Source organism: Diospyros lotus, chromosome 13 (genome assembly GCF_014633365.1).
Source record: "Diospyros lotus cultivar Yz01 chromosome 13, ASM1463336v1, whole genome shotgun sequence".
NCBI classification, from domain to species: Eukaryota; Viridiplantae; Streptophyta; class Magnoliopsida; order Ericales; family Ebenaceae; genus Diospyros; species Diospyros lotus.
This window is the reverse complement of record NC_068350.1, coordinates 19019127-19163305: the sequence shown is the minus strand read 5'-3', so window position 1 is coordinate 19163305 and position 144179 is coordinate 19019127. Positions and strand designations below refer to the sequence as shown.

The 144179-nt window shown below is 36.5% G+C and overlaps 2 protein-coding genes and 1 long non-coding RNA gene across 6 annotated transcripts; 2 read left to right on the top strand and 1 right to left on the bottom strand.

Annotated features, from left to right (window-relative positions):
* Positions 1 to 19728: 19728 nt before the first annotated feature.
* LOC127789074 (uncharacterized) lies at positions 19729 to 24294 on the bottom strand. Its single transcript, XM_052317838.1, has 5 exons — positions 22989 to 24294; positions 22351 to 22599; positions 21272 to 21903; positions 20355 to 21139; positions 19729 to 20219 (listed from the first exon to the last, which is right to left on the bottom strand). Exons 1-5 carry the CDS (start codon positions 24285 to 24287, stop codon positions 19741 to 19743), a joined length of 3444 nt encoding a protein of 1147 aa, XP_052173798.1. The 5' UTR covers positions 24288 to 24294; the 3' UTR covers positions 19729 to 19740.
* Positions 24295 to 42781: 18487 nt separating this feature from the next.
* On the top strand, positions 42782 to 51961 carry LOC127788512 (inactive poly [ADP-ribose] polymerase RCD1-like). Of its 4 annotated transcripts, XM_052316885.1 has the most exons (8): positions 42799 to 43011; positions 46822 to 46857; positions 47106 to 48328; positions 48546 to 48787; positions 49152 to 49252; positions 50122 to 50310; positions 50420 to 50515; positions 51609 to 51961. In XM_052316885.1, the coding sequence occupies exons 3-8, from the start codon at positions 47223 to 47225 to the stop codon at positions 51663 to 51665; spliced, it is 1791 nt and encodes a 596-aa protein (XP_052172845.1). In that variant the 5' UTR covers positions 42799 to 43011; positions 46822 to 46857; positions 47106 to 47222; the 3' UTR covers positions 51666 to 51961. The 4 variants fall into 4 exon arrangements, 3 of the variants coding, with proteins under 3 accessions (XP_052172846.1, XP_052172845.1, XP_052172844.1); XM_052316884.1 differs by lacking the exon at positions 46822 to 46857 and having other exon boundaries at positions 42800 to 43011; XR_008020411.1 differs by lacking the exons at positions 46822 to 46857; positions 50420 to 50515; positions 51609 to 51961 and adding an exon at positions 49324 to 49541 and having other exon boundaries at positions 42782 to 43011; positions 50122 to 50270.
* Positions 51962 to 64564: 12603 nt separating this feature from the next.
* LOC127788981 (uncharacterized) lies at positions 64565 to 143932 on the top strand. Its single transcript, XR_008020473.1, has 3 exons — positions 64565 to 64844; positions 117372 to 117462; positions 143718 to 143932. It is a non-coding gene; the product is annotated as an uncharacterized LOC127788981 (long non-coding RNA).
* Positions 143933 to 144179: the final 247 nt, after the last annotated feature.

Sequence of the window (144179 nt, the reverse complement as noted above, 5' to 3'; positions counted from 1 at the left end):
TCTCCCTTAAAGCCTTGGCCCGGGCCCTTTCGGTCGGGTCCACAAGACGGTCACCCTCAACCCTCATGTATGGCCTACAGGGTTACAAGTCTAGGCTAGGGAACAAGGTCCAGACGTGTAGAAGAGCTTCTTTGTAACCCTTTAGATACTCGTCCCCAACATCCAATACTAGAGTCCTGCCAGGCTCCGCCATCGATTGAGTAGCCCCGAGCATTGCTCGCAGACGAATGACCTCCACCCTGGCATCCTCACGATGGCGAACAAGACGGCCATCTATGGGCAACGCTTGGAGCTACTCAATCGATGGCGGAGGCTAGTAGGACTCTAGTGCTGGATGTCGTGGCATGGGCATCCTCACGATGGCGGACAAGACAGCTCATGACCTCGCGACACCTCTGACTCCTCCAGCCATTGACCCAAGTTGGCCATCTCCTTAGCCACCCTGTTCCTCGCCCCGCTCTCCATTGCCTCTTGGATATGCTTCACCTCCTCTCGGTGCAATAGCTTGAGGGCAGCAACCTCCAAACGGAATCCCAGCTCCACCGCTTGGTACTCTGTCAAAACCCCCAGAACACAATCCTCGATTAGACGATACACCGCCTAACGGTCCCTAGAGGCGAAGGACGTGCCTATAGATGGCACCCCAGCCGATGACTCAGCCCCCCCGATGCCCTTCTGACTCTTCTTGATTGGAGGTCACTCTTCATCATGAGCAGTCGCAAGAGTGGGCCCAACAACGGAGGATGTCAAACCAATGATAGGGAGAGTGACGCCTCCTTTGGCGTCTCCTCTAACATCCCTTTTATGGCCAATAGGGCTAACCTTCAGCATCTTCCTGATTAAAATCAAAGAATCGCCTCTACGTGAGAGAGTTCAAGAGAATAACACGCCTTTGAGAAAGAGATGGTGAGGAATGCATAAGTGAGGAGGCGCACCTTTTAAAACTGTTCCACACGTCACATCCAAAAGAAAACAAAACGCCACCAGATGTCTAACAAAGCATTGGGGCACACCACCTGTCACACGCCCATTATGCATTCAAGTTTCCCAAGGAAATTAGAAGCCATCTTATAGACCTGCGACGGCGCGCCTTTTTTGTATGATGCCCCATATCCCAAAATCCCGCACGGTGAACACCTCAGGGGAGCATCCCGCCATCAGAATCATCCCCGTTTGGCAAGAATCGAAGTACAAGTCACAGTCATCAACCCAGCAAAAACAAAATCAGCTCAACCGACCGCCTCGGTCCCACCTAATATGACTCTCCAAAACTGTCGCACACAACAAAAATTACTCAGGTTTTCCTTTTTAGCTCGAATACTCGTTACTCAAGCCTCCGACCTGGGGGGGTTGTGGACGGTCCAGGCCTAATCTCGGCCCCCTCCTTAGGCCCAATCTGGTCTCCCCCTCCCCCCCCCCCCCCCCCCGAATCCATCCTATGCATGGCGTCAAACCTGCCATAGCATCATGGTAATCCTGCTGGATATCCGCACGGCAGCCCCAGATCCTACCCTTATTAATGGCGAATCCCATCCGCATTAATGAGGGTCCCGTTGCCACCATGCTACCACCTGGGAACCTCCACCAGCGTCGAATACCCAGTTCCATCACCTGCAAGTGCACGTCTCATGCATGCAGGAGGACATCTCCTCCTTCTATATCAACCAGCTCTCTTCAGAGCCAAGGTATGTTTGATATTTTACTCTTGGTAATAAAATAGTTTTGATAATGACTATATGAAAATCAATCTCTACTATATGGATTATATGTATGAGAAAATCAATCTTTAAATCTCCTTGAAGCAAAGTTATGAAAAATTATATAGGAGAAATGTTGAAGTGTGGTTGAGTGTGTTTAGATTCAAAATAAATATATTTTTGATAATCTCAACTTGCTTTCAAAAGAATCAAAATGAGGAGTTATTAAGTTTTAAATCTTTTCAAATGGATAGTTGACTATGTGGTTTATTGTTGTTGACTATGCCCAAAAATAGTTCACTATGCATAAGGATAGTCGACTATGCTGGTTTGATCTGTCGACTATTTAAGGCTTTTGTCGACTATTTTTACATCTGTCGACTATCATGTAAGGATAGTTAACTATGGCTTTTCATTTGTCGACTATTTTTGTTCATAAAATTCAAAATCCTCTTCATATTTTTACATCTGTCGACTATGTCTTTGTATCTGTCGACTATGGGAAATTTGTGTTAGAAGATAGTCGACTATATCTTATTTTGCTTGCAAAAATAGTCAACTATGCATTTTCTTCTGTCGACTATATCTTTCGTAGAAAGCTTCCAACGGCTAGTTTTTCAAACTCCAACGGTCACAAACGGCTACATTTCTCTTCAATCTTTTGGGAAGCCTATAAATACAACTCAAGCAAGATCAAGAGTCGGCTAATGGATGGAAACGAGATGATCTAAATATTACAAATCATTTTATTCGAAGCTTACAGTGTTCTGTGCTTTCATTGTTATACTTTTCTTTCCAAGGCTTTGTTCTATTATTGTTGATACATTCATTTAAGCCTTGTTTAATTTTGAGAGACATTGTAACTAAGAGTTTCATTTCTTAGATTCTCTCCAATTGTACACTTCTTGTATTTCTTAGCTTGTGTAACTAAAGGGCCTACTTGGTTTAAGTAGGAGGTTGTATTTCCTAGCTTGTGTAGCTAGAGGGCCTACTTGTGTACGTAGGAGGTTTTAGTGAATTGGTTTAAAATCTTTAGTGGGAGTTAAGGTAGTGGATTAGGCTTGGTTTAAGCCGAACCACTATAAATCCTTTGTGTCATTTATTCTTCTTGCTTTACATTTGTCATTTCATATGTTCTATGTTTTAAATCACTAAAACCTCAATTGGGTCAAAAAGTTTTCAAGTTCTATCAAGATTTTTTAAAATATCCAATTCACCCCCCTCTTGGTGTGTGCCATAGCACTTCTCGTTCTAACAATGTTCTCATCTCTGATGTACTGATACACTATCTCATTTTACTCTTCTACTCACTCGACCGTCGGAGTGGTTGTAGGTGCCAGCCGCCCCCCGGACGGACCCGTCACCGAAGCCCGCACCTCGCCTCAGATTGTTCTCTTTTTGTCATAAAGGAACACCATATAATATGCATATAGTTTCTAACGAATTTGATTGTTAGTGGTCAAATCAAAGAAGTTGTGAATGTGTGCAGGTTTCAATACTAGACTCCAATGTCTTAAGTTTTTATAAAAGGCCAGGTGCTTTAAAGAGCTGATGTTATTGCCATGGTTAAAAGATATAGAGAATGGTTGCTGATGTTTGAGTAACATAGAGTCAAACTAAGCACAACAAACCAAATACTTTCTAGCCAATGTCAATGCTTGAGTGATAGTGCTTCACGGTTATCCTTCTTCACTCCAAGTCTCCAAGCAATTATCTGGTAAGATTTATTATAAATCTTCATAAACCAGAATTTAGTTAAGAGATTTGAATGCTTCATTTATTCTTGTAACTCTCTTTTGTTTGAGAGAATTTTTGATATCATTGTATCATCTTAATATCTTATATTTTTCTCTTAAGAAATCCCTTCACATGTATTGTGAACTTGTAAAAGATTACGCCTTATCCTGTAAAAGGTAGTGGTTGTGGGTGAGCCTAGAAAGAAAAAGTCTCATATAAAAGGTTACTATTAAGTCTGTAAAAAGTTGGGGTTCCTACTTAACCCGAATAAAAGTGGAGGTTATTGCTTAGCCTGTAAAAGTCAGGGTTCCTACTTAGCCTGTAAAAGTGGAGGTTTTAGTTGAGTTTATAAAAAAATGTGTATGGGTTATAGTTGAGCCCCAAAAACTAATATCCTTAATGGATATTTTCAAATCCATACTGAGGAACAAAGGTAGTGGACTAGGCATATTAGTTGAAGCACTCTAAATTTGTTGTGTTCATGTTACTTGTTTTTTATATTTCTATTTTAACAACATTTCTCTTATTTGCTACACTAATATTTTTCAAACATAAATACATCTCATAGTATTGTTTTTTAATTGTCATTAAAATGCTTTATTGGTTGAAATCATCTTAAAATTTTTATCCTTGTACATCTTCATAATTGTTTTTGCTAGTTCTTTCTTTTAAATGCTCCTCGTTAACCTTACATAAAAATTATATGACTAAAACAATCTCACATTCAATTTTCATAAAACATTTCTTTTACTCTATACTATGTATTGACATGTTTTTCCAAATCATAATTAATCATTTCTATCAATGTACAAATCTATCAATGTACACACTTTTTTTCTCAAATACACATGTTTAGTTTTGCATATCTTTCAAATTGTTTCTTCTTAATGCAAAAAAGCTTCTAGAATCTCTTTCTTAAAATTGCATACATCCCCATATCAATATTTCCATGCATATCAAATCATTCCTTTTATAACGCATAAATACTTGTATTTATATTATCCGTTGCTGAAACTGTTTTTAGTTTAATAAAAATGTTGTTATCAAATAACTTTACTACATCATATTTCAAATTATCTTAAAAGTGTCCAAAACACCCAATTTACTCTCCCCCCCCCCCCCTCTTGGGTGATCTTTCATATGTAACATAAGATATTTTTTATAAAGATTATTATTACATACTTTAATCATTTGATGTATATGAAAATATTGATATGAAGATATATGCATATGTGAAAGAAATTTAACAGGCTTATTGCATTAAGAAGAAATAATTTGAAATACATGAGGCTAACTTGTGCATTTGGGAAATAAGAGTATACAAATAGATTTAAAAAACTAACATTTGAAAAGATTTTTTATGCACGTCATGAAAGCTAAAACAAAAATGTTTGATGATGGAAGAATCATATAAGTTTACAGTGTAGGATAAAAGATGTATTATATGAAAAACTAAATTAGAGATAGATTTGAACATATAATTCTTATGAAATAGCAAAGGGCTACAACCTAAGCAATGAATTAATAAAATGGTTTTGAAAAAGAAAACAAGTATAATTTTTAAGATCATTCCAACCACAAAAAACATTTTAATGACAGTTCAAAAGAAATGCTATGCATGAAAAATATTTTTATAGCAGATACGATAAATGCAGTTAAAACAGAAATACAAAAGATAAGCAACACAGACATAACAATTTTAGAGTGGTTTGGCCAACTATTTAGTCCACTACCTTAGCTCCTCACTAAATATTTGAGAACATCCATTAAGGATATTAGTTTTTACAGGTTCAACTATAACATTCACTTTTACGAATTAAGTAGGAATCTCAACTTTTATAGGCTAAGTAATAACCTTCACTTTTCATGGGTTAAGTAGGAATCCTAACTTTTACAGCAACAGCTGTAACCTTTACATGAGGCTACGTTTTTTTCCACTTGGCTTAGCCACAACCAAGACACTGTCTTTCAAGGTGCAAGTATAACCTTTTAGAAGTTTCACAAAATTTTGTGAAAATATTTCTCAAGAGAAAAAATATAAAATGATACAATGATATCAAAAATTCTCTTAAACAAAAGAAAGTTACAAGAATGAATGAATTAAGCATTCAACTCTCTCAAGTAAAATCTAGTTTAAAAAGATGTACATGAAATCTTACAAGATGATTGCTTGGAGTAAAGAGGATAATCTAGAAGAACACTCACTCAAACATTTTTGAATTAGCCTAAAAAAGAATTAGGCTTTCTGGGCTTAGGTTAGCTCTATGTTACTCGAACATAAGCTTTAGTCTTATCGAACATCAGCAGCAGCCATTCATTAATCAGCCATGGCAACAGCCTTAGGTTATACTCTAAGCAACAGCTTCATCTATTGCTACTCTTAGCCTTTTATAGAAGCTTAAGACTTGGGATTTGATATTGAAACCTACACACACTCACAACTTCTTTGATTTAACCAATAATGATCAAATTTGTTAAAAACCATATGCATAATATAATGATAAGCAACAATATTTATCAAGAGAACCTAGTTAGACCTCATAGAATAAGGAATTAAAGCTCTAATGGTCAAAACTTTCCTCTTTTTGTTTTTTGAGTAATGACTATAAAATTTGAAATCCAACGCCAATTACTTGATTAACTTCTAAATATATTCGACTAAAATAAGAGCATACTTGATTGGATATATTAAGTAATTGATTATATAGAAACCTCACTCGAGTATGACCAAATCATTACTCGACTCACTCATAAGCCACAAAGATTTTGCATTAAGTATTTGACTACCAGACTAAATTTACTCGATTAACAAAAACATATACTCAAGTACAGATAACTGATACTCAATTAAACTTAAGCATAGAGATTTAGCCATATTTAATCTAATCTTTACTCGACTAACATATATAGATATTAGATTGACAAAAATACTTTTAGTCGATTGAGATAAAGATATACTTGACTAAAAAGATGTTTGGAATTTTGATACCAAGAAGATATTCAGTTAAAAACAGTCCTTGATTGATTTTAGAAAAACAGAGAGTTTACATAAAATACTCAAGTATGAAACTTTAAGGGCATGTTTGATAGCCATTTTTTTCCATGAAAATGGCAAATTTTCCACCCAATTTCCAACTTGTGCATTGTTTGACAGCCATTCTTTTCCAGGGAAATCATTTTCCTTGCAATGGTCACGTGAGGGCATTTTCCTTCAAATCATGGAAATCAAATTCCTTGGGAAGGAGGAGATAGAATTTTCCTGGCAATTGAAAAGTGCAGGTGTGCGGCCGCTGGGAAGAGAGACAAGGGCAAGCTGGGGGGGTTATTTAATAAATATATGTATAAAAAGTGAATATGTCAAAAATTTAATAACTAATAAATATAAATATATAAAAAATGAATATGTCAAAAATTTAATAATTAATAAATATAAATATTTAAAAAGTGAATATGCCAAAAATTATATATAAATTATTTCTTTTGAAAACAAAAAAAAAATTAATTTTGTAGTTTCATTTTTTGAGAAAATAATTTAATTAATTTAAAATACATTATTATTTTAATTTTTTTTACAAGATTTAATATTTTTTAATACATTTTCATCATTGTCATCATTGAATTCCATGAAAAATGTGTCATTTTTCATGAAAAATAATGCCTATCAAACACGAAATATCAGGAAAATAATCAAATTCTATGAAAAATATTACCAATCAAACACTAAAAGATGGAAAATAACATCATTTTCTAGGTAAAAAACTATACCAATCAAACAGCTTAAACTTTCAATTTCCAGGAATTCATTTTCCCTGCAATTCAATTCCCTGGAATTCATTTTCTTTCCACTCAAATTCCACCCTTGCAATCAAACGCACCCTAATAGTTGATTGAAAAGAGATTTTGTTAAAGCATATAGTCGATTGTTTTAAATGACACATTGTGTAAGCACCCTTGCCCGGATATCCCAACCACCCGGACTATCCGAACGGGAACGCCTACGGAAGGAGAAAGAATGGAACACAAGATAAAAACTACCCTGACATGCATACACAAAAATAAGAACAGCGGAAAGGAAGCTAAACACATGCATGCACTACGGGTACCCCACTAACATAGCGGTTATAAGATAAATAAATGAATACAGACTCTTGTGCCGATATACACGAGACTCGAGGAAAAATCTGGCACAGTAAAAATAATAGAGTAACTCCTACTCAGACATCAGAGTTGACAGGGACTGCCTGTACACCATACCGACTCTGCCACTAAAAGATGATTCCATTGCTATGGCCCACGCTACCACTACTTGGAATGATGGAAAAACAAAGTGAGTCGAAAGACTCAACAAGTATAAGAAAAGAAAGACTGAGGGCTGCATAGAATCAATAAACTTCTCCCAGAACACCAACCCCCAAGTACACACAAGCCATGAGATGTTACAACACAATAGTATAGCATAATAAAAGCACGTACCGGTCCTTGGGGCCCACACAAGACACACGGCACCCAAGTCCCATACTGTAACGCCCCGCTCCCACTTATGGGTGTTACTCATGAACAATTACCCGAATTGTCCACCTGCCCGGTCTTTGATGAAGGGCGGACCATGTTTCAAGAGGAAACGCCCTAGGTGGGAACTAGGCTCGTCCTTCCCTTCGCTGAATCCCCAGGATTTACTAGCAAAATTAGGCTTCAATCCACACCGCGTTTGGTTAAAAAGAAACCTCGCGAAGACGCCCAATCATCATTTTCTCATTTGAATTCAATTCTTTTCCGACCAAGAATTTTACCGGGCTCCAAAAATCACCATTTAAACCAATCCATTGTTCGATCACCAATTTTGGAGGAAAACTCATCATTTTCAAATTTTTCAAATTTCGGCATTAATCTCCAAAATGCCCGAAAAATCCCTTTATTTTGAAAATTCCTCTGGGGCCCAAATTCAATTAAGAAATGCCCCAAAATTCCCAAATTTTTCCAATTTTTTTAAAAAAATTGGCCGGCGGGGCCCGCTGGCCCGCACGGGGCCCCGCTGGTCGCGCATGCCGCACGCCTGCCCGCGCGCGGCCGCTTGCGCGCGCGGCTGCGGGCGCGGCTGCCTTGCGGCCTGCTGCAGCAGCCAGCTGCTGGCTGCTCCTTCACTCCTATTCTTTTTTTTTTCTTTTTCTTTTTTTCTTCTTCTTGGGCCTCCTAACCCAAAATTTCCAGAAATTAAAATGAATAAATAAACTTCATTTTCCTTCAATTTTTAGCCTCTATTTCTCCAAAATCAAGGCTTGAACCATGCCCTTGATGTTTCAATAACATACATCAACCATCCACTAATTTGCAACAAAAGCTTACAAGAAAATATCCATTTCCTTCTTCCACAAAGCTTACACAATGAAGTGGAAAATACTACATCTAACCTCATTCATGGAGATTCATACACATGAAACCAAAATGAAACATAATTTATTTTACATTTCAACCAAAATACATAGGCTACACAACTTTAGCCTTCCCCATTCATAGCCATTTCTCTCCCACTTTCACCTTTCCCATGAGGCTTTCAACACCTACAAAGAGGTTCAACAAACCTCATGAGCTCAAAAGCTCAATAAGGGTGCATATGCAAAGTAAATACAAGCATAACAAGTCTATGTAATGGCAAATGCATGCAAGTATGGTTAGGTCATTCCATCCTCACAACCCAACATGGTTTGAGGCATCAACCTACCATTTCTTTCCCACCCCCCATGGCCATAGGTCTCATGAACAAATAAAGCATGCAAAGAGATACATAAAAATTTATGCAACCTACTTACAATGCAATGCAAGGCCTCCTCCACATGGGGCCATCCCTTACCTTAACATTCTTCTCTTTGAAGCTTTAATTCCTCTTCTCAAGAGAGCTCCTATCTTCACTTCTTCCCATCTAAGATGGCATTCAAACAAGGAAATTCACTCTCTTTGCATAAAAGATCACTAAATAAAGAAAGAAGAATGCACTTACTTGATTTCTTTCTCTTCTTCTCTCTTTCCTTCTCTTTCTTTTTCTCTAAACAATGGAAGACTTCTTCCTTCTTCCTTCCTTTTCCTTCTTCATTTCTACAAATGGCCAAAAGGGAGACAAGTCTCCCACACTTGCCTTTTTATACTAGATTTCCCATATTTCAAGAATGTATCCTAGCCATTAGATTTATTTGGTGAGAATAAATCTTCACCCTTCAAACTAACACAATCCATGGCATTAAGTCTTGCTTAAAATCCACCATTGGATCTTTTCTCACTTTACAAGACAACATCTTAGCCATCCAAAGGAAGCACAATCCATGTGCTTTGCTATGTTTTAATCCTAGCCTTTGATTTAATTTGGAGATTAAATCTCCACCTTCCAATCATTTCTCTTTAAAAATCTTTCCACCCATTTGGCAATCCATGCCAACTTCCAAGATTTAGTGGCAACCCTTGGATCACTTTCCCATTTCAAGAATTAATCTCATCCTTTGAAATATCCTTTCTTTCCCATTTAAATTTAATGGGACTAATTTCCACCATCACATGAGAGACCACTTGAAAGACATAAATCCCTCATTTTCCATTTAATTAAATCCCACCATTTTCCAAGCATTAATGGGTGACCATTTTCCCATTTTCCATTCCATTTATTTAATTCACCATAATTTCAAACATTAATGGTGACTATTTTCCTATTTCATTTGGATTTTCTTTAATCCAACACCATAATGTCTCTCATTAAATGCTTGAAAGACCAATTATCCTTTCTTTTTGCATTTAATTAAATCTCTCATTTATACTTGAACCACAAAATGCCAAGTGTCACAACATGACACCAACCTTGGCTTCCAAGTTTAATCTCATCTCTCCAAGTGGCATTACCACATTAATTCACAACTTAGGGAAAATATAATTATTCTCCTCAAATAATTTAATATCCACCATTTTCCCTATTTTCCATAATTAATTTCCTTTATGGAATCACTCCAAATCACCAAAATTCTCATTTCATGAATTATTAATCCCATATCTCCACATAAACACAAATTTGGGATTTAATTCACTTACTCACCTAATTCCACATAGGAATTATTTCCAATTTTCCAAAATACCCTTTTTATTGGATTTTTCTATCCAATTTACCAAAATACCCTTCTCATGGGCATTCTCAATCTCAAGGATCATCACTTCCTCAAGGGCATTTTTGGAAGTTTACTTACTTCCTTTCCTGTTCTCTTAACACCGGTTACACCAGGTGTTACACATACCAACCTGTTGCTGCTCTGAAAGGCAACAAATATCTCCAGCAACCTATGCGCGCCATCCCGGGTCGGTGCTCTCACCACCCGTGTGTCTGTGTCGGTACCCCTGACACCCGAGCCATAGGCTCCCTCGGAACGGTCTTCCTGTCCGAGAACTAATAACTACCAGTAGCCATGTAATGCACATAGAAATGCAATGGCGTAATGAGCATCAACGTAATACACCAGCGCCCATACATCCAGGCATCAGGCCATGCTCCGCCCACATAGTAAACCACACGCGATACATATGCCCGTGCCAAATGCAACCTAACCATACTAGAATGTCCGTGTCCAAGCATACTCGATAAATGAATATCCCAACATGCAACCCGTACCCATGTGCATATCAAACCATGAACGATAATACAACATATCAAATCATACAATAAATCACAGATTGGCAGAGCTAGTTAGTAGTGCCCGACACTGGTCAACGGCCAGTGACTAGGAGTGTCCACCCGACGGTCCACATCAGGGCCATACAATAGTCTACCCCAACATCACCAACAACCAACGCCTGCCCTACTGCTCGATAGCTCTAACCGAACCATAAGTAAATCCGAGAAAAATTGTAAATAAACCCGCACGTCTAGGAACCTAGTCCCCAAGCTGGGTTCAACATCATTCCGAAAGGAATGGAGGCGGTACAAACCCCCGTAGGCTTTCAACAATTAAATTCTAGAAGCCCGAATTTAATTTAAATTAAAACAAATTAATAATAATTCAATAATTAATTCTATGCTCCAAGTTAGAGTAAATGAGAGGATAAAATACGGGAAATCACAAGGTCTCTAATGGGAATTAAAGATCATGAGGAGAGGGTTAGGAGCTTGCCTTTTATTAGCAGATTCCCACATCCTTGCTCAGCCGCTGTGCAAATTAACAATTTTTACTAATTATACTAAACACTAATACAAAGCTTATACGCGAATCCCCAATAATCTGATTAAATCATTCTAAAATCAAAGCTATTACGGGTATACGAGGTCACTCAAAAATTAAAAAATAAAGAGAACTTGCCTTATTTTGCAATTTTTGGCTTTAAATGCCCACACACTACATAGTAGTATTAACACTAAAATAAATCAAAACACAGCCTAAAAATATGATTTAATCTGTAGAAAATGTTTAATACAAGCTGATTAACCTACCTCGCTCTTCAGATCTTCATTTGCATGGAGAAAAATTATTTTTCCTAAATTTCTCTTCTATTTTTTCCCTTTTCCTCGCTGCCTCGTGTCTGTTTTCTCTCCCAAATGCTCTCTGTTTCGCTCTCTGATCCCTCTAATTTAACTTCAATTTAAAGCTTAAATAGCAGTCAATTACACGACCAAATACACAAGAAAAATCAGCCAAATACATGGCCAAATTGGCCTAAAAATTCGTGCAAAACAGAGGCATGGGAGAGCTGCAGCGCGGACGCACCAGCGCGCGCCACATGGCCGCGGCTGGCTGCCAACTGCCTTGCCCCAAAATGGCGTCATTTTGGGGCTGGGCTTACTGATTAAAAATCAGCATTTCCTCCAACTATGCACGCGCCTCCAAGCCTCGAACCCGCGACCTCCTCCCTCGCACACGCGCACGCAACCGCCTGATCCAGCTGCTCCCCCATACATATAACCGCTCCCATTAAATTTAAAGTTATTTGCGGCCACTTTCATAAATCACGTTTCAGCACCCACAACTTCCATTAATTGCACATACGCCCGAACTTTCATTTCCTCTTATTACACTTTCACCCCATACTTTTCAGAAAATTCACTAAATTAATTTATTTCTCTATTTTCATAAATACTCCTAATTAAATAATTAATTTCTCAAAATAACATCAATAAACATTTTCTTAAATCTCCATATACCCAAATAAATTAATATTTTTTTTTAACCCACAAACATACAATAATCACCACAAACACGATAATTAATAATGATTAGTCAGTCCCAATTAATCTAATTAATTACTCTTAATTTCTTATTTTCCCAAACAACTTAAATTATTATTTTTCCTTAATTCTTCAAATATTTCGTAATAACTTCAAACACCAAATTAATAATCATTATTTATTTTTCAATTTTCAGGATATTACACATTGAGCATTACTCGATTAAAAATATGCTCTAATTTTATAACTATAGAGATACTCAATTAATCTCAAAGCATGCTCGAGTGAAAAAAAAGTCCATGCTCGATTATACAAAGTACCATACTCAATTAAAGATTTAAGAACATACTGAGTAAGTTTTTATAATACTCAATTGAAATATATCAATACTTGATTAGTCATGAAAATAAATTGACCAATACTCGATTGATGAAAGGCTATTTTTAGATTGAAAACAAGTTTAAAAGTTTTAGTAGAATTTTTAATACTTTGTCTTCAAAAGCTTTTTTAAAACAAAATACACATACTTGTTTGAGCAAATGGCTTTTATACTTGGCCAAAGTTTTAACAAACATTTTCTTGAGAGTTTTTCATTATACTTGATTTAAAAGAAAGCCATACTTGGTTGTTCTGAAAAATATATATGTATGAAAATCTAAAGTTCTCCAATTTAAGAAAAATATTTTCCTAAACTACAAAACATTTTGATCAATCATACTTGACCTATACAAAACATATTTTGGCTAATTTGGAAGATATAAATATATATGAGCATGAAGTTTTTCAATTTAAAAAGATTTATATAAAATGTTTTGAAAATCTTCAATAAATCAAATTTATTGAAAATATATTTTTTAAAATTATTTTCTTCATAAATCAAAATATAAATTTCTTAGTAGTTACATTTCTCAAAACATCTATCACTAAAATTTTTTTTATTAAAAAAATTAAGATTGTGTTCTCTTTACTGTTTTCAAGTCATTTTTAGTTTTTAATTTTTTAAAATAATGAAAACGCGTTCTCTTTACTGTTTTTAAAAATGCATTTTTGAAAACAAAAAAAAAATTGTAAAGAAAACTCAAAATAACAAAAAGTTGTTTTGAGTGTTTTCATCCAAAACAAACTCAAAACTCAAAACACATTTATTTATTTATTTATTCATATTTTATTATTGTAATGGAAAAAATATTATAAAATTCATTAACTTTAAAATGTATATATTTTTTAATAATATATTAACATTAAATATTTCTAATTTACTTAATAATTAAATTTATTAAATAAAATATTATTAAAATAATATTTTCAAAATTTCAAAGAGAATGCGTTTTCTAATTTTCTATTTTGAAAAATAGTTTTTCAAAATGACAAAAAGAATACGTTTTCAATTTTCTAAAACGAAAGTACCAAAACAGAAAACTGAAAATGAATTTAAAACTCAAAACTAAAAATTGAAAAGTAAAGAGAACGCACCCTAAAATTTTAAAAGTCCAATAATTCACCCCATCTCGGAACATTTTCTACCCAACACAACCAAACTTTACAAATTTATAACTCCACCTGAATTCTTGTGTCAAGGTGTTACTTTAATTTTGTATCATATGTTCATTTAACAATTTGTCCACATTTAAAAAATAATACAATTTGACCACATTTAAAAAATAAAAACTAAATATAAAGTTCTTTTATCCTAACTCTATTATGCATGAATTTTTTGTTATGTGTAGTTTTATTAATTTTTTTTGTGTTTAAAAAAAAATATTAAAATTTTGGCTTTACAAAATATTAAATACAATTGTAATTGCCATCAGTGATTGGAGACATTGGGCTAAGGGACTGACTGAAGAGTTATAAATTTAAATAACATAATTCAAACATAGTACAATATATATAAAATTTTAGTATTAGATATAGAACAAATAGAGATTTAATAGTTTAAAATTTTCATATTTTAATATTGGATGGTTATCAAATGGAAATGAAATTTATTAAACAAAATGTAATAAATTCAGATAACAAAATTCAAATAAATTTTAATATTTTAATTTTTTTTTTTTTTGTTATATGTCCCATCCCACTATTGAATTCTTTCTCTACCTTCAGAAAACCATTAATTTGATTTAAAACATTTAAATGCCATTACAACTACCAATTAAGCTAGTGTTTGTTAATTAAGATATAAAATGAAAAAAATAAGATATAAAAAGTGTAATATCCAAGAATTTCTTGAGGGCTTAAGTGTAATTTTTTTGGGGGCGTAAGTGAATTTTTTTAAAAATTTAGGGGCTAAAGTGTAAATTTTTAAAATTGTGGGGTTGAAGTGCAAACTTGAGAAACTTGAGGGCTTGAGAATATTTCATTTAGCATGATATTGTTGGCATATCAATACTTGTGATGGGATGGGATGTTACCCTAGTAGTGTAGTTGCATTTTTCCAATGAGTATTGCCAGATACCGCAGAAGTCTCCCATGCCAGGGATGGATTTCTCCAAGGGTGATTATCGGGGTGATTGCCTAGGGTTTCGTGTCGAGTCTAGAATGCAAGTAAAAGCTACAGTAGGGTGTCTATTTATTCATGTTTATACATCATTCATTCATGAAATTATTTAACCCTCACTTAGAAAATTCATTTTCTAATATTGGACTTTTGTCTCTGGAATATTCAACGTTTCAAGCGAGATGAGCATGTAAAGAGTTAGAGCGGTTGTTGAAGTCTGATCGTGTTAGCAGTCATGTGATAGGTTCTACGCGGGGCCAAGACAAGTTGTTTCAGTTATTTTATATGTTTGACGAATGTTGTAATATTGTGGTTATTGAACAATTTTGTATAGATTTACTTCCTTGAAATTACAATATCCGGTTAGATTTCAATTTTGCTTCTGCAAATGATTAGTTATCATTCCTTAGTTTATCATTGGGAATGTTAAAGGTGTATATGTTAGGAATTTTAAAATACGATGCTCGTGGCATTAAGAGATGGTTCTCGTATTGAAGAAATTGTGATGTATTTATGGAAATTTTTATATGGAAGAAATCATTTGTGATGAAAGAAAAAAAAATCCCAACATAATGACACACCTTGAGAAGGTGAAGTGTTACAAAAAACATTTCTACTTTTGTCATTTCTAATGTTTTTATTAAACTTATCTAGTGATTTTTAGAAAATAAGTCATGTAACTTCTTATATAACATTTTTTAAATGTGCTTATCTCTCCCCCTCTAGATAAATATATCTTGAATATTATAAATAAGAAAAAATAACGTATATGTCCTCATGTGTATTCTAAAAAATTTAACAAATAGTGTGATAAAAATCTTGAAATACTTTTTAGTTTTATCTTGATCATTCCATATCTTACTCCGGAAAGCATTTTATTCTTATCTTGATACAATTTTATTTTACTTATTTTAACAAATGTTATCTAAGTAGTTGTAAACGAGGACAACGAGTGTTACAAAATTTAAATAAAATGTATTCAAGATCATATCACAAAATCTATTATATTAAAATAATAAAATTCAAGTAAACTCTAATAATTTAATATATATTAGATATAGAACAAAAGAGTTTATAAAACCAAAATTTCTAATTTTTTAAATTTTTCTACCTTTAAAAAAATTAATAAAATTTGTCGCCAACAAATTTGCTATAAATGTAAGAGGTGAAGGGTTACAAAATTAAAATAAAATCTATTAAAAACTATTTTCTCACCATATATATATATATACATATTTGTAAAACCTTTTTTAATTTTTAATAATTACCAAATAAAAATATAATAAAAACCGGGGGGAGAGCGTCACGCTTACAGTTGAAGTCGTATTTAATAGTCAAAGAAACCAGATTTTTAATTACACACGCAAAACTCGCGCATTAATGTATGGGCCATCAATGAATTTTTGATTTAAAAACTTATTTTTATTCATGAATAAAAATAAAAAAATCGTTTCTAATTTAAATTTTTTTAGAATTTAGTTCTAAAATTTATTTAAATATATTATCAAATTTATGTTTATTTTTAAATTAAATAATTATTTTTATACTAAAAAGTATATTTATAAAAAGAATTTTTTATTTTTTATTTACAAATTTCTATTTTTATTTTTTTTTAAATAAAGTTTATTCGTTTCCTTTTTTTTTTTTTTGGAAGTGAGATAATAATTTAAATATTTTAATCTGAATAAACAGCTAGCTCATTAAAATTGTTGGTTGGAGCGTTGAGCTAATAACGCGAAGGGTCACAAGCTCAGACCTGCGTGGGCCGTGTAACTTTAATGCATTGTTTTTTGTATGCACGACCAGCGGGTGTAGTAGATTTGCGTGAACAAAACGACATAATCTATACTTTTGACTTCCATACAATTAAGGGTTGGTTGCTTCCATTTGAAGGTAAGAATAATACTGAAATGACCAACTGGGCAAGTGGAGTCACTTTGCCTTAGCGAAGCTGGTGTTATTCTCCCCCTCACCACTTCTCATAATTCCCTATCTCATTTACTTTCCATATATATATATTCCATCCTTCACTCACTCTTAAAAATAGTATATATTAATCAAGATAAAAAAAATTATATATAAGAAGTATTCTAGATATTTGTCATTTTTAGTATATTTATTAAATTTATTTAATGACTCTTGAAAAAAAAATTACGTGACTTTTTATCTTAATTTTTTCAGATATACTTATCTCTTCCTTTCTCAAAATAACCATATTTTGATCTTTACAGATAAGAAAAAAATGACGTTTGTGTCATTTAGTGCAATTCAAAAAATTTAACAAACAGTTTGATGAAAATTTTGAAATACTTTTCTTTTATGGGTATTTTCTAGACCACACTACATGGGCTAGAAATGGTCCAGTGGATCGGCCCAAAGCTTTGAAGCCCAATAAGTCCGAGGTTAGGACATGAGGTCGTAGGTTACTTCGACTGTGTTTAGGTCTTGGAATGTCCTAAGCTACGAGACACACCGTCAAGCTACTAAGCTCACGCCACGAAGAGGTGGCAAATTTATTGGTAATGGTTAGAGAAAAAGTCAACCTTCCTAATCTAAGGCAAATCAGATCCCTGTTAATGCGAAATTCGTTCCTGATTATGTGAAGCCAATAAGGAAATATTATCTTCATGATATTATCCTTCCATTTTGGATTTTATTCAAATTGTAAACACCTCATGCTATAAATAGGGGTCAAAAACCATTTTATGGAGAAGGGTAATAATATATTGTTACTCTACCGAAATAACCAAAGGGATAGTCATGGACTAGGCACCGTTCAGGCCGAACTACGTAAAAACTTCTTTGAGTACTTCCTCTCCTTTTCTTTTTCATTGGAATCATGTTTACTTTCTCTGTGCGAGCAAACGAATCACGGTTGACTGGTTCCCAACGTCGACATTTTGGAGCTAGAATAAGGGGATTCTCTCTGATCGATATCAATAGCAAGAGGAAGAAATATGAGGAGTTCTGAAGTGGTGGCTAATCAACCTGAAGACCATGTTAACCAACCGCCAGAAGTTCCACCAGTCAAGGGCCTAGTCGTAACTACTACAACTGCTTCTATTCCCCCATTGGTTGGAGCCCTATTGGCATCCCCCTGTGGGTTCTTTACCAACATGTGGCCCCTATCCCCATTATAGAGGCAATTTAGGCTTGGCATCAACGTCAAGAAGCGTTAGAGAATACAGTCATGCAGCTCACTAATGTAGTTAAGGGGTTGGCCCAAACGCAAGTCCAAGCTGCCCAAAGACGGGTGGAGGTCGCGCCACCCGGGGGTATCCCTCAGCCTTGGGGTGAAGGACTTGTTCCAGACGAAAGAAAAGTTATAGGAACCGGAGTAGGAGTATTGTTGATTAGCCCCGAGGGGCATAAAATCCTTTGTGCATTGAGATTTAGTTTTCAAGCCACTAACAATGAGGCAGAGTAGAGGCACTGTTGGTAGGATTGCGTTTGGCGAAGGAGATGCGGGCAGAACATCTGATGATCTTTAGTGATTCCCAGGTCGTTTTTCGCCAGATAGGAGGCGAGTACCAAGTTAGGGGCTCGAAGATGGCCACCTACCTACAGAAGGTACGGGAGCTACTACGTATGTTTAAAAAGTATGAGGTGAATCAAATTCCACAAGCTCAAAACTCCCACACAGATACCCTAGCACGTTTGGCAACAACTAGAGATACGGACTTCCTGGGAACCGTACCAGTAGATTTTCTGCCGACACCAAGCACAGAACAACGAGGTGAGATAATAGCAATTGCAGTAGCCCCGAATTCCTGGACGTGCCCACTCCTCGACTATTTACATGATAGAAGGCTGTCGACAGATAAATTGAAGGCACATCGCTTACGAGCTCGAGCAGCTAGATATTGCATCTATAACGACATACTTTATAAAAGGGGATTTATGGCCCCACGGTTGAGGTGTATAGACGGCCCTGGTTATCAGGCTGTCCTAGAAGAGATCCATGCAGACCATTGTGGAAATCATGCTAGAGGGATGTTACTGGCTCAGAAGGCACTTCGCCAAGGATTCTACTGGCCTACTATGAAGCAGGATGCCATAAATGGTGCGAACCCAAAAGGATTTGATCCTATGAACCCACAACCAATGCAAGATATACGCACCCCAAGAACGCTAAACACAGATTTGGATGATCCACATGAAACCCTTGGACACGAAAGAACAAGGACCCCAAATGTTGAAGACGCCACAAGGTTGATCAAGCCTTGATAAGTCGGTTAGTTCATAAAAGAACCCAAGAGAAGAGCACCTCTCAAATCTGGAATTCCAGAAAAATAAATCACTCATTCATTGATTGATTTTCAATTGTTGGGAGAGTTCAATTTATAGAGAGAGTAAACACTTAGGAAAATACAAAAGACCATAATTACTAGCCTAGGAAATATTCAAATCTGATTTCCCACAAAATATTAAATCTCTAACTTAATTAGCCTAGAAACTCAAAGTATTAAAGATGCTTGAAAATATGAAAAGTCAGATTGGGTTTTCAAGATTAAATTTTCGTGCACCCATGTGGCTAAGATTTAAAACAACATGTGCAGCCCAAAATAATAAAGTACAAGCCGCAATGAGTCAGCCCAAGTGTCCATTATGGCCCAAGCTCTTCATTTAATAGTATTCTGGCTCAAAAGACTCTCAACAGCTCCCTCTTCAGCCCATATAATGTTGATGACGTCTTGCTTGCTTTTTAGGTCAGAATCTTGATAATTTTGATTGGCCCACATATCTAGAACCAGCCCATTCAAAGCTTCTTTAAGTCTTTTAGCTCTTGCCCTTGTAATTGGCCCTATTGGAACATGCAATGGGTCACTTGAATGATTTGAGTCAGCTTGTTCTTCGTGATGATTCTCATCATTCCCTCTCTCCTCAAAAGGATTCGTCCTCGAATCTTCACCTGCATCAAATGGAGATAGATCAGAAACATTAAAGGTAGCACTGATATTATACTCACCAGGTAAATCTATCTTGTAGGCATTGTCATTGATCCTCTCAAGAACTTGGAATGAACCATCTCCTCTAGGAGCCAATTTAGACTTCCGTTGAGCTGGAAACCTTTCTTTGCGCATATGCACCCACACCCAATCTCCAGGTTCAAAAATAACACGCCTTCTTCCTTTGTTGGCCTTGGATGCATATTGCTCATTTTTCTTCTCAATTTGCTGCTTGACACGTTCATGCATTTGCCTCACCATTTCAGCTTTCTTTTTTCCATCAAGACTTGCTTTCTCATTAACAGGCAATGGTAACAAATCCAAAGGAGTTAGTGGATTGAAACCATACACTATTTCAAAAGGAGAATATTCTGTAGACGAATGAACACTCCTATTATATGCAAATTCAATGAATGGCAAGCAATCTTCCCAATTTTTCAAATTCTTTTGAATAACGATTCTGAGCAATTGAGTTAAAGTTCTATTAACAACTTCAGTTTGCCCATCAGTTTGTGGATGATAAGCAGTAGAAAACAACAATTTAGTACCTATCTTTCCCCACAAAACTTTCCAAAAGTAACTAAGAAACTTTGTATCCCTATCCGACACAATGCTTTTGGGAACTCCGTGAAGTCTCACAATTTCTTTAAAGAACAAATCAGCAACATGAGTGGCATCATCAGTTTTATGGCATGGAATGAAATGTGCCATCTTAGAAAACCTATCAACAACCACGAAAATGGAATCCATTCCCCTCCTTGACCTAGGTAGCCCCAAAACAAAGTCCATAGAAATGTCTACCCAAGGTTCATTTGGTACAAGCAAAGGTTTATACAAACCATGTGGTAAGACTTTGGATTTTGCCTTCCTACATGTTATGCATTTATCACAAATCCTTTTTACGTCTCGTTTCATTTTTGGCCAAAAGAAATGTTCATGCAACACATCTAAGGTCTTTTTTTCACCAAAATGTCCCATTAGACCTCCCCCATGAGCTTCCCTAACAAGCAATTCTCGTATAGAACATTGAGGCACACAAAGCTTATTTTCTTTAAACAAGTATCCCTCAACTCTATAAAACTTACCAATTGCATTTTTCTCACAAGCAAGAAACACATTAGCAAAATCAACATCATTTGCATACAACTCTTTGATATGTTCAAATCCAAGCAATCTTGCATCTAGAGAAGTAAGAAGAACATACCTTCTAGACAATGCATCTGCAACAACATTCTCCTTTCCTTGCTTGTATTTGATGACATAGGGAAATGGTTCAATGAATTCCATCCATCGTGCATGTCTCTTGTTCAACTTTCCTTGACCCTTTATGTGCTTCAAAGATTGGTGATCAGTGTGAACGACAAATTGCTTAGGCCAAAGGTAGTGTTGCCAAGTCTCTAATGCTCTCTTAAGTGCATAGAGTTCCTTGTCATATGTGGGATAATTCAAAGCAGCGCCACTTAACTTCTCGCTAAAATAAGCAATAGGTCTTCCTTCCTGCATCAAAACAGCTCCTATACCAATTCCTGAGGCATCACATTCAATCTCAAAAGTTTTGTGAAAGTCAGGTAATGCCAACACAGGTGCAGAACACAACTTTTCTTTAAGAACATGAAATGCATGATCTTGTGCCTTTTCCCATTTAAATCCAACAGATTTCTTAATGACCTCAGTGAGTGGCGCAGCAATTGTGCTAAAATCCTTTACAAAGCGTCTATAAAAACTAGCTAAGCCATGAAAGCTTCTCACCTCAGTGATGTTTGTAGGTGTTGGCCAGTCTTTTATAGCCCTTACCTTTTCTTCATCAACTTCTACCCCTTGTGTACTTACAACAAAACCAAGGAAAACAATCTTTTCCATGCAAAAACAACACTTTTTCGAGTTAGCATACAATTTTTTCTTTCTCAACACATCAAGGACACAATGCAAATGACTCATATGCTTTTTAAGATTTTTGCTGTATATCAAGATATCATCAAAATAAACCACAACAAATTTTCCAATGAATGCACGCAATACATGATTCATTAGTCTCATGAAAGTGCTTGGTGCATTTGTGAGTCCAAATGGCATGACTAACCACTCATAAAGCCCATGTTTTGTTTTGAATGCAGTTTTCCACTCATCCCCTTCCCTCATCCTAATTTGATGGTATCCAGATTTCAAGTCAATTTTAGAGAAAATACTAGATCCTTGCAATTCATCTAGCATATCATCTAGTCTAGGAATGGGATGGCGATACTTTACCGTGATGTTATTCACAGCCCTACAATCAATGCACATTCTCCATGATCCATCTTTCTTAGGAACAAGAAGAACTGGAACAGCACAAGGACTCAAACTTTCTCTTACATACCCCTTTTCCATGAGCTCCTGAACTTGCCTTTGAAGTTCTTTGGTTTCTTCAGGATTGCTTCTATAAGCTGGACGGTTGGGAATTGTTGCTCTAGGAATGAAGTCAATTTGATGTTCGATTCCTCTAATGGGTGGTAAGCCAGGAGGAATATCTTTAGGGAATACATCTTCAAATTCCTGTAACAAAGATTCAACAACACTAGGAAGAGGTAAGTTAAGAGTGTTAGTGTTCAAACAAGTCTCTTTGTAGACAAGCACAAGCAAATGCTGTCTAGCAAGCAAGGCACTCCTCACTTTGCTCTTTTTTGCATAAAAACTCACTTTTCTCTCCTCTTTTTCTTTTTTCTTTGGAATTCCTTTTTTTGAGCTCTCAATTTTTCTCTCATTTCCACTTTCTTTTCTTTTTGAATTCTCTCCCTCATTTTTCAATTCATTCTTTTTTTTTCTCTTTCTTTTGGCATCTTGACTTGATCTTCATAAACTTGCTTAGGAGTCAATGGTACAAGTGTAACGGGTCTGTTGTTCATCATGAATGAGTATCTATTTGTATACCCATCCTTAGTAGCCCTTCTATCAAATTCCCATGGTCTGCCCAAAAGTATATGACTGGCATGCATTGGAACTACATCACATAACACCTCATCACTATACTTGCCAATTGAGAATGAAACAAGGACTTGCTGCATAACTTTAACCTCTCCACATTCATTCAACCACTGTAACTTGTACGGTCTGGAGTGTTTAATGATGGACAAGTTCAATTTCTCAACCAATGTAGTACTTGCAACATTCGTGCAACTCCCCCCATCAATGATCAAGCTGCAAACCTTATTGTGTATGAGGCAGCGAGTATGAAAAATGTTCTCCCTTTGTTGCTCCATGTCATCTTCCTTGACTTGAGAATTCAAAGCTCTTCTAACCACAAGTGCTTCTCCTTCTACTGCATATTCAACCCCATCATCACTAGCATCTTCAAGTGAAGGCATGGATTCATCACTTTCACCATCAGTTACCACTTCATTATTTTTCACAATCATGACTCTCTTGTTGGGGCATTGAGAGGCTATATGACCTGTACCCAAACACTTGAAGCATTTAATATCCCTGTTTCTAGAAGTTTGGGAATCAGCTTTACCTTTGCCTTTAGTTGAAGCTTCATCCTTGCCTTTGGAAACCCCCTTGGAATCAGTCTTGTCTTCTTTCTTCCAGTTTTGTTTCACAAAGGAACTACTAGAACCAGAATTGAATTTTGAGGCTCCCTTGCGCTTGAGTTGCCTTTCTACTTTTATTGCCACATGCAACATGTCTTCCAACTCCACATAATGCTGCAACTCCACTATATTAGCTATCTCTCTATTTAATCCATTCAAGAAACGAGCCATTGTAGCCTCCCTATCTTCTGTCACATTAGCCCTTATCATAGCCACCTCTATTTCTTTATAATACTCCTCCACACTCTTAGAGCCTTGCATAAGGGTCTGCAATTTTTGATAGAGGTCTCTAAAGTAATGGTTAGGAATAAATTGCCTCCTTATGAGAGTCTTTATTTCTCCCCAAGTTGCTACAGGCCTCTCACCATTTCTTCTTCTACTCAAAACCAATTGATCCCACCAAATGATTGCATAATCAGTGAACTCTATTACTGCCAATTTCACCTTTTTTGCTTCAGAATAATTATGGCACTCAAAAATCATCTCTATCTTCTTTTCCCACTCCAAATAAGCTTCAGGGTCATTTCTACCTTGGAAAGAAGGTATCTTCATTTTAATGTTACCAAGGTTCCCATCTTCCCTATTCCTTTGTCTTGTAGCATTTCTCCCATGACCTCGCTCATGCCTTACTCTTCTACGTCTATTTCTTCCCATCTCAATTTCAGACTCATAATCTTCCTCATTCTCACTTCTTGCTTCATGTCCAGATTCAAACTCTTCATACCCATGCCCAAGAGGTCGTCTAAAATTAGGATTTCTATTAGGTTCCCCCCTTTGCAAGTTTGCAATCATTGCATCTTGTCTATCCATCCTATCCCTTATTTCCCTAAAAACCATATTGAAGCGCTCAAACTATTTTTGCATAGCATTGACAACAAAATCCATGTTTAGTGTACCCCCAACGCTTGATGGTTCCTCCTTGTTAGACATTTGCAAAGCTGTAAAAAAAATCCTCACAAAAATAGATGTCACTCTTCCCTCGTGTTTCACTCTTGATAGGCTTTTTCTCAATGATGATCTTTCACACTCTTGCCTTTTTTCCACTCTTAGTCTTCTCTATTGGATCTTTAGAGAACTGGTCAACTCAATCAAAGGCAATTCCAACACTTGTATAGTGAATTCAACACTTGGAGACAATGAGAAATGTGATAGTAGATCAAGAAAAAAAAATAGAAATGCAACAATGAGAAAGGTGGAAGTGGATCAGCAACTTTTAAGAACAATTTGACACTTGGAAAAGATGAGGAATGCAATAATGAATCAAGAGCTTTTAAGATCAACAATTTGTAGAATAGAAATTTGGATATCAAACACAAATCAGCACAACCCTTTTTTTTTTTTTTTAAAAAAAAAAAATTTGACCAAAAGATAGGACACTAATCAAGTTGGGACAATTCTGGTGAGTGCTGAAAACACGTTTGGTAGAAACGTTTATAACTTCCTCTACAAAGCTCCGATTGATGTGTTTTCAAAACGACCAGAAAGATGAGATTCTGAACTATGAAAATGACATATTACACGTCCAAAAACTCGAAGTATAACGTGTTGAAACAAAGGCACAAAGAAAGTGACGTCCAGATTCAAAGAGAAGATGAACAGACACAAAGAGAGTTACGTTCAGAAATAAAAGAACATGAACAAACACAAGGAACAAGGGAACACAAAAATGAGGCTAAAAGACACAAAGATATAACCTGAGTTTAGGCCGAAGCTCTGATACCAAGATGGTGCGAACCCAAAAGGATTTGATCCTATGAACCCACAACCAATGCAAGATATACGCACCCCAAGAACGCTAAACACAGATTTGGATGATCCACACGAAACCCTTGGACACGAAAGAACAAGGACCCCGAATGTTGAAGACGCCACAAGGTTGATCAAGCCTTGATAAGTCGGTTAGTTCATAAAAGAACCCAAGAGAAGAGCACCTCTCAGATCTGGAATTCCAGAAAAGTAAATCACTCATTCATTGATTGATTTTCAATTGTTGGGAGAGTACAATTTATAGAGAGAGTAAACACTTAGGAAAATACAAAAGACCATAATTACTAGCCTAGGAAATATTCAAATCTGATTTCCCACAAAATATTAAATCTCTAACTTAATTAGCCTAGAAACTCAAAGTATTAAAGATGCTTGAAAATATGAAAAGTCAGATTGGGTTTTCAAGATTAAATTTTCGTGCACCCATGTGGCTAAGATTTAAAACAACATGTGCAGCCCAAAATAATAAAGTACAAGCCGCAATGAGTCAGCCCAAGTGTCCATTATGGCCCAAGCTCTTCATTTAATAGTATTCTGGCTCAAAAGACTCTCAACAGCTCCCTCTTCAGCCCATATAATGTTGATGACGTCTTGCTTGCTTTTTAGGTCAGAATCTTGATAATTTTGATTGGCCCACATATCTAGAACCAGCCCATTCAAAGCTTCTTTAAGTCTTTTAGCTCTTGCCTTTGTAATTGGCCCTACTGGAACATGCAATGGGTCACTTGAATGATTTGAGTCAACTTGTTCTTCGTGATGATTCTCATCAATAAATTTGGTCAAGAAGTGCGACAAGTGCTAGAGGTTCACAAAGGTCCCATGAGCTCCACTAGCCTACCTTTAGCAAATGAGCAGCCCATGGCCTTTTGCCATCTGGGGCGTGGATATAATTGGGTAGTTTCCAACAGCTCGTGGCGGTTGCAAGCATGTAATAGTTGCGGTAGACTACTTCACCAAATGGGTAGAGGTGAAAGAGCTCGCAGAAATATCCACTGCAAAGTTAGAGAAATTTGTTTGGAATAATATCATCTGCAGGTCCGAACTCCCTCAGTAGATAGTCACGAACAACGGAACCCAGTTTAGTAGCGAGCAGTTTGTCAATTTCTGTAGCGCATTGGGGATTTCGAAGAGCTTCTCCGCCGTAGACCACCCACAAGCCAACGAGTAAGTCAAGGCTGTAAACAAAATAATCAAGCAAATCTTGAAGACTAGGCTGGAGACCAAGAAGGAAGCTTTGGCAAACGAACTACAGAAGGTACTCTAGTCCTACAAGACAACAGCCTGCAGCACCATGGGAGAGACTCCTTTCTCTATGGTCTATGGGTCTGAGGCCATGATCCCAGCAAAATATGAGGTTGCTAGCCAACGAAGAGCCACCTTCAACTCAAAAGACATGACCAGATGCTTGCTGCCAATCCTGATCTGCTTGAAAAAGTGAGGGAGCTAGCTTGCCTAAGGGTTGAAATCTACCAATAAAGGATCACGAGGTATTACAACAGAAAGGTCTGAGTTCGGTGTTATAATCCCGGTAACCTCGTACTATGCCTCGTCCTCTCGGGGGCTCGCAAGGCCAGCGACAAGACACTAGGCGTGAACTGGGAAGGACCTTATGTTGTCAAGAAAAACCTGGGGAATGGAGCATATCATTTGGCCAACATGGATGGAGAAGAAGTCCCACACGCTTGGAATGCGGAACATCTCCGAGTGTACTTTTAGTGAATGGCAGTTCACCCATTTCGATCTGTATGACTTTCTCACAATAGCTAATAAACATTAATTCGTTTTCCAAGCAATAGCTACTGAAAGTTTCCTTTTACTTTGAAAAATCCTCTCCTATTAATTGAATTCTCATTACGTTTGATTTTTATTAAGATGAGAACTAAGTAATGAAATGAGTTCGAGGTTGAGAGTCCTGCTAGCTAGAGGCCATCCAACTTGACCTTTGTAGTCATGGTTTACGGCTTACTGAGTGCTCATCTCGATCCCAGCCTCAAGCAGAGGTTTTTGAGCTGGGGCCCATTCATCTTGACCTCGATGTCATGGTTTGGAGCCTACTGAGCAACCATTTTGGCTAAAAAATTATATAAGTCATGGTTCACTAGCTGGGGTTCTCTCATCGTGACCAAAAAGTCATGGTTTGTGACCCGCATGGGTGTTTATCTTGACCTCGCTAAACCCTTAAAAGTCATGGTATGTTAGTTGGGATCGAACTATGATCTACCCAAACATATAGCTTGGCAGGGGAATGCAATTCAATCTAACTTTTACCGAGTTATGGCGTGTTAGTTGAGGTCTTCCCTCATCTATTAAGTGTCCTCGCTTGTGACCTATTGGACACGCTACTTGGCCGGCGGCTGTCGAACCACTCCAGAATTAGATATCTATGTATCTCTTCTCTAGTTTGCAGCAAAGTGCACCCTAGGTCGTCTCTCACAAGGAGCCTCACTTTCTTCTACCAACAAGGAGAACCAATATAAACAACAGTTTGTTTAGGGGGGGGGTTTGACAGAAAACTAAGTAACAAAACAGAAAGACAAGGATAGATGAAAATCAGTAAATGAAATGCAACCAGCTGTGTATTTGTCCCCTCTGTGAAATCTTCCTCGTCCAACCTATAAATCTTGGCTTGTTAGATGTTTTAATCTCCGGATATCAAACTTAAAGCATCCCCAACAACCGTCCAAGGATTAGAATGATTGGAACAACAAAATGAATACAGAAATCTCTTATAAACAAAATGCAACCATTCACTCTCTATTCAACCCATCCGGAGCTATGCAAGAACAACCATTCAAGCACATTATATTCATTTTCGAGATGTTATACCAATTGGTTACAACACTCTGTTCTCTTAAGCATTTAACAGAAAATGAATCCATGCAAATTCACACAAACCTGCCATGAACTCCATGCATTCGAAAATCTGCTCAAACTAAACCAAATGGAAATGAATAAGATTAAAACAAACAAACGAAGTTTTTGCAACTCATCCGGGACTCAGATTCCACACGGGTTCAAGATACACAACCAGTTACAATAGCTCTAGCCTTTCATTACAGCAAGGAAGACAAAATGGAGACAAAATGAAGAAAACAGAAAAATGCTAACAACAAGAAAAACGGCCAGAATCTCCTCTCTTTTCTCCTCTCCCTCTCTCTGGAAAATAAGTGCTAAGAGGCCTTAAATACATGGCTAAGAAAGGAAGAGCTAGGAAGGCTAGGGTTGGGCCTAGTCCAACAGAAAAGAGAAAAAACAAAAGAAAGATAAGTGAGCCCAAAACAGCAAAATCGAGCAGCCCAAATCTACTCCTTGAAAGTGAGCCCAAGCTCCTTTAGATGAGTCCCACAATTGCCCAAGGCTGGCCTACCCACATGAAGTCCGAAATGAGCCACTTCAAGTCTTTTCCAGCTGCTTCTCTAGCCCATCCAATATTCCCTAAAGCTAAGCAAGCTTGGATCTATAGAAGTAAGATAGAAAATAGTGTAAGGACGATTTGAAGTATAATAAAATAGAAACCATGAAAGATCAGCAAAAATTACTTCAAATGACGTAATAAAACTGAGGTGAAATGCCAAAATATAGCATAAATATGCATGCTATCACTACTCAAATAAGTTGTTACAAACACATTATCCGAGATTGTTTGGTTTTAAAGTTTATCAGTTGCGAGCTAAGATGTCTCTGAGTTAATTAAAGTTAAACTCATGCATGAGACAATATCATATATGATTGTTGTGTTTTACTTTCAACTTACAGCAAATGCTAAAGGAATAAAAGTTCATTAAACGCAGCAAACTGAATTGTTTCGAGATCAAAGTATAGGAAAAAGAAAAGAGAAGAAAATTCGAAGCTTTAATGGGAAGACAAACCATCAACTCACGGGAGTAGCATTATGGGGAGCTTGGTTTTTGGCATCTTCGGGAGATGGTTCAACTCTCACCTGGTCCGGCACGGAGGAAGCCGAGATAGCCTCCTTCCCTGCAGCCTGAGCAGCGAACTTCTTCACCTTTTCCACCGCTTCTTTGTTAAAGAAGGAGAAGTCTAGCTCAGGGTGCTCCTCCCACAAAGTGAAGAGGAACTGGCTGCAGGTCTCAGATTCAACCTTCTCACGCTTCCTGACGATCTAGGCTTCGACTTCGATCTTTATTTCAATGACCTCTCTCTAACCTACTCGACCTCCTATCTTACTACCTTTACCTCCTTTAACGTAGTGTCAGCTTGTTGTCGGGCCAACTCCAGCTAGCGTCGAGTGTTACTTAGCTCCGTTATAGTCGCATTAAGCTTCTAGTTGAGATTGGAGAAGAGTATTTCACAAGCTGCAACCTTGCAGGCTAATCTCTCCTTCGTTTCTTTAAGGGTTTCCTTGGCGCTCTGTAGCCTCATCCCAGGCCCTCGGCATTGCTCCAAGCTTTTTTGGACTCAGTGGTCAAAAAGGCCACGTCGTCCTCAAGCTTATTCTTTTCCCCTTCGAGCTTCTCCTAGGTGACTTGAAGCTCTTGTCTTTCCTTTTCAAAACCAAAGATCTCTTCATTTTGATTCATTACGCCTAGGGAAGCCTGTAAAGCATGAAAGGTAAGTACATGAGAAAATAATAAGTAATATTGATGAGGTCAAATAAAGGAACTTGCCAAGAGGCTATGGCAAGCGATGAAGATGGAGAGTTGTTCGCCTTTGAGCTACTCCTTCTCCAGGATTTTGGCAGAAGTGCCCAGGATCCAGTTTAAGTCGTCAAGGAGAGTGTCAAAGTATGCCCCTCCAGGCATGACTTCAAGTGTGGCCTTCCCCGCCAAGGTTGCCATTTTCTTCCTTTTTTTTCTATCTGGCCAGGCTGACAAAGAGACAAGTTGGATGAGGATTTCCTTTTGTCCTCGACGGTGAGAGGAGCTTGGACCTCACGAGCTATGGCTTTCTTACGCTCTGTGGCAATCGTGCCCACCTTGCGCTGCGAAGAAGAAGAAGGCTACAAAACAGGAGCTGACGTTGACACGGTTGGCATAGTTGTGGTCATCGGGTCAGGGACACCCAGAGTGGCAACGTCGGGATTCTTGTTGGTCCCTTCAACATGAGGTTTCGCCCTCTGAACACTGGTAGGATAGGGGGATGAAGAAACGGCTACAAGCTTGCAGAGTTTGAGCTTCACCATCTTTGATGTCTCTGGTAAGGACTCAACCTCCACTTCTCGAGAAGCTTTGCCTCCTTTGATCGAGCTCCTCTTGAAGTCGACCACGTCAACAATGGATTTTATCTCTCTCTGGCCCCAAGCTTCGATGTCTTTCTCCCTGATGGATTTGTAGTCGAGAGAAGAAGCGAGTTTGTATTCATAGAGCAACAGATCGGTGAGCTCAGAGTCGTTCGCTTCTATTTTCGCTTATGAAGTAGCTGAAGCTCCTTTGCCTCATAAACAGTTAGCTCAGGTTTCGTGCTAACGACGTCTGCAAGGTAAGAAGAGAGATTTAAAAAAAATATTAAAAAATTACAAGTGCGAGCTGAAGATTCACTTACTCGGCGCAAGGATAAAATCGAAGTTCCTAAGGCTATGAAGGGAAGTGTAGGAGATGAAAAACCAGTGTGTTTTATAGTCCCCCACATTAGACTTGCCCTTGGCTTTGCCTTGAGGTAAGAGCCTCCTATAGTCGGAAGAACGAGCTGCCATGTAATACAGCCCGTCTTTGGTACCCTTGAAATAATAAATGTGCTTAAGGGTCTTGGGTGATAGAGGAGGAAGGTTGTTCTTTTTAAAAAAATATGGCTAAGGAGGTGAGTTGGGCATAGGAGTTTAGGGTCAATTGGAATGGTGCAAGTTTTAGATCGTTACGGATACCTATAAGGTAGGGTTGAACTGGGAACCTAAGCCCAAATTCTAGGTGTTGGGGGCTAACAACTATAAAACCTTGAAGAGGAAAGGCAGCTTGGTCACCAAAAGAAGACACCATTACACGGCTACTGTAGGGCAGGCGATACTCTGATACGCACGATCGGAGGTCGCTGATCGTCAACTTTGAAGGATATCGTTTAAATACCACATGAGCTGCACATTCCTTGGTAGCTTGTTAGGTTAATCATTGCAAATACTATAGGCGAAGGTCAATACTTGATGGAAATGCGACAATGATCTTCATGGAGCAAGACGGAAAAGCTTCGAATGCAGTCGGCAATGGAGTCTCAGAGTAGGAAGGAGGGAGAAGAGTGCAAGCGCAAAAGTCTTTTCAAAATAACAAGATGAAAGGGAAAAGAATTCCCTCTCACTTATATAGGTTAAGTTGTTCCGCCATTGGATCAAGAGACCGACAAACTATCCTAGATCTAATGGTGACACGTAAAGACATGGGGCCCACGGGTATAATGATTTGGTGGTTACGGGGAACATGCGTATTAAATGCACCTCAAATAAGATGTGTGGCGTGAAATAGAGCTATTTAAAGCCATTGGACAGAGGTATAAAAGGAACTTGGAAGCTCTCATACCATCTACCTCGACCAATGCGCTTCAGCTCCCAGTCTGAAGATCGCACCTTGAGTTGGGCTAGTGTTATGGGTATTTTCTATATCACATTACATGGGCTGAAAACGGTCCAGTGGATCGGCCTAATGCTTCGAAACCCAATAAGTCCCGGGTTAAGGACATCAAGTCGCAGGTCGCTTTGACTGGGTTTAGGTCATGGAATGTCCTAAGCTGCGAGACACGTCATCAGGTTACTCAGCTAGCGCTATGAAGAGATGGCGAATTTATCTGTAATGGTTAGAGAAAAAGTCAACCTTCATAATCTAGGGCAAATCAGATCCCTGTTAATGTAGAATCCATTCTTCATTTTCTTTTTGTATTCAAAGGCAAGTTGTACCTTTGTAATTCTTGCTAGGCCTTTGAATTTGTATAATTGAGGTTCATTATAACTAAGAGAGTTATCTCTTAGATTTATTTCGATTGTAACCTACTATTGTATTGCCTAACTTATAAGCTAGATGGCCTATTGATTTTTGGTAGGAAGATTTGTAATTTCTAACATTGAGGCTAGAAGGCCTACCGATTTTTGATAGGAGGTTTTAATGGATGAAATTCTCCAATGGGATTGTTGGAGGAATGGAGGTAGGCTGATGTCAAAACACTATAAATTGTGAGCCTCATTTACTTTTACTATTACTTTCTCTCGCTTTATTCACTTATTTGATCATATCACTATTTCATTACTTTATTTTTTTTTTCTCTCAAAAATTCAAAAGTTTTAATGTTTTTAAAAACACCCAATTCACCCCTCCTCGTGGGTGTGTAGTAATTCAAGTGTGTTACATCACAACATGAAGGATGTTGTTGAGGTGGATGTCAACAAAGATCCTTAAGTTGTCCCACACTAAGAAAATGCCAATCAGATTGCTCTAGTGCAACCAAAGAAAGCCTCTATTACGGTTAAATTAGTAAATTGAAACAATTATTCAGAGAAAATAATCCCCTCTTTTTCTCATTATTTTTCTTTTTAAACTAAGGGGATCCCTTTAGTTTGGTTATGTTTAACTCTTTAACTTTTTAGAAAATAATGCCCTCTTTTTCTCTAGTCCAATGTACGGTTGGTACAAAAACTATTTCTATACTGAGGTCGCTCCACCTCACGTTCTGGTGGTCTTAGTTAGTCCATACCTAGTACACTGTCAAGTACCATTCCAATTTCTTTTTCCTAAGCTAGACACAGAGGTCTCTATATCACTCATACTTGCGTCTCTAATTTTTCCACATAACAATTATGCGTACTAAATTTCTGGTAGCAATAGAAATTAACAGAAGAAGAGAGCAGTGTGAAGTAGCAAATGTTGTTTCTCCCAATTTTAATTTGCTCACAATCAGCCACTGCTAAGCCCCCTACCCTTTCCCAATTTCGTGCCATGTGGCACTCAATTGGGCTGGCTGAGTGGTATCGAAAGTTGACTTTCCAAATGGTGAAAGTTGACTTTTGGCACCCCAAAAGTTGACTTTTGCCATAGGAAAGTCGACTCTCCAAGCCATCAAGTCAACGTTTGACCTACTAATCCCTAAGATGCTTTGGGCACAAGAAACTAATATCAGATGTGGCACTATATGGTGTGTGACTTTCTAGGTTCACTACCCATTAGTAATCAGAAGGCACCCTCTTTCGGTACTGGCCAACCTCTTAACCCATCATTGGAATCTTTTCATATCCTGATGATGATCCGAGAGTTCCTAAATAGCGCCTAGCTGCGGTTCAAGATAATATAGGTGGCACTGAAATTTGACTTCAAGTGAATCTATTACGGCTGATGATTACCATGTGTTATAATCATTCCATAACCTAATGTCCCAACTGAGTGAGAGTCATGGAGTGATAAACTCACAAATTCAGTAGTTATGTGTCTGACCTCTTCAATATGACTAGATGACACCTTAGGAAACTTTTTCTTGATATTCAATCTGCCTTGACGAGAGACTGTCCTATTACACTAACAGTAGATCATATAGGACGTTCACCACCATCAACTACCAATGAGGGTGACAGATCCTATCTCCAACACCTGTCTCTATATACCAGCAATACAAAACCACATAAATGAACCTCTTCACCTCCCAATTGGATGGTTCGACTCATTAGAAAATCTTGCACACTAATATATAAAACAACCATGTTGGTTTAAGTCCGAGGATCAGTACACCATCGCAATCTGACAACAATACCATTATCTACCATGCCATATGGTATGTCATCGGGGTCACATTCGACTGGTTGTCCCCCAACAACCACGGGCAGGTCCACTAGCGACATCTCATGTCACGTGGTGTGTAACGCACCATTCTCCCATTACCATTTTATATTAAACGAGACAGTAACCCCTATGCTAGTTCATGCTTGACTAATTGAAGCCCCTATCCAAAGAATCTAATAACTAAAAATAATTTAAAAAATCTTTTTATCCGAGAATCCTGTCATACAGTTTCAATTCATTGAGAATAAGATTCTCAAACAAAAAATTTAGAGACTCACTCATGTATTAAATTGGAGAGCTCATGAATGAAGAAACTTATCTTTTATAAATATATACAAAGATACAATAAATGTGACCAATTACACGCTCGTTAAATGTCATTCAAATCTAGCATTAGGGCAAACAACAATAACAACAGCTAGTGTCTTTCATCCTTAAGCCATTTATCTTGTGATATACCATTTATGGTGAAAGTGATGTTTATTAATGACTTGCATTAATTATGAAAAGACATGCATCAATTACTGGTTGCTAACCTGAGATTTTAGGCTATCTTTTGTGTTTCATTCGTTGGCCTCCTTCGATGCTAGTAGGGTTTAGGATCATTCCAAATGGTCAATGAGGGAAGGGAGTTTCAGGCTCTTTAATTTCCTTAACATGGAAATGGTAGAGTGTCTTATGTATTTCATTAAAAAAACTTAATTTAGAGACAAAAAAAATTTATCTTTAAACCTATAAATTTTGTCTCTAAATGGTTAAAGATGAAATAGAGACAAAAAATAATCTGTCTTTAAGTTTACAAAATTTTATCTCTAAATGGTTAACGAAAAAAATGATCCGTCTTAGAAAGAGGCATCATTAACATGTTAGAGACAAAAATATTTAAAAAAGTATTGAGCTCATTTCTCAATATGTTTATATATATAATGATATAAGATACTAAAAGCATTTATAATTGGCTGCGCTTAACCTTGTGCATTTATTTCAAACAAACACATACAAAATAAACAAAGAAGAAACAAGAATGCAGGCACAAGGCGTTTATACTTGCCAGTGTACGAGTGTGCGCTGTAGCATAATTTAATTTTCTGGGTAAGTCCAGGTCGATTCACTGGGAGATCAAAATAGAAATGAAAGCGACAAAAAATCTTTATGTGCAAAACTGGTTTGTCAGACCAATTCAGCTGAACGATTTGTTTTTCAAGATTAAAAATAAATGATGTTTGTGTATGGAAGCAATCTTGGGACAAATCAATTTATGTACCAGCCCACTGATTTACCAAAGAGATATCAAAATATTAACATCGACTGATTTAAATTGAGGTTATGCAGTTAACTGTATTCCAAAATGATAATAGTCCTAACTTAAGCACTATCCATATATGGCATGAGAGAGTCTAGATTAAGTAACTATCATAAATTGAAATATAGATTAACACACATTTGAGATCGATAAGTAACTACAACTCAAGGTCATGATAGTTCTAGATTAAGCACTCTCCATACATGGCATGAGAGAGTCTAAGTTAAGCAACCACCATAAATTGGATCACAGATTAATCATTCCAGCTTGAGTATGAAACCATTTCTAGTTTAAGTAACCTCTATACCTGACATGGAGACTCTAAGTTAGGCTTATGTTTCAACTCAAACCCAAAGATTCAATACACACACATTTCTCAATTCAAATAAGCATTCTGTTAATTCAATCGGAGTTTGGCTCTCTTGGGAAAACAGTGGCACTGGACACATTCCTTGCCTTGGCCCAAGCTAAATTTAGCCACACATCTCCATTGGTGAAAACATAAAATGAAAGAACAGAGATAAAAATGCAGAAATTAAGTTGCAGTATTTAATTGACTAAAATTAAAGAGACAGGAATTAAAATTCTAAAATGTAAACACTGAAATTGAAATTAGAGAAATGTAGATGAACAATGAATTAAAGTTACAGAATGTAAAGAACATAAATGAAAATTACAAAATGTAAGTAACTGAAATGAAGAATGCTGGAACAACATGAAGAAATGAAAACTACTGGAATTTAAGAACAAAAAGAAAGGAATAGAACAGTGCACTTTTCCCCTTATTTTGGCTAAATGACGGATGAGGACCTCCCGTTGTGTCTTTCTTGAATGTAAGCTCTGGCCGCTTTATACTCCTCTAGTAACGGATACTTTGAATTTGAATCTCCAGACAACTTCTGGTCATTCTCTGCATATTTCTTCTGCCAGTATTCTCTGCAAACTTTCGCATGTTGTCTTGAAATAGCTTTCTGAGGCACGCGGACGCGTGATCTACTTGAATAAGTTCTCGTGTATAACACCCTAGCTGTTGTCTCCGTGTATTTCTTCCCCATGGGTTGAGTTGGGCTTCAAAGTTTGCTTCCTTTTGGCTGGACTTTAATTTAGGCTTGCGGCTGGGAGCTTTTAATTCCAAACAATGGGCTGCCAATTTCAATTGCAATTCAACTTCTTTGATTTGAGCCTCCATGGCACTACTTCACGCTGTAATGCAATTGAAATAAATGTCATTAATATGCATATGTATTACACATGGCATGCACTTATATGGATACATGTATATGTATTATATTTAGATATGTATTATATATTATATTATATTATATTTATTTTATTATTACTATTTTTTTATATTATATATATTATATATATTTTTATATTAATTTTTTAAACTTGCATGTAACCACAAATTGAATATAAATATTCAATTAAAACCAATTTTAAGATTAAACTAGGGGTATAAATATAATAAAATTTTGACATTTTTGGAGCATCAATCAATAATATAATATATATGTATATTATGTTTATAATACTATTTCATATGTTATGTAATTTATAAACATATTATAATATGTGTGAGTATATATAAATTTATCCAATTAACTCAATATCATAACATTGTAGTTCATATATATATATATATCTCCAAAGGTTAGTTTGGTTGGGGTCAAGATGGAAAGTACAAGAATTTGATTATCATGAGAATGTATATGAGATTGCATGTTGATTCTTTGTGTAACTATTGTAATTTTACAACTATATTGTATGTGTGTGTGTGTGTTAGTGTATATAGATTTGTACAGAAATTAATCGATCAAAACTTAAAAACTCTTTTATTATCAAAAAATAAATATATTTTATATATTATAATATTATTTGTGAAAACTTATTAACTAGCTCAATATTCTATTTTATTTTAATATTGAAATAGCTTAATATTATATATTGTACCCCATATATATATATTCTATTTTTATATATTATATACTATTTAATTGATGAAAGACTGTCTTATCACACTAATGGTAAATCACATAGGACGTGCATTCCATTAACTACTGACGAGGGTGACATATCCTATTTCCAACACGTTTTTTCATATACTAGCAATACGGAACTATATAGATGAACCTCTTTACCTCTTAATTGGATGGTTCATCTCGTTAGCAAATATTGCACACTAATATATAAAACAATCATGTTGATTTAAGTCCGAAGATCAACACACCATCGCAATCTGACGACAATACCATTATCTACCATGCCATGTGATCTGTTATCGACGTCACATTTGGCTGGTTGTCCCACAACAACCATACACAGGTTTATTAGAGATATCTCATGTCATGTGACATACCATTCTCCTATTAGTATTTTATACTTAACGAGATAGTAACCCCTGTGCTAGTCCATACTTGACTAATCGAATCCCTATTCAAAGAATCTAAGAACTAGAAATAATTTAAGAAATCCTATTACCTGAGAATCTTGTTACATAGTCTGAACTCCTTGAGAATAAGATTCTCAAATATAAAATTTAAGGACTTATTCATGTGTTAAACTGGAAAGCTCATGAATGAAGAAATTTATCTTTTATGAATATATGCAAAGATACAATAAATATGACCAGTTACACGCTCGCTAGATGCCATTCAAATCTAGTACTAGGGCTTACAACACTAACAACAGCTAGTGTCTTTCATCATTAAGCCATTTATCTTGTGATATACCATTTATAGTGAAAGTGATGTTTATTAATGACTTGCATTAATTATGAAAAGACATGCATCAATTACTAGTTGCTAACCTAAGATTTTAGGCTATCTTTTGTGTTTAATCCGTTGGCCTCCTTCAATGCTAGTAGGGTCTAGGATCACTCCAAAGAGTCAATGGGGGAAGGAAGTTTCAAGCTCTTTAATTTCCTTAACATGGAAATGGTAGAGTGTGTCTTATGTGTTTCATTAAAAAAAAAAAAAAACTTAATTTTGAGACGAAAAAAAATATCTTTAAACTTACAAAATTTTGTCTTTAAATGGTTAAAGATAAAATTAAGGACGGAAAATGATCTGTCTTTAAATCTATAAAATTTTATCTTTAAATGGTTAAAGAAAAAAAATGATCTGTCTTAGAAAAGGGCATCATTAACATGTTAGAGACATAAATATTTAAAAAAGTATTGAGGTAATTTCTCAATATATTTATATATATTATGATATAAGATACTAAAAGTGTAACGCCCCACTTTTTCAAATACATAATGACGTAAAATATAAGCTAACATCACCACGAGCGTTATGGAAACCCTTGCCAACGGAAGCAATGGATCGAACCTGCAAGTTTAACCAAAGCTAAATAAAGGGGTTTTCTACTAGATTTCCTTTACAAATATAAGAAAAGCTCACGACATCCAATACTCTAAAAATAACTCAACACATAAATCGTAGGTACTATTGTAGGACACCCACATACGCACACCTCTTACAATTTTGAGTACCCTAACTACTATTACAATACATCATTGTGGTACAATTACATAATGAAATAAAAGCCAAAGCTGGTTGCGAAACCCAAAGCTAGCCAAGCATCATCTCTTTGCTCACGCTCGAACTAGAACCTGAAACACCTGGCACTTCCAACATACCTAGAACGTTGAACGTTCCAGAGGCATCAACCTAAGTTAGATATTACATCTAGGTGGGTGAATCAAATAATAAAGTACATGCGTGTAGATGCAATAAGGTTATTATGAAATCCACTCCTATGGTAGCAATGCCAAGGCGTTGTAATCACCCCTGCGGTCATCATAGTCACCCCTTGGCTCACCGCAAGAACACGAGTTCTTCCATGATGGCCCAACAATTAGCCACAATCACCAACATGGACACGATATATGACAAAGTAGAAGGAATATGCATAACTAAGGGAAAAATGACATGTAAGCCACAAAGGCATGATATGCAAGCCAACATCCACACACAAGTGAAGTAACAAATGCTTAAAGTGTTACAAAATATGCAGGAATCACTCACCTTGCTAGTTCGGAAGCATTAAGGTACTGTTCACAGGGTTCGAGAATGCTTTTCTGCAAAAATAACATACTTTCGTAACTCAAACCTAAAATATTTTTACATGGGGTCCTAGGGATAAATTTAAGGACCAAGACTACAAAATTTGGGGCTAGAGGGACCCCTCATGCACCCTCACGTGCTGGGGGAAGGACCCCCACTCACTTCACTCGCAGCAGTTAGGTGGCGCGTGAGCTACACGCGGCGCCCTTCCCGTTTTGACCTCTTGTGGTTTTTCGGCCCGTTCTCTCTCGTCCGGACTCCGATTTGATCTCCGTTTGAAGTCACGTGCTCCTTATTCAATTATCTATTAAAAAATGGAAATAAATTAGAATTAACTTACTTTTTCGATGCTGTTTGGCTCCTTTTACGGTGGCAGTCCAAATTTTCCGATGAAATGTTTCTCCACTCTATTTTTGGGCGAAACTTTTCCTCTCAAACTCACTTCCTTTTTACTCTTGATTAATGGTGAGGTTGTCCCTTCTAAGGCCTTAGTATTTATAGGCATCTATGGCCAATCCGAGTGTGCCATATGTCGCTTGCCATATGTCACTTGGATAAGGTTGTAATCATTGCTTTCATAGGATCGCGCCATGTGTCCCTAGAGATTTGTGCCATTTTACCTCCTTGCGACTTGTGTCCATTGAAACATGTGCCACCACATGTTAATTAGGTTTTTCAAGATTCCTCATCATTGCTCATGATTATGTTTCCTAACTAAGTTAACTTATTTGGTTTCCTTAACCAATTAGTTACAAGATATTTTAAACTTCTTACAAATAACTCCTTAGCCCAAAACTTCTTTGTACTTATATCACTTGAGCCCTAGAACTCCTTAAACTTCTCCAAAATACCTTAAGATGATGCCTCCTTGCAGTAGTTTCCATGATTTTTCAGAAAATCCTTCATTTGTTCCTTGACGATTACTTAGGAACTTCACATGTACCAACCGTATCCTTCGATTTCCAAGAAAACGTTGTACTTCTTGAATAACAATGTCTAGAAAAACTTCAGGTATTACAAAAAGCATTTATAACATAATATATATGTATATTATGTTTATAATACTATTTCATATGTTATGTAATCTATAAACATATTATAATATATGTGAGTATATATAAATTTATCCAATTAACTCAATATCATAACATTGTAGTTCATATATATCTCTAAAGGTTAGTTTGGTTGGGGTCAAGATGGAAAGTATAAGAATTTGATTCAAGTTTGAATCATAAGAATATATATGAGATTGTATGCTAATTCTTTGTGTAACTATTGTAATTTTTGTTAGTTCCAAATGATAACAAATATATCCTAAGAGAAAGGGTGAATTGGGATTTGTATAAATTTTTTGATAAATTAAATACTGGTATATGGTAGGGAACTATGTTTCGAAATATAGGGGAGTTCGTTTCAAAATAAAACTTTCTGTTAAGTAGGTTTCGAAACCTACTGTATATGTTTCGAAATATACTTTTCTAATTTGGAGAGTTTCAAAACTTTTAGCTTAGAATTTCAATGAAATGACTTTGATAAAAATAAATTCTTCAAAAATGGGTTTGCCAAAAATGCTTGAGATTAAAAATAGGTGTACGAACATCTATGTTTTAAAGAAAATCTATTTTAGCTTTTGAAAATGATTCTTTTGAAGGTTTGAGCAATAAGAGTAAGCAAGCAAATCAATAAATTATTTGCACACGAGATTTATAGTGGTTTGACACTCCGCCTAATCCATTACCTTCAAGTCTTCCATCTTGAAAGATTTTCAAACCCAATCACTTTCACTAGTGATCAACAACAAATGTTTTATCACGATTCACCCTAAAACCTTGTACACAATGAGGTTTGTGGCTTAACTCAAACCTTACAACAATCAACAAGATAAATAAAATTTATCTTTATAGTCCAATGAATTTATAGCAATGAAATATCTTACCAATGGTTGTACAAACCTCTTAGCTTGAGGTGAGGAGAGTTGAAATATATTATACTTTTAGTTTTCGACTTGCCTCTCATTTACACACCACGATGTATCTTGATTTTTTTTTTGAAAACTCAATCAAAATCTTGTGTACACCACTTGTGTATTGTGTTGCTTGTATCTTGAGTGTGTATATTCAGAGAGGTGTCTCTTGTCTTCAAGCACCTACTTATTTATAGATGTTTGACTGATTTATAGTCGTTAGAGACAAGATATAAAAAAAGATTTCGAAACATAGCTTATTTATTTTGAAACAACACAATTTTACATTATGGTTTCGAAATATACATCATATGTTTCGAAACATTTAACATTTACCGCTGGATTTGCATTTAGAGACAGCATGGGTATGAGACAAAGTCTAATGCTTACCATGATTTTGTTTTGTTCTTCACTTGCAAATTTGAATTTGAATTTGAATTCTCATAACATGAAGATTGAATTAAAAAACAACTTTTAGGAAACTTTTGAATAAAAATGAAAAGGTGTAAAGCAAAAAGCATCTTGGGTATTTAAATGTTTCTGCTGACAGAGACAAAGGTTTCGAAACATACAATATAAGTTTCAAAACATAAGCTTAAATCATAAATGTTTTGAAATACAACATGCACACTTAGAACAACATTTGAAACTTATTTAAAGGAGTTTCAAAACAAGAACAAAAACATGGTTTAATAATGTTTCGAAACATGGAACATAGGTTTTGAAATATGATACATGAATTTTAAAATTTTTAAACATTTGAATACTCGCGCCAAAGCTTTTCATACATGTTTTGAAATATAAAATTCTGTTTTCGAAATATGATATTAACACAAAAGATTTTTCATTCTAAGATAGATTTTTTTTTTCAAACCCTTTTTCTCATATATAAAAAAATATGATATAACAATTTTACCTCAATTATATTGTATATGTGTGTCTTAGTGTATTTAGATTTATATAGAAATTAATTAGTCAAAACTTAAAAAACTCTTTTATTTTCAAAAAAATAAATATATTTTATATATTATTATATTATTTGTGAAAACTTATTAACTAGCTCAATATTCTATTTTATTTTAATATTGGAATAGCTTAATATTATATATTGTACCCCATATATATATATTCTATTTTTATATATTATATACTATTTAATTGAATCTCCTCACTCAGAGTGAGGCAGGCAAGACCCGCCCGGTGACTGGGCATCTCAAAGCCTCTCCGTAGTCCATACCCTCCATGTCCGAGCACTCCTCTTCAAATTATTTTTCTCGGAGGTATTTTCCTAACCTAATTACTTTTGGGAGAGAGGAGCGGTTTACAAATAAGTCGGAAGGAAGGAGAGCCGGATCTAGATAACCCGGACCCGACCCCGCGTGGGCCGACATGGCGGGTCACATATAAATAGAAGGGGAGAACCCTAACTGATTCCCACTTAATCCATTTCTGCCGCATCTCATCCTCTCTTCCAACCCTGCAATGTCTACCGGATTATATGTCCGGCGAGGAACTGAACGGCTCTAATCATTTTCCGGCTGCGGACGGCAACTGGGTTCCGAACCCTCCGGTAAGACTTCCGGTGGCCCTCTCTGTTTTCTAATTTATATAATATATATACGCGCTGCCTATCTTATCTATCTATGTATATGTATATGTGTATATATAAATATATATATATATATATGCAAGTGTGCGAATGTGGGGAATACGACCTTTTAAATTTAGATCTACTTATATCCGACCGGCAGATCTTTGTGGTTATGAGATATGTGGGTTACTGGCCCGAGGGGAGTCTGATGGTCGGTCCTGATCGTCGGAATCGGCCATGGACGGTGGCCAGCGACGTTTTTACAGAAATAGTAGTTTTGACAAAAAAAATTAATTTTTAGATCTACAAAAATCTACCCGTTGGATCATTCTCATTTTTTGATATGTGAATCACCACGGTCGGGTGAATCCGATGCCCGGCCCGGATCATCGGAATCTCTGGCCGGCGGTAACGAGTAGTCTGAATACTAATTTCGAGATTTAGAGAAATCCGACCGTTAGATCGTATTCGTTCTTGGATTTTAATCAACATGATCGGAGGAATCCGGTGATCGGGACCACCGGCCGGCCGCCATGACGCCACCGTGAGGCACTTCAGCTTCCCCAGATAAGGGGCTGTTTGGTTGCACTAATGGGTTTAGTGCGTAAGTTATTTTAGAAAATGATTTGGACCTTGGTTATATTAAGACTATAAAATTGGGCCTTAGTGTTACGAAATAAAATGGGCCTTAGGTTTCTAACATCATGATCTGGACTTATGTTTCTAAAATTATGAATTGGCCCTCAAGTTTCTAAAATAATGAATTGGACCTTAAGCTTCTAAACATTATGAATTAGCACTTGTACATTTTACCCTTGTACTAGCCAGTTTTTGTCTTAGAGGTTTTAAGTACAAAAATCTCTCTTTTTCATTCCGCTTTTTGTTTCAGAAAATACTGGATGGGCTGACCGACTCAGCAATACCTGTGAGAATTAGTACCAAAATTGAAAAGGGAACCAAAAATTTGTGGTTCGAAGCCCTATGTCAGAGCTTCTATACTTTTATTGCTATAAAATTATATAATTATTTAATATTAAAATATTTTTTTTGACAAAATAGTACTAATTTTTTAAAAATAGATATGGTACCTATTTGAAAAAAAGTTACCAATCTAGCATCCTTCCTAACACGTCACTAGCCATCTAGGAGGGGAGTTCTATGTGGCATCAATGAAGCAGAACTGCTAGTAATACCAATGGTTCTATTCCAAGCATAGAATCGCTGGTGTGACCAACGGTTTTGTGCTGACATTTAAAGAAATTTCTTGAATTGCCAACACTGAGAGTAAGAATTGAAATAGAACCTATGGTCACATCAGCTGTTTTATGCTTGGAATATAAAGCATTTGTGGAAAAGGGTCTGCACTGTGTTACTTGAATCACAAGTCTTGTCTTTTATATTGTTAAGAATTCAGATAGAACCTATGGTCACACCAGCTGTTGTATGCTTGGAATATAACCAAGCATTTGTGAAAAAGGGTCTGCACTATGTTGCTTGAATCACAAGTCTTGTCTTATATATTGTTAAGAATTCAAATAGAACCTATGGTCACACCAGCTGTTTTATGCTTGGAATATAATCTCAAGCATTTGTGGAAAAGGGTCAGCATTATGTTACTTGAATCACAAGTCTTGTCTTATATATTGTTACAATTGCAGAATCACAAGTCTTGTCTTATATATTGTTACTATTGCCCCATATTCGAAAAAGTCACTTCTCTTTGCTAAGGTTGGGATTCAATGCCTAACAAAAATGGCCAAAAGAAAAAGAAAAGGAGCCTTTTTAGTGCATTCGTATATGCATTTGTTGCAATGGGGTTTAACAAGGTTGAAAGGGTAAGGTTTAAATTTAGATTTTTAAGCCATTGCATCTATATTTTCATATATTTTCCCAACCAAGAAAAATTTAGTTTTGTAGATTTGAAATCTTGGCAGTTTGAAGCCAGAAGTTTCAAATCCAATCCCAAATGCTTGTTTCAAACAACAACAATCACAAACCTTAATCCCACTAGACATACATGTTTTCAAATGCTTATCTAATATTATCATCACACGGGCATACACTTCAATAGTATACAAGTTTGAAAGTCAGGTGCCGCCTCTTTAATATTTAATGCAATATGTCTTGCCTTTGAACCAATAGTTTCTATTTCAAATAGGTTCTCTATTTTTATTATTTTTTCATTGTTTACTTCATATATAGTTTGCTCATTATATTATTATTTTTTCTTTCTCTTTTTTAATTTCTTGAATTTTTTTAAAATTCTGCTTCATTTGATTCCCTCTTAATGGCATTTTACTTTTTCCTGTTATGCAATACCACTTTTCCTATAAATGTCACCATGTTGGATATTGTTTTAAGCGTTCCTACTTTTAATATTATGTTATGACAAAGTTGATAGATCTAAAAAATTCTCATTATTTAAGAATTTTATTCATTTAGGGGTTCAAGAGGATTAGGATGTTATATTTTGGTTTCTTACTTTGATTTGGGTTACTAGTTTGGTAGGGTTAATTTGAAATATTTAATAATAAACCCCACAGGTACTCACCCAAAAGTACTAGCTGAAGGTGAATCTTGGGTTCACTGGACAAGTTAATAAACTTGAGAGTTCCCCAATAGTACAATGCTGATATGGGCTTGGAGGGTGACAAACTTCCCTCCTTTAATTCTTGGCGCTTTTGGCTAGCTAGAAATCCATGTCTCGAGTTGATCCAAGTCAATTTCAAAATACTTTCTTGGACTGCACCTACTCGCTATTTATCCTAGGTTGACTTTGGTACCAATTGTAACACTATGAGTCATCGACTAAAAGTGCTAGTTGAAGATGATTTTTGTGTGAGATCATGCAGTGTTTTGAAAGGTGAAGGTACAAGGCAAGGCATTTTATGTTTGGTGGGTGGGGCCTATGCTCCAAGGTGTTGGGTGTAAACTATGAAACTTTGAATTTTTAATATTTCAAAAAATAAAAATATATTATAAAAATATAGAAAAAGAGTGGAAAATCCAAAAAAATAAAGAAACATAATTGCATAAACATAAAATGAACACTTCACAAGGAAAAAAAAATGGAGGATTTAAATATGTGAGCCCTAGTAACACATTGGTATTACTTATCAAGGATATTGTTCTTGTTGGTCAAAATAATAAATAAAAGTGATTCACTAAAGTTTCATTATCCAAGTAATTTAGAAAGTTAATGATTTAATTATTAGTAATTAATTAGTACTAGGAAATCGTATTAGATAAATAAAATAAGTTCAATTGATTCATTTGAATCACTTAGACTTCTATGTTAGTCAATTTTTTTTTTCCTTGCGATAAGTTTCCTAATCAAACCATGAAATTTAAACTATCTAACCACTATAATTAATGGTAAAAATACCCAAAAAAAAAAAAAAAACTTTGGGAGGTTCATTGGCTATGTACCTCAAGCTCTTGGAGCATAAAAATCCACCTCAATCACCCGATGCAATGCATCACCCACCAAGGGGTTTGCCGAAGGAGATTACGCTTTCCTCAAGCGCCCTGAGGAAATTTTGCCTTGCCCCGCCCTGCCCCACCCCAGGGCTTGTCCAAACTTTGCCTTTTAAGACACCGGGATCAAGTAACATTCTCATTGCCTCCTTAGTAGACTATCAATGTGGGATTGGGTCATAATACACTCCATGGAGATTCTACTCTGTTTTAGTTTATTATCTGAACATGCATATTCTGTTTATTGATCCTGTTTTCTCTCTTCCTTTGGTAGTCTGACTCTCTTATATGATTCTTCTTTTTCTTGGTTAGGACAAATTGCATTCATTGCAATGTTTTATGTCGAAGGTATGCCTATCTTTGACCAAAAACAAAAAGCACACATCAATTTCTGTTGATAGTTTCTAGTTATATGTTGTCGTGGGTTGAAATTGTTGTATGTTATTCTCCTGATGATCAACTTCATTAGCATGCATATTTCTCAATATTTTCTTCAAAATATATCTTATGTATATATGTGGTTTTATTGTCTATAATATTAATTTTGGTCAGCTATGAATGACAGATGTATTAAATATATGTGAATTTTCTTCCAGGATATGCAATTTATCTTCCATGGAACCTTTTATGGAAGACCTTTGGTCGAAGATTTATATATAACTAATTAACCTTTAGGGTTTTAGTTTGTATATAGAGATTTCCCTTGTAGATAAATGGAGGAATCAGGTTGGGTTAATGTATTGGATAATAGTGGTAGAATAGTTGTTGACTCAAGAAGAAAAAGGGCAGCAATGCAAGCAGCAAATATAATTGCGGCGAGGCACAAGGTGTTATCACTTAAGCACAAGCATAACTCGTTATTTCCTAAGCTTGGGAAGCGAAAAAGATCAAGTGGATGCAAATCCATGTGCTGGGTGCATATGAGGAAATCTTTACTCACAAACTATTCTAATTTTACAAGAAGTGGACCCCCAAAACTTCTACTGTTTTATCAAAACGGGGACTGGAATAATTTTCCTCAGGAAATCATTGAGTTGGTCAAGGAAAGTTTTCAAATGAAGAAAGCAGCAATTGAGGTGCAGTCCAATGGCCGTCATTTAATGTTAGATATGTTGTACATGATCCAGGTGGATCTAAAGACAGGTTCACAGAAACCTATTGCTTGGATTGATGAAGCAGGTGGCTGCTTTTTCCCTCAATTATATTCTACTACTAATGATGAATGCAATCAATTTGGAGTGCAGAATGTGGAACCAAATGAGACCCGTGAAATAAAGTTGCATCTTCAAATTGAAGTAGATGGAGCTAATGCCTACAATTTGGAGGAATGTGTGGAGTCATCAAAAGATTCTGCTAAGCGGATTAAGATTCATCAAAAACTTAGAGAAAATGATGAAGAACTAGGTGTTAAAGCAAGTTACAACCAAAAATCTGATGCAAAAATAGAAGAGGAGGTTGAGGAAGTTCAACAGAATGATGAAAATTTATTCACCAAGTTTGAAAATAATTGTGAAGCTGTAGACTTAGATAGTGTGAGAAACATGTTCCTTGAGGGCATGAAGTCCTTAGCTGTAAGCATACTTGAAATAAGAAGATGCTCTGATAATATGAAGAAAGCTCGCTGGGAAATTTTCCAGAAACAGGTTGAGGTAACCCGGAAGTATCGTGGTGATCCAAATGTTCAGTATGCGTGGCTTGCTTCTACAAAAGATGCACTGCCTGGCATCATGGCCTATGGGCTAACAAATTGTGAAACCAAAATCAAGGGAAGATATGGTATTGGAATTCACCTTACATCTCTGAATTGTGTCTTCACCAGGTTTACAGACTCTTCTTTTTCTCTTTTAGTTGTTCTTTGGATTACCATAAGCAGAAAGTTTGTATGTTAGCTCTTCTATTAAAAGATGATATGGTAGAACTTTTAGTGCCTTCCTTTTAAGAAATATCATCTGTCTTTCTAGTTTGTTATTTTTTTTCTGTTCTTGCCCTGCTTTTGGAGGATTCACCTTGCTTTCATTTTGTTCATTTTTTAACAGTGCAAATTCATGTGATGTTGATGAAAATGGAGTACAATACATGATATTTTGCCGTGTCATATTGGGCAACATGGAACTTGTGCAGCCTGGATCAAGTCAATTTCATCCCAGCAGCGAAAATTTTGATTCTGGAGTTAATGATCTACAAAATCCAAGTCATTATGTGGTTTGGAACATGAATATGAACACACACATCTGTCCTGAATATGTTATCAGTTTCAAGATGTCCCATGCTGCCAAAGGTTTTGCTTGATAACTTATCTATCCAAGTCTAATGTTTATTTGCTTGATGGTTAATTTTCTTGAAAAGTTCTCATCCACCACTATACATAGACCATGTTCTTGATGCATATAATTTGATTAGTCCAGTCTGTATTTGGATGAATGACTTACCTGGCATGCTTAACCTTTAGGATATTATATTATCTGCATTTTGAATAAGATTTTTTCCTCCTTTTTTGTTTGTTTTGGGGGGAAGGGGAGGGGGTTGGAATTGGGCGATTTGTGTGGTACTGATAATTTTGCTTGATATTGATTTATACCTTTCTAATTATATTTGATAAATATTAAATAGTAGGTTATGAAATGTTGTTAATGTTGCTACAGAAGCTCTGGTTGGGAAAGAAAGCCAACTCAATGTCCCTGGGGCTACTGCTTGTCGAGGACATCAGGGTCAAGTGCAGGTGGATCCATCTACAGTTGAATCAGTAAGCTTTCACATTCTGTAAGAATCTCATTCCTTATGGTCCTTTCTTTGCTAATTCTGTCTAGTGGGCAGCAAAATTTTGATGGGGACAAGAAAGAAATCTGGGTCCCTTCTGCATAATATGTTAATAAAAGGTGCAAGTGGGAGGGCTGTGTGTTGGCTCAAGCTGATAGGACCAAGACATGTAACCAAATGTTTCTTCTATCACTGGAAGTATCCAGGAGTTGAGCTAAAGCTTGAGATTTTAATTGTTATGCAAGCAGGCCTGGACCGGCAAACTACATTATGAGGTTTGGTTGGCTTTACTGGAGCTAGATTCTGGCCTAACTGCTACTATGTGTATATGGAATAACCATCACGAGATTACATTTTGATCTCTGGTTATTCAATAGTTGCTTCATCTTAAACATATGCTTTATGAAAGAAGAGCTCAAAATGTTGAGAGGGGGATTGGATTTCACTTTTCAGGTTATCATATTGATTCAACTTATTAAGCTGGATCAGGTTGATTGACATTATGCCAGCAGAGACGTTTATATTAATGGCTGATATATAATTAGCTGGTGATATGAAATAGTTTTATCTTTCTAGATATTGGGGATTGATGATATTAAAGTCATGGGAGGAGACCATTTTTCATTTGTTATTGATGAATGCTTATTGCTGATGAATGTGTTCAATGTCAATTTTATCTAGATATTGGGAATTGATGAATATTGAAGTCACGGTGAGGAAACCATTTTTTATTTCTACTTAATAAATGGTCATTGCTGGTGAATGTCTTTAATATGTGTATAAAAAGTATGATTGCTTTCCTGTCACTGTTGTGGATATTGTCCCTTTTTAATAGTTTTTTTTTCTTATTAATAGGAGAGGAATTGCCATCCTGATCATCATTTTGAGGACAAATATGAGCAAAAGGCCCCTAACAGTGGTTCAAGTGCCTCCAAGGCTCCTAAATCTCCTTGGATGCCTTTTGCCATGTTGTTTGATGCCATATCCAATAAAATAGCTCCTAGAGATATGAAATCGGTCCATTTTCATTATGACCTATTCAGGGTATATTATCCAATCTTTTATTTCCTGCTTTTTGGTTGTAGTCAGTGATATTCTAATTTCCTTTTTGTTTTCCTTTCCTTTTTCTACCTCTTGATGATATGTTCGTTAGAGCAAGAAAATTAGTCGGGAAGATTTTGTAAAAGAGTTGAGGTTGATTGTTGGCGATCAATTGTTGAAATCTGCTATAACTGGTCTTCAGTGCAAGGTATGATGTGTGACACTTTTTTTGGTTCTTTTTTCCACTTATGATCACTGCTGTCTGGCTAGGACTTAACTTCTATCTTTGTGGTTGGGTATACTAGTTATAGATTCATACCAAAAGAACTGTTGGCATTATGGACAATAGTAATCATCTGCTAGAAAAATTTGTTGGATGCTCTTTGCTGCTTAAGGACTTTAGCCTGCCTGATTGGAGTACACTCTCTGTTACTAGTACACCCTAACTGCTAGAGCTTTTAAAGATGTGTATTTAGATACTGGTTTCCATATACGTATAGAAGTCGAGAGAACTGGGGGTTTTGGGGATGACAAAAGAGTTGCTACCCGTGTGTGCCTCAATGGGGACTAGTAGTTACTTTTCATTCTGAATATGCTTCAGCCCCTGAAAATTCAGTGAGTGGGTTCCTGAATATGCTTCAGCCCCTGAAAATTCAGTGAGTGGGTTCCGGCATCACAGCCGGTAGAGTTGCGGATATCGGCTCCTTTCATCATTGCACCCACATTGAGTGGTGTCTCGTGCTATTGCCACATTGTTTTTGGGCTCAAGGATGCTGCGTAAGCTGTCAGTACGATTCTGTGTTGGTGTGAGGGCCTGTCCGTGGAAACAATCCTGTATGTTTTTGCAATAGGCAATATACATTATGTCACATCCAGGAAACAATCCTGTATGTTTTTGCAATAGGCAATATACATTATGTCACATCCAGGAAACAATCCTGTATGTTTTTGCAATAGGCAATATACATTATGTCACATCCAAATAAGTGTGTACTACACTGAATTTTATTATCAGTAGGAGAGGATAAATTATTGATGGAAGTATTATCTGTCATGGCAAGATATCTAGTCCAAGTGGCAATTTACTTATAATTATTCTTCTAAGCTTTTAGTAATTAAATCTAATACTTGTTTCATTTTATAATTATTCTTTTAATATTTGGTGTGGGAGACTGAAATTTGTGGGTGTGTGAGTTATCTAGACAAGGACTCGAGCCTTTTGTTTGGGGGATATCATGCGTAATCAGGTGAAGAATTTGAATGGGGAAAGTAAATAATTCTTGTTGGTTATATTTTTGCAGACGTCATCAAAATCTTCATGCCTGCCAAAAGTGCCGAAGGTGGAGCAAGAACGTTGAAGCTGTTTGCAAAGGTTCAAAACAACTTGTTTTTGCTGGTTCACTGAATGTTACTAGGTAATTATCGAACAATTTAGGTGACCAACTGCCTAAACTAGTAGTGCCTTTGCAATGAAGGATGATGAGTTTGTTGCTTGTAAAGTTTTATGACCATTTTTGGATAAATTGGTATATACACTAATACGATGTACTAGGGCCTGGAAATGTTCTCCTTACTGCTGGAGGTGGGTGTTGGAATACTCTAAACAGCAAGAAGGGTTCTAAATAGAGGACTTCTGGCCGTTTGCTCCACACAATTTATTGGTATTTACTGCATGCAATCCACTCAGTTTGCTTGAACTTCTTGAGCAAGTTCTCGCTTGAACATTAATCTTCTGTTTTTTCACTTGTCCATCCTCATCTTGTTGAATAGGGGCATTTATTTCTTCATTGGCAATGGTGGGATGTTTGCTCTACCTACCAAAAAGCCAAAGAAATTGTAAATCTTTTGCCAGAGATCATGCAAAAGATTAAATTGGCCTTTCAATTGCTTTAAGGGATGCTTACCATTTAAATTGTTTTAACACTTCTCGAACTTCTCGTCTTTTGTTAAGAATTAGAGAATTATAAGTAGATAAATTGGGTTTTTAATTGCTTTAAGAGATTATATTCGTTCTCCTTTTTTCTTTTAGAATAAAATCATGCGAAAGGATTCAAGCAATAAAAAATGATACATAAAAGAGCATAACTTCATAAGAGGCAACAAGATGAAATACATAAAAAGATTGTACATTAGTATAAAGGGACACTATGAATCTTATTTAATTGAAGGTTCTAAAAAACGCGAGTCTGTTGTAATAGGAGGAAAGTGGGTTCTTTGGCAGACATCTTAAACTTAGGAGGTAGCCTGTGAGTCCTAATGAGAAGGGTGTGTTGGCCTTCTTCAAGATGTTGAACTGGATGAAGTAGGTCACTTTGTTGAGTGGAAATGTTATCCAAAGTATGTTGTATGTTCTGAAGTGCAGATATAATCTGGTCCAATAATTATGCTTCCCTTGAAGATGAGTCGGGTTGATTTGACGGATGAGGAGCTTCGAATGGAGCTTCAGTAGGAGCGGTTGGTGTGGGCAAGAGCACCTTCTGCATTTTCATCATGGCCTTCAGCTGTACCCGCTGGTGGCATTTTCCAAATGCCATTGTCTTGATAAAACTTCAATCTAAAAAGGGTACAATGGGAATAGGCGTCATAGGGGCTCATTTGGATTTTCCTATCTCCGCCCAAATATAGACCAAGATGTTGAATGATACAAGTGATAATCATGCCATAAGGCATCTTACCCTTGTTTTTGTCAGTTGCATCAAACATATGTTGGATAATAAAAGAAGAAAGATCGATAGGAATGTGATGTACAACACACCACATGAGAATAAGATCCGAGGAGGTGACAAAATGGAAAGAGCCACCTCAAGAATTTATGGATTTGGCAATGAAATGTTGCAAAACTCTATGCTCAAGATCTAGAAATTCATGGGTACTTGGTTTAGAAATTATAGAAGGATTGAAGGGTTCTTATTTTCCAGTAAAATATGTCCAAGCTCATCTAAATCATGTTCTTTGTTGTTCATTTCATCAACAGTAGTAGGTAGAGAAAGATTGTCCCTAAGTTGAGTAGACATAAGAACAAATTATGTGCCTTTAGGCCAAAATAGAGTGTGTTGTCCCTAAAAGGATGAGTAAGATTGATTTCAAAAGGTGAAGTTGGAAAGCTAGAGTAAAATTTTGCTATAAGGTTTGGATAACAAGGTTTATTGAGTAATGAGATCAAATTCCAGCCCATTTGTGATATCCATCCCTTGAGCTTTGACCCTAACTCAACTCTATTGAAATTAGGCCAATTAAAGTTCCTTCCAAAAAGGAAACCCTGGGAAAGAATGAAAGGAAATCTTTCTTGGTGTGTGTTGTTTTGGAAATTTATTTGTGGAGAAGAAGGTATTCTCCTATTATGTCTATGTTTGATTCGAGTTTTAGAATGGAAGGAGGTACTAGAATGAATTCATCTTTTTGGAGCCATGCTTGGAAAAAACATTAGATAAATGCATGAATAGAGGGAATGGAAGATGCTCACCAAACAAGAATCAAATGTAGACCAGTTGAGATTAGGTTGGTGGATAAGCAAATGTAAGAAATGCTAGGTGTGGACTGGAAAAAAACTTTACTATCTTTTGGGAAAAATGAACCCTAGGTCTCTTACACAAGCTTTATATTTGAGTAAAAAATATGATACTCGAGTATTACTTTTTTGGTGCTCGTGTATTTTAAGCCCTTGAATCACATACTCTTTATATTTGGGTTTGATACTTGAGCATTTATGTCTTGCAAACTAAGCGCTTTTTGTATCACACTAAAATAATCAAGTATTACTTTGTGGTACTCGAGTACTTGAGTAAAGCCCAAAAAAATTCAACTGTGTAGCTAGCAAAACAATTAAGTACTTAATCAAGTATAACACTTATAAAACATTACAGATTAATCAATCCTAACTCAGTTATAATATTGAAGAATTGATTTTTTTCCAGTATGCCTCCTTAGGAAGTCATTGTATGGACTTAAATAGTCTCCAAGACAGCGGCATCGAAAATTTGATTCAATTATGATAAACCAAAAGGATACCTAAGGAGTTCTTATGATTGTTGTATATATTTTAAACATGTCATACCTAGTATTTCTATCTATTTGTTGTTATATGTGGATGACATGCTTATTGCAAGTCAATCTACAAGTGAAATCCGACTTCTTAAGCAAAGGCTAAAAGTTAAGTTTGAGATGAAGGAATTAGGTGAGGCAAAGAAAATTTTAGGAATTTAGATTTTTAGGGATAAGCAACATAGAAAAATCTATCTATCTCAAAAATTATACTTAGCAAAGTTGCTTCCAGATTTGGAATGACAAATACAAAGGCTGTTAGTGTACCTTTTGCATCTCATTTTAAATTGTCCTCAGATTAGTCTCCAAAGGATGAGAAAGGAAGAAAGGAAATGACAAATATACCATACTCAAGTGCAGTAGGCAGCTTAATGTATGGTATGGTTTGCACAAGACCTGATTTAGGCACATGAAATGAGTGTCATAAGTCGGTTCATGGCTAATCCAGGTAAGTCTCACTGGTTAGTTGTTAAGTGGATGTGCAGATATCTAAAAGGATCCATTGATTATGCTTTGTCTTATAGTGGTGAAAGTCTAGAAGATTAGCTTATAATCCTAGGATATGTGGATGCTGATTATGTTGCCGATATTGATAAACGAAGGTCCACAATCGGTTATATTTTTAAGTTATGAAAGTCCACTATTTGTTGGAAATCAAGTCTCCTACACGTGGTAGCATTATCAACTATCGAGGCAGAATACATAGCTCTTTTGGATGCTTTTAAAGAGGCTATGTGGCTAAAGGGATTAGTAATGAGATTCTAAGAGTATAGGTTAAAACCACTTTGATGTGTGATAGTCAAAGTGTAATCCATTTGTCTAAAAACCAAGCTCATCATGAAAGAACAAAGCATATAGGCATAAGATATCATTTTATCAGACAAATTATTGAAAAGAAAACTATTATTCTAACCAAAGTTTCAGGTGAGGAAAATGCAACAGATATTTTTACAAAGGCTGTACTGGTTTCAAAGTTAAAGCATTGCTTGAAGATATTGCAAATGATTTCAAGTCAAGTCTGAAGCAAAATCGGGGCAGTATGTGAAGGTGCAGGTAGCAAAAAAGAATATCCTGAGGAAGCAAATCAAATCAAGTGGGTAGGGAATTTGTTGTAATCACTTGTATTAGATTAGCTTTAGATTCTCTCGAGAGGGTCTCCTGTTGTAATATCAGTGGGTTTCATTTGTATATCACTTGTATTATTTTAGAAGGCTTGTTTCTAGAAGGGTGAGTTTGTGGTATAGACCGGTTAGTTGGTTGTGACTACCGGTTAAGTCTTTTATTGCCTTTATGGTGTATAAATAGAGGTCGGGTGAGAGGCATTTTCTAGGCTATTGTTTTGTTTTGTGATACGAAAGAGTGAGGAGCATGCACAAGGACAACTTGAGAGAAAAGAGAGGATATATTTGTAATCTTGGGTTGGGAAATTCTATACAGTTCTGTGTATAAGGCTATGAGAGAGTTGTTGTGCATGTAATCATCTTGTTCTACCATCAAGATAGTGGAAATAGCGTCTTAGGGTAGTCTGGACGTAGGTCTTCATTAGAAGATTGAAATAGGATAAAATCTGGTATCTTTGTGTGTGCTTTCTGTTTATGTTCAAAACCTTTGGTATTGTGTTTTCGGTTCCTGTTCTATCGTGTAAGGTTGTGAGACTTGTATCTTTAGTGGTTCTTGGTTTTAGATAGTCTAAGATCCTAAGTGCGAGTGTCATAACATTGGTAATCCGACCATGAGGGTTATGGTTGTATATTTTAAGTAGCCCACAATTCTATAGAGCAGTTACCACTTTTCCACTATTAGTAAGTGTCCCTTAATTACTCCACCCACTACCTCCCTACCAAGAATAATTAGATAATAAAAGCAATAACTAACTACTTTAGCAAAATAAGTAAAAATAGAAATACAATAATAAGCTAATCGTGACATTTCCTCCCCCTTAAAAGATTTATTGTCTCCAAGAAATCAGGGTTAATAGTTACACCTTCTTCATCCAATCCATACTTTTACTATTTGATTAATCCTTTCTAGATTATAGGGTGCAGGATCCTTGATGGTGCCTAAACGATCTGCCAAGTCTATTACCAGTTAAGGGTACATGGTAACTTTTTTTTCCTCTTCCATGGTAGCTCAATCTGGTAAATCCTCTATTACTAGCTTTGCATTGATCTCAGTAAATGGAGGAGTACCCATTTTGTCAAGAATAGTAGGTTGGAGTTGATGAAATTGTAACCTTCTCCAATGACACAACATCTTTTGCTGCTTGCTTGTTGGTGTACCCTAAGGTCCATTTTCAACAAATATCTCTTCCAATGGTGTTGCAGTGATTTTTCAAGCAATTGTCATTCCTTGCTTGTCATTCAATTCTATATGTTCCTTGGGTTCCTGGACGTCAGAAATCTGAGTAAAGACCTCGACGTCTGCTTGAATCGATCTATAGTAGAACTTGAAGAAATTTTACTGGTACATTGACTTGAAACCTCTTTAAAATCATAATCATTAAGTTGTCCAACTTTTTGTTTAACTCTTCCTTGAATACTTTCTTAAATGACTAAATTCTCTTAAAAGTTCCTTCAGCCATCCGCACAGTCCAAATTCTTTAAAATATATTGCGTATCACTGCTGTAATAACAACTTTGTTTTGATCGAAAATCAAGTGGTAGGAACCCTAAATCACAGTTTAGAAACTGCTGCTTTGATATCAAATGTCATGACCTTAGTCCTAACTGATGCTTTTTTAGAAGATTAAACTAGAAATTGAGAGAGAAATAACAAGAATTGATGGGGAACAAACAAAATATTAGTGAGAACAGATTGAAACTAGGGAGAACTGATAGAAATGAGAGAAAATAATAGGGGAAAAATAGACAAAATTGGGAGAGAATATAGACTTCAATAAATTCTTGATAACTCATAATATTAGTAATCTAACCATGAGGGTTATGGTTGTATATATGCCCACAATTCTATAGAGCAATTACCACTATTCCACTACTAGTAATTGCCCTTTAATTACTCCACCCACTACCTTCTCACTAAGAATAATCATATAATAAAAGTAATAATTAACTATTTCAGCAAAATAAATAAAAATAGAAATAAAATAACAAGTTGGTCGTGACAGTGACTTATGACTTGAATGTTTTTGAGACCTATAAACTAGTGGTTAGTTCCAAATGAATAACAGTAGGAAAGGAAGTTTGTTTTTGAACTCCTTTTCCTGTCTAACATGTGCTTCGTGTGCCTACCCTTTCCACCAACTTAATATCAGTTTATCAGCTTACTAAAGACCTTAATTGCTGTGTGGTTTTTTTCTCCTCATACTTGTGTTTCCGCCTGGGCATGGAAAAGATGATTGGTGTTGCTAAGGGATGAAATGTGCTGTATTACTTACAGAAAGATTATGAGCCATCTATTGGGGGACAAACCTATTCTAGCTTACTCATCTCAACCTACTTCCACTAAGACAGATGCTTAGCTTTAGCACTTTCGATTAGTTCATCCCCCTTTTAGCCTGTTAAAGACTATGTTCCCTTCTCTGTTTCAGGGTTTAGATGTTATTGATTTCTATTGTGATGTGTGAGTTATTTAAACATTGTTGAGAATCCCACATCGCCTCCACAAGAGAGATCTAGGCTATATATAAGGAGGATGATCCCTCCACCTGTTAAGCTGGCTTTTCAGGTTGGAGTTCTACCTCTAACTTCTCACATGGTATCAGAGCTAACCCTTGGCTGTCGTGGTCATGGACCAGTACCATGCTTGATCACCTGGGCATGTATCAGTTATTGAAGAAGCTTCGGCGTGGGGGGGGGTGTTGAGAATCCCACATCGTCTCTACAAGGGAGATCTGGGCTATATATAAGGAGGAGAATCCCTCCACCTATTAAGCTGGCTTTTCAGGTTGGAGTTCTAGCTCTAACTTCTCATCAACATCATTAGATATCTTATTCTATTAGTAATAAACTTTCTTCCATTCTTTTCTTCTTGGTGCATTCTGATGTTTGGGGACCATTTAGAGTTCCCATTTGTTTTAGGGTGAGATAATTCATCTCATTTGTTGATGATTGCACACGAATGACTCGAGTGTATCTATTAAAGGATAAGACAACCATCAACATCATCTTACCATTATTCTATAAGATGATTTTTTACTCAATTTGGGGTTCTTATTAGAAGATTTAGAATTGATAATGCGAGAGATTATTTTAATCAACATTTACATCAATTCTTTCAGCTAGAGGGTATCATTCATGAATATTCTTGTGTTGATACTCCATAGTAGAATGGAGTTGTTGAAAGAAAGATGCGGCATCTATTGAATGTGACTCGAGCTCTGTTACATCAGCATAATGTTCTTAAATCTTTTTGGGGGCGAGGTAATGTTAACTGCAACCTATCTTATTAACTAGGTACCTTCTAAAGTCATGAAAATCAGTCATTTTCAGTGTCTTTCATCTCACTTTTCTGAACTTGGCCTTCATGCTCCCCCTCCTCTCAAAGTATTCGGGTGTGGCTTTTGTTCACATTTCTAAACATCTCATGAATAAATTTGATCTTAGAGCACTTAGGTGCATTTTTATTGACTACTCTCGTGCCCAAAAGGGATATAAATGTTTTCATCATCCCATTTGAAAATTCTGTGTGTTTAAGGATGTAACCTTTATTGAGTCTCACTCCTTTTTTGTGCCTTATCTTTTTGGTCACTAGGGGGAGACAGTTGCTAGTGACCATGGGGATCATGGAAATCTTCCTAATTTGGACTTGTCCTTGGTCTTAGGTCAACAGCCAAACACTACACCAGTCTGCACCTGGTAGTGCTTAGTTCTGACTTATCTTACCTTTTCCCCTTGCACCAAAGTCTTTGGGTTTAGAAGAGTTATCATCACCACCAAGTGCATTCCCTCACCTAAGTTCTCTTCCAGACCAACCATTGATGTCATCCCCTGCCAGGTTTAGGGGTTTATTTTATGTCTACAAGAGAGCCTATTTTGTGTGTAAAGTAGGGATCGCCATTTGTTATAGGGCCAGGCATTGAACCATCTCAGTGTCCTACTCATTCTAACCTTATTCACGATGATTTGTATTTATTTATTGTTGTTAGAAAAGGAAGGTACCAGAGGTTGGGTGGGGCGTTTAATTTATTTATCTCACACAAAACCTAGCATTGCATTTGTTGTCAGCTTGATGAGTTAATTTATGCAATAGTCTAATTGAAGAGCACATGTGATAAAGGCAACACTTGGAAAAGGGTTTTTGTTCAAATCAGGAGAGAATTTAGCAGTTACTGGATACACAGATGTTAATTATGGGGGTTTTCTTGTGGATAAAAGATCTACTACATGTAGGTTATTGTGTGTTCTTAAGAGGAAATTTTTGCGTCCTAGAGAAGTAAAAAACAAAGTATAGTGTCCACTATAGAAGTTGAATTCCGGACTATAACCCTTGGTCTATGTGAATTGTTGTGACTAAAGATTGTCTTTAGATGATCTACAAATTTCTAGTCATGGTCCAATCAAGTTATTTTATGACAACCAATCAGCTATCAGCATTGCACAAAATTCAATGCAATATGATCGCACAAAACATGTTGAGATTGATCGGCATTTCATAAAGAAAAAAGTAAAGGTTGGAGTGATTTGTATACCTTTTGTTTATTTGAAAAATTATTTGGTTGATTTATTAACAAATGATTTGCCTATCAAAAGATTTAAAAAACTTATAGGCAAGTTAAGAATAATAGATATTCATTCACTAACTTGAGACAGAGTGTTAATTGATTCACGATATTATTGGGACAATTGGACTATGATTACTTAGTTTAATCTTTCTTGATTTAACACTGATCTAATTTTCTTGATTTAGATACTTTCTTATTCTTGATTTTTTTTTTTTTTTGTATCTTTGACTTTTGTATCTTTTATAGGTTAGCTTTCTTTATTGTTGCATATGTAATCTTTCCTATGTTGTACTCTAATTCCCTCTTAATAAGGATTGTATTATTCATTCGGATCCATGAAAGAACTTCTATTTTGTTTTTCCTATACAAATATTCAAAAGCAAGTAGCTGTTCCACATAAACCTCTTTATTTATAAAATCATTTAGAAATACACTTTTTACATCAATTTGAAATAGTTCTAAATTTTTGTGATAAAAAAAAAGTTATAGCTTCAAGTCTAGTCAACAGTTTTCATAGCTTCAAGTACATCCCATATTGCATTTAAATTAGTTTAGCTCTTCTTGCATCTTGCATTGCTAATACCTAATTTGGATTGCTTAAGGCCATTTTTTTTGTCTTTGGGTTCAAAATTTGAAAGAAAAACAAAAAACTCACATTGATTATTGAAAGAGGATTGAGTTCTAATCCAAAATTTTACCTTCATCTACATAGGATTTCTCCTTGTGTTGATTAGATTCAACAAAATATATATCAATAGACTCTTCTAAAGCTAGTGTCCTTTTATTATAAACTATAACGAAAGGCCAGTCTATTATTCCACCCACGTCTATCCATAAGTAGTGAGAGTGAGCTTGGTTCTCCGGTGCCTGGTTATTTCCCCCTTCCAGGGTCGTTAGCGCTACCAGTGCATTTGTTCCTCTGCGTATCTGCTACCTTTAATAATGCCTTCTTTCAGTATGAGTGAGCGTGTTCCCCATCTCTCGGTCTTTCTAAACAACAGGTTCTAATAAATTCAGCCTTGTCATGTCTAGTTGAGGTTAGAATTCATAAAGGTGGGTAGAGATGGCTGCAGTAGATTCTTCGCTTTACTAAAAGATGAATATACAAGGAAAATTGTTTCGTCACTTTTTGCATCAATTTTTTCAAGAGTTTTTCACCATTCAAAACAAAACACTTACACCCCAAAGTATGCAAATGAGTAATACCTAGTTTTCTAATTGAAACTCTTTGTAAAATATAGTCTAAATTGTTAGTTGTTTCAGTCCAAAAATATTTTAGAAGATTATTCTCACAAATCAATACTCTAGTCGTTTCAATTACAGATCAATTTTTCCATAGAGAGCACCACTTTGTTGGGGGTGTTTTAGGAGCTGAAAAGTTAAGGGAAATTCCATTTTCATCACAAAAGTCCTTGAAAACAACATTTTCAAGTTCTCCCCCCAAGGCTACTTCTAATGTTTAAAATGATAAAATCATTTTCATTTCAAATTTTCTTACAAAAAAATATTCCTTAAAAGTATCTCTTTTCTTTTTTTACAAAGAGAAGTAACCCTAATACATCTTGAAAAATCATCTACAATAACAAACACATAAAATTTACATTCAAGACTATGAGTTCTCATTGGACCAAGTAAATCCATATGAAGTAATTGCAATGGTCTAGAAGAGGAGACTTTTAACATTTTTAGAATGAATAGATATTCTAGTGTGCTAGCTTTTCATGCAATCATCATAAAAATAATCCTTGTCATTCTTAATTTTTGGCAATCCATCCATTAGATTCTTTTTGACTAATCTTGAGATAAGATGCACACTTGCATGTCCAATCCAAGCCTTCTACGCCACAACCAACTATGTTGATTATTTATTTATTGTTACAGGGCATGGTTCATTTCAAATATCATTTAAATCAATCACATAAACATTTCTTTATCTTTTGTCAATGAAAATCACTTTGGTTTTGAGTTAATGTCAGTCATATGGCAATTATTTTGACTCAAAGGTAACTAACTCTATAGCCTTTTGTTACACAATTGATTAATATTAAGTAAATTATGTTTCAATCTATCAACATAGTATACTTGAGAAATTTGAGTATGTAATACATTATCGATGTTGCCAATACCCCTTCAATATATTACCTTTAATATTATCACCAAAAGTAACATGACTACCATTGTAAGGTTCCAGCAAGTTGAATACAGATTTGTTACTAGTTATGTGTCTTGATCAACCGCTGTATATATACTAGCAATTTTTTATTTTATTTTTTAATTTACTTTGAAACTCATTATCTGCAAGGGAAATGTAAAACAACCAATTGGTCCCAAGATTGATTTGGGTCTATATGATTAGCATTACAAAATGTTATAAAACAAGATTCGGTTGTCATATGTACCCTCTTTGCCTGTTAAGCTGGGGTTTTGTTACACTTTTAGTTAGAGGTATCAGCCCCCAACAAGGCCTTTTAGTAGTTAAGCCAAATCAGGTGGTATCCAAATCTTTTTGAGTCCATCAACTAAAACCTCCTTTGGAATTCAAACCTTCTTAATATTGTATGAAAATTTTCTTTTAATGGGACATGAGGGATATTCATGACCATGATACTTGCAAAAGGAACATTTCAGTTTGGCTACAATTTTAGATCTGGAAAACTTTTTGAAATTCTTTTGAATGGCACCATGGTAACCCAAACCAGCTTTATCATAGAATCCTCTTTGTGATTCTAAGATTTTTTTAATATTTTGCTGCGATTGATAAACTTAGTTAATGTAAGTTTGGTGTCATCCAATTTGTTTGGCACATCATTGACATTTGGCTTCAAAACAGAATTTTCTTTTTCTAAATGTTTATTCTTTTCTCTTGTCTTTTTTAAATCATTCAATAACTTTTCACATAGTTCTTCTAGTTCTTTCTTAATCTCAATAATAGATTCATTTTGCTATGATAATCTTTCTTCTAGCAAATACAAGAAATGAATTTTTTCTATAATATCTTCATTTGGAATAGGTTTTTCAAGATTTTTAAGAGTGGATACTATGATATTACGTCTAGTGTACATATCTTTGATTATGAATAATTCATAATTATATTTAAGCATTCTAATTTTAGAAGGTTTTATTTTTGAGATTCTTTCATGTGTTACCTCAAGTTTGCCCCAAATCTTCTTTGTTGGTTCGCAAGATGATATTCGATTGTACTCCTCTGCGTTAAAGGGCACTACAACATATTCATGCTACTTGCATTTAACATAATGGATTTTACATCCTACTCATCCCATTCTTCCTCTAGTTTTTGGCACCTTTACATTGTCTTCCTCAATGGTAGGCATGGTGAAACTAGTCACAATGATTCTTGAGGCTTCAACATTTTTTAACAACAACAACAACAACAACAACAATAACATATCTAGCCTTTATCCTACTATGTGGGGTCGATTATATGAATTCTACACTTTCATGTATTTCTATCTTTTGTCATATCTCCATTGATGTCCATACACTTCATATCAAACTTTAATATTTCTCCCAAAGTCTTCTTAGGTCTGCCTCTACCTTTTTTTTTTGACTAATTGTTCCATTTCATCCACTCTCCTCATAGGAACGTCTCTTGGTCTCCTTTTCACATGACCAAACCATCTTAGTCTATTATCTCTCATCTTCTCCTCTATTGACATTACTTCTACCTTATTACGAATAATTTGATTTCTCATCTCTACGTCGTAGGGTAAATCACCTTATATATACACTTAGAAACTTACAAAGTAGGAAATATTACAAGAAGGAAGCTAAACCTAATCAAATTTGTACAAAAAGCAACTAATAAACATGGAAAGATTTTAACAGCCAATCCCACAATCAAAGGAGATTGATTAGGATGTTTGTTAATCAAATCAAATCAAATCGATTTCTCCAACACCAAGAATGGTAGTTGTTGCAGGATTGCTTTATTGGATGCTTCCTCTTGGTACTTGAGCCATTAGGATCTTTGTTCTCATGTTGTTAAACCTCTAAAATGAGAAACTTGCTCTGATACCACTTGTTGAAAAGATATTAGCCAAGTGAAGCTTGGGGTGGGGGGTGGGGGGGGGGGGGGGTTAAATTAAGATTTATAATAGAAATTAACAAGAATAAATAGAAAAAGTGAAATTAGAGATGTCATTAGAATTTATAGTGGTTAGATAACTTGCCTACGTCCACTAACTTAACTCTCGTCAAAGATTTTTTAAATCTATCAAGTGTTTTTGAAGAGCCAAGCACTATATTCTTTACAATCGCTTTCCTAGTGATCTTATGCTTTTTATACAAGTTTAAAAACTAACCTTGTGCTTTTTCACAAGATCAAACACTTAACCTTACAAATGAATTAAAAAAAAAAAAAACCTTACATATGCTTTTCTAGGGTTGAAGTAATAACCACTCACCAATGATCTTTACATTGCAAAGAAAAAGATTTGTGAGATATACTCACAGTATAAGAAATCCTCACAAAAGATAACACTCAAGATGTATTACAATGGGTATACAAATGAGGACTCTAAAAAATGCAACATACTTTATTTTCTTTATAGTAATGGTTGTAGAAAAATTGTTAAAGGAAGATGAATTTGAGACTTTTTTTCAGATGATTTCTCTCATTTTTTCTCTCTTTTTCATGTCTTTATATAGCCAAGATTATCAACAGTCAATTGCACTGGTGGGTGGTAGAGGGAAACGGTAGCTGACTTGCCCATACTTGCTGCTGACAGATCATGATTTTTTTATTGAGATAAACGAGTTCATGAGTTAAAGATTAATCTGCAACAATCAAGGAAAGGTTAGATAATCATTTGGTATGATATCAAATGAAATGAATGCATTCCAACGACAAGAATTTCACATTTTTGGAACTTAAGACTTTTGGTAGTCTAGTATTTCGGTTTTGGTATTCGAGTATCATGAAAAATTTTATTTCAGTTTTTGATGAATTCCCTAGTTATTCCAATATCATTTTCTTTAATACTCTAGTATTTTTTTATCTACAACTGAGACGTTCTATGTTTCTCAAGGAAATACTTGAATTTTATCTCCTATAGTACTTGAGTATTTTAGACTGCAACTAAAATATTACATGTTTTTCACGAAATTGCTTGAGTATCATTTCCTATAAAATATTCGAGTATTTTAGACCGTAACTAAAACACTCTTTATTTCTTAGGGAAGAACTCGAGTACCTTTCTCTAGAAATCTTAAACTTGATTTTCTTTATTTCATACTCAATTATCTTGTTTCTAAATCTCAAAATACTTAGAAAAACTCTTATAAGTTTAATTTTAAGAGGATATGTAAAGAGATTATTATTTATATTTTCATGTTTGTTTCTAAATCATGAAGACTCATGCAAAGGATTTAATAAGGTGAAACAGAGTTGAGTTGAGTTTCATATTATAATGACAATATGAATATTAAATTTGGTTTGAATCTTTGTACTTAAAGCAAGTTGTGTAGCTTTTGAAAAATCCTAACCCTCTTTGTTCTTGAAATGCTTGATGTGTGTGAAAAGTTTAAAACTTGTTGGATTTGTCTTCAACTCAATTCTTTGCAAAAGACAAAAGACGCACATTTCATAGAGTTATAAACATGGTCTTGGGGTGTAACCAAACTTAATGTAATAATATGATTATTAACCATGGGTAAATAGTACCATTCTCTTTCTAATGTGTCTCGACTTAAGCTAGTTGTCTTTTATTTTTATTTTTGCAAATTGTATTAGTTTGTAGGAGTTAGTTATTGCTTATGGATTGATTTAGGAGGTTATGGAGTCATTTAAGAGCAATTATTGATAGTGGAGTGGTAATTGCCCCTTAAATATGTGAATAACTTATATATAAAGCTATAACTACATGACTAAGCATCATTATGGTTTTGAAGAGTTCTCATTTTTCCCTCTTCAATTGCTCTTCTCTCTCTCTCTTGATTCTATTTCTCTTTCACCTACTTCTGCTTTCCATTTCTAATTCTTCTCATAATTCTCCCTAAATTTTCTTGTTTGTCTCACTTTGTAGTACCCATAATCTTTGTAAATTATTGCTTCTAAAGAAATAAATCATTTATGGGAATTAGGGGTCCCGAGGTGTAAATGTAGTTTTTGAAAAGATCGGGGAACAAGTGTAAATCTCCAAAACTTCGGGAATTGATACAAAAAACCATTATTCTAAGGGTACTTAGAGGAATCAAGGTTAATTCAAGGGCTCAAATGATAAGGGGCAAAGTGTAAATATTTGAAACTTCAAGGCAAAGCGTACTTTTTAAAAACCCAAAACGAACCGGCTGAACTGATGGTTGGAGGTAATCATGAGGCACACAAAACAAGGTGGCTAGGTGGCATAGCAAGTGGAAGGTGGTGATTGGACTGGAGTTTTTTATAAATTAAGCCTTGGGGGAAGATTGTGAAGCAATCCAAGAGGATTAAGGCGAGATTAGGCTAATTTGAGGTGAGGATTCTATAGTTAAGAGAGTAGGGAGTATTCTGAAAGAAAGAGGGAATGTTTTCGTTAAGAAATGAGAGAGATATCAGGTTCACCGGAGTTTCAAAGCACTTGCCAGAATTTGGACTCGAACCATCGGAAAACAACAAGGTAAGTCCAATTTAAGCTTATAATCGGGTAAAGGGAAGAAAGAGGAAGCCGTAGGGTTAAACAGAGTTAAAATGAGTGAGAAAACAACAAAAAATTGAGGTTGGTTGTCATCGCGTTGGCCATCGTCGTAGAAGATGACCAGCGTGTGCAGTACACGCACCAATCCTGCTTGCGAGTACAGGTGCATGGCTTTCCTTCTGGCAGCGTGTGACGGCACGTGTGGACTCATTTTCATTCGCAACTTTCCAGAAAGTTTAATTAGATTATTTCCTACAATCCTATGTAAAAAAATTTGGTATTTGGTTTACAAAATCTCGTGTTTTTTACAAAAAAACCCAACTTGGCAACTGTGAATAGTGCATCTGAAAGGTAAAGCAGTAAGGTGAGTGGTTCTTACATGTATCTCGCTTCATCTCGGCCATTTTTGGTTTCATTTGTGTGTTGGGTTTTGGCTTGCATATCATATTTTTCCTTTACCCAAGCATATCTCTTTGTTTGGTCATGCATCATCGTGGTGTGTGTAACGCCCCACTTTTCTAAATACACAATAACTTGAAATATAATTAAGACATCACCTACGGGCGTTATGGAAACCCTTACCAACGGAAGCATTGGATTAAACCTGTAAGCTTAACCAAAGCTAAACAAAGAGGTTTCCACTAGATTTCCTTTACAAGTACAAGACATGCATACGACCTCCACAAGACATCACAGTAGGTACAATTGTAGGACACCCACACACACCCTTTACAACCTTGAGTATCCTAGTTGCTATTTACAATACATCACTTGGTTACAAGGGTACATAATGAAATAAAACCAAAAGTTAGCTGCGAAACCCAAAGCTAGCCAAGCACCACCTTTTTGCCCTTGCTCGAACCAGAACCTGGAACACCTGACACTTCTGATAAACCTGGGACGTTGAATGTCCTAGGGGTATGAAACACCCGAGTTAGATAATAACATCTAAGTGAGTGGTATAGGGAAAAAAACTATGCATGCAAGAGCAATATGTAGCTTTGCTAGGAGACATGCATAAATAAGAACCAAATCTCCCAAGATCACGGCTCATCGCAAGAGCACGAGATCCCTTGTGATATTCCAACAACTAGCCACAAATACAAATACTGAGATGCATATAAAATAGGCAAGATTTGCTCAAAAGCAATATAACATGAGATGTAACCTCTCGGCCCTCTTACACAGGCACAAGATATCCTCCTTACTTGCCATGCATGAATCCCTCAGCCCCCTTACACAAGTTCGAGGTAGCCCCCTTACACAGGCCTACATGGTCAACCCCCTTACACAGGCCCCCGTGGTAGTTCACACACGACAAGCCACCAACTAGCCATAGCCACCAAATGACAAGATGTATGACAAAGTAGAAGGAATATGATCACAAGCCATGCACGAAAACTGTCATAGTTAAACTCGATGCAACAAAGTAGAAAAGATATGCTCGAAACAAAGGGAACATAAGGTGTAAGCAACAAACCATCCATAAATGAAACTAAGAGTGATCAAGAGGAAGCAAGAAGCATCCATAAGAACCACTCACCTTGACTAATTACCTTAAGAAACACGGTTTACAACGAGCGGGATGGGTTTTCTAATTGCTTGACACGAACTTCGAGAAAGACTCGAAAACTCCGGCGAGGCCCGTTTCCCCTTGATTCTCCACTGATTTTCTTCATTCTTTTTGCAGGATTCTCTCCTTTTTCTCAAGAACAAGACCCTCCCATTTGTTTCCCTCAATTTGGAAGATATTCTCTCTAAAATGTTTGAAATGATTTGTGATTAACATAGGCCCCTATTTATAGACTTTTCTAACCAATCGCATATCGCCATCTCAAGGGTTATCATGAGTCCTTAACTTAGCTTCCAAGTAGTCCAATGGTTTCTTGTCATGTGTCCTTGAAGATAAGGTTTGGAGACTTTATCTAATTTGGAGACTAAGTAGTTTTTATGGCCAATCATGCGATGCCACCTCAGGGGGTCATTATGAGCCATCATGTGATCTTACATTTTCTTCCAAATAACCAATGGAAGCTTGCCACATGTCTTTAGCTTGGAGACTAAGCAAAAGACTTGGAGAAGACTTGAAAAAGACTTGGAAAAGACTTAGCAAAGACTTAAAGAAGACTTGGAGAAGACTTACTTTAACAAAGACCTGGACTTGGACTTCAAAACGATCCAAAGCTACATTTGATTTGAGTTTGAAATCCAATATATTTTGAAGCGATATTTTAAGGTTCCAACAAACGACGGTTTGACCCGAACTTTTCACGTAACTACACTTAGACCTTTTGCAACTTGGTCCTTGGGCCATTTTTAATTGCACTTTTTGGTCCTTGAAAAATGGATAAATTACACTTAGCACCCCAAGATTTTAGATAAATTACACTTTTACCCAACTTCAATATTTACGATTTTGCCACTAGTTCAGAAATTGAACCTTTGTCTCAAGGCTTCTATAATTCTTTGAAATAACCTATTTTCTCAAGTATTAGAACCTAATAACCTTAGGTATCACCTCATTTTTGAGTTTAAAAATCTGGGGTATTACAGTGTGTGTGGCTAGTTGACGTTAGGGCCATCATGTGAGACCGGTGAGCGGTCATGTGAGGAGTTTGGACATGATAGATCAGCGGGGGTGATTGCAACACCTTGGCATCTCTACCAAACAAGGAGGTTTCATGACATTTTTTCATATTGTATATGCACGCACTAATTTCTTTCCTTGAATCACTCACTAAGATGTTTATATCTTACAACGGCATATTCAAACGTGCTAGGTGCCCTAAGACCAAGTTCGAGCAAAGGTAAGGAAATGATAGATGCTTAGTTTAGCTTTATTTAAAGTCATTATTGTAAATTGGACGTTATGTTGTAAATAGCAGCTATGATACTTGAGTCAAGGCATGTACAAGAGTGTGTATGTGTACTATGGTTGTTAACATAGGTATTATGGGTGCGTGTTCTAGTTATATTAGCTTGTGGAAGTCTTGTCCATTTAACATTTCAGGTTTCAATCATTTTCTTTCATTATTATGGGCTTCCTTAATGCCTCGACGAAATTCTAAGTTTTGCTTAGTATCATTGTGTTGTGAAATGGGGTGTTACACATTTCCTTATTTCTTTCCTGATTATCTACTAGAATCCTTAGACTTGAACCCTAGGGTTATGACATTTGGTATCAAAGCAATTTGGTTCTTGGCTAGATCTAGTTGTTTTCACTCAAGGCTTTGAAGGCGAGTAAGACAAGCCAGTTTCTAGAAGCATTTTAAAGGCAATTACATTGGTTGTTCGGGGTGAAGTTAGAAGGATTCGACTGAAGAAATTGTTGAATGAGATCTTAAAAGTATACAATCATTGGAGAAAACATTCATGGAAGGTGTTGCTAACATTAAGCGAAAGTTAAACGAGATTTTGATTCTGTTTTCAAGAAAGTTCTAGGTCAGTATTCTAGCTGACTTATTTTCTAAGGAATATTTTGACTCCTTAAAAAAAGAAGTTTCAGAAGAAAGAGCTCAAGGTAACTATCTTAGAAAATTTTTGATCACAAGATGATTGATTCAGACAATCAATCCTCAAGATTGAAAGATGTTAACAAAGAAGTTCCTGAGATTGAGGAAGCGACAAATGATTCTTTTGGAATTGAAATTGATCCAATCTTTAACAATGAGAAATTGCCTCAATCAATTCATAAAACAAACAATGTTGTAAAGATCTTTTGTAGTTGCCAAGAAATTCGAAGAACAACTAATAGATCATGATATGACTACTAAGAGGATGTAAAAGGAATAACTGAAGTGGAGCACATGAGGACCCTAATATGTTTCAGGAAACGATGGAAGATCACATGCTGCCGACTACTTACTACTATAACAATTTAGCATGGTTACTACATGAAGGACAAGGATCCTACACCCTACAGTCTAAGAAGGATGAATCAGATATCAAAAGCAAGGATTGGATAAAGATGTGAGGCTAGAAGCTAAGGTTGCGCTCTCTTCGTATTTTAGTTTTGAGTTTTAAGTTTTGATTTCATTTTTAATTTTGTGTTTTGAGAATCTATTTTGAGATTTTTGAAAACGCGTTCTTTTTGTCATTTTGAAAACTGTTTCTTAAAATAAAAAACTTGAAAACGCGTTTACTTTGAAATTTGGAAAAACTTATTTGTGTTTCTTTTTTTTTTCTTTTCTTTTTTTTTCCCTTTTTGTCTTTTATTCTCTGGCACCTAACATCTTCTCCAGCGTCGGCGACGACGACCGCCGTCGACGAGAGATTCACACGATCAAAGCCTACCATTAGAAACTTCAAGCCAAGAGGGTTAACATACACAAAAATGGGCCAAGTTTAACGGTTGGATTTTCGTAGATCTAATTTTTAATTTTTGACAAACACCTATATAGGCACTATTAGTTGTCATCGACCAACGTAGCTGGTGGTTTCCAGCAATTAGAGGTAACAACCTGACACCCAAGGGCCCATCGACCAACATACTCAAAAACTTGGAAGATCCAACGGCTAAATCTCCATAGATCTAAACTTAATTGTTCGACTCACCCGCCTATTGCACTGCCATTCGTGGCGACCATGGCCGGTGGTTTCCGACGATCTAGGGCAATCACTTGACACCCAATGGCCCATCAACCAACATATCCAAAAACCTACAAGAGAAGGAAGAGGAGATAGGAGATAAGAGATGAGAGAGGAAGAAGACCAGCAAGATTGAACGGCGAAGGTGGTGGCGGGCGTAGTCGATGGTGACTCGTGGCAATGATGTAGATGGCGGGCGTGGTTGACGACCGAGGCTGGAGAAGGAATGGAAGAGAGGAGAAAAGGAATGGAAGAGAAGAGAGGAGAGAGACAGAGAGAGACAAGTGATCTAGAGATTGGGGGGTGGGAGCATTTTTCGTGTTTTGTGTTTTCAACGTGTTTTGGCTGAAAATACCCAAAAACAACAAATGTTGTTTTGGGTTTCCTTTATAATTTTTTTTCTTATTTTTGAAAATAGTAAAGTGAACGCGTTTTCAGTGTTTTGAAAAACTAAAAACTCAAAACGGGCTGAAAACAACAAAAAGAACGCACCCTAAGCTTTCTTAGGGACAATAGAAGGGAATGCTTGACTTAGGCTAGTTGTCTTTTATTTTTATTTTTGCAAACTGTATTAGTCTACAGAAGGAGCTAGTTGTTGCTGTAATTCTCAGTTATGGATTGATTTAAGAGGTTATGGAGTCATTTAAGAGCAGTTATTGATAGTGGAGGAGTAATAGCTGCCTCTTAAATATGTGGATAGCTTATATATAAAGCTATAACCACATGGCCAAGCATTATTATGGTTTTGAAGTAAAGAATTCTCATTTTACTCTCTTCAATACTCTGATATCCGTTATTGTCACACCCCCAATATCAAAAAAGAAAAAAAAGAATAATAGTAGCAATAAAAGAGGGATGCTTTCAAAAGACCTTTTCCGAAAGCAATGAGTTCTTTTTGAAAGGATTCCTTTCGGAAAGAACCTCATTCAGAAAGGAAAGCCTCCTTTCTGAAAGAAATGATTCGAATTCACACATGTCTTCTAGATTCTTTTACACGTGTTCCCATGATAATTCTCAAGATTCAAGCCCTATAAAAGCCAAGCTACAGTACTCAGAAAGAGAGCTCAGATCATTGGTAAACCTCGATTACTTTGAATATTCCAAGTTCTTTCGGAATTCTAGCCCACATTTCTTTCCATAACACCTTTTTATTTGTGTAACTGACTTAAGCATCGGAGGGTCTTTGTGGGTGAAAATCTTCTACGAGCCTTCTGACCCCTTTGTTAGCTGTTTGCAGTTATGTCTGAAAGTATCTCACCCTTCTGAGGGGGATCCCAGTCCTTCCCGGACTTGCCTGATCACCCTTCTGAAAGAAGTTTAAATTCTTTCTGAAATCCATCCTTCTCCTTTCTAAGAGACATTTCAAACTCTCTTCGAAAGCTGTCAGCTAAGATGCCATATTGAAACCTTATCCTTTCAAAATTTTCTTTCAGGAAGAACCTCCTCTGTCACCCCTCTTTCTAACAGAATGAACTCGTAGTGTGTGTCATGTCCTTTCCAAAGCCCTCATTTTGTTCGGAAAGGCTCTTCCGTCCGTGACCTAATCCTTTCGGAAGCAATGTCCTTTTGGAACCACACATTTTGGAAATAATTTCTTTTCGAGAAGGGCTTCTTTTGGACAAGTAACCTACAATTTGCAAATACCTCACAATGTTCGAATCTTGCTTCACAACCCTTCCTACCTCACCAAAATTCTAATTGTTGTATTTTTGGCAACAATAATTTGGCGTCGTTTGTGGAAAACGCAACAAAAAGCCAAGATGATGAGAGTCATGAGATCAAATGACTTGGGTAACTTACCCACCCAAGTGCGGAGAAACACCCATTCTAAGACAGGGGCCACGGGAGAGCCTGACCTAGTACCACCTTCACCGCCAAGACTTTTGAAGCCCAACCAAGAAGAGGAAATTCACTTGGGACATTGGCCCCAACTGGGCAGTAATTAGATTGCAAGACTAGGGGATAATCCAGTTGTTGAGATTGTAGGCATGGGATAATCGAAGCAGGGAGAGGTACACTTTGCTGATTTGGGGCACGTATAGCTAGACAAGGAAGGTACACCCCACCCCAAGTGCCTATGGTTTAAGAGCAAGACTCCCTGGGACAGTCATCAATTCCCCGAAGAAACCTAGCTGTGATTGTAGGCGGACCCCTTGGTCCATCTAGAATTACACCTCCCACTGTACCAGTGACTCCAGAAGAATTATGAAGAACTGAAGCACAAGAATGAAGAGCTTCAGAAGAACAATGAAGAGAATGTGAGAAGAATGCAAGGGATCACATCCCTACTACAACAAATGATACCTGATATCCACATTCCTTGTATGGGGCTCACAAAGATAAGAGGTGGGTAACAAGATCCTCAAAACTATCCCCTGAGAATGGCTCAACATGGGATAAGGATAGGAACACCAAGGTTGGATAATCGGGTCCTCGGATTAATAGATCCGCTAGAAGAATGTGGTAGATGGGTTGGAAAAGCCCCTTTGTATGAAGAAATAGTAGAAAGTACCCCTTCTATGACCCTTTATGTTCCTTCTCTTCGCAGGGAAGAAGCAGAACAAGGGTTACTTAGTGCAACAGGCATTAAAAAACTCACAGAGGAAGTGTTGGAGCAAAAGTAGGTGATGACGGTATCCTAGGAAGCTCCTACCAAGAGATATTTCCCTTATCCGATGAGCTCCTGAGATAACTAGTACAGCTAGGGTTCAAACTGCCTCAACTATCTGTGTATTTTGGAAAGGAAGACCCCGAGAAACATCTACAACATTTTATAGCCGTAGCCGTGGTGCATGGTTGGAATGAGGTCACTAAGTGTCGAGCTTTTCTTATTTCCCTGGAAGGACAGGCACAACAATAGTTCAAAGAATTACCAGCAGGGCACATATGATCATTTGAACAGTTGAAGAAAGAATTTTTAGATGCATTCATGGCCTACATAGCACCATGTATTTGACAAGCTTGCAACAGAGGCCCAATGAATCTGTAAAGCAGTATATCGAGCAGTTTAGAGATGCTCCCAATCGGGTTGGCGGCATCGACCCTCTTTAATGGAACTACATTTACTTCGCTCATAAAGTCCCTAGCCTTTTTTGAGCCAGGTTCCCTGACTGTGATGTTTTCCCGCGTGAAGTAGTTTATTGTCTAAACAGAAATCTTGGATGCTTGGGAAGCTAAGAGGAGATGAAGACCAAATGATTCTGGGTCGAACAGAGCAGTGAAAATACAATGAAGAGAAGAACATTCGAAGATGCAATTCCTTAGCTTCACCCCTCTCACTCAACCAAGGGCAGCTATCCTCTCTTCCATCGCACACACTGGACTCATCAATTTCCCTTCCCATTCCAAATAGCCTATGCGAAGAAACATTGTGGCTTTCTGCAAATTCAGCGAGTCCCCAGGACACAACACAGAGCAATGCCGGGAACTTCGCAATCAAATTGAACAATTGATTAGATAGGGCAAGTTGACTGATTCATACTAGAGAAGCCTAAGATTCAACAGGGTAGGAGAGAAGAGCTTAGAAGAGACAATCCAAGAAGGCCTTCTCGCCTTAGAAATGATGCCCCAAGAAGTAGGGACAACTAACAACCTCGCTAAGGGGAAGAAGAAAGAAACCCTCGAAGTGAGCAAGTGCCCTCGAGAATAAAGAGGAATGGCAACGAGCCTACTATGGAAAGAATACACGTGATCTCAGGGGGGGATAATTTAGTAAGAGATTCTTCCTCTGCTAGGAAAGCTTATGCTCGCTAAGCGCTGCATGTGAATTCGATGGTGAAAGTCCAGGAGGATGAGGACCCCATTATTTTCACACCAGAAGATCAAGGAGATGTGCTACTCCCTCATGATGATCCTTTTGGTCATCTCTACAGTTATTGTTAAACACGTTATCGTGAAAATACTGGTGGACAGTGGAAGCTCTGTTAATCTTTTGTACTGGAATTGCTTTGAAAAAATGTATATCGTTCACGACTGACTAAAGACAATCACATCCCCCCTGTATAGTTTCATGGGAGAAGTAGTTCCTGTGGTCAGGTTAGTCCAATTGCCGATTACCCTAGGAGACTACCCCTAGGCAATCACTAGGTAGGTCAACTTCATGGTGGTTGAGACTTTTTCCCCCGCATACAACGTGATTCTAGGATGTTCCCTCATTAATGTCATAAGGGCAGTTATTTCTTCGGGGTACCTGCTGATGAAGTTCCCCATGCCATAGGGGGTAAGCCAAGTGAGAGGCAATAAAAAACAAGCAAGGGTATGTTATGTGAGCTTCACCAAAGGTGCCAAGGGAAAAGAAAAGTTAATGACATGGGAGACGCTAATGATCAATGAGCAGACTCTCAAAGACGTCAAGCCACAACTAGTGGAGACACTCGAAGCGATTCCATTAGAGCCCAGTAATGGTGAACGGCTAGTGTATGTAGGCAGTCAGTTGGAAGGCCCGGAGAAAGAAGAAATCGTCCAGTGCCAACGTATTCTATTGGGGTCCTACCGATATGCCCAGGATAGATCCACACATCATAACGCATCATTTAAATGTACAACTGAGAGCATGCCTAATTAAGCAAAAGAACAGGCACATAGTGTCGGAGTGACTAAAATACTTGGAAGAGGAAGTTATTAAGCTGCTAGAGGCGGGATTTATCAGAGAAGTGCAATACCCAGAGTGGTTGGCCAATGTTGTAATGGTGAAGAAAACTAACAGAAAATGGCAGGTATGTGTCAATTTCACTGACCTAAATAAGGCTTGCCCAAAAGACTCTTACCCGTTCCTAAGAATGGACCGTCTAGTTGATGAAACATTGGGGTTCGCCAAGTTAATTTTTCTAGATGCATTCTCTGGGTACCATTAGATTAGCATTCATTTGTTAGATGTTGAGAAAACAACCTTCATCACAAAAAAAGGGAACCTATTGCTATCGAGTAATGCCCTTTGGCCTGAAAAACGTAGGAGCCTCATATCAGCGAATGGTGAACAAAATGTTCAAAGATCTACTGGGAGACATGATGGAAGCAAACATAGATGACATGATTGTGAAAAGTAAGCAAGAAGAGCGGCATGCCCAGAAATTGGCAAAGGTTCTCAATGTATTGCGTGAAAACAAAATGCGCCTAAACCTTAGCAAGTGTGCCTTTGGGGTGAAATTAGGGAAGTTCTTGGGCTACATGATCACTCATCAAGGGACAGATGCCAGCCTAGAGAAGGTACAAGCAGTGATCAATATGCAATCCCCCATGTTCATGAAAGAAGTCCAAATGATGACAAGCCGCCTGAAAACTTTGGGGCGATTCTTGTCCAAATTTGCTGAACGGAGCCTCTCCTTCTTTAAAGCCCTAAAGGGAGGTAAGAATTTCCAATGGACCATCGAGTGTGAGAAAGATTTCCAGGAATTGAAGTCTTATTTGAAGGAGATACCCCTGCAGACCAGACTAGTAACTAGAGAAAATTTGTGCCTTTACTTGGGAGTTAGCCACCATGCTGTAAGTGCAGTCTTTGTCAGAGAAGTGGAGCAAGTTGGTAGACCAGTTTATTATGTGAGCAAAGTGTTACAAAGAGCGATGTCACGATACCCCTATACAAAAAAGTAGCTTTGGCATTGGTTTCAACAATAAGGAAGTTAAGACCTTATTTTCAGGCCCACGCTGTAACCGTGCTGATAGACTAACTATTGAGATAAATCTTGCAAAAGCCTGAATGCTCAGGGAGGCTGACCAAATGGGCTTTCGAGCTTAGCGAATACAATATTAGTTTTGAGCGTAGGAAGGCAATAAAGGGGAAAACGCTTGCTAACTTTATAGTGGAATGCACACACTCTGGTTAAGAAGACATGACCACTGGTGAATGGTTGTTGTTTGTGGACGGAGCATCAAATGCCAAGGGCAGTGGGGATAGAGTAGTACTGATCTTGCTACAGAAGGAAGTTCTAGAATACTAATTGCGCTTCACTTTCTCAAGTTCCAATAACACAGCAGAATATGAAGCCTTGCTTGCTTGGATGAGGCTGGCCAAAAAATTAGAAGTCACTCGGATGATAGCCCACAGTGATTCCAGTTGGTTGTTCAACAATATCAGGGAGCTTATGAAGCAAGAGATCCAGTATTGATGCGTTACCTGCAAAAAGTGCGAGACGTCGCATGCTTCCTTGAGCATTTCAAGTTGGTCCAAATAAATTGGTCTCTCAACTAGCATGCAGACACTCTGTCAAAGTTGGCCTCAGCGAGAGACATGCTAGGAAGGTTGATCCACATGGAGGTGCTGCAACAACCCAGTGTTAATTAGAAGGAGAAAGGTAACACGGTGCATTGTATCACAACTCTCGAGGATTGTAGGACCCCGATACTAAAATACCTACTCAATCAGGAGCTCCCAGAAACTCCACTAGCAGCGAAACGACTTAAGACCACCTTTGCTTGATTCATAGTGATCGACTAGACATTATATAAAAAGGGATATTCTATGCCATTGCTCAAATGTCTAGGGCTTGGGGAAGCACGTCAAGCATTAGAGGAAGTGCATAAAGGAGATTGCGGAGAACACTTAAGTGGGAGAGCATGGGTAGGAAAAATCTTGCCGGCTGGTTTCTTTTGGCCCACGTTAAGGCAGGATGTAGCTAAAAAAGTCGAAACATGTGACAAGTGTTAGAAACACACTTCCCTGATGGTGAGCCCCCCTGCCCCTATTAAGCCAATATTTTAGCCACTACCAGTTGCACAGTGGGGACTGGACATACTAGGACTATTCTTGATGACATCGCTTAAAGGAAATTCTTGTTGGTAGCCACAGATTATTTTACGAAGTGGGTGGAAGCTAAACCACTAGCAACCATAATTAAAAAGAAGGTGGACAGGATGGTATGGAAAGACATAATTTTTCGTTTTGGTGTGCCCTACATACTCAACACAGATCATGGGACATAGTTTGACTCCAACGCCTTTAGAGCTTTCTATCAAAGATGGGGGATTAATTTGAGAATGATATTTGTTGTGTACCCCAAGCAAAAGAATAGGTTGAGGCGAGCAACAAGACCATATTGCATGGGTTAAAGACCTGACTGAAAAAGGAAAAGGGCAAATGGGCTGAAGAACTCCCTAGCATCTTATGGGCATATAGCATGACTAGTCATGTACCTACGGGGGAGACGTCTTTCAGCTTGGTGTATGGGACGGATGCGCTTATTCCTATGGAAGTGGACCTCAACTCTCCTCGAGTCATGGCTTTCAGGGAGGAGGAAAACCCCTAACGTTTGAGGGAGAACCTAGAACTACTGGAAGAATTGAGAAAGAAGGCAGTTGTTCAGTTGGCAACATATCAGAGGAGGGTCTCCAACTATTACAATGAGAGGGTTCGCCCTTGAACACTCAAAGAGGGTGACCTGGTGCTTAGAAAAATGACCATTACTAATGGCCTTCGAGAAGAAAGGAAGCTTAGGTCGAATTGGGAAAGGCCTTACAAAATCATGAAGATGTTGGGGCCCAACACATGCGCACTGCAGACGCTGCAAGGTAAAGTGCTGGGTACGACATGGAACACTATGCATCTCAAGAGAAACTTCCTGGCTTTGCCAGTCACAAGCGTCGCCAGGAGTGACGATCAACAAGACACAAGACAACATGCTCCTGAGGGGAACCTCTCGACTCTGCCATGAGTCAGGATTCTTTTTAAATTTTCCTATGTATTGTAACTCCCTATATGAATAAAAGAATACATCCCCCCTGTATTCTCGAGAATGTAGGCAACACTATAAACCAAATCATGTAAATTGCATTGCGTATTGTATGCTTGTACTTCTTTTCTAAAATATAATGTACGTATCATGTTCGAAGCGCAACCCAAAAGAATGATAGGGTTACTCAATGCAGTAACAAAAAGCCGCAAAGATAGTAGCAAGCCCATGTCCTGAAAGGTCCAGCCCCATAAATTGCGATCTAGTGCTAAGACCTCAGACCAATATGTATTCTCGTAAGCGTTCCAATGTAAGGGTTTAAGCCATTTTTCAAAAACAATTTTTGAAAACATAGAAGATAGTAATAGAAACAAGAACGAAAACACCTTGCAAGACCTGTTTCCAATGTCCATATGCATATCAAAACCAAACCATGCCATAAGGGGTTTAGTTATATTACCTTTCAACTATTGAAGGCTGATGTAGAGGTGGAAATCCTCCCAGTGGTAGCAACTCCTTACTCCGAAGAAAGCTCCCAAACCTCCTTCGGTTAGACTGAACCGTCCCCGAAAATACAAAGGGCCTATCGAGTCCACACTCTAGCGAGATGGTAAATCCCAACACTCTCTCTTTGTGCTAGATAGAGAAGGTAAGGGAGATTAAGGACAAAACAGAATGGGTTTGAAATGAAAAACCCAAAAAATCAAAACAATCTCACTGTTTTGCTTGGGTTGCTATTATAGCAATGGTGGAATAAGGAGCTAAGGAAGAGAGGAGCAAGGGGTGAGTGTTTTTACTCTATAATGTAAAGAGGAAATGAGCCAAAAACGAGTGAGAGTTCAATGCAACAGTTGTAATCTCTGCACACCCTTCAATCTATCTCTTTTTGGCTTATATATCAAACACCCAAAACCCTAATTGTCCAAATCATCCTCACTAGAGACGAGAGACATGGAAATTGGGCTGGGGACAAGGAGGAGACATGAAGGACGCACATCGTCCTCTCTCCGTCAGCCATTGCCACGTGCCCCATCTTTTCGTTGTAGAAGATGACAAATGGTCGTGTAATCTGCCGGTGAGATTGATAGAAACTGTCGACAATTTTAAGGAATTGTCAACAGTTTGTTGGAACTGTTGACAGTTTGCTGAAACTTTCCAAACGGGTTGTCGATAGTTTTACCCCATTTTGTAGAAATTGCATCTAACCCCGCTATTAACTCTTAATAGCATTTTCATTATCTCATAATGGCACTAAGACCCCTATTAACTTTTAACGACATGCTCGTCAACTCTTTACAATTGCTCCTTATTAATTTGATCATTGAACCCGATCCGTTAACTCTTAACTGTAACATCATTAACTCTTAATGACGATTTTAGCCTTAATCACTTAATCAACCATCAGACTCGGATATGTGTGTGACCTTCTAGGTTCACTACTAAGTAGCAATCAAGAAACGTCAACTCTTTGACGTTGACCAAACATTTTGACCTACAACGAGGATCTCTCCATCTTCTCGATATATCCCGAAAGACCCTGAGTGACAACTAGCATTATGTTAAGCCGATCCTACTAGTAATGAAGTCTTACTTCAGAATAGAACCTATTTGGGCTTTTGATTCCTGTGTACTATAATCCCTCCATCAGTTATCATCTTGATTGAGTGAGAGTTATGGACTGATCAAACTCACTAACTCGATGACTATGCTAGAATCAAGTGTTCCCTGGCCAAGGGTTTTTACAATCAAACCACCACTGATCACATAGGATGTTCACCTTACACTGGAGGTCGATGGATCCCATTAGCAATCACTTGCCTCTATCTGCCACTACACAAGGACCACACAGTGCATCTCCCACCCAGTAATTGGATGGTTCTTAGCAATGGTAAATCCTTTGCACTGACACACAAGACAGTTGTATTGCCTTCGGTCAAAGGATCAGTAATACAATCGAAGCCTGTGATAGACCATAGATCTTTTAAGCCATGTGATCTATCACATGCGTTACATTCAGTAAGTGTTTCACTAACACCTACCCACATGTATACTATATCCATCTCATGGATTATGACATACAACTCACCTTCTTTTATCATTAGCATCTCATACTAATTAAAGGTAGTATCCTATGTGCCAGTTCATACTCGACTAATCATAGTCCCCTTCTGAGATGTTTAAGGACTAGAAATTTATCATTAAGATATCCTTATTACAAAGGTCAATTGTCACATATTCTTAACACTTATGAATAAGACTTTTAATAGGAGATCTAAGGACTCATTCATATATAATGATTGGAGAGTTATGAATGAAGATATGACCTCAAAATATGAAAACACATTTTTGTTATATATATATTGCAAGAATTACATCATTAGTCCCATAATTATAAATGCCAAATGGTATCTAAATCTAGTATTAGGGCACCAATACTAACAATCTCCCACTTACACTAATGCTAATTTACAAACTACAGATCCTCTTTGCATCGTTTGTTGGTATTTAATACCCATCTTCTCAAGATGGCGATCAAGATGACTTTATGGAAGTGCTTTGGTCAGTGGGTCCGCAACATTCTCTAATGATGCGATCTTCTGCAACTACACATCTCCACGTGCTATGATCTCTCTGTCACAAGCCTAATGGCGTAAGTCTAATAAGCCTACAAATGCATAGCTATAGTCTGTAATAAACAGATAGTAGCATGTGACTGGTGGTTCCGCCTAGGCCACTTGTATTTAGTCGGTTACAATAAAAACTGAGGGTGTTAGCCTATAAAAGGAATTGTACAAGAGGATGGGATCTATCAATGAATACATTCAAATCTTTCCCTCTCTTCTCTTTTCCCTCTAATTCAAACTCTCCCTCATCTCTTTCTCTTAATAACTCTTAGTTCTCCCAGAATTTCCCAAGTCTCAGACTTGAGACTTGATAATTAGTATTAGAGCTAGGGGTCCTCGGTAGCATCTGTAGGAGGAATTAGGGAGAAAATAATGGCAGAAGGAACGAGACTCAAGCAAATGGAGACAAGAATGGAAGCGTTGGAGTTTGGAATGATGCAGACACACGAAGCTATCACTCAAAGTAGGGAAGAGGTGGCTGCAATGTGAGAAGGAATGCGAGAGGAATTGGCAACCTCCCATGAAGATATGCAACCCGAGCTGGAGAGGCATAGAGAGACGATGGATCAGTTTGGCCAAAGGATCAACATGTTCAATATGCTGTTGTCCCTACCACAATTCCGTTTACCATTGAAATTTCCCCCGGTATCTGGAGTTGGACTGAACTCAAGCGGATCTGGTATACTTTCGAGGCCTCCAGGAGAAACGGAGTCGGAAGGAGTGCAAGGAATTGAGACGGATTCTCAGGTAACGGATTTTCATTTACAATTTGGTACTCACACGCTAATGCCGAGGTTGGAGATACCATTGTTTAATGGAATAAGGCCAAGGTGGTGGATCCGCTTGTGTGAACGTTTCTTTCTATACTATAATGTGGCTGAGCTAGAATGAATTACATTGGGCACAACCTATCTTAACGATACGGATGATTCCTGGTTTCAAGGATGGTTTAGGTACAGAAGGCTTGGGGTGAGATGGATCGACTTTGCCGAAGAATTGTGTAGGAGATTTGGAGAAAAAAATATGGCAGACGTGATAGAAGAATTTAATAAACTTAGACAAGAGGGGGCTGCAACAGAGTATTTAGAAAAAATTGAGAAGTTAGGAGCCTTAATGTGGAATGCTCTGCTAACACTTATTGAGCAATACTTCATGCCCAGCTTTATTAGAGGGATTAAGGATGAGTTGAGATCGATGGTTAAGATGATGATGGCAACCACAGTTAGGCAGGCAACAGAGAAGGCCAGGCTACAAGAATTGACGTTGGAAGCAATCTACAAGAGGAATAGGGTTTCCCCTCATACGGGTCCCTTAATCAATTTACCACCTAGTGGACACACTAGGGAGGTGGGAGTAGCAGGGAGTACAGGTCCACCAAGAGGGAATCAACATACTTTGACCATCAGAAATCCCACTATGGAGTAGAGGAGGCAGATGAGGCTATGTTACAAATGTGGTGACCCTTATAGCCCTGGCCACCAATGTCGAAGGCAATTATTGAACATAGAAGGAGGTGAGGAGAAAATAACCAGGGAAGAGCAAGAAGATATTGAGGAAATGGTGGAGGAGACCCCCCAACATGACCTTGCCGACGAGGGGGGGGGGGGATTTCGTTTCATGCACTTAAGGGGGGACCCGCAAGGAAAATCATTAAAGTGGAAGGAAGAATAGGAAAGAGAAGGATTATGGTGCTGATTGATAGTGGCAGCACCCATTGCTTACTCAATGAAGCGATTGCCACTGAACTAGGTTGCACACTTATGGATACTACCCCATTATCCATAACTGTAGCCAATGACAGTAAGATGTACAACAACTACAAGAGTGCGGGCTTTAAATGGCTAATGCAAGGGGAGGAGTTCTCTACGAACTTGAGAATATTGGAGTTAAGAGGTTGTGACATAGTCCTAGGGGTGGACTGGATGAGTACAATCAGCCGTTTGACTTTCGAATTTAATAAAGTAGAAGTCACACTTGATTTGAAAGGAAGAAAGTTGACACTAAAACGGAGCCTAGAGGCAAGAGAATGTAAGATGATCTCAGGAAAAAGGTTATAGAGGCTGTTATTTAAGGGAAAGAGGGCAAATATCTCAAATGTTTTCCATCCAAGCCATGGAGATGGATGAAGGAGAACAAGAGGGCCCTCCAGTCACTGACCTCTTTGCAAAGGTAACCTACCCTTACTAAATTACATCCATTGCTTATAGAATTCAAAGACTTATTTGTGGAACCACACAAATTGCCCCCAAACTGTCTTTTAAACTATTCCATACCTTTGAAACCCAATTCCGAGATAGTAAATGTGAGCCTACCATTACCCCCCTTAGCAGAAGGCTAAAATTGAAAAACAGGTCAGAAGCATGCACTCCATGCTTCCATTATTCAGCCCAGCCAGAGCCCTTTTGAATCTCCCATACTTCTTGTCAAAAAGAAGGACGACACTTGGCGCTTTTGCATAGATTGTAGACAATTAAATGACCTTATCGTGAAAAATAAATTTCCCATTCCCTTGATTGAAGACCTACTTGATGAACTAAATGGGGATGCCATCTTCACTAAACTAGACCTGAGGGCAGGGTATCATCAAATCAGGATGAACCCTACAGACATACAGAAAACAACCTTTAAAACACACCAGGGCTTTATGAATTCCGAGTGATGCCATTTGGGCTCACCAATGCCCTAGCCACTTTCCAGGCTCTTATGAACCACCTATTTACCCCCTACTTAAGGAAATTTATCCTAGTATTCTTTGATGACATTTTGGTTTACATCCCTAACGTCAAACAACATCTATCCCACCTTAAAACCACATTTGAAATCCTGAAAGTCAACAAACTATATGTAAAGCCCTTCAAGTGTTCCTTTGCAAAGAGTGAGGTGGAATATTTAGGGCATATCATCTCGAGGCAGGGAGTCGTACACACCCCAGTAAAATTGCAGCCATGTTGGAGTGGCCTCAGCCTTCGTCTATAAGGGAGTTAAGGGGATTTCTCGGGTTAACAGGATATTATAGAAGGTTTATATAAAACTATAGGGTGATTAGTAACCCATTGACTGAGTTACTCAAGAAAGACAATTTCGGATGGAATTCCCAGGCTAAAGAAGCTTTCAATACACTTAAAAGGGCAATGACACAAGCCTTGATTCTGACCCTATCTGATTTTTCTAAGCCCTTCGTGATTGAGACAGATGCATGCGACATTGGGGTAGGAGCGGTGTTAATACAAGAAGAAAGACCCTTAGCTTACATCAGCCAAGCATTGGCTGCTAGGCATCGGGGACTGAGTGTGTATGAAAAAGAATTGCTCGCAATGATCATAGCAATCGACAAATGGAGGAACTATCTAGTGGGAGACCCTTTCATAATACGGACAGACTACGAGAGTTTGAGAAACCTTCTATAACAAAGATTGCATACATATTTACAAAGGAAAGGGGTATTGAAATTGCTGGGCCTGGATTATGTGATAGAGAATAGAAAGGGCAAAGAAAACATCATAGTAGATGCACTATCAAGAAGAGAAGAAGAAAAGGCGTGTAAAGCCATCACAATAGTGGTTCCCGATTGGGTCAAAGAAGTTATTGAGAATTATGAAAAGTTTGAATGGATTAAATCCCTACAAACTCAATTGGCAGTCAGGCATGCCAATGCACAATGGTACTCTATATCTAATGGTCTAATCGGGTTTAAGGGAAGATTAGTTGTGGGGGATGACAGAGAATTAAAATCCAACATCTTGTAGGCATTACATAGCTCTCCCTTAGGCAAGCACTCAGGGGTCAGAGCTACCTACTATAGAGTTTGCCAGATGTTCTTTTGGCTAGGGCTTAAAAAAGAAGTTGTGGAGTTTGTGGTAGCTTGCATGACATGCTAACGTTGCAAGCATGAATAAGTGGCTTATTGGGGGTATTTATAGCCACTGGCTATACTGGAGCAGGCATTGGAGGACATATCCATGGATTTTATTGAGGGCCTACCCAAGTCTGAAGGCAGAAACACGATCCTAGTGGTAGTTGACAAGCTAACCAAGTTTGCTCACTTCATCGGCCTCACACATCCAGTCATAACCCAGGAAATTGCTCGAGTGTTCATTGATACAGTGGCCAAGCTGCATGGGGTACCTAAATCCATTATCTTAGATCAAGACAAAATATTCACCAGTCACTTTTGGTAAGAACTGTTCAAAAGCCTAGGGGTGGGTCTACATATGTCATCAGCATACCATCTTGAGTCAGATGGATAGACTGAAAGAGTCAACCAATGCTTGGAATCCTATTTACGATGTATGTGTTTTGCAAAGCCTAAGAGTTAGGGAAAGTGGCTATCCTTAGCACAGTGGTGGTATAATACAAGCTACCACAGCTCAATCAAGAAGACCCCTTTCGAGGCTCTATTTGGATACAAGACACCTACAATGCCTGCTATGATTGGTTCCATAGAGACACAAACTAATGTAGTAGAATATTTACAAAGAAGAAAGGAGATGCTCTCTATACTCAAACAAGAGTTGTCTACAGCTAACAACAGGATGAAATAGGTTATTGATCACAGACAAAGTGACAGAAATTTTGAGGTGGGGGATCAGGTATTTCTAAAGGTCAGACGTTTCCTACAACCCTCCTTCTTTGCTACCACCCCCACCAAGCTCAGTCCAAAGTACTTCGGACCATTTCGTATTCTAGAACAGGTGGGTAAAGTGGCCTACAAGCTACAATTACCTCCTAGTGTGGAATGTCATCCGGTCTTTCATGTCTCCCTCCTAAAGAAGTACATAGAGCCTAATGCTACTGTTAGCTTAGACCCACCACTCGCCACTAAAGATGTCGAAGGAGAGGTGGAACCTCTAGCTCGATAGAAGGATAGTGTAATGTCCCGCTCCTACTTACGGGTGTTATTCGTGAACAATTACCCGTATTGTCCACCTACCCGGCCTTAGGTGAATGGTGGACCATGTTTCCACAGGAAACGCCCTAGGTGGGAACTAGGCTCGTCCTTCCCTTCCCTCAACCCCAGGATTCACTAGCAAAATTGGGTTTCAACCACACCGCATTTGATTAAAAGAAAACTCATGAAAATGCCCAACCGTTATTTTCTTATTTATTTTAATTTTTTTTCCATCTGAGAATTTTACCAAGCTCCATGAAAAATCACCATTTAAATCAATCCATTGATGGATTACCAATTTATGAGGAAAAACTCATAATTTTCAATTTTTCAAAATTTCGGCATTATTCTCCAAAATGCCCGAAAAATCCATTTATTTTGAAAATTCCTCCGGGGCCCAAAATCAATTTAGAAATGACCCTTTAATTCCAAAAAATTCCAAATTTTTAAAAAAATTGGCCAACGGGACCCGCTGGCACGCCCGAGGCCCCGCTGTGCGCCTGCAGCGTGGGCCGCACGCGCTCACTCGCGCCACTGCGCCCCAGCAGCCTGCTACTGCCTCATGCTGTCTTTTCACTTCTTTTTCTTTTTTTTTTCCTTTGGGCTTTTAAACCCCTATTTTCTAAAAAAATAAATTAAATAAAACACTTCACTTTCCATAAATTTGAACCTCTTTTTCTCCAAAATTAAGGCTTAAACCAACTCTTGATGCTTCCATAACATATCAAAAGCAAAACTTCACCAAAGCTTAGGCTTCAACATGCCATAGGCCATAATCCAATACCTCGTTTCTAAATGGAAACATACACTCCCAAAATATAAAATACACATATGCTCTTGGGCTTTAACAAGCCATTATCAAACAAATGAAACTAAATCTCATAAATTAAATATAACAAGTTAGGCTTCCCTAAGCCATACAATGCACTTGAATCATCATTTCCATTCTTCCACATGCCATTCCACCTATGCTTTCACAACCTATATGTGAGGGTAAAAATCTCATGAGCTATTAAGCTCAATAAGGGTGCAATGTAAAATAAATATGAACATAACAAGTTTATATGATGCCAAATGCATGCAAGTGTGGCTAGGTTTCTTTGCCCTCACAATCCTCCAAGGTTAGAGGCATCAACCCACCATTTCAACCATGTTCCCAACTAACCTATGACCATAAGTCTCATGAACATAAAAGAACATGCCAAATGCAACATATACATTTATGAAACATACTTACAACCCATTGCAAGGCCACCCTCCCATGGGGCCATCCCTTACCTCTTCTTGAATATTTAAATTTTCATTTCAAGAGAGCTTCCATCTTTATTTTCTCCCATCTAAGATGGCATTCCAAAAGAAATTTACTTTCTTTGCATACAAGAACACTAAATAAGGAGAAGAAGAAGGAGACTTACCTTGATTCCTTCTTCATTTCTTCTCCCTTCTTCCATTTTGTCTCATCTCTTATTTCTTTCATTCTTTCTACAAATGGCCAAAAGGAAGACAAGTCTTCCACACTTGCCTTTATATACTACTTCCACATTTCAAGAATAAATCAACCGAGACTTGTAGTTCGTCGACCTAGTTGATTAGCTCGCATAACGAGAGGGTCATATGCCAGAGAATATTAGTGAGCTAGGCGCCGTTCCAGCTGGGCCATTCAGGCCTAACCTGGCCCTACCCTCTCGACCCACGTCAGTCCCATCCTGGCCCCTGTGACAACATCATTACAGCCGCGTCTGGATTTTCACGCGTTCACTTTAGATCACATCCTCATTAATGATGGATCCCATCCACATTAATGAGGGTCCCGTCGGCACCTTGCTACGGCATGAGCGTTTTCACCAGTACTGGATATTCTGTCCCACCACCTGCAGATGTACAACACATACAGGAGGACATCTCTCCTCCTCCCATATATCAATCCATTTTTCCTAAGAGCCCTAGTATGTTTTTCCTGCCAACTTACTAATACTCTGCATTTTTCCTTACTCGCTTACTTACTTGAGCATTGGAGTGCTTTGTAGGGACCGATCGGCCGGCGGGATAACAAAGCGAACCAGATAACCCATTCTCTCTTTCTCGGATTCATTACACCAGTGTGAGCCAATGAATCATGGTCGACCAATTCCAAACGTCGACAAAAATATTTCCTACAAGTCTTTTTGTGATGAAAATGGGATCTGTCACAACTTTTCAGCTCCTAGAACTCCTCAGAAAAATGCAGTTGTGGAGAAGAAAAATAGGTCCTCAGTGGAAATGGCAAGAACCATGCTATGTGAGAACTCATTACCAAGATACTTTTGGGCTGAAATAGTTAATACTACATGCCATTTATTAAATAGTGTTTATCAGGCCAATCCTTAAGAAAACACTCTATGAACAATATAAAGATAGGAAACCAAATATTTCATATTTTAAAGCATTTGGGTGTAAGTGTTTTGTTCTAAATAATGGCAAAGACTACCTAGGAAAATTTGACCCTAAAAGTGATGAATGTGTGTTCTTAGGTTATCCAACTTCAAGTAAACCATATAGGATCTATAATAAAAGAACTATGGTTATAGAATAATCTGTACATGTAAGCTTTAATGAGAATAATGAAAACATCTCAATAGTACAATAGTCTGAAGATGATGAATGGGAAATTCTAGAGAATCCAATTCAGAAAGAAAAATGAAAATTCTCAAATATAGAAGGAAAATGAAGAATCTAGAGATACAATTGTCCATAGAGAAAGGACTTATGTGGATGAGTCTACAATTTTGGGAGATGTGTGTCAAGGTGTAAGAACTAGAACTCATTTGAGAAATCAATGTGAATATGTAGCCTTCCTATCCAATCTAAAACTAAAAACCATAGATGAGGCTATAGAAGATCTAAGTTAGATTTTGGCTATGCAATAAGAGCTGAATCAATTTGAAAGGAATAAGGTATGGACCTTAGTTCCTAATATGCCCTACAAAATAAATGGACAAAGTGGATTAGTGAAAATAAGAGAAAGAATAGGAGGAATGAGACAATGCCACGTGGCCAGGCAGGGAGCCCCTGCGTGCATGGCCGTGACTCACCATGCAGGCGTGACACCACCCCCACGTGCACTATAGTCTGCACCGCGCAACCCCATGCTTGGGCGAGGTCGTGTGACCCTGTGCGCTTACCCAAATGCGACCCAACTCGCACATGCACCCACACCCCTTGGTAACCCTCACCTGGGGGCGTGGGGTACCCTCGAGTGACCTTACCTGGGGGTGCCCCACGCAGCCCTGCATGGCCCTGTGTGACCTTGGGTAGCCACACCCTCAAGTGACCCTCACCTAAGGGTTCCCCATGCCCTCACCCAAGGGTGCCTCGCACACCACACGCCCAAGTGAACCTCACTCGGGGGTGCCATAAGAGCACCCTTATGCCCACGCCTGTAATCTACATGCCAATCACCTTCACAAGACCTAGTTAAAACTACCTCTGAGTTACTCACCGAGAAAATCGAGTCACCCGACACCTAGTAGCCTTTTCCATCACTATAAATAGGGGGGTCCTCCCCCCCGTTAGGTACCTAATCTCTCACACTCACATTTCTTTCTTATATTCGACTACTCTATACTTTTGAGATGCTAACTTAGGCATCGAAGGGTCTGCACGGGGATCCTTACCCGCGCCTCTAACCGATCTTCTTTCTAAACAAGTCATCCATCAATGAGGGAGGTTATCCATCGCTATCACTTTACCCTGGGAGACTCATCCATCACTATCACTCCACTCTAGGTGACTCATCCATCGTTGTCACTCCACCCCAGGAGACTCATCCATCACTATCGCTCCACCCCAAGAGAGTCATCCATCGCTCCAAATAATCACCCATAGTTCGGACAAGCTACACGTGGGTCATCCTAAGGTGGTTTTCCATATCAAAATTCAATTTTGTAGTTGAGCAACAACAATTGGCGCTGTCTATGGGAACCAAACAAAAGGCCAAGAAGCAAGTCACTCGTCATGGCACAAACTCGAAGCAACAGACAAACCCTCTCTCGTGGTGCTCAATCACCCCAACGAAAGACCCTCTCCCGTGTAGAAGATCAACATTAATCCTATCGTGAGGGCCAACTACCCCTCACCCATTAGTCATCCCGTGAGGGCTAGCTACCCCTCACCCATCAGTCATCTTATGAGGGTTAGCTACCCCTTACCCATTAATCCTCCTGTGAGGGTTATTTCCCACTCTCCCATAAATCCCCTCTTGAGGGTCATCCATCCCTCACTCATCCACAACCACCCTTACTAAAGCCTTCACACCCCTTGGAGATCCAATTCCAAGTTTAGCCCCTCAACACCTCACATGCCTTTCCAGAACCCTATTTTCCTTGACACATCGGCTTAAGTGAACAGGCCACATCTATGGTTCCCCCAACTGAGTACGAAGCCTTGCGACAACAGCACACTGAGGGGATGTAAGCTTTGCGTGAAATGGAAGGGATGTTACAAAGTTTGATTCTCCATGACTCAATGCCAACCACCTTAAGGAAGTTTATACCAAAAATGGCTCCGTTACATAGGGCTCGCCAGGAGGTGCCCGAAAATAACTCCTATCATGAGGCCACTCCTAAGTCTCATTCTCAATTTGCCCCTCCTCTAAACAATCAAGCAAGGTCCCTTACACGGGGGGGCTCATACTCAAGCTTCTCCCTAGCGAGGAAACCAAGGAGGGGTCAATCGTCGAAGGGCAAGTAGCCGAAGCCCTCATAGGGGGAAGTACTTTGAAACTGTGGCTAGCACGCCCACAGAGAGGGATTGAAACCCTCCTAAACCAACAACAATGCAGAATAATAACAATCCTTCGGCCTTTAGTGCTCGAGAGGCGGCGGATATGAAGAAAATGATTGAGCAAGTGCTTCAACAAAATAAGTTATTACTGGTCTCAGAGGAGCAATCCTAAGGGAAACTTCCATTTATGGCAAATGTAATGGAGAAGCCATTACCAAGGAAATTTAAGATGCACCAAATAACCCCTTACTCTAGCAAAGAAAATCCTTATGATCACGTGCAGAACAATGAGTCTTTGATGATGCTCCATGGATGGGATGATGAGATAATGTGTCGGGACTTTCCCTAAACCCTAGTCGGATTTGCTCGGGTTTGGTTTAATAGTTTTCCCGAAGCATCCATCTCATCCTTTGGGTAGCTAAGGGCAAAATTTACTAAGACATTATTTATTAACAGTTGAAGGAAGAAAAACCCTACATATTTCCTCAACCTTCGATAGGGAGCCAAAGAGACCCTCCATCAATATGTGGATAGGTTTCGGAAGCCACCCTTGAGGTTCATGATTTACTAGCTGAAATGGCAGTGTTCGTTATGTTCCAAGGGCCACAATTAACCTCTTTGCAAGAATCCCTATCTCTAGACCCACCAAAGTCCTTGACATATTTGTTCATCAGGGCAAATAAATACATACACCACACGGAAGTAATGGGGACTGTGGCAATAGATAAAGATAAGGAGTAGAAAAGAAAGGAGCGAGATGTTGAAGAAGACCTTAATTAGCGATAAGAGATGACTCGAAGACTGGATGATGTTAGGTCCAAATTCAATCACTATACCGGGCTCGCCCAACCTCAGTCTACCATATTGGCAGCTATAGAAAGACTTCGCCTCATTAGACTTCCAAAAAGGGTAGATTAGCCTATAGGGAAGAATCAAGATGAGTAATGTTGATACCATAGAACTCGTGGCCATTCCACTTATCAATGTTGAGAATTTAAAGATCAAATTGAGATCCTTATTCAGGAAGGACACTTACGAAAATATGTACAAGAATAAGAGGGAAACGATGAGGAGCCACAAAAAAGGGAGGAGAGACCTGAAGGACAAGATAGGCATAATCAGAGACAACAAAAGAGAGGGAGCAACTACAGACAGAATTCCCGTCTAGATAATAAACCAACATGCCATGATATACACGTCATTTCGAGCAGCCCATCAATCCCAAGTCATATTATTTTCCTCATATGAATCGCATGTATGACAATTGTTAATAATATGAGCCCAAGGCCAAACTGTGGACGTAGGCACATTTGGTTGAACCATGTCAAAAAAAGAAATGCTTGTGTTCTCTCATGCGTACATTGTTAATATAATATGTCTTCATTTCTCATGATGAAAGGAAAGATCAACCAAAAGGTTCTTTTCGAACGAAAAGCTCATTTGCCCTGCACATAGCCTGACAATGAGGTGAAACAAAAAATCATTGTCCCGCTAATGACCCGACAATGAGGTAAAAACGTCCTATTGCCCCACACATAGCTTGGCAAAGAGGTGAAAACTAAAGACTCATTATCTTGCTAACAACTCGACAATGAGGAAGATAACAAGCCCAATGTCCTGCATGTAGCCTAGCAATGGGGGAAAAATAAGGCCCCCACACGTAGCCTGGTAATGGATATTTATTCTAATCGTAGACGTAGGCATTATGTCGAATCGCGAAAACAAAAATATTAATGTTCTTTAATCATGGATGCAGGTGTTACGCCGAACTGTGAAAATAAAATGTTAATGCTATTTAATTGTGAACGTAAGCATCACGCTGAACTACAAAAAAAAAATAATCGCAGACGTAGGCATTACATCAAACCATAAAAACAAAATATATTGATATTTTTTCTAATTGCAAACATAGGTGTTATGCCCACAATACTAGCAAGCATATACACACGAAATTGGGGAGTCGCAATATTAGGACAAAAAAGGCTCATTGCCCCGCTTAGAGCCCAGCAATGAGAAAAACACAAGCCCGTTACCCCAGGCATAACCCTGCAATGAGGAAAAAACAAAAGGTTTCGCTGCCCTACTCACAACCCGACAACGAGGAGGTAAACACATCCCATTGCCTTCATGTAACCCAACAATGGAAGAAAAATAAAATAGTTTCCCCGCTAGTAGCCCAACAACGAGAATGCATAAGACTATTGTCCCGCGATTAGCCATACAACGAGGAAACATAATATCTGTGGCCTCGTAAGTGACTTACATCGCTTCGCCTAACGATTGAATGGCGTAATAGCCGTTGTCCTACAAGAAGAGATGTGATATTCATCGTTCCGCAAGTAATTTGACAACCAAGAAATGGAATGCCAATCATCATGAACACCCCCAGATTTAGAGAAAATTCCCAATATGCCAATGCTTTTCTCAATAAAATATAGATACGTATATGAGCCAATAACGACACGGTCACCAAGTCCATATCTGACACTCTTGAGTTGATTTAAAGATCTTTCAGTGCCCCCTCCACCTTGGGAGTCGGGAACACATGAAGGAATCATGTCTACGCTTCTAGAGAATGAAAAACTAAATGAATGGACCCCTGCTGTGAGAGTAAAAGCTTCAACACGTCATACGCAGCATCTGCCTTGTCATCTCTATGCCATTGGCACTTATGCGAAGTCAAAATACTAAAATGCTAGAACTACAAATGACGCGGAGACTTGAAAAGTCACTTGCTTGGAGAAGAGCTAAAAGAGAAAAAAGTAATAGGAAGGCATGTACGAGATTAGTAGGGCCAAATACTCTTCCGTCTGGGACATCTAAACAAAAGAGTAGGGAGTAATTGATAGCCTCTTCCATTGCTATAAATAGGGGGTCCTGACAGAAAACCTATGTACGTTGTATGGAAAATTTTAAAATTTTATACACATCAATGTGCATAGCAAAATATATACATACACACAAGGTATTTAGGCAACACATTTATCTTATGATATTATATTTTCCCTCGCCAAGGACTGTCATGTTACACTAAGAATAGATCATATAGGACGTTCACTCTATCAATTATCGACGAAGGCGAAAGATCTTATTCCCAACACATGTCTCCATATACCAACAGTACGGAACCACATAGATGACCTCTCCACCTCCTAATTGGATAGTTCGGCTAATTAACAAATCTCGCACACCAATATATGAAACAACCGTGCTAGTTTAAGTCCAATGATTAACACACCATCACAGCCTGACTACTAAACCATTATCCACCATGCCATGTGGTTTGTCATTAGCGTCACATTCTACCGATTGTTCCCCAATAACCACCCATAGGTATACTAGTGACATCCCCATGTCGTATGACGTGTGACACACCACCCTTCCATCAATATCTCATATTGAACGAGGTAATAACACCTGTGCTAGTTTATACTCAACTAATCGAAGTCTCCATCCAAAGAATCTAAGGACTAGGAATAGTTTAACCAAAAAATCCTATCACACAGTCTCAACACCTTAAAAATAGGATTCCCAAACAGAATATCCAATTACTCATTCATGTGTTAAATTGGAGAGCTCATGAATGATGAAAACTTACCTTTTATAAATAAATACAAAGATACAATAAATGTGACCAGTTACACGCTCGTTAGATGTCATCTAAATCTAACATTAGGGTACACAACACTAACACTCTCCCACTTGCACTAATGCTAATTTATATCACATGTACATCTAGTACTTCACCATTTTGACAATTACCAGATCCCCATCTTCTCACGATGTCGGTCTAACTGTGATTGAGTTATAGCCTGGGTGAGTGGGTGAGCAACATTGTTCGTTGAATCTATTTTCTACAACTGCACATACCCATGTGCTATAATATCTTGAATCAAGTGAAACCAACGTTTAATGTGTTCGAACTTTTGATGAGACTGGGGTTCCCCTTAGCCTGAGCAATAGCCCCAATATTATCACAATACAACGGGACCGCTAACTCGATAGATGGAACCACACTAACCTCAGAAAGAAACTTTTGGATCCAATCAGCTTCCTTAGCAGCATCACATGCCGCCACATACTCGGCTTTAGTAGTGGAATCTGTTGTGATTTTTTGCTTGTAACTCTTCCAACTCACAACACCACCATTCAAGAGATATACAAAACCAGATGTCAATTTGCGATCATCAACATTTGATTGAAAATCTAAATCTATGTATCCATGCACATAGGTATCACCCCCTCCATAAACCAAGAGCATATCTTTAGTTCTTCCTAAGTACTTTATAATATGCTTTACTGTGATCCAATGACTCACTAAGATCAAACTAATATCAGCTTACAACACTCATAGTGTATGCAATATTCGACATCGTACATATCATCGTATACATAAGGCTCCCAACCATCGAAGCATAAGGTACCTTACTCATACGATTCCTCTCTTCAGGAGTGTTTGGGGACATCTCTTTAGAGAGATGAACTCCAGTCCAAACAGGCAACTGCCCTTTCTTAGAATTCGTCATGCTAAACCTCTTTAGTATTTTCTCTATGTACAGGCTTTGGGAGAGACCTATCAATTTCTTGACTCTATCTCTGTAAAGTCATATCCCCAAAATATAGGTGGCATCTCCCAAGTCCTTCATGGAGAATACTCTAGACAACCAGGCCTTAGTAGACATCATTATGTCCATGCTATTACCCATAATTAAAATATCATCCACATACAAGACGAGGAAGAAAATATCGCTCCCACTAACCTTCTTATATACACATAGCTTATCCGGATTTCTCACGTAACCAAATTGTTTGATCTCATAATCAAAATGGATGTTTCAACTCCTCGATGCTTGCTTCAGGTCATAAATTGATCTCTTCAGCAAACACACCTAATGTGGATCAATGGACTAAAATCCACGCAAATGTTCCATGTAGATCTCTTCTTTAAGAAATCTATTCAAAAAAGTCGTCTTAACATCCATTTTCCAAATCTCATAGTCGTAGTAAACAACGATAACTAACATCATCCTGATGGACTTCAGAATCGCGATAAGTGAGAAAGTCTCATCATAGTCAACTCCTTATCAGTAACAATATCCCTTTGCCACTAACCATGCTTTATATGTGGATACCTGTCCATCAGCACCGATCTTTCTCTTTAATATCCATATGCATCCTACATGAACAATTCCTGCAAGTGGATCCACCAAGACCCAGACTTGGTTGGAGTACATGGACTCCATTTCAGATTCCATAGCTATCTACCACTTCGAGACATCAATATCGCATATTGCCTCCTCATATGTGGTAGGATCAACTAACTTTTCATTGTCCCCATACAAGAACAACTCATGTATCTTCTCCATCGATAAATCATACCATCGATTCGGAGGATGGGGAACTCTACCAGTTCTACGGGGGACCTATGGATGATCTAACTGACTCGATTCACTTAGCTCAATAATATGTTCAAGTATTTATGGAATAGAAGACCCCTTTTCTGTCAAATCTACTTTCTTTCCCATGCCACCTTCCTAGATGAACTTTCTTCTAAGAACATAACATGCCTGGTAACCACAATCTTTGGATCAGTTGAAAAATAGATATAATACCCTTAACTATCTCTAGAATATCTCACAAAACGTCCTTTCTCAAATCTAGATCCAACTTCTCTGTCCTCAACCTTTTTACATGCACGGGGCAACCCCAAATCCTAACATGCTTAAGACTTAATGGTTTCCCAACCCATATCTCTTATGGAGTAGTCGAGACAGATTTAATTGGGACTCAATTTATCAAATAAATCACAGTAAGAATTACATATCCCTGTAGTGAAATTGGAAAATACGTGTAGCTTTGCATAGATCAAACCATGTCCAACAAAGTTCGATTCTTACATTTTTCCACATCATTCAACTGTGGTGTATAAGGAGTAGTATATTGTGAAATTATACCACAAAACTTAAGATAATCAATAAACTCAGTACTCAAGTATTCACCTCCTCAATCTGATCGAAGAATCTTAATACTCATTCCTATTTGGTTTTCTACTTTTGACTTAAATTCTTTGAACTTTTCATAGACCTCAGACTTATTCTTCATTAAGTACATATAACCCTACCGTAACAAATCATCAGTAAAGGTTATAAAGTAGATATAACCACCCTAGACTATAACATTTATAAGTCCACATACATTTGAATGTATCAATCCCTAATAGCTCAGTAGCCCTTTCCCCTTGTCCAACAAAAGGAAACTTGGTCACTTTTTCAAGAATACATGATTCACAAGTTGGCCTAGGTTCATCACACAAATCACAAATAAGACCATGATAAGCCTACTTCATAATCCTACTCTTGCTAATATGACCCAACCTAAGGTGCCATAACTGTTTGGAATTTATATGATTATCTTCAGAACGCTTCTCATTTACTGTGGTATTAGGTCTAACAACCATTTGCTGACTCTATTCACATACCTGTGTTTCCAGAAAGTAAAGATCGTTTACCATCACAACTTTTCCCACACGCACATTAATATACAAAATATGACATTCATTACAAGTAAAAGAAAATGTATCATCATGTTATACAAGCTGTGGAATAGATACAACATTCTGAATTGTATTTGAAATAAGTAAACAGTCATACAATATTAACACATGTTCAGAAGGTAAAGATACAGAAGCAGTCCATATGGCTAAAGCAACAACGCTTGCCCCATTACTTACCTTTAAGACCACCTCGCCCTTCCCAAACGCCCTATTTCGATTGAGATCCTATGTAGATAAACAAATTTGAGAAGCAGCACCAGAATCTACAATCCAAGAAGTAGGGTATCAACCAATTGTAAAATCAGCCTTAGTGACACACAATGAAGGAATCATACCTTGATGCTCTAACAACTTTCCTTTCAAGCTCCTCAGATAGTCGGGGAAGTTTCTTTTCAAGTATCCCTTATGTCCGTTAAAATAATAATTACCCTTGCCCTAACCCTCCTTACCCTTTGTCTCTAACTGCTTACCACCCTTCCTAGCCCCCATTACACTCTTCTTCCTCTTCCTAGACTCAAGTTTTCTCTGAGAAGAGAAGAGGCAACTGCAAGAACTCCTTCTCGCCCTTTGGCTTTCATTTATGATTGTGTAGTTATTGACATGTTTAATAACTCTAGAAGAGAACACTCGATTTTATTCATATAAAAATAAGTGATGAAAGAACCAAAAGACTTTGGCAATGATTACAGGATAAGGTCGACATGGAGTTGAGGATTCATTGGGAATTCTAAGGCATCTAGCTCACTAATCGCATTGATCATGCTGATGACATAGTCCCCAACATCTAAACCTTTAACCATCATAGCCTAAAAAAACTTTTTCGATATCTCATACTGAGTTGTCCTACTACATTTGCCAATGAATTCCTTGAGATGTTGTATCATGCTCACAGCACTCATAAAATGCTAAAGCTGACGCTGCAAATCATTAAACATTTATGAGAGAATTTAGTTACTGCCTCTCATGTCATTCTCTTCCATAATATCCCCCTGGCCATCTCTTCCTCAATCATAGTCTGGGGAAATTCAGAGGGTGGAACAGAAGACAAAGCATCATCAATTTTTTCCATATTGAGCATTATCTTTAAATTTCGGAACCAATAAGGAAAATTAGGGTTAGTAAGCCTATTAGTGTCTAGAATACATGATAACGGATTGGGTCCTGCCATTTTAATCTGTAGAAAATAAATAGATATATTAGCTTGTATCTTTGTAAAACACCATTTATAAAGGTCTTTAAACAAATGGGTACCCCCACTAACTTTTTGAATCTTGCACTTCCCAAGCAAGAAATGTGATCCCTTTATCATCACGATCCAATAGCGGGTGGTCGAATTCTCTTTCATAAGAATACCCCTCACATTTTAGTTACTTGGAGTACACTCATAATTGAGTAGGAAACACTTCCCACCACATCATATGTGGAGCTCGACCTTTGGCTTCTAAGCCATCATAAATCTCACATTTTAGTTACTTGGCTTAATGGACTAGTTAGATTCCCACCCATTGTTTGGCTAAGTGCAATGAGTTGAACATCACCCTCCCTCACATTTTAGTTATTGGGCACACTCAATCAGACTGGTGAACCCTTACGATAGTGGAAATCCATGATGAATTAGATTCACCGTTTAGATCTAATATTAATGCAATGGGAAGATTTTTGGGCTTTTTATTTAAGGTCTCATCATACACTCATCATTAATTCCATCGCACAACCATTGTACAATAAAATGAATAATAAATAATCAGAATGAGCATGGTCTTGCTCATAGAATAAACTCGAGCCTCAAGAGTTTAAACTATGGTACACATTAACTCATTAATGGATTGCTTGCTTGACTGCTTCTTGTTGTTGCAACTCCTTGATGCCGTCTTCAAATTACAACTTTTGTAAAATAAATAATAAAATAAGCTACTCGAGGCTTATGCCTCTGTACATACCCGAATAAATAATTATTATATATTAAATAAACAATTGAAGCCTTATAACATTCATTCATTCATACCAATCCCATGCTCATCCTGAACATACATCCATTTTCGTTGTGGTTCCAAAATATTTTTGAAAATGTGTATACTGTTTATGTCAAATATTACAACCTAGCATCCAAACACGCATATCTAAATCCCCGCGTCAATGTCCAATGTGAATTACCGCACAACCAACAACAACGAGGCAAATAGAACAAACTGTTTGGCGCTGGAATCGGGAAAAGTCAACTTTCAATGGCCAAGAGTCGACTTTTGCATGCCTCGAAAGTCGACTTTCCAAGACCTAAGAGTCAACTTCCCAGTATCCTGAGAGTTGACTCTCCAAGGAGGATAAGTCGGCTTTCAATCTACAATGCAGATTCGAACATCCAACACAACTTCAAGCCAAATTTCGCCAATTAAATGCTATATTTGACACATACAATTGCGTATATGCATTAAATACCAAGCTAAGACTATGATACCACTAACGAAAAACCTGTGTATGGATGCATAGAAAATTTTAAACTTTATACACATTAGATGTGCACGACAAAATATATACATACACACCATACACACAACTTAAGTATTTAAGTAACACGCATATTCATCTTATGAATATAAATACACACATACTTGCAACTTGATGTAGGGTTGGTACAAAAACTATTTTTGTACTAAGACCGCTCCACCTCACATTGTGGTGGTCTTAGTCAGTCTAAACCTACCACGTTGTTCGGTATCATTCTGGTTTTCCCTTCCTAATCTAGACACAGGGGTTGTCGTATCTCTCGTGCCCGCGTCTCAAATTTCTCGCGTAATTGTTACGCATGTTAAATTTCTAATAGCTATAAAATTTACAAAAGAAGAAAAAGACACAAGAGTCGTGTAAGTAGTAAAATCTCTACTTCTCCAATTTAATTCTGCCCAAAATCAGCTACCGCCAGGCCCCCAGCCTCTCCCAATTTCACGCCACATGGCACTCAATTGAGCTAATTGAGTGGCACCAAAAGTCAACTTTTGCCTTAGCAGAAGTTGACTTCCGCCACCTCAAAAGTCAACTTCCACTGCAGGAAAGTTGACTCTCCAGGCTAGTAAGTCAGTGTTTGACCCGCCAATCCCTAAAACACTTTGGGCATAAGATGTGGTTATCAAACGCGACACTATATGGTGTGTGACTGTCTATGTTCACTACCCACTAACAATCAGATAACACCGAAATCCGTTTTGGTACCAGCCAACTCTTTGACCCATCACCAGAATGTCTCCATATCTCAATGACAATTCAAGAGTTTCTAAATAGCGTCGAGCTACAGTTCAAGACAGTATAGGTGGTAGTGAAGTCTCACTTTAAGTGAACTTACTACAATTGACGATTTCCATGTGCTATAACCTTCAATCGCCTAACGTCCTGATTGAACAAGAGTCATGGAGTGATAAACTCATAAACTCAGTAACTATGTGTCTAATCTCATCAATGTGACTAGACAACACCTCAGGAAACTCCTTTCTTGACATTCTATCAACCCTGGTTAAGGATTGTCCTATCATACTAACAGCAAATCACATAAGATGTTCACCCTATCAATTACCAATGAGAGCGACATATCTTATTCCCAACACCTGTCTCCATATACCAGCATTACAAAATCACATAGATGAACCTCTCCACCTCACAATTGGATGGTTCAGCTCATTAGTAAATCCCACACACCAATATACAAAACAACTATGCTAGTTCAACTCTAAGGATCAATATAGCATCGTAGTCTGACGACAAAACCATTTTCCACCATACCATGTGGTCTATTATCAGTGTCACATTCGACTGGTTGTTCCCCAACAACCACCTATAGGTCTATTAGTGACATCCCCATATCATATGACATGTGACACACCACCCTCGGATCAGCATCTCATACTGAATGAGATAATAACCCATGTGCTAGTTTATACTCGACTAATCGGAGTCAATCCAAAGAATCCAAGGACTAGGAATAGTTTAAGACATCTTGTTACTAGAGAATCCTATCACACACTCTCAACACTTTGAGAATAGGATTCCCAAACATAATATGTAACGTCCCATTTTTCCCAAGTACGTGTTAATTCGGGATTTCGAAAATATTTTTTTTTCAACATACACTCAACCTAAATCATTCCCAACAATCCCATTCTACCTCCTCAGCATATCAACTTAAAGTAATAAGCTAAAACAAGTAATATCATCACATTAGCGGAAGCAAGATCAAAACTTCAATGATACATAATCATAAATCCTTTATTCATAATATAGAAATTGTACCATTGATGTTCAACATGACATCATTAAAATAATACATAACATCTAAATATCATAAAACATGGTCAAAGACCTACTAAACTTCCAAAACATAAATGACAGTTACATCTCGATAATCTTTTTTTCCCTTGGCACCGCTACTTTCACTTGAAAGTTTGAATATTTCAGGGATATAGTCCAAATTAGATGCTAAAACATCTAAGTGAGAGTTCGAAACATTTTCGTGAATGTATACAAGACCATGAACAATAGACATATCTGGACATGTCCCAGCCTAAGAGAATCACATACAGCTTAACCCATACCACGGGAAAAAAATAATCTCTCTAAAGGCGACATAATCACACCAACACATTGGCACGACATAACCCTATCTTAAGAAAGGAAACATCAACGCATCTCTCCGACATCTCAGGAATAATCGTTACCACTCCTAACACGGGAGGGTCAACAACAATGTAGGAACCCAACTCACCACAATTGCATTAGAGATTATGTTTCCACTCAAAAGCATCTCGGAACACTACCCATGTCTCACACATGTGCCAAAACCATAACCACAACATGTAATGATGTATTACATAAAACGACATTTCAATGCACTCAAAAATAAATAATTTGGATAAACCATTCACATGCCAAAACCATTATAGAAAACAAAATCAAGTATATGGTCGAACCACCTGAAATAAACCAAGTTTTGATATTAGAACCACTCATCTTAATTTCATTTTTCGGGATTTCTAGAAAAACGTGTTAACCTAAAAAATCGTGCAAATCTCCAAATCTTATATACAAATTTCCTCCTGATCAATAAATATCCAAGAAAATCAATATTTATGATTTTCCTAAATTTTTTCATAATTTTCATATTTTTTCTCTATTTTCTCCTAGTTTCCATAAACCTCATTTTTTTTCAAAATAATATCTCCATAAGGTTTTTTTTTCAAATTTTTCACCACAATAATTCATAAAATAATATTCCTAATTTCTTGAATTTTTTCCAGATTTTCCTCCTATTTTTCCTCTATTTTCCATAATTCTTTTTTTCCTAAAAAATTACAAAATAAATAATTTTTCCAATATTTTCCAAACTTTTCCTCAACCAAAATCCAAAAAATAATTTTTCAAATTTTTCTAGAATTTTTTAGAATTTTATTCTATTTTTTTCTTTTTTCTTTTCTTTTTATTTTTCTTACCTTCTCTGGTTGTCTTCTCCAGCGACCGACGACAATCTTCAATGGATGATCCGACAACACTCCCACGAAGCTCTTGTTGAATTGGTCCTAGGGTACCTCTTGGATGCTCAAAAAACCAATCTGAAAGCCTCCAAACCGAGTAAAATCAATCCAGTTTCTTCCACCGTATCGTTTTTCCAGCCACATTCGAAAACCCCCTCAAACCATCACGAAACTACACCAAATTCTCCAGAAATGATGCCTAAGACCTCTAAAGAAAAATCCCTTTATCCAATCTCTCAAAAACTCACCAAAACTTGAGCAATGGGATTTTCTAAAATTGACCAAAACCCTTGCCTATTTATAGGTAAAATTCGACCATATTTTGGCTAATCACCAGCCATTACGTAGCCCACAAGCTTCCTAGGATGATGGTGGCCATGCCCTGACGAGCTCGGTCATCCCATCCTCGGGTTTTTGGCTCTCATGCGGTTTTCAGATCGACTATGCCTCTGGTAACCAATTCTGAAAATTAAACTTTGGCCCCCAGCTTATTTCTTTTGCATTTTGGCCTTCTTCCTCAAATTCTTAGACGTTGATATTTCACCACTAAGTTCCATGCTTTTCAATTGGCCTAACAAATTTGGAAAAATATCATTTTTACCCCATTTTCAACTAGAATTAAAAATTACACTTAGGCCCCAAATATATGTTTCGATCGTAAGCCCTTTTGTTTCATCTTGAAACCACTTAAAGGTTATTCTAATCACAAAATTAGAGCCTCTAAAGGGTTCCATAGATTTTTTGGAAGCCCCTTACCATTATTCGGTCTTTCAAGCTATAACTTAGCTGTACCAAAAATCGTCTCAGATTTGATTTCTTTAGGCATCATAAATCCTGTCTCGAGACGCTCGTCGATGTCATACCCTTTTCTTTAGAGATCAAAGTTTTGAGGCATTCCTTTTCGTTGATTCGGCGATTTATTTTACTTTAAAACCAGTTTTTCGATATTTTAAACTCATCCAAATTATGTGGCAATCTCATGCTAACATAGGGTATTATTGAATATCCAGGAAGTCATTCATGTGTTAAACTAGAGAGCTCATGAATGATGAAAACTTGTCTTTTATAAATAAATACAAAGATACAATAAATGTGAATAGTTACACGTTGTAACGCCCTGCTCCCATCTACGGGCGTTACTCGCGAATAGCCAGCTTACTATTCACACGCTAGGGCAAAGATGAAGAGACGGCTACGTTTCAATGAGAAACGGCCTAGGTGGGAACTAGGATTTGCCCTCCCTTCGCTCCACTCAAGGATCCGAGAATTATCAAAACGACATCGCGACAATAAAACCCGAAACCTTGCAAAGCGTCACCCCTTCTCAAGCTCTTTAATGAAGAGCTAAAGATGACTTCCCAGGATTGACAAAATAAACTAACTCACTCGCTTCATATAAATTATGGCATAAGACCTTAATTATAAGAAAATAAATTTTCTTTGCCCCAACCATTAATCCATTTATCTCACTTCCAATTCCTTTAGAAAATATTTGGATTAATATTTCTTTGGAAAAATATAATAAAATTTTTCTTATTAAATCTCCATTGATTTTTTTCCCTTTAATTATTTTAAATACCATAATTTTCCAACCCTTAGGAAATTAATTTTTGAAATTCAAACCTCAAGGCATCCTCATCCATTTTTCAAAATTTAAGGAAAATACTCCATTATTTAATTTCCCAAAATATAAGAATTTTTTCCACAATTTCCTCAAATTTATATTAATTTAATAATTAATTTGGAGGCTAAAAATACTCATTTAATTATTTATTTAAACATAATTTATTTCAGAAATTCCCAAAATATCATATTATATTTAAATAAACAAAAAATAAAAAAAAATAAAAAAAGGAACTCTCAAACAGCAACAGAGGGGGGCGGGTATCAACAGCCAACTGCATTCCCAAGCACGCTGGCGCGCGCGCATGGCTTGGCCGCGCGCGTGTGGGCCGCGCGCGTTGGCCGCCTGCCATGCGCGCGCGCACGTTGTTCGTGGCCATGCCTAGGTGCACCCAGCCGCACCCCAGGCGCCCAACACACTACCTCCTACCTTTTTTTAAAAAAAATATTTTTTTTTCTTTTAAAACCCAAAATTTCCAAAATGCTTTTACACTTCAAATGGCTTCCAAAACATTCAAGTTTGCCACTTTTCACCCACATTAAGCATTCATTACATATTTAACAAAATAAATACAACATCATACACAAACCATACTCCAACACATACATTCTTCTTGCTTCAATACCTTCAACATTCCACAACTCCCTCTCCTTTAGAAGATTTCCCACCTACATAGAGGTCAAAGGACCTTATGAGCTAATGCTCAGTAAGGGTGCTATGCAAATGTAAATGTAACATGAGAATATAAATATGTAATGCAAATGCAATGCATATAATGGGTAGTCCTCCATGCCCTCATAACCACTTAGGTTAAGGCACCAACCAACCCCTCTCTCATCACTAGTCCTCCATATGGCCATAGGTCCACTAGAACACAAAACATGCAATAAGACCATTACATGCAACTCATTCAAAACATGTACAAATGCAAACAAACCCCACCACTTGGGGTTATCCCTTACCTCTTTCCTTAAAGCTTCAATACTTCCACTTTCCAAGACTCTTTCTTTGGATTTTAATCACCTTAAGAAAATATCCTTAAAGCATTAGAGATCTTTAAGACTAAAGAATGAATGGAGAATGAAAACTTTCCTACACACTTGAAGAAATTTACACTAAGGCTTACCTCTTGCTTGCCTTTTTTCTTCCTTCTCCTAAACTTCTTCTTACTCTCTTTCTCTTAATATGTGGAAAAACCTTGCACAAAAATCTCAACTCCCTATTTATAGAGATTTCCTACTCAATCCATGCCAAAACTCAAGATTACATCTTAGCCATTGGTTTTTTTTTAATTCAAGAGACTCAATCTCAACCCTCCAATACAAGCATAATCCTTGTGCTTCTCCTAATCCTCAATCTTAGCCATTGATTTTAAGAGAACTCATCTCTAGTCTCTAAAGAAACACAATCCAAGAGACTTAGTCTCTTTAAATCTCATCCTTTGATTTTCTTTGGAGATTAAATCCTCAACCATTGGATCAATCTCTAATTCCCATAATTCTCCAATTTTCAAACTTAATAAATAATGACTAATTTCAAGATTGACTAATTTCTTTATTTTCCATTTAATTTAAATCCATAACTTTTCAAGCATTTAATGGAGACTAATATATTTTCTTTTTGATTTTATTTAAATTGTTATTGAAAGACCTAATTCATTTTACTTTAGCATTTAATTAAATCCACCATTTTCCCACATAAATGCATGACTAATTTCCATTTAATATGGAATTTCTTTTAATTCTCTCCATAATGGCTCTCATTTAATGCTTGAGAGACTAATTTCTTTAAATCCCACTCTTGTTTTATAAAATCATGCCAAGTGTCCCATTACACTTAATCAACAAATTATTTCTTATTCCCAAATTTAATTAAATCTCATTCCATGAGATTTTGCCAAGTGTCACAAATCTAACCTACTTGGCTTCCATTTTAATTTCTAATTATCCATGCATTTAAACAAGAATTAAATTCTCCAAAAATCAATTCTCCAATATAAATAATTTCTCCAAAAATAATTTACCCTTTTATGGGACGGAACTCCAAATTATCGTTTTGCCCCTCCTAAGGCATCCTATATATTATGTGCCTTCTCATTAATTTAAGGGCAATTATGAAATTTTTCATATACCAATATTCTCTTAATTGATAAAATCTATCATGACTCATCAAGGGTACACACACCCACTAGATGTCATCCAAATCTAGCATTAGGGCACACAACACTAAAAGGTCCTCCCCCCCCAAAAAAAAATTCGGTATGAAATCTCTCACACTTGCATTTTCTTATTGCATTCGACTACTCTATACTCTTGAGAGGCTAACTTAGGCATCGAAAGGTCTGTGTGGGGATCCTCACCCATGCCTCTAATCGATCTTCTTTCCATATAGGTTATCCATCAGTGAGAGAGGTTATCCATCATTGTCACTCCACCTTAGGAGACTCATCCATCGCTACCGCTCCACCCCAAGAGAGTCATCCATTGCTACAAATAGTCACCCATCGTTCAGATAAGCAACGCGTGGGTCATCCTAAGGTGGTTTTCCATATCAAAATTCATTGTTGTAGTTGAGTAATAACAATTCCTAAACCAAAAGATAAGCAAGCCATTAGAACCAAGTGGGTTTTTAGGAATAAAATGGATGAGAATGGAATCATTCTAAAAAATAAGGCTAGATTAGTGGCCCAAGGCTACAGTCAAGAAGAATGAATAGATTTTGATGAGGCTTATGCACATATAGCAAGATTAGAAGCCATTAGGTTATTGCTAGCTTATGCTTGTAACAAAAGGTCCAAGTTATATCAAATGGATGTCAAAAATGCATTCTTAAATGGGTATATTAAAGAAGAAGTATATGTTAAGCAGCCCCTAGGTTTTGAAGATCCAATTCATGAGGATTATGATTTCAAGCTATCCAAGGCTTTATATGGACTTAAGCAAGCCCCTAGGGCATGGTATGAAATCTTAAGTAATTTTCTAATCAAGAAATATTTAATAAAGGAAATGTGGACACCACTTTATCAAGAAGGATAAAAAGGATATTCTTATAGTGCAAATATATGTAAAAGATATTATTTTTGGATCTACCAATGATAAATTATGCAAAGAGTTTTCTTCTATGATGCAAGCATAAATTGAGATGAGTATGATAGGAGAGTTGAATTATTTTCTAGGATTGCAAATTAAACAATTGAAAGATGGCATTTTTATCAACCAAACTAAGTATATTAAAGATATTCTAAAGAAATTCAATATGGCTGAGGTAAAATCCATTGACACACCTATGAGCACATTTATCAAAATGCATAAAGATGAAGGTGAAAAATCTATGAATCAAAAGATGTATAAAAGGATGATAAGATCTCTTCTTTATCTTACTGTCTCTAGATTATGTTGTATCATATTTTTTGATATATGAGAAAATGTGATTGATAAAAAACCTATCTTAGAATGAAAAAATCTTTATGTGAATCTCATATTTCGAAATAAGATTTTCATTTTTCGAAACATACATGAATAGTGTTTGGCGCGAATGTTCAAATGTTTGAAAAATCCAAAATTCATGCATCATGTTTCGAAACTTAGTTTCCATGTTTTGAAACATCATTCTGCCATATTTCTATACATGTTTCGAAATATCTTTTGATAAGGTGTCAATGTTTGTTAAGATTGCATGCTATATTTCAAAACATGTTTGAGATTTAAGCATATGTTTCGAAACCTTTGTCAATTCTGTTAGCAGAGCATTTAAAATCTGTGTTGCATATGTTTTGAAATAGGTTTTTGAAGTAGGTTTCGAAACCTTCATATCATGTTTCGAAACATTTGACTTTGTCAGCTGTATATTTGAAAAATCGACATACTTTTGCTTTTTAATTTCTTTTCATCCAAAAGCTGTCTAAAAGTTTACTTTTGATTTAATCTCCATACTCTATGGTTTCAATTTCAAAATTTTGAAAGTGGAGAATAAAACAAAATCATGTTAAGCATAAAGTATTGTGTCCTACTCATTCTGTCTCTAACTGCATTACCAATTGTAAAGGCTAAATGTTTCAAAACATGTGATGTATGTTTCAAAACCTTAGTGTAAAAGTGTATTGTTTCGAAACCAATAAGGTGTGTTTCGAGACCTACTTTAATATCTTATCTCTAACGGTTATAATTAGTCAAAATTCTATTTCTTGGTATATATATCAATTCTTTGAAGACAAGAAGTACAACTTACAAGCACATACACGAGAACACACATACAAGAGACACAAGATATATACTCAAGCACTTGTGAAATCTTTTGTCAAGCTCTCAAAGAAGATCCATTCAATCAATCCTTGATGTGCAATGTGGTGTGAAAAGGAGAAGTAAACTGAAATTGACGTCTCATCCTTCTAAGATCTCCTCACTTCAAACCAAGAGGTTTGTACAGCTATTTGGTAAGGTATCTCATTACATTAAATCTGTTAGGCTGTAAAAGATAAGTTTTATTTATCTTGTTATTGATTGTAAGGTTTGAGTTTAGCCTTAAAACTCATTATGGTGTAAGATTTGAGTTTAGCCATAGAAACTCATCGTGTACAAGGTTTTAGGGTGAACTGTGGTAAAACCCTTGTTGTGGTTGATCACTAGTGAAAGTGATTGTGTTTGAAAATCCTTCAAGTGGGTAAGCTTGAAGGTAGTGGACTAGGTGGGGTGTCGAACCACTATAAATCTCGTGTGAATTTGCTTTACTATTTTACTTGCCTATTCTCATTGTTCATGCTTTCAAAAGAAACACTTTCAAAAGCTAAAAGTTTCAAAATAAGCAAAACAGAAAGCAAGGTTTCGAAACATATTATAATAGGTTTCGAAACATACTTAACATAAAGGTTGATTTCGAAACATACTTAACAAAAAGGTTGATTTCAAAACAAACTCCTTGATATTTCGAAACATAGTGTTCTGCAATCAATAGGTCTTTAAACTATCAAAGAATTTACCATAATCCCAATTCACCCCCCTCTTGGGATATATTTGCCATCATTTGGATCTAACAAACTAGATATTCTCTTTAGTGTGGCATTGTGTGCTAGATACCAAGGTGACCCTAAGGAGTCCCATTTAACTGTTGTTAAAAGAATATTTAAGTATCTTAGTGGATCTCCATCTTTAGGTTTATGGTATTCTAGATCTTCTCCCTTAGAGCTCCATGCTTATGCAGATACTAATTATGCTAAATGTAGGGTAGATTAAAAAAAAAAAGAACAAGTGGCACCTATCAATTGCTTGGAAGTATGTTGATCTCATGGTCATCCAAAAAGAAAAACAATGTGGCCTCCTCCACTACTGAAGCTAAGTATGTGTTAGTTGGTAGTTGTTGTGCCCAAATTTGATGGCTCAAGTAGCAGTTGGAGGATTATGAAATTAAGGTCAATCATATTCCTATTAAATGTGACAATTCCAACGCTATCAATTTATCCAAAAATCCAGTGCATCATTCATGAACCAAGCACATTAAGATAAGGCATCATTTTTTAAGAGATCATATGCAAAAGGGAGATATAATTATTTTAGAATATGTGCCAACTAATAGCTAACTAGCTGATATTTTTACTAGGCCATTGTAGAGAAACCAGTGCTCAAAGATCAACCAGTACTCAAAGATCAGGACTGAGTTAGGAGTTATCAAAATTTGAGATGAGAAAATAATTGATTATGAAGTTTGAATAATCGAGTGAATTTGGTTTATAGTCGAGTATATTAGTTCTCTAAATCAAGTAGGTTCAATCCTCAATCGAGTTAGAATAACTCAATAATCTAATATTACATAAATCTTTCAGGAATGAATATCTTAGTCGAGTAAGAAAGATATAAAATCAACTATTGTAAAAATTCAATAAAGTAAATTGGATCTATAGTCAAGTAAAATTCTAAGGCCGAGAAAGTGCAAGGCTCACTCGAGTAGCGTATCTTAGTTACTAGAGTAAATCAAAGGTCTTCAATCGATTAAAATATTCAAATACTCGAGCATCATATCAATAGCCAATATCACTCAAGTAAGTGAGAAAACTAGTAGAGTAAGAGCAAATCAACACTCGATTAAAATGGTATGTTAGTCTAGTATTTTCAAATTCCTCTTTAAGAATTTTAAGTACCAATTACATGAGTATAAATAGGGTCTTATTCAATTTATCCCTTACCTCTCATATCTCTCTCGAACGCTGGCGTGTCTGTAATCGGTTTCCAAGTATCTCTGTGTCTCTTTCATTTTTGATTTCATTCGTTTATCATTCCATTTCATTCTTATTATCTTTCATCTAAATGGCACCAAAAAGGAAAAATCCAATGACTGACTTACCATCGTCATCTAAAAACCCTATGAGGTTATTAACTAGAAGTGAGAGGCCTAGCACCCTAAACCCTAGGTTTCTAAATGAGTGAAACCAAGACCTTTACAATCAAGCCATTAACAGGGATTTTCTGCTCAGTAGGAATATAGACTGGGAAAATTTTGAACAAATTGGTTTTGGGAATAAACTTAAACGTTGGATAATCGATATGGGATCGTTCAAGTTATCTATCCTAAACCTACCCATTATACGCGACTGCCTAGGATAATTCTATGGCAATACCCTAGAATTCAAATTTGATGGTCATGACTACAACTTTACTTCTTAGAACCTAATGAAACTTCTCAACCTCGTACTTGGTGAGATCCCTATAGGTACTCTTACTTTTAATCATGATCAATTTTGGGAGTTTTTTAGTAGAAAACAAAAACCCTTCTCCACAACTAAGTATTTGGAGTCACGAGAGTTTCCAGATCCAGAGCACCAAGTCCTTCACCATTTCATTCAACCTCTATAAATGGTAGGGGGACTTCTCACCACATTGTCACTAGAAGTGATCTTGAACCAGGCTGGTGTTCCATTCACAACATTCACTTTAACCTCTCTCATTTTCTTTTTTCAAGACTGTACAAATCCATCATTCTCAAATCTTTTGGAAAACTTCCCTTCAAAATGCTACTCACTCTTATCCTTCTGAAAGTTGTCGGTCCTCTGAAAGGAGATCATTTTCATCACTCCTTATTCGACACATACAACAACAACTCTCTCACTAGGATGAAAATCATTTGTGAAAATGGGATTTGGAAGATGTCTTTCAAAGCAATCATTCCAGAACTTCCAAAACCCACTGAGCAATCTTCATCATCATCATCATCATTATCAGACTCTTAACCTACTACTCTTGTAACACCCCACTTTCTCCGGCGTGTTATAACTTAGGACAATTCTGGGATAATAATTTTTTTCTTTCAAACTTAAAGCTAAATCATATCATACCTCATGTCTATCCCAAAATTTTCATACTTTTTCTCGAAAGAGAATCATCATACACATCTATTGCGGCAGCTAGAATCGAACCTGATATCTTAACATTAATCATAAATCAATTCTTACATCATCGTTCCTCAAAATGTTCAAATTTCAAAGTAAAAGAACTTAAATACATGGGCTACATAACGTACATTCAACTCATCATTCAATTCATCATGCACTTTACTAAGTGCCATTTCATGCCTTATTCATCTTCGTTTCTGCTATCATCTCCATCTGGAACGTTTGAATATTCCAAGGATAAAGCCCAAGTTAAATGATGAATCATCTAAGTAAATCATCTAAGTAAGGGAACCATAAACATATTTCGTGCATGAATGCAAAATGCAAAATGTCATTTCCATATCATTTCGATTTAAGTCGACCGCACCCAACTGCTACTCCCCATTTTTACAGCCTCCTTATCAGGCCGAGGTGTATGGGTGCACCCTTGGCAGAGCAGCGATGGCAATACATAATCCCAAACTCTTATGTGATGCATGATCAATAATATCATTGTGAACATATGCACATTTCATCATCAATACATGTAAATACAATCTACATGATATATTCACATCAAGGCACAACATGTTAAAATCATTTACTTAAAATCAGGTTTTGGGTTGAACTACTTACAAGTCCTTTTTATAAAATAAAATTCAGCTGGGAAGTACCACTTTCCTTCTCAATCTTATCGAGCTACCTCGATATTCACGCCTGTCTCAAAATTCGTGCAATGCCTCGATTTGCATGGCAACCTCAAAATTTGCACAAGCCACTTCAACTTAAGCCTCAAAGCATCCTAATCACCATATTTGATTAAATAAGCATTAAAACCTATTTTTCATAATTTCTTGTTATTTTCTTTATTTTTCTCTCTATTTCTTCATATTTTTCCTCAATAAATCCAAACTAAATATTTCTCAAATATTTTCTCAAATATTTCATTATGATAATTCATAAAATAGTATTCCTGAATTTCTAAAATTTTTTCAAAAATTTTACTTACGTTAACTTAGCCTCTCAAGCTTCCTCAATATGCGTGTCATATCCTCGAAACGCGTGCACGAATAATTTACTTAACTTGGCATGCTCCTCTAGTCCCAAATAAATTTCTAAAATGATTCAAGATTTTTTGGGGAATTTTTTCCATTTTTTTCTATTTCTTTTCTTTTCTTTTCCATTTCTTTCTTTTCTTTTTTTTTCTTTTTCTTTTTTTCCTTCCTTCTTCTTCTTCCTCCTCCTTCTTTCCTACTCCCTACGCACGAACAACCATGCCACCCTTTCTTGTTTTCTTTCTTCTTTATTTCTTTTTCTCTTTCTATTTTTTCTTTTCTTCTTCTCTTCTTCTTCTTCTTCTTCTTCTTCTCTTCTTCTTCCTCCTCTGCGTGCGAACAGCAGCTCCGCCATCGCTCGCGACTGCCCACTGCCGCTGGTCGTAGCTTGCTACCAGCGGCTGCCATGGTCGCGACACACCTCCCTTATTGCTTTTGGCTCCAGCTCTCTCTCTCTCTCTCAATCTCACGAGCTCTCTCCGCCTCTCTCTCGTCCATTTGCTCGCCCGACCTTGCTGCCTTTGACATTCACTTCCTTCTTCATTTCCATTCTTGCTTCCATTTACTCTCAATCTCTCCTTATTTATAGGCATCCTATAGCTTGGGCACCAAGCTTCATATGTACTTCTCTACTTTGGCCATACCTCTCTACAACTTGACCACCACGCACACACAGCCACGCATACATATGTATATATATAATTATATGTTACATTAATACATTTAAACTACAGGAAACTACACATAAATCACAATTTTCTTCTTAATTTCACTTGAGTAATTTCTTTATTGCAACTATGCCCTTAAACCTCAAATTAATTTGTATTACAATACTGAAAACGTAAAATTAATAAGTTCAAAGTTACTCGATAATGACAATTCAGTTTTACAGCCTAAATGGCAGTTGCATTTTAGCTATACCGAAAATTGTTCCCGATCCGATTTCTTTCGATACCATAAATCCTATCTCAGGATGCTCATCAACCTCGTATCATTTTCCTTTGGCATCTCGACTTTAGGGCACTCCCTGCAGTCGATTCGGCGACTTAATTTATCATTAAATTGATCTTTCAGTATTCCAAACTTATCGAAATTATGTGGCAACCCCATACAAACATAGGGTATTACAACTCCTAACTTGCGGCATCCAACTTCTCAAAGTATTCCTTTAAACAAATTCCTTACTACCTATGCCTCCAAACTTCTCACAAATCAAGATAAAATTCTAGAGAAATTGGGGTAGATGAATCAACATCTCTCAAAGCTGGATCAACGGCAGAACAAGATGGAAAAGGAATTAAGAAAGCTAAGGTCTTCCATGCCCTCCTCTAATAGCTCCAAGTCTACTACTCAGAGGTCAACTAGGATAGAGATTGAGGAAAAATGAGCTGAAAACTGAACCTTATGTGTGGAATGAGTGAACTTGAGTGTTCTTAAAATGATATTTTTTTATATTGTAATTATAATGGATGCTAACTTGTGATGTCTGCTTGGATGATTTTCTGATTATGTTTAGACGTTTAAATTATGTTTGGATGATTATGTCTCAAATTTAGATATTTTTGCTTTGATATACTGTTATGATTAATGAACTATATTGCATCATATTTTGAATATGCTTTTCTGCTTATGCCTTGTGATTACTTCCTGGCTTTCTATTAGTGAATATGTATTCAATAAGTCAGGGGGAGCTCTGTATTGCATTTTTTTTAACCCTTGTGAACCATTTTTTGATTTCTAACAAAAAAGGGAGAAAAAAGGTATATTAGTTTTAAGGGGAGCTTTTCAATAGGTTAATATTTCAAGGGGAGCTTCCTTATATTCCTTAAATGTCTCCCTATTTATTTTTCCTAAGCTCGTTAGTTTAAAATGTTTTGTCATCATCAAAAAGACTTAGAAATAAAAATGGGGATATTGTTGAGAAATTTGCATTTTATTTTATTGAGAAAATATATTTTTAGTAATTCAATATAGTTTTTAGTAAATTTGGTATATTAATGATTTCCAAAACATTTTGATTTTCTCTTAAGGAGGATATTTTTGTACTCACATATATCTTCAAAATAGTTGAATATATTTGTGTATTAGTCGAGTATGTTATAAAACAAACCTTTTATGAAAATCAGTTAAGTATGAAAAAGTTTTTTGATAAAACTCAATCGAGTATTGCTTAGCATGATTTCAAAACAATGGAATATATGAGTTGGTCCAATAAACTATCATAGGTTCCTACTAGAGTATGTTATGCAAAATTTTGTTATCTTGAAACTAAATCGAGTATGGAGCTTTTAAAATTGAGTAAGGATCTTTCATCACTCGAGTGAGCTTTTCTAAATAATCAAGTATCTCCAAAGCTAGATAATTTGAGCATCTTTTTACTCGAGTGAAGCTTATTTCTCAATTGACAAATGTATTTTATTAATCTAGTAAATATATGTATTAGTCGAGTGAAGATAGGTTGGTTTCTGACTAAGTGTCTAGACCTAAATGCAATTGAGTAACAAGTGTTGGTACTCGAGTAAAGTCTTATAATAGTTGAGTAATCTTAGCCTTATAATCAAGTAAGTAATGTAAGTTTCTATGGCTTTTGTGTTAGTCAAGTAATGACTTGGTCATACTCAAGTAAGCCAGTCATATAACTGATTGCATGAAAAGTACAATCGAGTAAGGTGCTATAATAATCGAGTAAGCTTTTATGATAGTCGAGTATTGACTGTCAGAATTCAAAAAATATAGCTATTGAACGCATTGAATGCTTGTCAGATTCAACTTTTCAGTTTATTAAATGCATTTTAGATAGCATGGGTGTACTTGAGAATTTATATCTATTGTTTAATGCTTATAGAGACAAAAAGTGGCAGCTATGAGACAATTAAAACATTCCAATTGTCACTTTCCATGTCAGCTAACATTCAATGCAAGAAATCTATAAGTATGAGATGAAGCTGCTTGAAGAAGGTTAGGAGAACTAAATACAAACTCAAAGAGCTACCTTCGAAAGCTTTCAACAAACTCTTTCAAAATTCTCCTGCTTCTCACGAGCTTATCCTTCAATATCTTTCAGTGAGATTTTTATTAGAGAGTGATCTTTATTTAAAATCTTGTAACTCTCTCTTTCAAAAGAAAAGCTTAATAATTATTGTTTCATCTCATATTTTTCTCTTCATAAATTCTTTCAAATTATTTTTGAAACTTGTAAAAGCTTACGCCTAATCCTTTAAAAGTTAGTGTTTGAAAGGTAATGTATTAGTTTTGGCTAAGCCAAGTATAAAAAGGCAAATTATATAGGTTACGCCTTATCCTTGAAAGGCAGTGGTTGTGCATGAGCCTTGTGAGAAAAAACCAAGCTGTAAAGGTTTGTAATTGAGCTTGAAAAGGCTACAGTGTAATATAATACACTTCGTGTGTATTTGCAAAATCCTTGGTTGTGAACCAAGGTAATGGACTTTGCATTGAGGTTGAACCACTTTACATGTAGTGTACTGCATTTGTTCTTTCCTTACTACATTCTTATTTCAATTCCATTTATTCAAGTTCAAATTTTAAAAAGGGTGAAAAAGCTTAATTCACCCCCCTCTTAAGTTAATGTTTGTATCATACCGTTACAAGGGATGTTTTCGTTTCTACTTCTTCTTTATTTAATACTGATATCACTCAATTATGGCATATGCGTCTTGGACATCTAAGTGAAATATGTATGGTTGAATTGAGTAAAAGTGGACTTCTTAAAGGGTAAAGTACTAAAAAATTGAAGTTTTGTGAGCACTGTGTCTTCGATAAGAAAAATTGGGTCAGATTTAAAAGTATTCACAATACGAAAGGTATACTAGACTATGTCAGTTTTGATCTCTGGGGTCTAGTCAGAGTACCCTCTAAAGATGGTGCCAAATACATGTTGACTTTCATTGATAATTTTTCTAAGAAAGTATGGGTATTCTTCTTGAAATAAAAGACTAATATTTTTGCTACTTTCAAGCAGTGGAAGACTATGATTGAGAAACAAATTGAAATCCAGATTAAGCATCTCTGCATTGATAATGTTTAGAATTATGTTCACATGAATTTAATAATTTCTGCAGGAAAGAAGGAATTTTATAGCATCTAATAGTTCCAAGTACGCCACAACAAAATAGTGTAGTCGAGCGGATGAACAAAACCTTGATGGAAAAGGTACGATGTATGCTATCTAATTTTGGTTTATCTAAGTCTTTTAGGCTGAGGTTGCTTATATGGCATGTTTTCTAGTTAATTGATCTCCTTCATTCACTATTGATAAGAAAACTCCGGAAGAGTTATGGTTAGATACTCCTGCAAGTTATTCTGATTTAAAAAAATTTAAATGCCCTGCATTTGTTCATGTTAATAATGGTAAATTAGAATCAAGGTCTAAACAGTATCTCTTCCATGGTTATAAATCTGGTGTTAAGAGTTATAAGTTATGGGATCCAGAAGCATCTAAAATTGTAATTAGCAGAGATGTTTTTTTTTTTTATGAAATTGTTATGCTTCATGGTTCGTCTGCAAAATAATCTAACCTTATAAGTCCCTAGGGTTCTGATATTTAGGTGGAGCTTGAAATTGACAAGAGTCAAACATCTGAGCCGTCATCATCTCAGATTAAGTCAAGCCTCAAGTCAAGTCCGAAGGCAAGTGCTAGTCCATCAAATTATTATATTGCCAAGGATAGACCTAGAAGAAATATTATACCTCCTCAAAGGTATGTTGAAATTGATCTTATTACCTATGCCGTAAGTGTGGTTGAAGATATTAACTGTAGTGAAAAGCCTTCCACTTATTATGAAGCAGTTAGTTGTGCTGAATCTAGGAGATGGATTACAGTAATGCAAGAAGAGATGGAATCCTTAAATAAAAACAGTACTTGAAAGTTGAAGAAATTACCTGAGAATAAGAAAATAGTTAAGTGCAAATGGATATTCAAGAAGAAAGAAGGTACACTAGGAGTTGAAAAATTGAGGTACTAAGCCAAACTCGTAACGAATGGAATACAGTCAAATTCCAAGTGTGGACTTCACAAACATATTTTTTCCAGTTGTGAAACACAGTTCCATCCAAGCACCACTTGGTATTGTGGCTATTTAGGATCTTGAACTTGAACAGTTGGATGTTAAGACAACATTCTTACATGGGGAACTTGATGAGGATATCTATATGCAACAACCAGAAGGTTTCGAAGTTTCATGAAAAGAAGACTATGTGTGCTTATTGAAGAAGTCTTTATATAGCCTGAAACAGTCTCATTGGCAGTGGTATAAAAGGTTTGATTCCTTTATGATTAAGCACAATTTTAAAAGATATAATTATAATAATTGTGTCTATTTTAAAAGAAACAAGAATGGGTCCTTTATATATCTGTTTCTATATGTTAATGATATGCTAGTAGCATCGAAAGATAAGGATGAGATAAGGATGTTGAAAGCTCAGCTCAACAAAGAATTTGAGATGAAAGATTTGGGAGCAGCAAAGAAAATACTTGGAATGCAAATTTCATAAAATAAGGAGTTAGGTAAATTGTATCTAAGTCAAAAAGGATACATTGAGAAAGTTTTAACTAAATTCAATATGCAGAAGGCTAAACCTGTAAGTACTCCGTTAGTTGTATATTTTAAACTTTCATCCAGTTTGTCTCCTCAATCAGATGCTAAAATTGATAAGATGTCAAAAATTTCATACTTAGTGCAGTGGGTTGTCTCATGTATGCTATGGTTTGTACACGCCCTGATTTGGCTCATGCAATGAGCGTGGTTAATAAATGCATGGCTAACCTTGGTAAAGAACATTGGAAAGAAGTCTAATGGATTCTTCGATACTTGCGTGGTACTACTGATGCCTATTTACAGTTCAAAAATACTAGAGATGGAGTTATAGGTTTTGTTGATTCTGATTTTGCCAAAGATCTTGACAAGAGAAGATCCCTTACTGGGTACATGTTCACAATTGATGGTTGTGCTATCAGTTGGAAGGCTACCTTATAATCCACCATTACCCTATCTAATACAAAAGCAGAATATATGGCAATTACTGAGACTATTAAAAAAGTTATTTGGTTGAAAGGGTTAACTGGTGAAATTAGTGACAATCTTCATGACAGTACAATCTATTGTGATAGTCAAAGTGTTATTTTCCTCACTAAAGATCAGATGTTTCACGAGAAAACAAATCACATTGATATGTGATATCATTTTATTCAAGAGATTATTGCTCGTGAGAAAAATTAACACTCATGATAATCCTGTAGATATGTTGACCAAGTCCCTGCCTATTGTAAAGTTTGAGCATTACGTGGATTTGGTTGGTATTCGTCAAGGAGATTAATTCTCCCTGATTTTGTTTGAAGAAATAATTTTGGATAATTTCGTTTGTGAATTTTGAGTTAAGGTGGAGATTTATGATAATTATGACTCAAAATCCTAATTCTTTTGTGATTGGGTTTTTTAATTTGACCGTAATTATGACTTTGAATTTGACTATGATTAGAATGTTGTCAAATTTGATTTTATTTGGGATTTATCTCATATGGATGAATATTCTCATAAATTATCTTCTAATCAAAGTATGATTTTTTTATGTATATTTATAGATGATTTTAGCTCTATAAATAGTTGACCAGGTCACTGGAATTGGTGTAACAATATCACTTTTATTATAGTAATATTTACTTAGTGATATTTTGTTCTTTTTGCCCGCGATTTTTCTCAATTTGAGTTTTTCACATAAAATTTTGTGTTCGTGTATGTTGTTGATGGTTTGATCATGATTTGTTTTGGAATTTCGTAACATTACTCACAAAAAATATTAAAATAATAAAAAAAAATCGTCATTAGAAATAAAAAGTTTTTTGTCTCGATTTGTTTTTGATGTCCATCTTTACTAAAAAAATAAAAATATTAAAAAAAAATTTCTTTTTTTCAGAGATGGAAGATTTTCATCTCTAGTTTTTTTTCTCATTGATTGACAAAAGTAGAGACAGATTTCGCATTTTATAATAGAGACAAAAAATTTTGCCCTCTAATCCTTTTTTTCTCTCGAAGACAGAATTAAAGACAATTTTGCGAATTTCACATTGTAGATTAAAGACGGAAAAATAAAAAGAAACTATTTTTCTAATTCGATCTCTTGTGTTTTCTCCTACTCTTAAAATACAAAATTCTTTTTTTTTTTTTGTAATCTGCCTCTATTTCTATCTATAAATTTGGTCGCCAAATATAGTTTTTTTTTTGTAGTGAATTATATTTCCCCCTAATGTATAAGGTATTTTCAAAATTGCCTAAATAAAATTTTTCACCCTCTCGTAGTCTTTTTTTTGTGTGTATTTTGTTTTTTAGGACAATAAATGCCTAAAAATGAGTATAAAAATGGTAAACATGTGAACCAAAAAATAGAAGTGACAAATGTGCAAGAATGATCATGGGTTCACCAAAGAAGAATAAAGGATAGATAGGCAAATAAAACCTAGTATCAAAAGAAAAAAATGCGTGAGAATAATCTAAGGTTCATCGTGTACAAAGATGAAGAATTTTTAAAACATGCAGTGAGCTATGGGCTCATTATGATGCACATAGTATAAAAACTTGAACTGTTAAGACGTGCAATGAGCTACGAACTCATTATGATGTACGCAATACGAAGATGAAGGTTGCTAAGACATATAGTGATACATAAACTAGCACTTCAAAAGGGAAACCTAGGGCTCATTGTATCACACACAATAACAAGAACTATAAGATCGAGTGTAAAAAAGCTTAAAGTTCATGGTTAAACCTTGATCAAGATTAATAAGACATAGGATTAATTCAATCTCAATTAGAAAACACAAGCATGAAAATGAACTATTTGTTAGTGTTAATGCCCTAAATGTTAGATTTATATTGCATGAGATGTATGTGTTTGGCACTACAGATGTAATCTTGTTACATATATATAATCTTATATATGAGGTCATATCTTCATTCATACTCTTTGCTTTCATTTACAAATGAGTCCCTAGATTTCCCAGTAGAGATCTGATTCTTAAGTGTTAAGAACGATATGACACAGATTTCTAATTCAGGATTTTCTAAAAGAATTATTGGTCTTGAGATTTATCAGAAAAGGAATATGATTTATCCATTACGGACTAACATGTGTGCCACTACCATTATTTAGCATGAGATGCTAATGAGTATGGGTGGTGAGTCATATACCATCTTGCATGAGATACAGATAGTAAACATGTGGAAGTGTATTAGTCGAACATCTACTGAATGTGACGACTGCGACAGATCACACGGCTTTAAGGATTAATGATCTGTTGTTGGTTCTTGATTGTGTATCTAGTCCTCTGATCGGAGGCGACAGAGTTGTCTTGTGCATCGATGTCAAAAATTTTCCATTAAGCGAAACTATCTAGAGTAAGAGGTGGAAATGTTCTCTGTGTGGTCTTCAAATAGTGGTGTGTGGAGGCAGATGTTTGTTGATGGGATCCATTGTCCTCCATTAGATAGGGGTGAACATCCTATGTGGTATTAGTTGATTATGGTTGGCAAACCCCTAGCTAGGGTGAGCATGATTAGAAAGTTGTTTCCGATGTTAAAAGTTGTTCCAAGATGCTACCTCAATCACACCGTACTAGATATGGTATAGTTATCAAGTTTAGTGAGTTTAATCAATCCATGATTGTCACTCGATTGGGATGTTAGTCGATGGAAAGATTAAAGTGCATGGTAATTGAAGAAACTTAATAGGTTCATCTGAAGTTCAGACTTTATTGCTATTAGGATTGTTCTGAGTCTTAGCTAGGGGATACTCAGGATCTCTCAAGATGCTATGAGAATTTGGAGAGATCATCTTAGTAAGTCGGAGCATTTGACTGACGTCGAGGAGTTAACATGTCTTGACTGCTACATGGCTATGAACTTAGAAAATCACACACACACACACCGAGTGTTATGTCGATTAGTGATCCCTTGCTGTAAGCATATTCCACTTTATTAAAGTGTTAATGATGTTGGTTGCGATTGAGTGTTATCCAGTTAGATCCAATGATATGGGAGACTGTTAAGTGTTAGCAGGGCACCTTGTTAAGAGTTGACGTGGCCTTGGTTTCACCAATTGTTAGTGAAAAGGCTATTATTCGATAATAGTGGGGCCAAAGTGTAATATATACCTTTCTTGGTGGCTATAGGCATAACCTGTCGACCAGTGCTTGAGGGTTGTCAACTGGTTGAATTAGTAGACCGTTTCTTGCATGTTGTCAACAGTTTTCTATTAGGCAATGCTTCCCATGAAATGCATTATATATTGAAGTAGAGACGGTAGAGGCAGGACTTGCGCATCTGTAACATTAGAGAATTTTGGAGAAAAACCCAAAATCTCACGATTACTTTTTCTTCCTCCTTGTCCTTGCTTCTTTGTGTTCCTCCATGCATGGTCTTAAAATGCATTATTTATTGAACTAAAATGCTAGAAGTAAATTTTCAATTTAGAGGCGGTTTTAAAACCGTCGCTAAATTCTTTTACACTAGTGGCGATTTAAGAAACTGCCGCTAAATTCAATAGGTTTTAAATTTTAGCGGCGATTCTAAAACCGCCACTAAAAATTACTTAATTTAATATTAAATTCAATAATTTCAACAGTGGTTTTAGAACTGCCGCTAAATTTAAAAAACCGCCACTAATTGCGGCGGTTTACAAATCTCCGCTAAAAATATCACTTAGCGGCTGTTATACCAGCGATTGCTAAAAATCGCTGCTAAATGTCGCGCGACGGCTGTATTAGCAGCAGTTAAAAACTGTAGCTAAATGCCAAAAAAATCGCTGCTAAAAACCAATTTTGTTGTAGTGATGGCTACAAGCTTCAACGTTAGCGCTTGCTCCTTCTCTTGGTAGCTTACTCTCCCATCTTGGTCTCTAGCTGTTAAATAGCAAGATTGTAGCCCGTGGAATAGCTCCAGCTTTGGGTTAACTTTTTCAAGAGGGTGCTACCCATGCTTTGGGGAAGAGTCCAATGGCAGCTCAGGCATGGATGGACTAGGTCTTCTTTGCTTGAGGATATGGGTTGGTCACCTGGTTTGCAGGTACGTGGGAGCTTCTTGGAGTGTAACATCAGAGGACAACTAGCAGTAGCAAAAGCTTTCTTAGAGGTATTTCTATGAAACCCCCCCCCCCCCCATGGTTGGTTTTGCTTTTGGGCATGTGGATGATTTATACTGGGTCTTATAAGGGTCATTTTGCTTCCACTGTCTATTTGGTTTTGAAAAAATTTTAAAACCCGGTGTCCCGTGCATTAATCCACCAAGTGCTGGTTTTTTGGGCCTCACCCTTTCACTATTATCAAAGACACATGTGATCCTTTAACAAAACAAGATTCTCTCAAAGGATCAAGCAACAACCCTTTTCCCAAGAAAATGTGAAATGTAATGGCAAATAAACGTTTCTCAGTAAAATGATATACAAATCATATTTTAAAGTTAAATTTTATAGCTAAACTTTATGGTATTATGCTTTGGTTAAATTTTACTCCATAAAATACTAACATATTGTGCAGCTAAAAGAATTAGATAGAAAAAATGAACATCTTCTTTTCATGGTAAGAAAGGAAATATACATGCCACAAAAAGAAAAGAAAAGTACATTGAAAAGCATAAACAAAAAACTTAAAGATACTAGGTCGTAGAAAGTACAAGTACAAGGTCCTCCACCACATCCTAGGTTATAACATTCAAATCCACAAGAGCTTCAATCATCTTTGGATTCTCTTAGCCACTGGAATAAGGCTTCCAAGGACCTGAGAGGTTCTCCAAATTGTTAACCAAATAAGAATTGAGCTACATGTCCAAACTCTCAAGATTTAGATCATAGAGATGTTAATATGGAGTTTTGAAACACACAGCTTTTGGAGTATAGACCAATTCATCAAAAGATTGCTCGAGCCTCTTCAACTCAAAGAAAGAGAAAGCTAAATAAAATCCCGGCTTTGGGCATTGGCAACAACCATCCTTTTCACGCTTTGAGTAAAATTCAAAAGAGCAAACATCAAGGGGGGGGGGGGAAAGAATAGCTACCAAAAAAGGATGATAAAACGCAAAAAAGTACAAACTCCTTACCCTGATTATCTCCCACTCAGGCTTGTCCAACACTCTGGGGAAATTACCAAAAACTCTTTGCTCATCTTGGGGAAGGATGGTTGAGGAGATTAAGCAGGCACTAATCCTTAGGTCTTTCACAAAGTCCATATTAGTCACCCCAAGATAGACTTTGAAGTGATCCCCCTCCCTCCCCAATTTTTGCTCGTCAGAGAGCATAATCAAGGAGGCATGAGAAGGATTAACCTAGGAAATGATAGGAGAAGTACAGAAATGACTCTTTTCTCTTATGGTCTTCCAATCTTTATAATGGAAAGATTAAGAACAATTACACTCCTCTCAATTAAGCTGGTGATGTTTTTCCAAATCAAGGATAAATATGGCTTCCTAACCCTCGTCACAACTAGGGTGGTGTGGATGAGAAGCAACCCAGTGAGAACTTGTTGACTTAGTTAACTCAAGATGTTGAATTAGTCAAACAATTAGGATTAGTTGTTGATCTTCAAGAAGTTAGCTAGCATAATGTTAGGAAGTTAGTTTGGCTGTTATCAAGCCTATTTTCTAGCATTTTAGTTAACAGCTTCCTGTATAAATAAGTCATATCTATGTTCAAATAATATATTAGCTACCATCCAAACATTCTTACGTAAAATTACACCCTCAAAATTGGTATCAGAGCTTCATTGTCCTACGGGATCTATGCAAGTTAAAACACCAAATACACCACCAAACACGAAACACCAAAAACTAGAATCTATAATCAAGTCTTAATGGAGTCTGAAACACCTTTTACAGCTATTGCACCACCAGTTTTTGATGGTACGAATAACCAGATGTGGGTTATCAAGATGGAAGCCTATCTTGAAGCCAATGATCTATGGGAAGCTGTGGAAACAGACTATGCAATACCTTCATTGCCAGAAAATCCAACTTTAGCACAGTTGAAAATCATAAAGAAAAAAAGCTAAGGAAATCTAAAGCCAGGTCAGTGCTGTTCATAGCTGTTTCTACCGTCATTTTCAACAGAATAATGACATTGAAGACAACAAAAGCAATCTGGGATTTCCTAAAAGAAGAGCATGAAGGAAGTGAGAAGATTAAGGGCATGCAAGTCCTGAATCTAGTTTAAGAAGTCGAGATGCAGAGGATGAAGGAGATAGAAACCATTAAGGATTATGCAGACAAGCTAGTTGGTATTGCCAACAAGGTTAGACTCCTTAGTACTGATACTGACTTTCCTGATTCAAGAATTGTTCAGAAAATTCTTGTAACACTTCCTGAAAAATTTGAGGCTACTATAACTTATTTGGAAAACTCAAAGGATCTGTCAAGCATCAAATTGGCAGAATTATTAAGTGCACTTTAAGCTCAGGAACAGAGAATATTCATGAGGCAAGAAGGCACTGTTGAAGGCGCTTTCCTGGTCAAAACTCACAACGGTCATGGAGATAAAAACAAAAAGAACAAGAACCACAATAAGGGAGGAACATCTTCTAGCTTCAACAACAAAAGTGGCAATAGCAAAACACCTGTAGATTTTCCTCCATGTTCTTACTACAAAAAGACCAATCATTCACAGAACAAATGTTGGTGGAGATCATATGCAAACTGCAACAAATGTGGCCAGTTAGGACATCTGGAGAAGGTTTGTAAGTAGTAGTAGGGGGAGACAAAGGCTGCCATTGAACAGCCTGAGGAAGAGCAGTTGTTTGTAGTATCATGCTTTGCTATTTCAAGCTCCACAAAAAGCTGGCTAATAGACAGTGCATGTACCAATCATATGATCTATGATCAAGGTCTGTTCAAAGACCTTGACACAACCAACATCTCCAAGGTCAGAATTGGCAATGGAACATGTATTTCTGTCAAAGGCAAAGGGACAGTTGCAATTGAACGGTACTCAAGTTTGATACTCATCTCTGATGTCTTGTTTGTTCCTGAAATTGATCAAAATCTCTTAAGTGTTGGTCAGTTGATGGAGAAAGGTTACAAGCTTTCATTTGAAGACAAAGCCTGCATGATCAGAGATGTAATAGGCAAAGAACTGTTCAAGATTCGGATGAGAGGCAGAAGTTTTGCTTTGAATTTTGAAGAAGAGTAGGCTACAGTGCATAAAGAAGAAAGTGGCTCAATGCTCTGGCATAAGAGATTAGGGCATTTCCATTCCAAAGCCCTAATCTACATGAAGAAAAAAAGCTTGCAGGTGGGCTTCCTAATATTGAAGAAGATTTACGAGCATGTGTTGTCTGCCAATATGGCAAGCAAACAAGGCAGCCCTTCCACAAGAACAAAGCATGGAGAGCAACACACAAGCTGCAATTGGTGCACACAGATGTGGGAGGACCTCAGAAAACACCATCCTTGAATGGCAGTAAGTACTATATTACATTCATTGATGATCATATAAGAATGTGCTGGATTTATTTTATGCAATACAAATATGAGGTTATTGATATCTTCTGCAAGTTTAAAGTTTGGGTAGAAACTCAAAGTGGAAGGAAAATGCAAATGTTAAGATATGATAATGGAATCGAATACACATCTCAAATGTTCAACAAGTTCTGTAAAGATGCAAGGATTGAACATCAATTGACAGCACCTTACACTCCATAACAAAATGGAGTTGTGGAGCGGAAAAACAGAATAATAATGGAGATGGCTCGATGTTTGTTACATGACAAGGGTCTACCTAAGATGTTTTGGGCCGAGGCAGCAAGTACAGCTGTGTTTCTACTGAATAGACTGCCATCAAAGGCTCTTCCTAGAAAAACACCATTTGAAGCATGGTATGGATTCAAACCAAAGCTGTAAAACTTTAAAATATTTGGTTGCTTGTGTTTTTCTTACATCCCTCAGATTAAGAGAGATAAGCTAGATAAAAAGGCTGAACCAGGAATCTTTGTGGGCTACAGCTCAACATGAAAGGCTTACATGATTGACTTACCACAAAGAAACAAAATTATTGTAAGCAAGGATGTGAAGTTCTTTGAGTCAGATAAGTGGAACTGGGAAAGCAAAGTGCAACTTGAGTCTCAAGAGGAGAATGAAGATATAGATGATTATCCTGTCAGAGGAACCAGATCACTTTCTGACATATATGCAAGGTGCAATGTAGCCTTGATGGAGCCTTCAGGATATGAAGAAGTTACAGGAGACCAGAAGTGGATACATGCCATAGAGGAGGAGCTCAACATGATTGAAAAAAATCAGACATGGCAGCTAGTGGACAAACTAGAAAATAAGAAGCCTATAGGAGTCAAGTGGGTTTACAAAACCAAACTCAATCTAGATGGATCTACAACCAAGTATAAGGCAAGGCTGGTTGTTAAGGGGTATGCTCAAATTTTTGGAGTTGATTTCTCTGAAACATTTGCTCCTGTTGCCAGGTTGGATACTATAAGGCTACTTCTGGCGCTTACTGCATACAAGGGATGAATTGTCTACCAAATGGATGTCAAGTCAGCCTTTTTAAATGGATTCTTGGAGGAGGAAATTTATATAGAGTAACCAGAAGGTTTTTTGGTTCAAGGGCAAGAAGACAAGGTGTATCGACTAAGAAAAGCCTTGTATGGTTTAAAACAGGCTCCAAGATCATGGTACAGCAGAATGGATGCACATCTGATGAACTTAGGCTTTGAAAAAAGTTTAAGTGAATTCACTTTATATGTTAAGAAAACTGATCAGTATATTTTAGTTGTGTCTCTCTATGTTGATGATTTACTTGTCACGGGGAGTAGTAAGCAACTGATTGACACGTTTAAAGAAGAAATGAAGAGAGCTTTCAAGATGACAGATCTTGGAATAATGTCCTTTTTCCATGGGATGCAAGTACAGTAGAACCAGAATGCAATCTTTGTGACTCAATCAAAGTATGCAAAGGAAATTCTCAAAAAATTCAAAATGGAGGACTGTAAGCCAACCAGTACCCCACCCAATGAATCAAAAAGAGAAGTTCAACAAAGAAGATGGAGCTGGAAAAGTTAATGAAGGGCTGTACAGAAGCTTAATTGGCTGCCTAATGTATCTCATTGCTACAAGGGCGGATATTGTGTATGTTGTAAGTCTTCTATCAAGATACATGCATTGTGCAAGTGAGATTCATTTTCAAGCAGCAAAAATGATACTCAGATATGTCAAAGGCACAGTTGATTTTGGAATAAGATTTCAGCATGTGGATAAATTCAGTCTTCAAGGCTATTCAGATAGTGGTTGGGCTAGATGTGTTGATGATATGAAGAGTACTCCAGGCTATTGCTTTAGCTTTGGATCTAGGATTTTTTCATGGTGTTCAAGGAAACAAGAAATCATAGCTCAATCCACAGCTGAGGCAGAATATGTAGTTGTTGTTTTAGCATCAAATTAGGCCCTTTGACTTAGAAAACTCATGACTAATTTGCAGATGGAGCCGAAGAAAAGTACAACTATCTTTGTGGGCAATCAAGATGCAATCTTTATCGCCAGCAACCCGGTGTTTCATGGAAGAACAAAACACTTCAAGATAAAACTTTACTTTCTAAGGGAGGTACAGAAACAAGGAGAGGTGCAGCTGGTTTATTGCAAAACTAAGGATCAAAGTGCTGATGTTCTAACAAAAGCACTTCCTACAACAAGATTTGAGTTTCTTCGAAAGAAACTTGGTGTATGCAACATTAGAGTTAAGAAGGAGACTGTTGACTCAGTTAACTCAAGATGCTGAATTAGTCAAACAGTTAGGATTAGTTGCTAATCTTCAGGAAGTTAGCTAGCATAATGTTAGGAAGTTAGTTTGGTTGTTATCAAGCCTATTGATGAAAAATGAATAAGAAAACACAAACAGCAAGATAACAAAATAAAAGATATGAATAGTAGGATAATGAAACAAATGATATGAATAACGAATCGATGAATCAAACGATATAAACCCCAAGATGATGAAACGAACAATATGAACAGTAAGATGATAAGAACACAAGGAAAAGAATTAAATTTGGATAATCAAACTTGAGTTAATACCCAAAGCTCTGATACCAAAATGATGCGAACCCCATATACCAATATGGCACCCACAAATCAAATCGGAACAAAACCCTAAGAAAGATTAAAACAGATTTATAAAAGATAGAAAGAAAGAACCTTGACCCGATAATTTTTGGAGAATCATGAACCAAAGGTATAGACGCCACTTCCAAGAAAGAGATGAGAAGGTGGAAGATAAGTCGGATTTGAACGCTACAAAGAAATCACTCATTTGATAAGTTCGAAGTTTTGTTCATTGAAGAACAAAATAGAAAAGAGAAATCTCTCAAATTCAATTCATAATCTTCTCTCCCTCTTTTCACAATGGAAAAACCTTTAAATAGGCAAAAATAATTAAATCCTAATTCTACTTCAAAACTAATAAAAATCCAAATCCTAGTCATAAACTAAATCCTAAATCTAATGGGTTTTAATTAGCCCACTCCAAATAGAAGTAGGAATAACATAGTAACTCAATCCAACTATAAGTTAGACTAATAAAACTAAGCTAATCCAAATCCAACTATAAGTTGGAATAATATAACTAACTCAATCCTAAACTATATAGGAAATAAGTAAATATCTTGTTAAATAAGAATCCTAGTCAAAAAGGAATTAGTATTTATCCAATTCCAACACGGTCGATTGGATTGACTGATCTGATTGCATCATTGTTAGTTGGCCCTCCATGATTCTCATCATATGAATACTAATTCCTTTTTTACTAGGATTCTTATTTAACAAGATATTTACTTATTTCCTATATAGTTTAGGATTGAGTTAGTTTTATTATTCCAACTTATAGTTGGATTTGGATTAGCTTAGTTTTATTAGTCCAACTTATAGTTGGATTGAGTTACTATGTTATTCCTACTTCTATTTGGAGTGGGCTAACTAAAACCCATTAGATTTAGGATTTAGTTTATGACTAGGATTTGGATTTTTATTAGTTTTGAAGTAGAATTAGGATTTAATTATTTTTGCCTATTTAAAGGCTTTTCCATTGTGAAAAGAGGGAGAGAAGATTATGAATTGAATTTGAGAGATTTCTCTTTTCTATCTTGTTCTTCAATGAACAAAGCTTCGAATTTATCGAAGGAGTGATTTCTTTGTGGCATTCAAATCCTGAACTTATCAAAGATCTGGGCAATCTTTGTGGCATTCAACAACACAATTCTTGGTTCTTGTTTTCGCATATCAACGGGTCTAGATTTTAACATAATCTAGGTTCTTGGTTCGTGAATCAACGGGTCAAGAATTCTTTGCCTTATATCCGATTTTGGCTTTTCTGGGGTTCGTTTCAATCTTTTGTGGGTTCCTTTGGCTTCATTCCATCGCGGGTTCACATCAATTGGTATTAGAGCTCCGGAGCGCGTATCAGTTGGTATCAGAGCTTTGGTTCTAAAAATCGGGTATTATCTATCCTTTTTTTCTTTTTCTTTTTTCTTTTTTTTTTCATTCCTATATCATGAAAGATGCTTGAAGGTTTGGAAAGGAGGCAACCACAAAAATATCATGATTGGCAACATAGGCGTGATGTTTGGGTTGAATTTGAGAAAGAATTAAAATTCATGCGAGTGCTGCTGAAACGTCTCGAAAAAGAGAAGATCAAAGAGAAACATGAGATTGAGAGTTCAAAAAAAGGTGAAGATGATGGTGGCGATCAGAATGTTCATATTATTGAGGTTGAAGAAAAAGACGAGAGCGAGATAAAAGGGAATCTCATTGTTGAAGAAAGTGAGGATTTCGAGGATGTGACCTTTGAACTTGGTGAACCATTCCAAGTGCTTGGGAAGATTCATGACTATGCCGACAAGCTAATCGTTCCAGTTTACGATTCGAGGACGAATCGTCTTAAAGAGAGAGGAATTATGAGAATCATGGAGGGCCAACTAACAATGATGCAATCAGATCAGTCAATCCAATCGACCGTGTTGGAATTGGATGAATACTAATTCCTTTTTTACTAGGATTCTTATTTAACAAGATATTTACTTATTTCCTATATAGTTTAGGATTGAGTTAGTTTTATTATTCCAACTTATAGTTGGATTTGGATTAGCTTAGTTTTATTAGTCCAACTTATAGTTGGATTGAGTTACTATGTTATTCCTACTTCTATTTGGAGTGGGCTAACTAAAACCCATTAGATTTAGGATTTAGTTTATGACTAGGATTTGGATTTTTATTAGTTTTGAAGTAGAATTAGGATTTAATTATTTTTGCCTATTTAAAGGCTTTTCCATTATGAAAAGAGGGAGAGAAGATTATAAATTGAATTTGAGAGATTTTTCTTTTCTATCTTGTTCTTCAATGAACAAAACTTCGAACTTATCAAATGAGTGATTTCTTTGTGGCGTTCAAATCCTGAACTTATCAAAGATCTGGGCAGTCTTTGTGGCGTTCAACAACACAATTCTTGGTTCTTGTTTTCGCATATCAACGGGTCTAGATTTTAACATAATCTAGGTTCTTGGTTCGTGAATCAACGGGTCGAGAATTCTTTGCCTTATATCTAATTTTGGCTTTTCTGGGGTTCGTTTCAATCTTTTGTGGGTTCATTTGGCTTCATTCCATCGCGAGTTCACATCAATTGGTATTAGAGCTCCGGAGCGCATATCACCTATTTTCTAGCATTTTAGTTAACAGCTTCCTGTATAAATATGTCATATCTATGTTCAAATAATATATTAGCTACCATCCAAACATTCTTACGTAAAATTACACCCACAGAACTCTTAGCAACCGTCACGTGGAAAGAGAGTATGGGTAGTTGGAAGCTGAGACGAAGAAGTATGGACCATCGAGGTTAGGATAGAGGAGTATGAGTCAGGTGAGGTTGAGAAGAAGGAAGAGACAAAGATTCCCAAGCTACCTCGACTCTCGTAGAAGGATCCATTGTATCTTGAGAATAGTGAGGTTGCTTGTTCGCAATAGTGATATGGGTTGCCTTACACTTCCTCTCCGCCTCAGCTTTCACTTTCCTACTTGCAATATCTACAAAATGGCCCATCTCTATAAACAAAATGAGACAAGATGTTAATAAATCAATTACTATAGAAAATAAAGAAAACCAAAAAAAAAGAAAAAAATACTCTCAGGAAAAACATGCTCCTGTGGGGGCATGGAGGTGTGCAAGTGAATCTCATCTTTTTTCCTGCTCCTCTCCCTCCACCCATCATCAAAAGATGAGGTGTCACTAGAAGAAAAATCAGAAGACTCAAAAGATCCTTTAATGGAGTTTAAAATATAGTTGCCTCCTTTGTCTAGAGAATCGATCGGTGAAATTTCCTTCACTGCTAGAGACACCGAAAGATCAGTGGAGACCTGCACATCTACAACAGGCATGCCCCATATAGCTGTAGTTATATTGTTGTGAGTCAACACCTTATAGAAAGTAAGAGGGACTTGTGGGGTTAGCGCTCAATGGCCTCAAAGTAATGATCGTGAAAATCCTTGAGAATAGGCAAATGAACTGCATGTGCCTCCCTCTCTTCATCACACCACCATTGAAGAGAGGCATTCTAGCCCATTAGGGACCTCACCATAAACCACACAGCCTCAAAGTTACCAACCTTATTAGAGAGCTTGGTAAAAAGTTTGCTGACTTCCGATAAATGCTAAAGGGTATAAAAACTCGTGTTGGTCGATCCTCTACAGATGATAAAAATAGTTAAAAATCTCTAGAGTGGCACCACTCCTCACTAATGGCACAAAACTGAGAAAACCACAAGCTATGCCCACTCGTTGGAATGAAGCTAGGCCAAAACTAGACAACTTTCCCTCAAAAAGTCCATCCCAAACTCAAGAAGAAGAAACTAGAGGCCAATCACCAAAGAAGCCTCATGGACTCCTATACAGTCATCATCTATGTAAGCAACGCATGTATTCCTTTCCCTAGGAAGGCTAGTCTCATAATCATCAAGGAAAGGATATAATAGAAGAGCCCTAGCAAGATCGGCTCCTAAGAAACAAGATCAGTTACCTAGAAAGAGCCACATCTCTTGAGGAGTTGTAGATCTACTAGCATGTTTCGCTTTTGCTATGAGAAAAACTCACCAAAACTAAAGATCTAAGAGAGTTTGTAGAAGGCTGAGAGACCTCTGAGAGAAGTACAAGAGAGTCTGCAAAAAAACTAAGAGACCTTCGAGAGAAGTACAAGTGAGTCCTTGATAAAGTCCAAGAGAATTACGAGTGAGTCTGCAAGAGGCTCAAAAGAGTTTCCCAAAAACCCTAGGTAACTACAAAGAAATCACTTTGGTGAAAAGTGAAAAATAGTTTAACTAAAGCCCCCTTTTATAGGGAAACCCTTGAAGGCTAAAGGGAGAAGGGTGCAACAATCTAGATCATCCGACGCAAAAGCCTATAAAGGACCACAATTGTTGGATCAAAAGAAAAATATCTAGTAAGCTAAAGTCCACTCTAAGGCAAAGGTAACCACCATTAGAAAAAGCCAAAACAACCCATCCCTGAAAGAGTCTCCCGAGAGGACTACTCAACAAAATAATACCTTTTTTCTTGAAGAGAGTCAGAGAAAAGAGTGGTGACCAATTGATGTGTACATGGGCCAAGACCAATTTTTGAAAGCCCACAAGGATAAGCTTAAAAGCTAAAAAAAAAAATATAAGGGTTAAAGTCACACAACTTAGCGAACTCCCACAAAGAGAGGACCAAGAGTCTATAGTAGAGTTTGCAAGGTCTCTTAGAGAACCTCTTGTGGGGTATTCCCACGACATACATGCAAATAGTATCTCTGAAATCTTCTTTGAAAATTTATAATGGATGAAGATTATATAAAGTAATGTTAATCTTAAAATATTAGAAATTGTTATTACTTCCCATCAATTTCATCTATAAATGGAGGAGGATCCTTCATCCTTGGTGAGTCACGTTTTACCCGTTGAAGAGGTCTACAATTGTTTTTGATATCGACAAATTTGATTTAAGAATTGAAATATTTGCATGAGAAATACCTTGTACTCTAATGATTTTCTTCCTTGTAGGGCCTTCGAAGGTTTGAGATAATTCTTTCTGAGTAAATAAATTATGTTATTATATTCAAGCCACATCAATTATAAACATACAATAATATGTAATTAGTTTAAGAGACATGTATTGGAGGTACAAAATACTGACGAGGGAGACATAAATTTTGCTTTTCCTAAAGCTAGCTGCAAAATAAAGGAAGAGGGATCGTAGATGGCTACTTTACTGGGGGGGGTTTGGTTTTAAAAATTTGGGTGAGGATGTGAATTATTTTAAATAAATAAATAAAAATATTAAAAAGAGGATTTGATATCCCACGACCCTTTTGAGTGGTGGGTAGGTCGGAGCAGTGAAGGGCACTACTAGGAGTAGGCAGCTGGTTGGCTGGGATTGAGAACCCACCACATAATAAAAGAATGGACCAGGAATTGAAGCCGAAAAGGGGTGCCGGATCCGGGCATGGCGTTGGGTGCTTAGCCCATTTGAGGACAAGATCCAATCACAATAATACCAACATTCGTATATGTGGGCTCCCCCAATTCATTACATTTGATCATTTATGGCAGCAAGTGTAATGTTTTTTCTCTCTTGGCAGGGGGTAAGGTCGGTACATACATATATATACATATTTGACCAATAATCTCGCTACCTTATGTATGGTGCCAATTCATTCATTAAAAAAATTAAAAAAAAAATCAAATATTGCTCAAATTAATTAGCATCTAATCTAAGGATAACAAAGTTTACCCAAGTCCGAATCTATAATACAATTCAAGAGCCTATTGTCTCAGAACCCACAAATTATGTTAATTTAAGGGGTCTATAAAATTAAGAGAAAATGACTATTTTATTTTTGTGTTTAAATGACGATTTTGCCCCTATATAAATCATTCCCCCAATCCAAAATTTGCAGAATGAACTCTCTCTCTCCTCTGTGTCTAAATAAATATTTATTTATTTTTTGTTCTTAGTATCTATATAAATATTTGTAAATCACTATTTTGTCCATGTCTAAATGAATATTTGTTTATTTTTTATATTTTATTATAAAAAATAAAATTTAAATATAATTTGAGAACTCATTTTTATATTTCGATTCAAGATCCCAAAATCTCAATTACTGCACTGAGTTTACCATTGATATTACTACTATATTATTATTTGCTTTGGGTGCACACTTGCCATTCTCACTTGGGCATTCACCAATCACCGGTCCTAAAATATATTGCATGAGATTTGGCCAATTCAATTCGCTTCAGTTGGTTTGGCAAATTAATTATTAGCACTAGCGTGGCCCCCACCCAACCCAACCAAGGGTGCCCAATGTCTGACATAATTGGTGCCATTCATTGATAGCTACAAATGTAATTTCAACACCTCTTTTTAATGTATAAATTCTATTTCTATTATCAAACAATATATATAGTCTATCGGTGATGTTGTTTTTGGATTTAAATCTAAAAATGTCTAAAATATTGCAATCATGTTTGTGATCCCCACTCTAGTAGGACTTTCGTTTTTATTATTTTGAAAATAAAACCAAAAAAAAAAAAGCTATTCTTAGATCGGATGAAATTCTTATACAAATGACTTAATTATAGAAGGTTGTGTAAATCTTTAAATTTAATGTAAAATATTATCATAAATATCAAGTTTAAATCTTAAAATAGCATTTTTAGAGTAAATTGGACTTCAAGAATCCAACATGTTATTTTATGAATATATTGATATGATGACATGATAGGTTTTTTTTTTTTTTAGTTTAAGTAAATATTAAATTTGAAAGGTTAAGTGTTAAAAATGAAAACTTAGAAGGTCACTCACTAACTAGTCAGTCCAAGAGCGTTTGTGTCTTCATTGCCACTCAATTCCAAAGCAACTGGGGAATGGCCTCCGCGTACAGTACAATATTTCCCAAACCCATCATTTAACTTTTGGATTTTAACCCTTTTTTTTGGTTTGATAATTTAAAATTCTTGTTATTTTGATTACACTTATTTTAGAGTCAATTGTATATCTTATCATAATTGAGTTAGAACTTGGAATACAAGCACACTGAAATTTGAAACTGTTATAATTCGATTTTAGGGTAATATATTATACTTTTAGAAGTATTCGCATTTGATTTCAAATGTTGTTGTCATTATCAATTTCTTATTTTGTTGTGTGGCTCATAATAATTTATAATGCACTCGACACATTTAGGTTAATGTTTGGAATGATACTCTTTCGCTTATTTCTTCCTTTAACAACCAAACACAGTTCAATTCAAATGTCCAAATTATCTCTCTATTCTCTACAACTCATCTCTAAAAAACTCCAATTTTTTACCATTATCTTTTCCACAACTTCTTCTTTTAGTGGCGGTGACAATTGGGATGTAGAGAACAAAAAAAAAAAAATGAATGAATGAAATTTGTAAGTGACGAGAGATTGGTGGAGATAGTGATTGGTAAGAAGATTGGGTGGGCTATGTGATAGGATAAGAAGCAACCAACGATGAGGTAGAGTAGGTGGCCGACAACAAATACAGAAGATGAAAGAGAAGGTGTGACTAGTGACGAGGTAAGGAAAGTGCTTGGTGATGTGGCAAGAGAAATGGTAGAAACAAGGGTTTTTTGTATAGGTCTTCAATTGATCAGTTCAAGCACGTTTACAATATGTGTCCTTTGCTATAATGGTGAGATTACAATTAATTTAAGAATACATAATATAGGAATATATTTAAAATAATAATAAAATTTGAGTTATTGCAAAAAAAAAATTAAAATATATGAGTTACATTGTACAATATTTGCATGAAATAAGTTCATGGATGATGATGGAGGTGGTGGCGGCATTAATTAGGAGGGAGTCATTTTCACTCTGACTTGATGACTTCACTCTACCTTCTGGTGAAAAAAGGGACACTTACCAGATGATTCGGCGGCAGTCCCATTCGGCCATGCCAAATCAAAGGAGGTGCCGCGAGACGACGCCCCTTGTTTGGTCTACTCAATTGTGAATTCTTCCTAATTGTTGGATCCAATATGAGACAGTGAGAGAGAGTAAGGCGATATTATTGTGTTGTATTTTGTATAGAACATTTGGGCTATTTTTCCTTCTTGGCCCATCCCCACCCCACCTTACCCTACGCTCACCCTCACTTTATATATACATATATATATTATATATAGAGAGAGAGAGAAGGTATTAATGGTAAAATTATAATAAACTTAGGATAATTTAAGATAAATTATATTATTTTTAACTTTAAAATAATTTTATTTATTAATAATAAATATATTGTATTTTGTAATATTTTATTAATTAATTAAAAAATATATTTTAAAACTAAAAATAATACATTTTATTTTTAAAATAATATACATTTATCTCTCTCTCTCTCTCTCTCTCTCTCTCTCTCTCTCTCTCTCTATATATATATATATATTACCCCCATAATAGAGCCTTTCCATTGGATTTTTGTGGAAGGTGCAACTTAGTGAGATTTTGACCCATGTCCACGTGAATTGGATCACACAGTTAATCCCTATATCCAAGTCATACCCCCATCTTCATAAATGCTTTTATTTTTAAATTTAAGACTAATAGTCACACTCTACATTAATATTATATAACATTTATGTCATTGATACATAAATATAAAAATATTAAATTTGAGTATCTAAATAATATTTTTGTATAATTTATGTGTTATTAATATTTTTTATTATATAATTAAAATTAAAAATATTTTTTTTATCACATATCCTAAACATCTCATTTGTTGCATTTATTGTAATAAACTTATTACAACAAATGCAACTTGAAAGCATTTAGGATTCGGGGGTATGCAAACGACCAGTTCGATTATCTAATCGATTAAATCAAATCGAGAAGTAAAATTGAACTAAACTTATCGATTAATCCAAAAAATCAAACTAATCAATAATCAAAAAAATTGAACACAACCTGTATAAATCGAACTGAATCTATTGAGTCGAAAAAACGCAAAAAAAATTAAAGTAATCAATAGAAAACACACAATCGAAAAAAATATCTTTTTATAAACATCAAAATAATATCATGTTAAAATTCAATCAGTTCAGTTAGTTTAGTTATTCCAACAGAAAAATGAATCGAAAATCAAACTTTTGAAAAAAATTAACTGAACCAAATTGATGTAAGAAAAAAATCGAACTGAACTAACAAGTTCGATCGATTCAATTCAATTAGTTCAAGTAAATCAAACTTTTACTCTCCCTTATTTAGGATACATGATAAATAATTAAATACTCCCTTGTTTAGATCATAATGATTGTTTGATGGAGTTTTTATTTTTTAAATTTTTGATTTTTTTATTGTTCAATTTACATTTTTATTTAAAAACAAAAAAACCCAATTTAGGGCATGTTTTCTTTACTGTTTTCAACCTATTTTCGGTTTTTCCAAAATAATGAAAATCTATTTACTTTATTATTTTTAAAAACGTATTTTCAAAAACAAAGAAAAAATTTATAAAGAAAATTCAAAACACCAAAAAATCGTTTTAACGATTTTGAGCCAAAACAAGTGCAAAATCTGAAAACGGCCTTTTGACTGATCGAGTGTCCCAATTTGACATAGCAACAATGTTTCTCTTTTTTCTCTTTTCTCTTCTTCCTTCTCTTGCACAGCAGCAACCAATCTTGGACAACAACAATCTCACGCCCGTCGCCACCATCACCGCCGCGAGCAGTCGTCAATTGCCATCACCTTTGTAAATCACTAATTTTATATCTCGTTAGATATTTAAGCTCAGATTTATGGAGATTCAGCCATTGAATTTTACTGATTTTTGGGTATATTGTTTGATAGGGATAAGGGTGTCAGGTGATTGTATCTGATCACTAATTATGTTACACGAAAATAACTCAGATAAAGGCTTACGACAGTGGTGACCTTAGGTGTGGTGTCATACTTTTCTTTTCACTCTTTAGTTTTCACACAACTTTTTTAGGGTTTTTATTTTTTAAGTTGTAATTATTTATATGGTATGTTTGGCTAAACCTAAATTGTTATCTTCTTGTTATATATACATGTATTATATTATGTAATTAAATGATTAAATTAATATACATAATAGTTTTAAACATATTAAATTTGATGACATTATTATAATAATTTAAATTTTGATAATTTATGTTAAATAATATATTTATAAATTTATAAATAAATTTAATAATATATTTATAAACAAACTTATTTACAAATTATTTGCGAACTTCTAATTGAGCATGTTCATGAGCCCATAATTGAATTTATTCATGAGTTTTAACGAGTCAAGTTTTATAGAACTCAATTTTAACTCAGTTACAAATTGATTTTTAAAGTTATGTTTAAACTCAACTCATTTATCTTAACAAATGAATTCGAATGACTTTTATTGAGCTGAACATTGAGTCATTCACAAATGAGTCAGCTCATTTGGAACCTTATCGGTTAATAAAAGAATTGAAAATAATAAACTTAACATACATTCACTAAACTTTAAAAATATAACTACTTACTCACTAAATTTTAAATTATTACTACTTGCTTACTGAACATTACTTAACATTAATCATTCATCACTCATTATATCTTACAAACGAAAAATACCCACGTGGCTAATGGAATCTAAGAAAATTTAATAAACACTTATTGAAATTTAAAAATATAATTATTTACTTACTGAACTTTAGATTATTACTATATATTCACTGAACTTTACTCAACGTCAACCATCCAATACCCATTACATCATTATTTGATCTTGCAAATAATGACAAATTCTTCTCCATCTAATATAGTGTAATGCAGAGTGATTGGTTGAGGAAGAAATAAAGTACGATGATGAAATTGTACTCCATAGTTCAAAAATTGCTAATTAGAATTGTTATATAAAAAAAAAGTAGGCTAAGTCCAATATAGGTTTAAGAGGAAGAAGCTTAAATAAGGAAGGTTGAGAGATCTTCTCGACATAATTCTTCGTGGGAAACTCTCCTAGAGGTCTCTCTCGAGTATTCTCGAGGAACCTTTTCTGAAGCCTCTATTGGATCCAAAAATATGTCAAATCTACCTGCAATGTCTTTACCTAAAAATACAAAATAGATGATTCGAAAGACATGGATGTTTCTCCATCTATCAACTTCGACCTCTATAAATAAAAGATGATTTTTCTAATCAAGGTAAGACTAAAACTCTACTCATACTAAATTTTTCTTGTTTTCATATACTCTTTCGTGAAGATTAATTTAATCATCGAAGGGTCCGTAAGAGAGACACTCTGCACCCCTAATCACTTTTTCTTTCACAAGTTTCTCAAAGACTAAAAAGGTCAACAGAGATACTCTCTTACATTTACAAATTTATTATTATATATAAAAAATAACAAAAATATAAAATAATGAGATATAATATTATCAGTTATCCAAATCAAAGATGGATAACGCTTATTAATTAATACACATTCAAGTAAAAGATCGAGAAATAGGAAGATTGTTCGTTTTTTTTTTTTTTTTTTAATTTATGACCCCTTAAACCGTAGCTCACCCTACATACGTATACATAGAGGAAAAGTAGCTTCACCTTCGCATCTCAAAAGTCTGTTTAAGTGTTAAACTGATGTAACCCAACCCACGTTGCCACTTTCCATATCCCATCATTAACAACCTGAATACTAATGCCAAAAGGGAAGTGACGATGAGAAAATGAATAATGAAGAATGGGTGGCATATGGTTCGTCAATTATCATATAATAAAACATAATATTCTTGCCTAATTTTCATTAATCAAAACGGTATGACGTAACCTCCTGAATTTTAAATATGATTTATTAAATACTTAACTTTTATAATTTATAATTATTAATTATTTAATCAGCATTAATATGTAATAGACTTGCCATTAACACATGAATAGAATAGTGACCAAATATTTAACTAAAAAAGTTAAAATATATATACATACGGATTGACACATACACACATACAGATACACACTTATATATATATATACACAGATTATGAGTCACCGATAGAGCGAAAGAGAAGGGGAAGGGTGGCAGTCATGTTGTTAGAGCAAAAAAGAAGGGGAAGGGTAGCACAAATGATGGGGAAGGGGTGGGTTAATTGTGGATCACTAGTTGGAGCAAAAAGAAGAAGGAATGGTGGGTCGATCATAGTTGTCAATAGGATAAAAGAGAAGGGTGGGTCGATTGTGATTTGCGAGTCATCGATTGAAACAAAGAGGAATGGTTGTGATCAGTTGAGACGGTTACAACCAATGGGAGTGTCAATTCTTCCATTTGAATCGACGAGTGATGGGTGATGGGAGTAAAGACGACGATCAAAGGCAAAGAGAAAGGCAGGAGAAAGGATATGTTCTATCGGTTCTTATTTGTTCTTCATTTCTTTTATTTTTTTTTTCTATTTTACATTATATACTAGATAATCAATAGGTGTAAATTATAAATGTTAAATATTTAATGGGTCAAATTTAAAGTTCAGCATGTGATAGAGTTTTCATATAAAGTTTAGGAATAAAAATATGAGTTTGGCCATTATTTAAAAATATGAGTTAAAAAAAAAAAGTGTGAAAAATGGGTAGCCATTTGGGAGCAGCCGTACGTATTTGGTGGAGTGGCGTAGTCGGCAAGACCATTTGAAGAAGAAGATACGCGTAGGATGAAGGAATCTTAATGGGACGAGAGTTTAGACAAATCAAATAATAAGGAATTGAATGTTTGTAGTAATAATATTAAAATATATCAACTTAGCCAACCAATATTGCTAATATATTCTCATGGCTCCAGAGCACAACCAAGAATGGTGGCGACCTTTGTCGCCATTTCCCCCCCATTTTCCCACGTTCCTTCTGCTTCTCCTTCTCCACCCACATCTACCCGCCGCTATAAATAGCGGCTCTTTCCCTCCAACCTTCGCCCACCGCTCTAAGCCAAACAAGCATGGAAGGATCTGTGAAGCTCAGGAGGGATAGCGCCATGGATATATCTACATATAATTGTCTTCTTCTTCTTCTCTGTGGCGCTATCCATCCTGAGTTTCATGGGTTTTTCTTGCTCTGCTGATCTGTGCATGGAGTGGAAGGATCGTATATGTTCATGGCCGGTCCTGTCTTGGTGGCCTGATGATGTGTATATATTAATTGTCTTCTTCTTCTTCTTCTTCTTCTTCTTCTTCAACGTCTCTTCTTTTTACAGATTTCGAACTTTGAAAGAAAGATAAGTATCAAATGATGAAAATGTTCTAATTAAGTTGAGATTGCGCTATTCCGTATGTATCTAGAGTGTGTGTGTGTGTGAGTTATGATGGATGAGCCATTATTATGTGATAATTCACTCAACTTTATGCAATAACGACAGCTTAATTAGCAGCCCATCAATCATATATGCACAATTCTTTGTTTTAGCTAATTCAGGTTCTCACCAGGCCTTCACACTGCCTTCCTCTGTCTCCTAAAATTATTATTATATATATATATATTATTACAAAACAAGAATAAATAAAGATTACTCTTATAAAGCGAGGAGTTTTACTACTGTTAACGTTATTTTTTACCATTGTCTTTTACAAAGTTTTTGAATATATATAGTTTTAAGGCAATTATATACAATTAAAAAGTCCCATATCCATATCTTCCACCAGGGTCTTTTCACAGATCTGGCCTTTCTCTTTTTGAGGGAGTAAATTGGCCTTTCCAGCTTTGTGGAATGGCTTAGGATGTCATTTTAAGAAAGGTGTATATATATATATATATATATTTGGGAAAAGGTGAACATGGAAAGTGATGATATGGTTTTGCTTCATCAATGGAGTTCATTATTTGCAATTGTAGCTATCCCATCATATCATATCCCATGCTATCAGATTGAGTTGATACTTTGGGGGCCACTGTGCATTCTGGTCTCATCGTCCCAGGACAGCTGCTTCCCCAGGATTCCATTTTGCTGCTTATTCATTAGCGCCATCAAAACTCCAATAATTACATCCAAAGTGTATGTGTATATATACATGTACATGAATGTGCATCCTGATGTGGTCATAATATCTAGAAGGTTAAGAGTTCAAGTGAGGTCCATTGCAGAGTTTAGATTAAAGTTGAGATCCAGCCAACTCAAAGAAGGGCACAAAGTCAAAGCTCCGTTACAAAGGGTTAAAACTCGACTGTATATCAACTCTAATCTCTCTATCTTCTCCGACACCGCCTTCCACATTTACAGGGCATTCCGTACATCTCCTTCCATCGCGTCTCTTCATGCCATTAATGAAGACCGACCTAAGTGTTTGAAGAGCCCTTTCTGGTCACAGTTGTAGACAATTCTAACCCTCTATTTTGCAGGTCAAGTCTGACTCTACCACTGCCTGCAACATTGATGGCGCTTTTTCTACCATCATCACATGTTCATATATATATATATATGTTTGAAGGAGCTAGCGCGGCTACGCACATGGGATGGAGGAACGTTATGCTATTGAAGGATTGGTCAAATAAATATTTTAATTTTTGTATTTGTATGTTTTTTATTTAAATATTTAATATTTTTTATTATTATTTTAAAGACATCACTAAATTATACAATTTCGAGTTAATTGTATCTCTGAATTTTTTCTTATTTTAATTTACATTATTGAATTTATTATTCTCAACAAATTTGCTACACCACTGAACTTTTTTATATTTCAATTATATCTATAAATTTATTATTTTTAACAAATTTGTTAAGATGTGCAATTAACTTGAAATTATATAATTTAAGGGTATAATTAAAATAAAAAAAAAATTCAAGGGTGTAATTGACTG

What these genes read in the sequence shown, in the direction of transcription:
- LOC127789074 (XM_052317838.1), bottom strand. Translation starts at nt 24,287, where the DNA reads ATGGGAAGAAATAGACGTAGAAGAGTAAGGCATGAGCGAGGTCATGGG. An exon ending in CATGGGAATTTGATAGAAGG is followed by an intron (nt 22,600 to 22,988) that starts GCTACTAAGGAT and finishes TCTTTGTTACAG; the next exon opens with GAATTTGAAGATGTATTCCC. An exon ending in AGAAAGATGGATCATGGAGA is followed by an intron (nt 21,904 to 22,350) that starts ATGTGCATTGAT and finishes GTTTTCCTTGGT; the next exon opens with TTTGTTGTAAGTACACAAGG.
- LOC127788512 (XM_052316885.1), top strand. Translation starts at nt 47,223, where the DNA reads ATGGAGGAATCAGGTTGGGTTAATGTATTGGATAATAGTGGTAGAATA. An exon ending in CTGAATTGTGTCTTCACCAG is followed by an intron (nt 48,329 to 48,545) that starts GTTTACAGACTC and finishes ATTTTTTAACAG; the next exon opens with TGCAAATTCATGTGATGTTG. An exon ending in ATCCATCTACAGTTGAATCA is followed by an intron (nt 49,253 to 50,121) that starts GTAAGCTTTCAC and finishes TCTTATTAATAG; the next exon opens with GAGAGGAATTGCCATCCTGA.